The sequence below is a fragment of the Dendrobates tinctorius genome, unplaced genomic scaffold (genome assembly GCF_039654945.1).
Source record: "Dendrobates tinctorius isolate UK_male_01 unplaced genomic scaffold, ASM3965494v1 ptg000314l, whole genome shotgun sequence".
In the NCBI taxonomy this organism is placed as follows: domain Eukaryota; kingdom Metazoa; phylum Chordata; class Amphibia; order Anura; family Dendrobatidae; genus Dendrobates; species Dendrobates tinctorius.
This window is the reverse complement of record NW_027361981.1, coordinates 1-102,206: the sequence shown is the minus strand read 5'-3', so window position 1 is coordinate 102,206 and position 102,206 is coordinate 1. Positions and strand designations below refer to the sequence as shown.

Here is a 102,206-nt window from a genome sequence, read left to right as displayed (position 1 = left end):
GCATGCAGCATCATGCAACCATAGGAGCTGACCGGAGGGGGCCCGGCAGGGGCGGAGCTTAGCGGCGGCCGAGCGCTGCGCCTGGTAACTCTAGTCTGAAAGTAGCCTAAGACGCTGAAAGGTGTATGGTAGGTGCCTAGTAGAGTGGAAGACAGGAATAGCAATGAAGCAATGTAGAAAAAAAAAATAAGCAAACCTTTAAGTGCACACTACACCACCCACGGAGTGGACTGGTAGTTCTTTGCTGGGTCTACTATAAAATCCTAGGACCAAACAATATTTCTGTAACCAAAAGTATCTGGCTGAATAAGCGAGATGCATCCAAGTATCATGACATAAACCAAAATAAAGATGGTGCTATAAAATTTTTCACAAATGTATCAACTGTATTACATATAAAATATCATAACAGAGTCGCTCAATAAAGGGACAACAACAAACCTCCCAAGGGGGTAAACAATATATAATTAGATTGCTCACATATCTATTGCAGTACATTCCCTAGTGGTTAACATGTATACCAAATAGAAGAGTATAGGATGCAGGCTTACATAGTAATAATGTGGAGCCCTGTGCTCCAAGACGCGTTTCATCCAGCTTCATCAGGGAGAGTGTGTGAAATGATAAACTACTGTAGTACAGAGGGGTGCAGGAAATAAAAAAAAAAAATGATACAAGTCTGACTGCCAGGAGAAAACTGTCCGAATAGGACAAATCAGGAGATGCTCCAGACGCTCATATCTAATGTCCAGCTACTGAACATATGTGCATTCACTATAGGGGTAAAAGGCTCTTGAAGTTGCAGCCTTTGATGTGGAAACGTGGGGGGCAATTCTTGGCTTGTCCCCACCTCTGTGATAATGAAAAGGACACCTATGCTTCAAGGAACTGAGGGGGGACCTGAAGAAGACATAGGGCACACTTCTGTATGTTGGCCAGGTGAGGTTCTACTGTACTAACATCAGGGATAGCATGTTATATGGCAGAATCTGTTCAGATCTGTGTGTAGGTCGTCGGGAGTCTTGGTGCCTTACAGTTAGAGACAACCATCTTATCATTCCACCCTACTGCAAATGTATATGATGCTGGGGTGACTTTGGCCGTCATACATCCAAAAGATCATTTTATGCCACTGCTGCCTCTCGGCACAATGGATGTTGGTTGCGTTGTGCTGGTATCGTGAATTGCAAAAAAAAAAAAAAAATTAAACTGGTTCCAGCTTCTAGAACTTTGCGGGTGGTAATGCGACTCCATTTACTTGCATTATGCTGTGATGTAGCAGCGCTTTTGAGCAGTTTTTAGCTACAATAGCTGCGTTGTTGCCAAAGTTATGGTGTAGCCCCAACCAATGTGATAAAACAACAAGAACTATAAATCACACAAATGAGATAAAACCACAGGATTCGGCTTCTGTGAAACTGACTTTAATGAAGCTTCTCATATAGTTACAATATTATACAAACCAAAGTACTGTTAAGACTATATACAGAAGAACGCAGGGAAGACTGTAAAATAAAGTACACCTGGGAAAGTGCAATGGCCAGAAAGTAGACAGGTCTGAATTGTAGATAATAAAAAGCTTTGTCTGTGTAGTCCTTCCCTACGACCGTACACTTCACAGGAAGACTCCGCTCAAGGTCTGCCAGTCTTCTCCATGGTCCCATCCCATTCCAGGATATGATCTGGCCGCAGTACTCATCTGTCTCGCACTTCACTTCTTACTTTGCTTTTTTAGCTTTTGCTTTACCTGGCTTTTTGTCTCCACCTTTTTCAATCTTAGAAGACTTTGAGGGTTTTGCTTTTTTTGTCTAGAAATGAAGAAAAAAAAAAAAAAATTATTTTGTATCTTAATCTTTACCAGTACAGCATTGAGAAAATAAAGACGTCTCCAAGTAAAATCTATAAGTTTGCATTAAATCAGCACATGAAAAGCAGCTATCCTGTGCAGTGAAGATGCAGAATGACTGTGTATTCCTATGCATGAAGAGTCCAATGTAGTAATGGCACCACTAGTATCACAGCGCGCAGATGCTGTGGTGTCAAATGCGCTTTAGTGTCTGCTGCTCTCATTTTCAGGCTAATGCATAGAAAATTATATAAAAAACTAGATGGTGGCCCGATTCTAACGCATCAGGTATTCTAGAATATGGCCAGCGGGAGACTGACGTTCAAAAGATGGTCCAGGACGATCCACCACGATCGATCTCACAGCGGGGGCCTGGTCGCTGCTGCGTGTCACACTGAGGCTAAAGTACCCACGTTGCAGAAATGCTGCGGAAATTTCTGCTGCATTTCCACAACTCCTGCCGTGGGCGTGGGAAAAACATGCGTATTTCATGCGATTTTCCAGTGCAGAATTCAAGAGCATTCCAAGCGATTTGAAGCATCGCTTGGAATGTGATTGACAGGTTGGTCACACTTGTCAAGCACAGTGTTTGACAATTGTGATCAACTTTTTACTATTGATGCTGCCTATGCGAGAGCGCAACGTCATCAGCGGTCTTTCGCGCAAAAGCATTACTGGGACCGGAAGATGCGCATGGTGAGAGGAGGGAAAGAGTCCGTGGGCCGTCGGAAGGTGAGTATATCACTTTTTTATTTTAATTCTATTTTTTACAGGTTTATGGTACCCAGGGCCTGGAGGACAGTCTCATTGAGCGTTGCGCCGGTCATCTCCCGGCTGCGGCGTTGCTGACCTCCGTGCGGCAGGAGATGACCAGCGGCAACCGTCAGGAGATCAGTGGCTAGCGCCGCAGATCTCCCGACGGTAGCGGTGGCGTGCGTCGTTCGAATTCTGCGCCAATTAGCGGCCGGACTGCACCTGTTGCTGATTGGTCGCGGCCAGCCGCGACCAATCAGCAACGCGGAATTTCCGTTACAGACAGACAGAATTAGACGATTATATAGTAGATATCTCAGCAGTCTTTGGACCCTCAAAAGATCAGATTTTGTGTTAGTCAGTGATGGTTTCATGTCCTGTCCAACACCCTTATACGCTAATGTCTCTCCATCATGCTTTCTGTTATTGATCACCATTTATTAACACTCCATCCGTTTTGTTCTTTTTGACATTTTTGGATACTTAATGCCAACCTAGATAATTTTACAACTACACATAATATTAGATTAAAGATGGCCAAAACAACCAATTTTGGCTGTATTTGCCAACCATGTAATGATTATGAAGTTTCAAACTTTAAGGGTACTGTCACACTTATCGATGCATCAGCGATCCCGATAACGATATGACCAGGTCAGGATCGCTGGTGCATCGCTAAGTGGTCGCTAGTGAGCTGCCAAACAGGCAGATCTCACCAGTGACATAGCAGCGGTCGGCGGTCGCTACTTACCTGTCAGACGAGGTGATCCTGACGTCCTCCCGCCCGCGTCCACGCATCGCTCCAGCAGGAAGCAGGCGACGAGAAACGGCCCAGGACGTTCTAGCGCGATCAGCAATAACCAGCGGGGGAGCAGGTCGGAGGTAAGTAACACACATAGCGATATCGCTGCTGCGTCACAAAACCAGTGACGTTATAGTGATATTGCTAGCGATATCGCTATGTGTAACGGGCCCTTTAAGGGGTATTATGAAGTTGTTAAATTGCTTTAATTAGTTAGACAGCATGAAAATAAGCAAGTTTGCAATTGATTTGCTTTCTCCATCTGCTGTTATTCTCCTGCAATGAGAGCTTTTGTCTTTCATAGTATACAGCTGGTTTCCATGGCACAAGGCCACTAGACCTTGGCTGAGACTGCACAATCGTTACAAGAGTGGGTGGGGTTTACGCTTAACATCCCAGTCAGTTCTCTCCAGCGCACTGATTTCTATACAGCAGTTTACAAATATGAAAAAAATATAGAAAGGCAGAACTCAATGTTTCTTGTGGTGAAAAGAAGTCCTTTATTTCAATTCATATGGACATCCAAAGCGGCGTGAGGGGAGATATGCGGGAAGATGGAAAGACTTCCATCTCCCCGCATACGCTGCTTTGAAAGTGCATATGAATTAATAAATAATAAACTTTCTTTTTATATAGTGCTAACATATTCTGCAGCGCTTTACAGTTTTTACACATTATCATCACTGTCCCCGATGGGACTCACAATCTAAATTCCCTATCAGTATGTCTTTGGAGTGTGGGAGGAAACCCACGCAAACACAGGGAGAACATACACACTCCTTGCAGATGTTGTCCTTGGTGGGAAATGAACCCAGGACCCCAGCGCTGCAAGGCTGCAGTGCTAATAAATTGATACAAAGGACTTCTCTTAACCACAGGAAACAGTGAGTGCTGCCTTTCTATATTTTTTTCATGTTTGTTTAACTACTTGTTGACTACTGCACCACAAGCATCAACGTTTCTTGTACAACCGTTATTGGTTTTTAAAACAGTTTATCCACTGGTGCCTACATATTCCTCACCTGTTCCGAATCTATATCGCAGTTAGCTGCTCACTTCCCTCCCCCTCATCTTCTGAAGAGATGCAGCTATAAAATCACCAGCCCTGCAGATTTCAGATCATGTTTCCTACTCACAGCTTTACGGCTCTGTTCTTCTTATCCAGAGCTGTGTGCTTGTACAAATATTATCTCTACTAGATGTGGGTCCGCTATCGGGAGGGCAGTGACATCACGATGGGGCAGCTGCCCCCTCATTACACCCCTCTCGTTTATACTGTGTTTTGCGGCCTGTGCTGGAGATGGGGTGCGGCGCCACCAGAGGGCGCCTGCACCCCATCTCCAGCACAGGCCGCAAGCCACGGTCTTTCCTGTCGGCTGTGAATGCACGGAGGTGGGTGGGCTGGCGGCGGGCAGCCGGCAGGAAAGATGGTGGTTTGCGGCCTGTGTTGGAGATGGGGTGCGGCGCCACCAGAGGGCGCCCGCACCTCATCTCCAGCACAAGCCGCGGTCTTTCCTGCCGGCTGTGACTGCATGGAGGTGGGTGGGCCGGTGGCGGGGCCAGCAGTGGCGGGGGGGGGGGCTGGCGGTGGGCAGCCGGCAGGAAAGATGGTGGTTTGCGACCTGTGCTGGAGATGGGGTGTGGGGTGAGTAGCAAAGACCGCTTTTCGTTAAGTGTGTGAAACGAGCGTAGCACGTCCCTTACCTTTATCATTGCGTCCAACGTGCCGTCATCTTCCTGATTCTCTTCACCCTGTGCGTCGTCATTTGCCTCTCCGCCATATTCAGACTGCAGCGCAGAAATAACATCTTTTTTGGAGGCTTTAACTATTTGTAGAGAGTAAGGGGTGAGATGGGTCTCCTTGTTGTAGCCACGTGTGAACGCTGCTTTCACCTGAAAGACATGGAGAAGGACGAGTTCACAAATGCCTAGTGGCCCCTGTTTTGTGCTGCAGTTTATGGGCCTAGAATTGAGATTCTCTACAGTTTTCTGATACATTTTTTGTAAAAGATCTTGTTTCATCAGGAACAGTTTTGGCGCCAAGTGCTGATCACTGGCACCATCTAAAATGGGTGAAGGCACCTTAAAGCTACCATACACGTACAATACTGGACAGCCGAGTGCTCAATCGACTGTCGGCGGTCTCTCCCGACTTCCCCATAAACAAGAACTATTGTCTCAGCTGAATATTAATGTGTTTTCAAAGGAAAGAGCAGAGAAAACCATTGTTAGTTGACGAACAAAAGGACTGGTCATTAAAGGGAATCTGTCACCCCATTTTTGGACTATCTGCTGCCGGCACTGCCATCAGGGGGTTATCTATAGCATTCTGTAATGCTGTGTAGATAAGCCCCCAATGTAACCTGAAAGATAAGAAAAACGAGTTATATTATACTCACCCAGAATGCTGTAGATAAGCCCCTGATGTCGGTGCCGGCAGCTCATACTCGAAAAATGGGGTGACAGATTCCCTTTAAGAGTCAGGCACTTAGAATTTTATCTCCCCCGACATAATCTGTTCGGGAAGAGTCGGGGCGCCTCATGTAGATTAGGCTGTCAGCTGACTTGTAATGTGTATGGTGGCCTTAAGCCTCCACAAAACGGTGCAGTGATGTATAATCAGTAACATTAACAGATTTTATAAGTAAAGAGCCACATTCAGGATTGTGTTATTAATCCACAAGAGCCCATCATTACCATGTATTTTCAATATACCTTAGAGTCCAGTTTGGAAAAAGAAGTGGGTTTTCCTCCCCAGCTGCAGATGTCCATTATATTATCATAATCCTCCTTCATCAAGTAGTATGTGTCCATAAGATCCACCACTTCTTGTACGCCGTCTGACCCACGTGTGGCTAATGGCTGCACCAGCTTGTCCCTCATATATGACAAGTAATCCAGGTTCAGTGCGCACTTACTAGTTCTAGTTCTGAAAGAGAGAACGTGAACCGCGTCAATATCCTCTCATGTGATCATGCCATATCTACCGTGTTTACCGGAAAAGAACACCTACCGAGAAAATAAGCCCTAGAGTGATTTTACAGGATTTTTGGCGTATGCTTGAAATGTAATCCCTAGTTACAGTTCGGGCCAGTGTTAGGGGAAGTCAGACTGGGCAATAGCTCAGGGCCCCCAGCGTTTCTATTCTGAGGTTCAGACTGAGTAAGGTCCATTGATGACATCAGTCAGAGGACCATGAGGTCATTAAAAGGTCTTTTAACTGCAGGAATCTAGAGGAACCGAACAGGAGGACAAGCTGGTATGTACCGTATGTGTACATACATGTGTATGTGAAGTGTGGGTGATGACATCATTATCTAGGGGCTGGGTGACACACACCTTCATTGTCCTTCATGCTGCAGGGATCCAGGTAATGTGTGCATGGCTCTTATGTTTACAGAACACTGACTCGGGATGCACTTCCCCCCCTGGGTATATTGTCAGGAGCTTATGCTTTGACAGGGAATTACATAATAGGGGGTGGTTATGTGCAAGGCTTTTAGTGCGTTTGGTGTCTTGCTGTGGTATCCCTGAAGTGATTCATTGGGCTAGTGTTGTCACACAGCAATGTGCTGCGGGGTTTATATGCCATGAGCAGGATTATAATTTAGGTAAAAATTGAAATACCACATTTTTTTTAGAGCCATGTCATGTGCCAGGCGGCAACATTTATTGATTTTGAGGAGTTATTTGTGTCACTAATGGTTGTTCTTGTACTCTTTTGTAACTATGCAAATAAAATTTTGATACTTTTGAACCATCTGCTTTATGCTCATGTGTTTGTGGGGGCCCCAACTGGGCCACATGTTGGTTGATATGCATTTGTAGTTATGAGCTTACATTTGTTGGCAATTAAAGGGTTGATTTATGTTTGTATACATGTGTATTTGCAGTGTGGGTGATGAAATCATTATCTTTTGAATAAATGTTGATTTTTTTTTTGTTGTTGGAAGAAAAAAAAAAAGTTACACCCCTTGAAAATAAGCCCTAACCTTCCTTTCATAGCAAAAAAATAATATAAGACCTCGTCTTATTTTCGGGGAGTCACGGTAGTAACATTTAGGCTGGGGCTACATGATGACTTTGGCTGTGACACAGGTGGCGCTCTATGCCACATCATAATGCAAGCGAATGGGGTTGCTTTGTGACCGTGAAAAGAGATTCACAAAAAGTGAGAAACAGACTTACTAGGATTAGGCTTCGTGTAGCAGAACCATACAAGGATCTATGGCCATGCCACCTGTGGCGGACAAATTCACCCCAGCCTAAGGATAACTACTGTTATGTGACAAAACAGTCTTTCCCGGAGAGTCTGGTATTTCAGGTAACCGGCAGGTTTGGGTCAGTGATTCCACATAAACAGATAGTATAAGAATCTATGAAATACTTAAAAAAAAGAGCACTTACCTAAGGGAAGTGTGCATGGCCAGCTCCTGGGTGATGCGCTGATGTTTGCCCGTACTAGAGAATTTCCCCAGCCAACTAGGAAAACTTGGAAACTGTGACATGTAGCCCCTCATCAGCTCTCCAGGAAGGACGCTGGCATAAATCGCCTAAGCAGAGAATTACACGGGCAATAATCAGTATTGGAGTGAGAAGATATTTGCCAAATGTTTTCTCCCAGCCGAAGGCCTCAAAAACTAGTACTCAGCGTCACATTGCTGGTGTGCTCAGGAGACCTGGTCCACTAGGCTCCTGGCGGATCACTCTTCATACCATGAGCAGGACTGATTGCTGGGGTTTGTAGTACATACAGTACCTGCCGAGGTGTGAAAACTACGGTATAGGAGGCGTGTTATAGGGGACACTGCCAGTTATATACAGTATACATTATCCATTTTTAGAGTCATCCGGTGAAGTTACGCTATCTTTACTTTAGCGAAAATCTTCTCCTTTTTTATCTTGTTATTTTTAGTACAAAATTACAGTCTTCAAATATCAGTGGCTTGGATTTGATACAGATCTTAAAAATCCCATGCTGGATATTGCAGCTACGCCCTATTTACTTAAATAGGAAAAGGCATCAATTTTCTGGTACTGGAAAATCCCTTTAAGCCCTTCATGACCAAACTATTTTCCGTGTTTTGTGCTTTTGTTTATTTTTGTAACTGCAGAAATATAAACCATGTAAGTTTGGTATATTCCAAGAGCTATAACTCTGGAGAATAACCTGTTTCTTTTTGGTATCTACTGTACAGTTTAAATAATTTTAGATTTTGAAAGTTTTTTTTATATATATATTTGTTGTTTCATTTTTTTTAATAAGGAAAAGCGATGTGAGTTGTTTTATATAATTTTTTTCTCTCCATTTTCCCTTCATTTTAGTTCCCCTAGGGAACTTAAACCTGTAAGCATTTGATCACATATATACTGCAATATACAGTTAAATTGGTAGTCTTCAAAGGAGAACCAACATGGCAGCCATGGGGCCTTCAGCAGGTAGCTCATTGGCATAGCACTGATGGATGCTATCTGGGTGACACATATCACTCATTAAACTTGAATACTTATGTCCCTCATAGGCTCATCTTTTTTTTTTGCTAATTTAAATGTGAAAATTGAGTAATTAGCGATTAAAATAATTTACCTGTGTAGGTAAGAGGCTCCAGACCTGCTTACTACGAATAACCCTGTCTACAAGATCTCCATCACATATGCTGTCCGCTGCCTTGCTCAGGAGCAGTAAGTGTTTCTTCAGATTTCCTCTAAAAAGCAAAATTTGTTAGACAATAGTGTCTGTGTAAAAGTCAAGTCTGGCAAGTCATCAGATTAGAGGCTCTTACCCGGCAGCTGCAGGTTTCACATGAACATAATTCTCTTGAACAAACAGAGGAGCCATCGAGTAGTCATGGAAGAAGAGATCCGATTTGTCTATAAGGGTCATGTGAGCAGTTTCTTCACCGCTAACAAACACCTTGCGTACAACATCAAATGGACCCTGATAACACCAAACATATATAACCATAATTAAGTACCATCCAACAAAGAAAAGAAGGACAACCGATACCAGCCATCAAAGAAAAGGATGACAAGAGACACCAACCAGAAGAAAAAAGGAAGACCAGAAAAAACAGCCAGTAGAGAAAAAGAGGACTAGAAGATATGAGCTGTGAAGAATATGGCGGATATCATTTCATGCCAAATCGACTGTATCATATCCGGTCCAAGAATTGACCTCCTACAAAACATTCCAAGTGGAAAAACTCACACCCCTAGCAGCCTGAGAACAAGGCCTTTCGGGCAGGGTGAACCCCTGCTTGGAGCCCAAGCTGCTTAACTGCTTCAAAGAATTCCCCCACACAGAGGGGAGCTGTAATTTCATAAGGAGGTATGGAGTCATCATATGTCCTAGCCGTATACTGATTACATTTTTGAGATTTCGGGAACGGGAAAGAATGCCCGCCGGGGTCTCGAACCGTTTTAGCACCCTGGGCTGGGGGATATATGTAGAATAGCTAGCAGAAGCTAGGTAGTGAAGCTGTGTTTGGTCTACAAACATAACGGGAGCCCGGCCGTATCCTGTGGCACCAAAACAGCTTCCCTATGACCTTCCGTTGAGAAGTTATGATGATTTATGATAGGTTTTGGAGTTTCAGCTACCACACCCAAGGGGAGGGAAACTAAAACCATCCCGGTGGTGGAAAATGAAGTGACCAACCAAGGGGTTAATTGCTTGTGCGAGACTGTGGCCCACTGTTCTCTTCTATGGGAGATCACGTTGTTGTATCGTGTTGGAAGAAACCAGAAGCCGCTAGCACCACACACCCCCACACCCCCTATGTGGCTGGGCAGCACCAAGACCTAACATCCAACCACCTGAATTTGCATATCTAACCAGCATACATGTATATCCACTGTGTGTATTGTCTAGTGTGCCCTTAAGGTGATTAAATATCTCATTTAACCTTGGGCTGCCATTTTTTTCCAATCGATACATAAATCCACATGTTTGTGTTCCCGATCTAACATACCATGCTACCGGGGCTGGTTTCTGGCCCGATATAATCCAGTTAATGGACTGGGCATATATCTAACGAGGAACTTGTGGCAGTCCTACTGGGGTCTCTCAGCTTGTCAGGGTTATGAACGATTGCTGCGCCATGCTGACGGTCATGTGGGCCACCCTCTCTCACGCCCCGTGCCTGTGTGGATGGGGAGTGTCTGTGCAAAACTGTGTCAAAGCTGACATTACATGTCCCCAGGAGGAGCGGAAAGTCAAAAAAGTGAAAAGTGTGGAGAATGTACAGCTTTACCCCCCGATGCCTTAGTGACGTCAGGCGAGGCTGCGTGGTATGGTTCTTCACACCAGCCAGCAGAAAAGAGGAGAACCTGAGATACCAGCCAGTAAACCAGGCCAAGTTAGACCCCCACTAATTAACAAGTTAATACATATCCTGTGGATAAATGATAACTTGTTTTAACTGATCACCCCCTTTAATCTACATATTCTCAGATATCTTCAACATTTCAAGTAAATTTGAAGACCATGCTCTCAATCCATAAGTATGTGTGACCAGTACATGACATATGTAAGGACAATCTCCGTAGCTGCTCACCATTTTAATGTCCTTTTTGGCATTGTTGGCATTACTCTTAGCTTCATCATAAGTCAAGGCTTTGCTGCTAGCACACCACATGCTTAGATTATGCAGGACCTTAGAGAAGGAAGAAAAACACATCAAACCAAAAAGTTTCTACATGTAACACATCTTCACCATGTGCATTGTATCTCACCTGCCGAATATCTTGGTTTGCCCCAAGAATGACTTCATTCATAGCTGGTGGAGGAATCTTTAAACCCTCCTTAAATGCTACAGACATCATGGCGCCCTGAGAAACACAGGAAATACTTGTTACTTTAGGTCTAGATAAATGAAAAAAGGTAGATACACCATAACAAAATACAAAAATTGCACTAATGTCAAGTAGCCTCACCTTTATCTGTTCTAGTCTTGGCCGCTGGAAGCGAAGGTCAAAACAATAATTTGATAGTGATCGGATTTTAGGATGATTCCGGTCATTGCACATGCAGATAATGGGAATCTTTGAACCTTTAATCAAAGAAATCAGCTCCTAAAATAGAATAAACAAAAGTCTCAATGAATTACTGCAAGTATGGGTAAAAAGGAAAGTGCTGGACAACATACAGGTTTTTTTCGTAATTACAATGGTCCCCTATTAGCAGAATGGCACTCTCAAAATTAAGCAGATTATACGCAGACGTTGGCTGAAAAATCATTCTCTCCCGACGCTGAAAAATCATTCTCCCCCGACTTTCCCATACAAAGGAGGACTCTGGTCGGCCGAGCGCTCCTGTGTTCGCTATGAAAGAGCTGCTGCCAGAATACTCTCTGTTTTTTTCATACGGCATAAAGATAAACCATCATTGTAATTTAACAGGCTGAATCCTTCTCTCCCCAAATATCTGTCTGGGGACAGCTGGGAGGCCCCAATAAACATTAGATGGACAGTGGGTCCCGATGATTTTTATTTAATGTGTATGGAGGGTGTGAAGAATATTGGAGATATAATTTCATGTCAATCATTTGTATCCTATTTGGCATGAGATTATCAAACCCCCTTCCTTACAGCTGTAGAGGTAGTGTCACACTTAGCGATGCACCAGCGATCCCAACCAGCGATATGACACGGTCAGGATCGCTGGTGCATCACTAAGTTGTCGCTAGTGAGCTGCCACACAGGCAGATCTCACCAGCGTCATCGCAGAGGTCGGGGGTCATTACTTACCTGTCAGACGTGGCGATGAAGACTTCCTACCGCCCGCGTCCACGCGTCGCTAGTCTCCACAGCAGGAAGCTGACGACGAGAAACGGTCCAGGACGTTCTCGCGCGATCAGCGATAACCAGCGGGGGAGTGGTCGGAGGTAAGTATCAGACATAGCGATATCGCTAGCAATATCGCTATAACGTCACAAAAACCAGTGACGTTATAGCGATATTGCTAGCGATATTGCTTAGTGTGACAGGCCCTTAACAGGACAACTGGCTCAGCAGGGGGTCCCAGCCTTCTCAGACTCCGAGAAGAAATTCACACCCCCACTCTGAGAAGAAATTCACACCCCCACCAGCTAGCAAGTATCAAGCTCCTACAGGAAGACTCTTTGTAGATACCATGCGGTCTAATTGCATTGTTGAGTCATCTATGATTTCAAAAGGAGAATATGGACTTATCGTATGTCCTTGTCACACACCGGTTACATTTTCAAGATCTCTGAAATGGACCGAACGCCTTCCAGGGTCTCGATCCGTTCTAGCACCATGGAGTGGGGAAATAACGTAGAATGGCTAGTAGGTGCCAGGTAGCAAAGCTGTGTTTTGTCTGAATGCGTGGCAGGGGCCCTGCCGGATCCGATGGCACCAAAACCACTTTCCTAGGACCATCAGTTAAGGACTTATGACCCATCTTAGGTTTTGGAGTTTTTAGCTGCTAGAAACAAGGAAAGGTGATTTTGGTTCAGCCCAGAAGGCAGGAGGGGAGTGACCCAAAGGGGATAAAGGCTAGAGTAATGCCATGTGGGCTCTCTTTCTGTTATGCTTCAGTTCAAATCGAAAGTGGAGGCCACGTTGAGTAACGTGCTAGAAGGAACTAGGAACCAACTGGCAGCCCATGCCCCTTGTGGCCCAGAACACACATGGTTGAACATCAAACCAGAAACGGACATGATCCATCTGCTTATTTCTTTTGTACTACACCCTTATTTGCATATCTGACTACTGTAGTTGTATATAACCATTGTGTATTCAATGAATTGTCTAGTGGGCCTTTAAGATGATTAAATACATAATTTAACCTTGGGCTGCTCTTTTATCGCGATCTACAAATCCACACGTCTGTATTCTCAGTTTAACTTTCCATGCTACTGGGGCTGGTTTCTGGGCCAATATAATTCCTTTAACGGACTGGTCTCATATCTAACAAGGAACTGGTGGCGGTCCTACCGTTCTGGTAGTGGTGCTAGTGAAATGGGCTCAGCCTGTCAGGGTTGTGAGTGGGGTGCCACGTCAGCAACTGCGTGGGCCACATCCTCTCAACTACCCATACTCGTGTGGACAGGCGGTGTCTGTGTAAAACTGTAACAAGGGGACCTCGAGTGTCTCCAGGGGGTGTGGAAGGTCACATTGATGAAATTGGGGAGACCGCACTACGTGATCCTTCTGACGTAATAGTGTTTGTTAGGTGGAGTGGCGAGGTGCGGGTTCATCACAGGAGGCTATTAGTATATGGACCACAACCGCTCCGTATACATAATGAGGGCCTTGAAAAACAACTACGTTTGAAATGCGATGCCTTGTGTAATGAAAGTGGATATTATTCCTTATGCCTTCTATTCTATTGCATACGTGAAATAAAATATATTTTTTTAAGTTTTCGTTGTGATGTTGGATTTTCTTCAACTCTACAATTAGACTTTCATGAGTCTTCGTGCATCTAAAGATGAGGATGTCATCTGCACAGGTAGCTAGTTTTTTATATACCTCATTATGAGAACATCTCATAAAGGGAACATAAAGGAAGTCTCATACAGAAAGTGCACTATTATGGGTGAAAATGTCCATTCTGAATGAAGATGGTTACTTGCAGAACCCCACTACATCATGACTTGGCAGAGAGAATAATGTGGGCAGCGTAGGAGGCATTGATGGAATGGGAACTGGACGTGGCATTTATGGCTCTCTAGAAAGATGTGTGGTTCAAAAGTAAGCAGTCTGTATCTTGAAATATCTGTAGAGGTGTGCCATGGCTGGAAGAACCCGGATACTGGCCAGATGGAAAGGGCCGGGCATGAGCAACAACCTATCTGGTTATCCAGTGCGCTTCTTTCCGGAATCAGGAAATAATAACGCATAGAAGTGGGAGTAACAATCACAAAATACTTTAATATTCGGGCAGTGACTGGACTGTTTGTTTGCCCCCGTATCAGGGGAACCATTAATGGATATGAAGTATAGTACCAGAAGCAACGTACCTGTACTCCTCCTCGGTCTTCGTTTCCTGCCATCCCATCCACTTCATCCATGATCAGGACATGTCTAGAGTTCACAACTTTGCTGGTCCCTGGTAAAGAAGGTGTAACGCAGTCAGGTTTCTGCCAGAACGTACCATAAAAGCTGGCGTATGGAAAAACCTCACCTGAGTAAAACCCTTTAATGCTGGTGTTATTTAAAGACTCCGCTACCACGTCCTTCATGCTCTTCTTGCTGCGAGTGTCGCTAGCGTTCAACTCCACATAATTGTAGCCCAGTTCCTAGTGAACCAAGACATCATATCGTTAGTGGCCTATTCCCCTTCATGGTCTACTGCATTAATAATCTGCACTCACTGATCAAGTCAGAAATGTACATTTGTGCTGACTTCCCAAAGTACCAAAAAAGCAGAAAGCAAGTATCTGGAAAGAGATGCAGGAAAACAAGGAAAAATAGAGTAAAGGTGGGTAGTGGCAACCCTAGAACACAGCCTAAACCAGGGAACCACCAAGAACGGATCACGAGAAGCACTGCTCGAATAGATCACAATGCGGCCATCACCCCCCACAGCGTGCAGGGGATCTTTAACAATTAACCCATGTGGCAGCTCTAATTATTTTACAAAAAAAGGCAACGACAAACTCTTAGTCTCCCCTTCCTAAGATCCAGCAACGCTTTTGACCACTGCTCCAGTTTTTGTTGATTGGCTGCAGCTGTGAAGTCATGTAGACAGCACTGCAACCAATCACTTAGCTCAGTTTCAATTCCTTTTTGTGCCCCTGAGCCTATGAAGGTGGGAGGGGAAATCTTTCAAACAGGACAATCCCTTTAAAGACTGTCAGGTTCCTTGAGGCATTCTCTACCCATAAAATTTATAAACTGTTTTTGTGTTGAACTATTTTGCTGATTAACAGACACTTTACAGTGTGACTAAACTGCAAAAAATTTTGTTTTCTGTACTGTAGATTCCTAAACATTCTGTAGCTTGGTGGGAGATCCCCCCCACCGATCGATCCAATGGCTGTGCAGGAGGACTCACTTTAGTAGGCCGACATGCTGTGCTCATGCATAAGTGTGCGCACAGCATTGTATGGATGCCAGGGCACAGACTCATCACTTCTGGTGTTTTGCATGTCATTCTTAATTAATAAGATTCACCAAATCAATAAAGAGAACCTTTCAGCACGATTATCTATCTATATATACACATCTATATTTATATATATATATGCGTGTGTGTGAATGTATTGTATGTGTGTGTATCACCAATCACGAAGCATCTTTCATTTCACCAGAGCTGTTTAAAAGAAGCTGAGCTGTGATTGGTTGCTATGAGCAACAGTTTTCCTTGCAACCAATCACTAAGCAAAGAAGCCAGCTGTGATTGGTTGCTATGAGCAATAGTTTTCTCACTCCACGATAACACCTCAGCAGACAATGCCATGGTGGGAGAAATCTAGCATCCCCAGGAACATAAGCTCCCAGCCATTGTCTGCCCCCCAGAAAGGAGCAGAGAGCACATGACAAATGAATCCCCCCCTCCCGTGCCCATATCCCCATCACACATCCTCCATCCCACAGTCCCATAGGCACATCTTCCCTCTTAAAGGGATCATTGATATAGAAGTCAGGGGAAATCCATCCAGTGCTTTGGTCTTGACCCCAGGACTCTCTTAAAGGGATCCCCGGTATGGAAGTTAGGATGTGGGATATTAGGGGAAGTAGTCCGATGGCTCTGGCTGATGGGATGATGTGGGATATTAGGGGTAGTAGTCCGGTGGCTCTGAAGGGATGATGTGGAATATTAGGGGTAGTAGTCCGGTGGCTCTGACGGGATAATGTGGGATATAAGGGGTAGTAGTCCGGTGGCTGTGACAGGATAATGTGGGATCTTAGGGGTAGTAGTCTGGCGGCTGTGACGGGATGATGTGGGATGTAAGTGGTAGTAGTCCGGTGGCTCTGGCTGACGGGATGATGTGGGATATTAGGGGTAGTAGTCCGGTGGCTCTGACGGGATGATGTGGGATATTAGGGGTAGTAGTCTGGTGGCTCTAATAGGATGATGTGGAATATTAGGGGTAGTAGTCCGGTGGCTCTGACGGGATGATGTGGAATATTAGGGGTAGTAGTCCGGTGGCTCTGACGGGATAATGTGGGATATTAGGGGTAGTAGTCCGGTGGCTGTGACAGGATAATGTGGGATCTTAGGGGTAGTAGTCTGGCGGCTGTGACGGGATGATGTGGGATATTAGTGGTAGTAGTCCGGTGGCTCTGGCTGACGGGATGATGTGGGATATTAGGGGTAGTAGTCTGGTGGCTCTGGCTGACAGAATGATGTGGGATATTAGGGGTAGTAGTCTGGTGGCTCTGGCTGACGGGACGATGTGGGATATTATAGTGAATATGGCTATGCGGAGTGGGCGGGGCTATACACTCAGCGCTATATATAGTGGGGCAGTGGGGCAAAAAAGTATTTAGTCAGTCAGCAATAGTGCAAGTTCCACCACTTAAAAAGATGAGAGGCGTCTGTAATTTACATCATAGGTAGACCTCAACTATGGGAGACAAACTGAGAAAAAAAAATCCAGAAAATCACATTGTCTGTTTTTTTTTCATTTTATTTGCATATTATGGTGGAAAATAAGTATTTGGTCAGAAACAAAATTTCATCTCAATACTTTGTGATATATCCTTTGTTGGCAATGACAGAGGTCAAACGTTTTCTGTAAGTCTTCACAAGGTTGCCACACACTGTTGTTGGTATGTTGGCCCATTCCTCCATGCAGATCTCCTCTAGAGCAGTGATGTTTTTGGCTTTTCGCTTGGCAACACGGACTTTCAACTCCCTCCAAAGGTTTTCTATGGGGTTGAGATCTGGAGACTGGCTAGGCCACTCCAGGACCTTGAAATGCTTCTTACGAAGCCACTCCTTCGTTGCCCTGGCGGTGTGCTTTGGATCATTGTCATGTTGAAAGACCCAGCTACGTTTCATCTTCAATGCCCTTGCTGATGGAAGGAGGTTTGCACTCAAAATCTCACGATACATGGCCCCATTCATTCTTTCATGTACCCGGATCAGTCGTCCTGGCCCCTTTGCAGAGAAACAGCCCCAAAGCATGATGTTTCCACCACCATGCTTTACAGTAGGTATGGTGTTTGATGGATGCAACTCAGTATTCTTTTTCCTCCAAACACGACAAGTTGTGTTTCTACCAAACAGTTCCAGTTTGGTTTCATCAGACCATAGGACATTCTCCCAAAACTCCTCTAGATCATCCAAATGCTCTCTAGCAAACTTCAGACGGGCCCGGACATGTACAGGCTTAAGCAGTGGGACACGTCTGGCACTGCAGGATCTGAGTCCATGGTGGCGTAGTGTGTTACTTATGGTAGGCCTTGTTACATTGGTCCCAGCTCTCTGCAGTTCATTCACTAGGTCCCCCCGCGTGGTTCTGGGATTTTTGCTCACCGTTCTTGTGATCATTCTGACCCCACGGGGTGGGATTTTGCGTGGAGCACCAGATCGAGGGAGATTATCAGTGGTCTTGTATGTCTTCCATTTTCTAATTATTGCTCCCACAGTTGATTTCTTCACTCCAAGCTGGTTGGCTATTGCAGATTCAGTCTTCCCAGCCTGGTGCAGGGCTACAATTTTGTTTCTGGTGTCCTTTGACAGCTCTTTGGTCTTCACCATAGTGGAGTTTGGAGTCAGACTGTTTGAGGGTGTGCACAGGTGTCTTTTTATACTGATAACAAGTTTAAACAGGTGCCATTACTACAGGTAATGAGTGGAGGAAAGAGGAGACTCTTAAAGAAGAAGTTACAGGTCTGTGAGAGCCAGAAATCTTGATTGCTTGTTTCTGACCAAATACGTATTTTCCACCATAATATGCAAATAAAATGAAAAAAAAACAGACAATGTGATTTTCTGGATTTTTTTTTCTCAGTTTGTCTCCCATAGTTGAGGTCTACCTATGATGTAAATTACAGACGCCTCTCATCTTTTTAAGTGGTGGAACTTGCACTATTGCTGACTGACTAAATACTTTTTTGCCCTACTGTACATATATATATATATATATATATATATATATACACATACACACACACACACACACACGTATATATATATATATCTCTCTCTCTCTATATATATATATATATATATATATATATATATATATATATATATATATATATATCTATATATCTATATATATCTCTATCTATCTATCTATATATTCATTATAATTTAGTATAACTAACAGTAGTTAGTTACTATGCCTGGGCAGCGCCGGGCTCTTCAGCTAGTATAATATAAAGCAGAAGCAGGCGGAGGGGCCGGGGAATCACAGATCAGAAGCAGGCAGAGGGGTCGGAAAATCACAGATCGGAGGTAGGCAGAGGGGCAGGGGAATCACAGACTGGAGGCAGACGGAGGGGCCGGGGAATCACAGACTGGAGGCAGGCAGAGGGGCCTGGGGAATCACAGATCGGAAGAAGGCAGAGGGGCTGGGGAATCACAGATCAAAGGCAGGCAGAGGGGCTGGGGAATCACAGATCAAAGGCAGGCAGAGGGGCCTGGGAATCACAGACTGGAGGCAGACAGGGGCCGAGAAATCAGACCGGAGGGCAGGTGGAGGAGCCGGGAAATCACAGACCAGAGAATGGAAGAGGGGCAGGGGAATCACAGACCAGAGGATGGCGGAGGGACCGGGGAAATCACAGACCGGAGGAAAGCAGAGGGGCCGGGGAATCAAAGATCAGAGGCAGTCGGAGGGGCCGGGGAATCACAGGCAGAGGGGTCTGGGAATCACAGATTGGTGGCAGGCAGACGGGCCGGGGAATCTCAGACTGGGAGAAGACCCCTGTGCACAGTCTGGCTCCTGTGCAACGAAATCTAATTAGCAAAAAAATTCAAATGGTGATTAAAGGAGAACCACAAAGTGGATTTCTTCATCAAAGATATCAATGTGATCAGTATTACAGCGCCATTACAGCCAAGTCTTACTGTACATTACAACCTCGTACTGACAGGTTCTCTTTAAGCGCATGCCACGTATTAAATTTGGCGAATCTTATCGCTGGTGTACGCCTGGTCAGAAATGCATGTAATGCCCCTTAGGCTGAGTGCAGACGTACTTTTTGGCCCTGCGGATTTTTCCGCGCAGAATGGAAGAAATCCGCAGGTCAAATGACCTGCATTTTTCCTGCGGATTTCTTCCATTTTTCATGCGGTTTTCATGCGGTTTTTGTGCGGTTTTTCATTGCGGTTTTCCCCCTGCGGATTTGGTGACAGGGGAGATGGAAAACCGCACAAAAGAAGTAACATGCTGCGGATTTTGTACCGCGGAAAAATCCGCAGCGTCTGCACAGCGTTTTTTTTTTTACATTAATTTTAAGGCTACTGTACATCACAATGCAGAAATGCAATGTTTCTGCGCGGTAAAATCCGCTGCGAAACCGCTGCAAATCTGCATCGTGTGCACACAGCCTTACACCCCTTCCTGAATTTGACAGTGGGGGGATAGCCATGCCTTCTGCCCATTTTGGCAGAGCTGCCTGAAAACTGGCTTGAAAATTCCAAAAGTAGCGACATTGTTGAGCAACTTCACATTGGCATCTTGTTTGCACTCTTTTCAAAGTTTTTTTTATGCTACAAAAAACACTGATGAAGCGTGGCCTCAGATTTTCTACTGAACTCGTCCAGCGCTGTGCATGCAGAAATAGACTTTTACGCAACTGGAGGAGTACTCAGGAACCTGGATCAGCACCCATCTGCAGGACATTTAAGGGCTAAAAACATAATACATAAAAAACAAACATGCATATATCAACAAAAGAACTATCATGTTTAAACAGTATAGGGGTTATCCACGTCAACATCAGAAAGCAAGAGGCACTTCTGAAGTTGAATCCATGGCCATGTGCCCAGATCTGGCAGGTATCGGGCAAGTGTCCTAAACAGAATAATAGAACAAGAGCACAATACCTGTCAATAACTGGCAACTGGCCTGCCATAGCAAAGTGATCAGTGCCCCTCACCTCCCAATGAGGACGGAAGAGGTGCTGGATTGCCTCTCTAAGGTTTGCAGAAATGTAACATATCAAAGAACCTAAAGAAACAAACGCTAATTTACCTCGCAAACCAAGACTGCTGTTGTGGTTTTACCAACACCTGGTGGTCCAGACAGCAGGGCAGCTTTATGGGATGACCCATCGTCCTTGCCCCCAAATTTGTTATACTTTACTGAAATGATAGGATAATGACATTTAGTTGCTGGAAACCATATCTGTGAAATATAACAATATGGTAACTCCACCAAAGCACCAAGCACCAGTACAATGTGAAAGACGAGGACGACCTAACCAGCGGTTCCATAGAAAAGACAGACTAAAGGTCATGGGCCAAGGGACATTTGTAAAGTAGGAGACTTCCTCCAGCCCAAAAAGTATATATTCATATATACAAGTCCCTTCATTAATCGGAGGGATTTCCTATTATTTGCACTTTTATCTTTTTCTCCCCAACTTCCAAGAATTAAACCTTTTAATATTTCTGAGAGCTGGTTTTTTTAATATATATTTTATGTATTGAAAGAAGGAAAAAATAATTCCGAGTGGTGTGTAATGGGGAAAAAAAAATGAAATTTTACCATGTTTGGCCGATTTGTGCAGTAAAAATTTGCTGTCAACTTGATTCTTGAGGTCAGTATGATTACAGCGATATCAAGCTTAAAGAAGCTACTTCAGCTTGTTTTCATACACCTCGCTTGGCCCTGATAAAATAATAAAGCTTATACTCATCTGCCGTGCTAGCGGTGTTCTCGCTGTGTCGGGACTCTGTCTCCTGTGCTGTTGTGACACGCGATGCCGGCGCACAATCAGCGCTGGCGTTACTGTTCCCACCTTCTGTCGAATGGAGCATGAAGAGGAAGTCAGAGATCAGCTGCAGCCTGGATTTCCTTTTCATGTTCGATTTGCCTGAAGGTGGAGACGTAGACGCTATCGCTGATTGGGCGCCGTCGTCACATCACAATACTGCACAGGAGCCCCGGGACCACGAGTGCCGAGTCCGCAGGAACAGCGCTGGCACATGAGGCGGGTATAAGCTTTATTATTTTATGGGGGCCAAACATTTCGTAGTGAACAACCCCTTTAAGATGCGGTTTTTATCCGGCTCCTATTGATACCATTTTAAGGTAGGGATGAAGTTTAGATCGCTTTTAACTTCCAATTTTTCAGGGAGGTATCCAGCACCGAAAAAAATGTAAATTCTTTAATTAAAGATGTGTTTTTCTTCTCTGGGTTGAAAAAGAACCCATCACATCCAGAAACACGGTTTTACCTGCTGATACAGTGTTAATCTACAGGTACAGTAAATGGCGTTAAAATTCTGCATGGCTACCTTACTTGTGGAACAGCTACAGGGAGAAAATGAACTTATATCCTCCCTGCAGCCGTTGCTTGCTTCAAGTTATCGGGATGATACAGGAAGCAGTTGCAGTCAACACTAACTATAACGTGAGCATGCAGTAATCCCTCCGGGCACTATGGCCGCCCCCTCTGCAACGCATGCTGCGCACACACACTGTAGAATAGGTAGTCAGAGTGCCAAGGATCAGTTACAGTGCGCTACCTGTGTAGTGAATGGTAACTGTTACAGCTCCTTGCATGCTTTGATGACTGAAAGCAAGAAGCTGAAGGGAGGATATAACGTCATTTTTTCCCTGTAGCTGTGCTTCCATTAAGGCAGTCAGGCAGGATTCTAATGCCGTTTACATGCAGACTAATACTGGACACAACAGGTTCCCTTTAGTGTACAGTTTAACTACACACCACAACATCAAAATTGCAACACCAAGAAGGAAAAATCGTGGAATTATAGAAGTTATGGTAAATAGACAAGTTAATGATATGCAAATGAAAAAAACAGCAGAAACATAATTTACAAAACATCTAGATTCAGCTAGCATAGAGTATGGGCGACATGTGCAGAAATACCCGCACTTACACTCCTTGCCTGCTATCAATGAGGTTATTAATAGTCGTCTGAGGAATATTTTGCTAACCTAAATGCACTTGGGCACGGAATTCATCAAGATCCTCTGCTGGCAGCTCCCTTTGCAATTGCCGACCAATGATGTCCCAGCTGTATTAGAAAAGTCCAGAGATGCTGCAGGCCAAAGTAGCATGCTTAGGCTACACAGGCTGTTCATAGTAGCAGAAACAAAATGCGGCCTGGTAATTCTGCATCAATTTGCTAAATTGGGTTATTTGCGATTTTTATACAATTTTATTTTACATGCGTTTTTATTTTGTTTTTAGCTGTGTTTTTTAGGTCTCTTTTTATGTCAGGTATTAAATAAAACTACCTTGTTTGAAAAACTTCCTGTTACTTAGCCTTGATAGGACTTTATTGATAAAGTCATGTGCAAAAGATATGCACATTTAATGTGTATACACTGTGAAAATGCAGGGTCACTATTTAGCAGCGAATTTTCCGCATTTCATTCACATCTGGGGGAAAATTTGCGAAGAAAAAAAATACATATATATCGCTTAAAGACTGATATGTTGCGGATGTAGAGATTACTTTGCAGGCCAGTTTATGCAGCATAAAAATAAATAAATAATGCAAAAAATGTATATTCTCTTTACATCATGGTAACCTGTGAGGTCATTAGCCGGGATATTAACTAATGGGTAATTAGATCGAATCTTTTAGATTTTATTGGTAAACACTTCTCATATTATATAAAACGTTAGTAAAAGTCTTTCAGGAATATTATAAGCAAAGATAAAACATGACTATTTGCAACATGAGACAAATAATGGTGTGGATTTATAGAACTATCGAAAAAGAAAAATAATCTTTGCTGCCCGTAGTAACCAATCATTGCACAGCTTTCAATTAATACTGTGTAGTTGAACAATGAAAGCTGCACTGATTGGCTGGTATTGGTCTGATTTCTCTTGGACGCTTTAATACATTTGCCCTTATATTTGTACATTGCATACATTCCACACTTTACAGCACGCAGTATTGCAGCACATATCGTGCGGATTACCAGCAGGTTTCTTCTCATCTGTCGAGTGGTTCTTGTGCCAGTCTCTTAGCCACCTGATGAGTTTGTTGGCACAGCTCTGTTCTCCCTGCTGTCCTATGATGGCCTTCACCGAGGTCGGCTTGTATTTATCGACCCACAGTATACTTTCTGTCTTGCCGCTGACTGAGGCCAAGTCCAATGATTTAACAGAACTGGGCTTCTCTTGTTTTCCGCCCATCTTCCAGTCAGTGGTCTTCTCCTCCACCGCTAGTTTCTTAGCTCTTGGTGACTGTCTTTTTTCTGGGGTTAGCTTCCTCTTTTCCGGGCTAGGCTTTTTGAACACCTTTTCCGGGGTTTTTTCAGCTTTTACTTTGGTTTTCATCTGAATAGTGGACAAAGTAAGACTTGGTATTATGGCAGGACATCGTAATTAAGCAAAATAGTCACAATGGCGGCATGTTCCTCTACCCAGAACAAGAGACCAGATGTGTTCTCTCACGATGACGATGGCCTGAATGAGTCTGACCAGCCACACAGGCAGATATGGGGCGTATAATGCAGTACTATTTATCTGAAAGTCTCCTGCAGCCACCACTGCAGTGGGAATGTCCAAAAAGATTGGCTCTGGTGACTGATTTATGTAGAGAGCCTTGCTCAATCTTAAATGGACTCTGTCAGCCCAGAAAGACTGTTCAAGCCAAGTACAGGTGCTTGGTGCTTCATGGCGGGGCCAATCATTTATATACACCTTTCCGCCCGCTAGGTTTCCCTCAATTTCCGCCATTTTCTGGCTCTATGGACCAAGATCTGTCAATCAAAGATGAGGGGGGTGGAGATAGATGAAAACCAAGCAGGTGGGAAGGTGTATTTACATGACTGGCTGTGCCATGAAGCACCGAGCGGCGGGACAAGATGGGCTGCCATTTGAAATATGAGAGGTGGCCATGTTATTACATTCTTGGAGAACCACTTTAAGCCTAGTAGGAGCTTATTTACAAAAATATAATATATAGAGGAAGGAGACAGCTTCCATTTTCCAGTCTGCACTAGAATTCTGATAATTTGATTGGATGAAAAGGGCAAAATTGCTTCTTTGCAGCAGCTAAATAACTTAAGACAGTGGTGCGTTCCTACTACACTTACCTCAGCCTCGACTGCTAGAACATACTTTGATTTTTTTCCAGGTAAAGATCGGATTAAACCAAACAGACCGTCCTCATCAATAACCTTTGTTCCTAAACTTTCTGCCTGTACAAAAACATTAGCAAAACTGAATTAAAAGTGAAAACAATTGACGAGTGTACACTGTAACATATTACTCAGGAGCATTGAACCCCTTCATTCTGCGGTACCCTAGCTCATCATCAAAATCCATCACCGGACGTCACACTCGCACAGATGACCGATAAACAGAACTTCTGATTGATCACTGTGACACAAGGTAAAAAAAATCACAAATATTCAATTATACATCTTAGCCCTCCTAGACCCTCATTTATCATGACTGGGGTTTTGTACGGCAGTCTTGATTAAGAAAGTGCTGGAGTAAAATGTGCCAAATTCATTTTCAGCTGCCATGCTCCACCGCAAGTGGACGTCAGTTAGGGGCTGGACTACACTTCCGCAGTAGTGTAAATTTGTGCCACTTTTGTAGGGTACATTATGATGAACTTAGTGTTCGCGTTTGGCTATGCTGTGCCTGGCTAAGGAAGACCTGGGCATGACAGGCATAAACATGTCAATAGTTGCAAATTTGTGCACAACTAGGAGTTGCCCAAAATTTTACGACTTTTCAGTTTTAAGCCATATTGGAGAATAGTTAGATTGGCTAGGGGCTGTTTTGTAAGTGTGAATAATTGCTATTTTTAAGCAATGTACATGTTTAATTTGGAAAATGTATCTGCCATGGTTTGGACTTTTTTTTCAATTATATTATAATTACTCCTGGCAAAAGATGATAGTTAATATTAAACAGCTTTATTAAATTAACTTAAAGAGGGCCTGTCATGTCACCAGGTGAAAAGTGACCAGTTTTTGCGCTTATATTATTTCCATTTTGTTTTTCTGCCACAGTTTCAAAAGCTATGGGTCTTTTTTTTTTTGTGCAAATTTTGATGCTCTCCACTAAAGAAGGGTGGCCCACAGGACTCTCTCGGGGAGTCCCTAGTTTGCTCTTCATTATTTGAGCCACGCTCCATTGGTAAAGACCATAAAAATTAGCCCCAATGAAAAAAGACCATATCTCTGGAACCAGATTTAACAAAAAAATTATAATAATAATACTCAAGTAGTAGGAGTAAAACAGGAGCAAAAACTTTCCAGGTGACAGGTTTGCCATAAAGTGCTGTATTTCATGACTGTACGAGTGCTAATAAAGAGGCATTGTGAGAGGGAAACTGCCTCTCCACCAACCCCCCATTGGGTAAATGTAAAGTTGTGGGTCCCATTGCCCCCAAACAACTTTTTACCAACATTTATACCAGCCAAAAAATAAATTAAATATACAAAATTCAAATTTTACAATGTATAAAAACAATAAATCTAAAACCGGTCCAATAGCATGCTGGGAGGGTGTCACCTCTTCTAAACCATATAATATTATGACAAATGTCATGGCTGACTGCGGTGATTATTAAGGATGGGTGGACCCTTGGATGTTTAGATTACTGTACATGTACTTAGCTAATAAATGAAGAAATAAAAGGTGTGCAGTCCCCCTTATATTTAATACCCAGCTGAGGGAAAGCAGACAGCTGGGGGCTGGTGTTATTATTCTGGGAAGAAGCCAAAATCCATGGAGCTTTTCAGCCTAATAATATCAGCTCACCACTGACAGTGTAGCATTTACTGGTTATTAGAAAAGGTGGACCTAAATAATAATAATAATAAAAAATGCTGTGGGGTCCCCCCTTTTTTCATTAGCTAGCGAAGTCTAAGACGATAGCTGCAGGCTGATATTAACAGGCTGGGACGAAGCCATGGATATTGGCCCCCTCTCAGACTAATAACACCAGCCCCTCAGCTACCCCCGAAATGGTGCATTCCATTAGATGTGCCAATTCTGGTGCTTATCCTTGGCTCTTCCCGCTTGCTCTGGTTCTTTGGCAAACGGGTTAATGGTTTTGGGGTTGGCAGCTGTCTAAAGTCTAATGGGTGTGCCTTTTCTGGGGAGGCTATTTTTAGGCTGGGGAGGGAGAAATATCTATGGACCTTCCCAGCCTGATTATACCGCCATCCAACTGTCTGTTGCTACCTTGGCTGGTTATCAAAAATAAGGGGTGTCCCACTTCTTTGTTTTTTTTTAAATTATCAAAATAGTTTAAAAAAAAGTCAAGGGAGGCCCTCAATTTTTGATAACCAGCAAAGATAAACCAAGACAGTTGAGGGCTGCAGCCCGCAGCTGTCAATTTTACCTGAACTTGTTATAAAAAAAAGAGGGACCCCAAATCACTTTTTATTTACATATTGTGCCGGCCAATCACAGCCATGCCAATACTTAGCATTATTGTGATGGAGCCGGATGTGCCCACACCGGAAAAGCTTGTTGAATGGCTGCACTGACAAACCCAACAGTAAACTGGGTAATTAGCGTGCACTCTAGTCAAATATAGACGAGGTGCAGGTGCAACGGACCAGTAGGTCCTAATTACAAGTTAATTAAATTCACCGCACACTCAAACAGACTTTATGCAAATAGGTGTACATTTTATTAAATGTGGGAGCCAAACAGGAATATAGCACACAGTGGAAGCGATATAAATAAAAGACGTTTCGGCTCAGCCCGAGCCTTTATCATATTATCGCTTATTCCAATATTGGAGTTTTGTATAGGGTGCAGAAGGAGAGGAGAATCTCTCAAGAAGAAATACCAAGATAAATGGCTGATGTGTGCTGAGAGAAGGAAGCGCTCCCGCGCCTGTCAGAGTTGGCGTCCTGTTCGGGGTCTGTGCACGGTAGATGTCTGACACAGACCCCGAACTTTACTGTTTAGATTCGCCCATCACTAGTGTTTATACATTCTCATGAGCACATCTGCCCTGTAGGTCTCATCTTTGTATCATACCTTTTCACGTTTGGACTCTCCGCCATCACGGCCCAGGATGAGATAGTTAGTCTTTTTACTGACATTTCCAGTTACTTTGCCTCCATAGCGCTCCACTAATGACTTTGCCTCATCTCGTTCTATGGACTCCATGACCCCAGTGATGACAAACGTCAATCCCTCCAAGCAGTTATCTGCCCCCTACCAAGAAATGAGAAGTATCTCAGGAATCTCTGACACGTCACATCTCAGGAATGCGCTCAGAAATTACATTATTAGACACTGAGTAACTACTACTACACAAATAGTAACCTATTATATATCGATAGTGACTATGGCGGCAGGTGTGGAACGAGGGTCACTCCTGTCTCTCAGCGGGGATCTACAATACATCAATAACTGGATCTGGTACAAGTAGAGTGCGATAAAGACAATCATAAAATCTACAGTTCAATAGTAAGTTAGTGACTCCAGTCAATAGTAGAGCAAAAGTATATAGCTGAGGGATACACAACCTCTATGGTCAAAAGGCTGGATAATTAGGTCTACTACTTAAAGCCATAAAACGGCACCGCTTAAGAAGCTAGGAGGAAAAATCAAGAGCTGAAATGGTATTTGCAGCCATGATGAAGTGATGAAAATAAAGCTTTAGGCTGTTTTCACAGAAAGCATTTTGTGGTGTTTTTGTGCTTCTCCAGGGTAATATCAAAAGCACTACAAAACAATAAATTTTGGTGGTGTATTTGGTGGCTTTTTTGGGGTAGTGTTTTCTTTCTTTGCAAAGCGCAAGTATTGTGTTCTTTCAGGTGCTTCTTTAGCATGTGAAAAGATAAAATAGGGATTTTTGTGTCCTCACCGTAAAATCCTTTTCTCCGAGCCAATCATTGGGGGACACAGACAGTGGGTGTTATGCTGCTTGCCACTAGGAGGACACTAAGTAAACACAGAAAAAAGTTAACTCCTCCCCTGCAGTATACACCCTCTCGCTGGCTGCGAATTCCCCAGTTCGGTGAAAAAAGCAGGAGCATTAAATGAATGACAATAATCATAACTCTGTCAAAACCTAAAAATGCTACAGTGAGCCAATAGGCCAAACAGGGTGGGTGCTGTGTCCCCCAATGATTGGCTCGGAGAAAAGGATTTTACGGTGAGTACACAAAGATCCCTATTTCTCCTACGCCTCATTGGGGGACACAGACAGTGGAGCACAGAAAATAAATGGGAAAAATTTAAATCAGTTTTACACACCCACTGCGAGCTAGCCATACCGTACAGAAATGAAAGGGCTAGGAACAGGAGAACACCAATGTGGCTAAATAAGGATGTAAAAAGGGCAATAAATAACAAGAACAAGGTATTTAAGAAGCTAAAACAAGAAGGAAATGAAGAAGCATTAAAACGTTATAGAGAAAAAAATAAAATGTGTAAAAAACAAATACATTTAGCAAAAGTGGAAACTGAGAGACTCATTGCTAAGGAAAGTAAAACAAACCCCAAACTATTCTTTAATTATATAAACAGTAAAATGATTAAAATTGATGGTGTCGGCCCTTTAAAGAACAATGAGGGTGAAATCATAGAGAGCGATGTGGGAAAAGCAAATGTTTTAAATACTTTTTTCTCAACAGTGTTCACACAGGAAAAGGATTTGCCAGGGGAAATGCAGAGTGATAATGTAAACTCCCCATTAAGTATTACATGCCTAACCCAGGGAGAAGTGCAGAACCGTCTTAGTAAGATTAAAATTGACAAATCACCAGGCCCTGATGGCATTCACTCTCGGGTATTAAGGGAGTTAAGTAATGTGATAGACAGGCCTCTATTCCTTATATTTAAAGACTCTATAGAAACAGGGTCTGTTCCTTTTGATTGGCGGCAAGCAAATGTGATACCAATATTCAAAAAGGGGTGTAAAAGGGAACCTGGAAACTATAGGCCGGTAAGCTTAACATCTGTTGTGGGTAAAATTTTTGAAGGGTTTCTAAGGGATACCATTATGGAATATCTCAATGTTAATAAATGTTTAACTCCATATCAACATGGATTTATGAAGGATCTCTCCTGTCAAACTAACCTGATCAGCTTCTATGAGGATGTAAGCTGTTGTGAGCTCATTTTCTCGTTCACCTTTGATGTCCGATGAACTCCCTCTGCTGGTGAAAGGAGGTGGTGAAACTGATTTGGATGGGAGAAACCTGTCACCTGAACAGGTGGATTGCAATTGGACATCCGGAATCTCTGAGTGGATATAAGGCAGCCGACGCCCTGTAGGGTTGCTGGTGATTTCTCTGCTCTGAGCTCTGGCCTCCAGTTCAGTTCCTGTCTTCTAAAGCTAAGTTTTGCTCTGTTATTGTTCCATGAGATTTTGTCTGATTTGCTTAGTTTTGTGTTCTGCCAGCCCCGGCTGGGGCTCTGCTGAATTTCCATTTTTTTCCCTGATCGGTTAAATCTCTTTTGCTCTGTCTTCAGAATATATCGGAGTACTGATATAGGGATTTTGAAGTCTATTGACTTCATGGCCGTTTTTCCTATCAGACGTGTTGGGACATTTTTGGTAGGGTTTTTACGGATTGCAGCCAGCATATTTTCTGTCCTTTCCTATCTAGTTAGTTGGGTTCCATCGTTTGCTCTGCCTGTCTTTCTGTCTGTGTTTTCACCGACAATACATACTGAGGGATGTCTATTGCTTTGGGGTCTGCTCTGGGGCAGTTTAGATTTCCCCTTTCTTTCTTTAGGCTTATTTAGTTATCCGGCTGTGAAGAGGCGTCTAGGACCACCGTAGGAACACTCCACGGCTACTGTTAGTTGTTGTGAATAGAATCAGGGGTCTGCAATCCGCTAGCTACCAACCTCTCCGGTTTTCTGGACTTAGCTTGCATTTTTGTTTTTTCCTCCTCCGGTGACTCATTCATAACAGAATCACCAGCCATACCGCAGATTCTAGGGTACTCAAAAGCAGGAAAGAATTGTAAAAAAATAAAATAAAAAAAGTGTCAGAATTTTTATTTTTTTTTAACCTCTTACCTACAATTGACGTAATATTCCGTCCATGTGACCATGGACCTAATTACCATGGACGGAATATTACGTCATCGCGATCAGCGGCGCCCACGTGGTGAGCGCCGCTGATCGCGACCGAGTGTCAGCTAATTATCATAGCTGACACCCGGCACAATGTGTCAGGGGCGGTCACGGACCGCCCCCGACACGTTAACCACTTGCACACCACGATCAAACACGATCGCGGTGTACCGGGGGTTAAAGGGAAGCATCGGCAGGGAGGGGGCTCCCTCCGTGCTTCCCTGAGCCCCCCACGGCAGCGCAATGTGCAGCGCTGCTGTGGGGGGCTCCTTTCCTGCAGGTCCCCGGATCCAATATGGCGACGGGACCTCCGGGGGCCTGCAGGAAGCCTGTGCAGAGCCTGTGACAGATCGCTGAAAAAAAACGTGTAAAAATAATTAATCGCTAAATAAATTAAAAAAAAAAAAAAAAATATTCCCCAATAAATTCATTTTTTGGAAATTAAAAACAACAATAAAAAGTACACATATTTGGTATCGCCGCGTCCGTAACGACCCGCCCTATAAAACTGTCCCAATAGTTAACCCCTTAAGCGAACCCCTTAAAAAATAAAAAAACGAAGCAAAAAATAATGATTTATTATCATACCGCCGAACAAAAAGTGCAATAACGCGCGATCAAAAATACGCATATAAATATCCATGGTACCGCTGAAAACGTCATCTTGTCGCGCAAAAAACGAGCCGCCATACAGCGTCATCAGCGAAAAAATAAAAAAGTTATAGCTCGCAGAATAAAGTGATGCAAAAATAATTATTTTTTATATAAAATTGTTTTCATTGCATAAAAGCGCCAAAACATAAAAAAAACGACCTAAATGAGGTATCGCTGTAACCGTACTGACCCGAAGAATAAAACCGCCTTATAAATTTTACCGCACCCGGAACGGCGTAAACGCACCACTCAAAAGAAATTCATGAAACGCTGTTTTTTGTAAATTCTGCGTCCCAAAAAACGAAATAAAAAGCGATAAAAAAAAGTCACATGCCCGAACATGATACCAATAAAAGCGTCAACTCGTCCCGCAAAAAATAAGACCTCACATGACTCGGTGGGTCAAAATATAGAAAAATTATAGCTCTCAATATGTGGTGATGCAAAAACTATTTTTACAATAAAGCGTCTTTTAGCGTGTGACAGCTGCCAAACATAAAAACCGCCATAAATAGTAAATCAAACCCCCCGTTCTCACCCCCTTAGTTAGGGAAAAATAATAAAATTAAAAAAAATGTATTTATTTCCATTTTCCCATTAGGGTTAGGGCTAGGGTTAGAATTGGGGGTTTCCACTATTTGCGCACATCAGGTGCTCTCCAAACGCAACATGGCGTCTGATCTCAATTCCAGCCAATTCAGCGTTGAAAAAGTCAAATGGTGCTCCTTCCCTTCCAAGCTCTGCCATGCACCCAAACAGTGTTTTACCCCCTCATATGGGGTATCAGCCTACTCAGGACAATTTGCAAAACAACTTTTGGGGTCCTATTTCTCCTGTTGCCCTTAGGAAAATAAAAATTTTGGGGCAAAAAATATCATTTTTGTGGAAAAAAAATTTTTTGTTATTTTCACGCCTGGGTGTTATAAACTTCTGTGAAGCACTTGGGGGTTCAAAGTTCTCATCACACATCTAGATAAGTTCCTTGGGGGGTCTAGTTTCCAAAATGGGGTCATTTGTGGGGGGTTTCCACTGTTTTGGTACATCAGGGGCTTTCCAAATGCGACATGGTGTCCAATCTCAATTCCAGCCAAAAAAGTCAAATGGCGCTGCTTGCCTTCCGAGCTCTGCCATGTGCCCAAATAGTCATTTACACCCACATATGGGGTATCTGCGTACTCAGGACAAATTGCACAATAACTTTTAGGGTCCTGTTACCCTTGGGAAAATAAAAATTGGGGGTGAAAAGATCATTTTGTGGAAAAAATATGATTTTTTAATTGTACCGCTGTACATTATAAACTTCTGTGAAGCCCTTGTGGGTTCAAAGTTCTCACCACATATCTAGATAAGTTCCTTAGGGGGTCTAGTTTCAAAAATGGGGTCACTTGTGGGGGGTTTCCACTGTTTAGGTACATCAGGGGCTCTCCAAACGCGACATGGCGTCCGATCAGAATTCCAGCCAATTTTGCATTGAAAAAGTCATACGGCGCTCCTTCCTTTCTGAGCTCTGCCATGCGCTGAAACAGTGGTTCCCCTCCACATATCAGGTATCAGCGTACTCAGGACAAATTGCACAATAATTTTTGCAGTCCAATTTCTCCTGTTACACTTGGTAAAATAAAAAAAATTGAACCTGAAGTAATTTTTTTTGTGAAAAAAAGTTAAATGTTAATTTTTTTAAAATATTCAAAAAATTCCTGTGACGCACCTGAAGGGTTAATAAACTCCTTGAATGTGGTTTTAAGCACCTTAAGGGGTGCAGTTTTTCGAATGGTGTCACTTTTGGGTATTTTCTATCATATAGACCCCTCAAAGTGGCTTCAAATGTGATGTGGTCCGTAAAAATAAAATGGTGTTGCAAAAATGAGAGATCGCTGGTCAACTTTTAACCCTTATATCTTACTAACAAATAAAAATTTTGGTTCCAAAATTGTGCTGATGTAAAGTAAACATGTGGCAAATGTTACTTATTAACTTTTTTGTGTGTCATATCCCTGTGATTTAAGGGCATAAAAATTCAAAGTTGGAAAATTGCGGAATTTTCAAAATTTTCGCCAAATTTCCGTTTTTCTCACAAATAAACGCAAGTTATATGAATGAAATTTTACCACTAACATGAAGTACAATATGTCACGAGAAAACAATGTCAGAATCACCGGGATCCATGGAAGCGTTTCAGAGTTATTACCTCATAAAGGGACAGTGGTCAGAATTGTAAAAATTGGCCCGGTAGTTAACGTGCAAACCACCCTTGGTAGTGAAGGGGTTAATGTATATTTTTTTCCCTCTTTTTCTCTGGGGCCTTAGGAGGAATTTTTTCTTAATGGAGATTAAGCAATTGTCTGATCGTGTGGAGTAGCTCGCTGCTGAAGTGTGGGGAATCTCCGCCTATCTTGCTCATTCACTTGCTGCTGAACCAAAGATTCCTACTCCTGATGTGTTTTTTGGGGATCGGTCTAAATTTTTGAATTTTAAGAATAATTGTAAATTATTTCTTGCCTTGAAGCCTAGCTCATCGGGGAGCTCTGCGCAGCAGGTTAAAATTGTCATCTCTTTGCTGCGCGGCGATCCCCAGGATTGGGCGTTTTCTTTGACACCTGATGATCCTATTCTAACTAATGTGGACACATTTTTTCAAGCCTTGGGGTTGTTGTATGATGAACCTAATGCTATTGATCAAGCTGAAAATGCCCTGTTGGCATTGAGCCAGGGTCAGGATTCTGCAGAGTTGTACTGTCAAAAATTCCGAAAGTGGGCGGTCCTTACTACCTTGGCAGCTCTCTTTCGGAAGGGTTTGTCAGAAACCGTAAAAGATACTATGGTGGGTTTTCCTGTTCCCTCTGGTCTTGATGATTCTATGTCATTAGCCATTCAGGTTGATCGGCGTTTACGTGAACGTAAAATTACACGAGAAATGTTGCCACCTGTTGAACAAATGTCTGAACCTATGCAATGTGATAGAGTTTCGTCTAGGGCGCAACGTCAGGAGTTCAGAAGGCGTAATAAGCTGTGTTTTTTCTGTGGAGATGCCTCTCATAATATTTCTGTCTGCCCTAAATGAGAGAAACGTTTTGCACACACATTTGCTGTGGGTGGTGTACAACCTAAGTTTCTTCTGGCAATGACTCTGATCTGCTCCCTGTCCACATTTTCCGCTAAGGCTTTTGTGGATTCAGGAGCGGCTCTGAACCTGATGGACTTGGATTTTGCTAAACGTTGTGGGTTTCTTATGACACCTCTGCGGACGCCTATCCCTTTGAGGGGTATTGATGCTACTCCTTTGGCGAAGAATAAACCTTAGTTTTGGACCCAGGTGGTAATGCGTGTCGCCCCAGACCATCAAGAAAATTGCAGATTTTTTGTGTTGCATAATTTGCATGATACCATTGTTCTGGGGTTTCCCTGGTTGCAAATCCATAATCCAGTTTTGGATTGGAAATCTGTGTCTGTGGTGAGTTGGGGTTGTCAGTGTGCTCTTAGTGACACTCCTGTTTTCTCCACCTCTCCCCAGTCGCATGATGTTCCTGACTATTTGGCTGATTTTTATGATGTATTTAGTGAGAATAAGTCTGCGTCTTTGCCTCCTCATAGGAGTTATGACTGTGCAATTGAGCTGAGCCCTGGGTGTAAATTTCCCAAGGGTCAACTTTTCAATTTATCTGTACCCGAGCATGAGGCTATGCGATCTTATATTAAGGAGTCGTTGGAGAAGGGTCATATTAGACCATCCTCTTCACCCTTGGGTGCTGGGTGTTTTTTCGTGGCCAAGAAAGATGGTTCATTAAGGCCTTGTATTGACTATCGTTCCCTCAACAAAATTACTGTTAAATATCAGTATCCGTTACCCCTGATTTCTGATCTATTCTCCAGAGTTAAAGGTGCTTGCTTGTTTACCAAGCTTGACCTCAGGGGGGAGTATAATCTTATTCGCATTAAGCATGGGGATGAATGGAAGACGGCGTTTAATACTCCGGAGGAACATTTTGAGTATCTGGTGATGTCTTTTGGGCTCACTAATGCCCCTTCTGTCTTCCAGTGCTTCATGAATATTTTCCGGGACTTTGTGGATACATTTTTGATCATCTATCTGGATGATATTTTGATCTTTTCCAGGGATTGGGACTCTCATGTGGAACATGTTCGGACTGTGTTCGGGATTTTGAGGGAGAATTCCCTGTATGTTAAGGGGTCGAAATGCCTTTTTGGTGTACAGAGGATTTCATTTTTGGGATTTATTTTGTCTCCGTCAACTATTGAAATGGACCCGGCCAAGGTACAGGCCATTTATGATTGGGTTCAGCCCACTTCTTTGAAGGCCCTCCAGAAGTTTTTGGGTTTTGCTAATTTTTATCGTAAATTTATAGCTAATTTTTCTGGTATTGCCAAACCATTGACTGATTTGACCAAGAAGGGTGCTGATGTGCTGAATTGGTCTCCAGAGGCTGTTTCTTCCTTTCAGGAGCTGAAGCGAAGGTTCACTTCTGCTCCGGTTTTGCGGCAACCTGATGTCTCACTCCCGTTTCAGGTAGAGGTGGACGCTTCTGAGATTGGTGCAGGAGCTGTTTTGTCCCAAAAAGATCCGGTAACATCTAAAATGAATCCCTGTGCTTTCTTTTCCCGAAAGTTCTCCCCATCTTAACGCAACTATGATGTGGGGAATTGGGAACGGTTAGCCATGAAATGGGCATTTGAGGAGTGGAGACATTGGTTGGAGGGAGCCAGACATCAAGTCGTGGTCCTCACTGACCACAAGAATTTGATTTACCTTGAGTCAGCCAAACGCTTGAATCCTAGACAGGCTAGGTGGGCCTTGTTTTTCACACGTTTTGATTTTGTGGTCTCTTTTCTTCCGGGCACTAAGAATGTCAAGGCAGACGCCCTCTCTAGGAGTTTCTTTGCTGATTCTCCTATTGTGACCAAGCCTGCTACCATATTAGGTGAGGGGGTAGTTCTTTCTGCCATCTCGCCCGATTTGAGACGTGCTCTGGAAGAGTTTCAGGAGGACAAACCTGAGCGTTGTCCCATTGGAAAATTGTATGTTCTTGACCAGTGGAGGAAGAGAGTAATGTCTGAAGTTCATTGCTCCGCACATTGGCTGGTCATCCAGGTATTTTTGGTACTAGAGATTTGGTGAGTCGGTCTTTTTGGTGGCCCGCCTTATCTCGTGATGTCAGGAATTTTGTGCAGTCCTGTGGGACTTGCTCCTGGTCTAAACCTTGTTCTCGCTCTAGTGGGTTGTTGATGCCTTTGCCGGTGCCCAGGAGGCCATGGACCCATATTTCAATGGATTTTATTTCTGATCTGCCTGTCTCTCAGAGAATGACTTATCTCGGTGATTTGTGATAGATTCTCTAAGATGGTCCATCTTGTACCACTCCCTAAGTTGCCATCTTCCTCAGAGTTGGTGCCCTTGTTTTTGCAACAGGTGGTTCGCTTGCATGGGATTCCTGAGAACATTGTATCTGACAAAGGAGTTCAGTTTGTCTCTAGATTTTGGAGGACTTTTTGTTCCAAGCTGGGAATTCAGTTGTCCTCCTCCTCTGCGTTTCACCCTCAGACCAATGGGCAGACGGAGAGAACAAACCAGACTTTGGAGTCTTTTTTGAGATGTTTTATCTCTGCTGATCAGGATGATTGGGTCTCATTTTTGCCCTTGGCCGAATTTGCTTTAAATAATAGAGCTAGTTCTGCCACTTTGATGTCACCTTTTTTTTGTAACTTTGGGTTTCATCCTCGATTCTCTTCAGGGCAGATGGAGTCTTCTGCCTGCCCAGGTGTTGACACTGTGGTGGAGAGAATGCACCAGATTTGGGACCAAGTGGTGGATAAGCTGTCTCTCTCGCAGGAAAAGGCCCAGCGGTTTTCCAACCGGCATAGGACCATTGGTCCCCGGTTTAAGGTGGGTGATATAGGTTGGTTGTCATCAAAGAATATCTCTATGAAGGTGGCTTCTCCAAAGTTTAAACCTAGATTTATTGGACCTTACAAGATTTTGGAGATTCTTAATCCGGTCTCTTTTCGATTGGCTCTTCCTGTTACATTTAAGATCCATAACGTGTTTCATAAGTCTCTGTGGAAGAGGTTTGTTGAGCCAGTAGTTCCTGTGGTGGCACCTCCTGACCCTGTATTGGTTGAAGGTAATGTGGAATATGAGGTTGAGAAGATACTGGATTCTCGTCTGGCTAGACGGAGACTCTAGTATTTGGTTAAGTGGAAGGCTTATGGCCAGGAGGATAATTCTTGGGTCTCTGCATCTGATATTCATGCTGAAAGATTGGTTCGTGCTTTTCATCGGGCCCATCCTGATCGGCCTGGTGGCGTGGATGAGGGTTCGGTGACCCCTCCTCAAGGGGGAGGTACTGTTGTGAGCTCATTTTCTCGTTCACCTTTGATGTCCGATGAACTCCCTCTGCTGGTGAAAGGAGGTGGTGAAACTGATTTGGATGGGAGAAACCCGTCACCTGAACAGGTGGATTGAGATTGGACATCCGGAATCTCTGAGTGGATATAAGGCAGCCGACGCCCTGTAGGGTTGCTGGTGATTTCTCTGCTCTGAGCTCTGGCCTCCACTTCAGTTCCTGTCTTCTAAAGCTAAGTTTTGCTCTGTTATTGTTCCATGAGATTTTGTCTGATTTGCTTAGTTTTGTGTTCTGCCAGCCCCGGCTGGGGCTCTGCTGAATTTCCATTTTTGTCCCTGATCGGTTAAATCTCTTTTGCTCTGTCTTCAGAATATATCGGAGTGCTGATATAGGGATTTTGAAGTCTAGTGACTTCAGGGCCGTTTTTCCTATCAGACGTGTTGGGACATTTTTGGTAGGGTTTTTGCGGATTGCAGCCAGCATCTTTTCTGTCCTTTCCTATCTATTTAGTTGGGCCCCATCATTTGTTCTGCCTGTGTTTGTGTTTTCATCTGTTTTCACCGACAATACATGTTGGGGGCTGTCTATTGCTTTGGGGTCTGCTCTGGGGCAGTTTAGATTTCCCCTTTCTTTCTTTAGGCTTATTTAGTTCTCCGGCTGTGAAGAGGCATCTAGGACCACCGTAGGAACGCTCCACGGCTACTGTTAGTTGTTGTGAATAGGATCAGGGGTCTGCAATCCGCTAGCTACCAACCTCTCCGGTTTTCTGGACTTAGCTTGCATTTTTGTTTTTTCCTCCTCCGGTGACTCATTCATAACAGTAAGCTCTCAAATGGACCAAGGAGAATCATTGGATGTCATTTATCTCGACTTCTCTAAAGCATTTGACACTGTCCCACATAAAAGATTGTTAAGTAAGATGAGGAAGTTTGGGCTAGGGGAAAATGTGTGTAGATGGGTAGGCAGCTGGCTTATTGAGAGAAAACAAAGAGTGGTTATTAATGGGGCATACTCAGATTGGGCCAGGGTTACTAGTGGGGTACCACAGGGTTCTGTATTGGGACCCCTACTATTTAATATATTTATTAATGATCTAGTGGATGGCTTACACAGTAAAATATCAGTATTTGCAGATGATACAAAACTATGTAAGGTAGTTAACACAAAGGAGGACAGTTTGCAACTACAGACAGATTTGAGTAAATTGGAGAATTGGGCTGAAAAATGGCAAATGAGGTTCAACACAGATAAGTGTAAGGTTATGCACATGGGGAGGAGAAACAGATGCTACAATTACTTACTAAATGGGAAACTGCTGGGGAAATCAGACATGGAAAAAGACTTAGGCATCTTAGTCAATAAGAAGCTAAATTGGAGTGCCCAGTGTCAGGCAGCTGCCACCAAAGCAAATAGGGTCATGGGATGCATTAGAAGAGGTGTGGGGACACGGGATGAAAACATAATTCTCCCTCTGTACAAATCACTCGTCAGACCACACTTGGAGTATTGTGTGCAATTTCGGACGCCGGTGCTCAGAAAGCCATTACTGAACTTGAAAGGGTTCAAAGGCGGGCTACTAAAATGATAAATGGAGTTGGTTCACTACAATACCCAGAAAGGTTATCAAAATTAGGTCTATGTACTCTAGAAAAGAGAAGACTTAGGGGAGACCTAATATATATGTACAAGTATATCAGAGGGCAATACAGAGATCTCTTCAATGAACTGTTTGTACCAAGGACTGTGACAAGAACAAGGGGGCATTCTCTTCGTTTGGAGGAAAGACAATTTCTGCACCAGCATAGAAGAGGGTTCTTCACGGTAAGAGCAGTGAGGCTCTGGAATTCTCTTCCTGAGGAAGTGGTGATGGCCAACTCGCTGAATGAATTTAAGAAAGGAAAGGATGCTTTTCTTGTGAGTAACAGTATAGAAGGTTACGAATAACATAATATTATAGGTAGATGGTTGATCCAGCTTAGGGGAAGGAATTTTTTTCCCTATGGAGAAAATTGGCTTCTACTCTGTGGGTTTTTTGCCTTCCCCAAGATCAACAATGCAGAACAGCTGCACTAAAAATAGGCTGAACTAGATGGACATAAGGTCTTCCTTCAGCCTTCAAAACTATGTTACAGTGGGACTTCGTAAAGCAGTCCCTGGGTGGGGAGCATACAACTGCTAATACCCCATGTACCACTGGCTTAACACTGTGGTACTGCCGATTGCAGGATGCGTCTGCCAAGAGCTGCATCCGCAGAGGCCTGAGCATGAAATTGGTAATGTTTTGTAAAGGTATGCAGGCTGGACCAAGTTGCAGCCTTGCAGACAGGCCTGAGAATGAATTTGATAATGCTTTGTAAAGGTATGCAGGCTGGACTAAGTCACAGCGTTGAAGACCTGTTCTGCAGACGCCTGGTGTCGAATGGCCCAAGAGGCGCCCACTGAGCAGATAGAATGCGCCTGGATCCCTGCTGGGACAGGTGTCCCGGACACGGTAGGATTCCTGAATAGCCAAGCAAATCCACCTGGCTAGCGTGGTTTTTGAAGCGGCTAGACCCTTCCTATGCCCCTGTGGAAGTACGAACAGGGCATCTGAGTTATGGAAGGGAGCTGTCCGTGAGATGTACCGTCTCAGAGCCCTGACCACATCGAGGGTGTGGAAGGCCCTCTCAATGCAATGGACTGGAGCTGGACAGAAGGAAGGCCAAACAATTTCTTCTTTGAGATGAAAAGAAGACCTGACTTTGGGCAGGAAAGACGGGGACGTCCTGAGAGCTGCCTCATCCTGATGAAAATTCAGGAACGGAGGACGGCAGTACAGGGCTGCCAATTCAGAATCTTGAGTAATTGACGTAATTGCCGCTAGAAAGACCACCTTCCAAGAGAGAATAGCTAGTGGTACGCCCTGCCGTGGTTCGAAAAGAGCCTCCTGTAAGGCTCCGAAAACCAAGTTAAAGTCCCATGATTCCAATGGCCCTTAAAATATAGAGGCGCCACCTGGGAGACTCTCTGAATGAATGTCTTCATCTGAAGTCCGGTGGCAATTTTGCATTGGAATAGCACTGACAAGGCTGAAATCTGGCCCTTGAGCGAGCTAAGCGCGAGACCTGACGTTAATCCGGATTGTAGGAATACCAATATGGAAAGAATAGAAAACACCAGTGGGGATCAACCATGGTCCTTGCACCACGAGAAAAAGTTTCTCCAGGTGCGGTGATAACATAGTAACATAGTTATTAAGGTTGAAGGGAGACTTTAAGTCCATCTAGTTCAACCCATATCCTGTCCTAACCTGCCCTAACATGTTGATCCAGAGGAAGGCAAAAAAAAACCCATGAGGCAAACAGTAAGCTTCACATTGGGAAAAAAATTCCTTCCCGACTCCACATACGGCAATCAGACTAGCTCCCTGGATCAACGCAATATTAAGGAAACTAGTGTATATACCCTGTAATATTATACTTTTCAAGAAAGGCATCCAGTTCCTTCTTAAATTTTAGTAGGGAATCACTCATTACAACATCATATGGCAGAGAGTTCCATAGTCTCACTGCTCTTACAGTAAAGAATCCGCTTCTATGAGTATGCTTAAACCTTCTTTCCTCCAGACGTAGAGGATGCCCCCTTTTCCCCCGTCACAGGTCTAAGAGTAAAAAGATCATTAGAAAGGTCGTTGTACTGTCCCCGCATATATTTATACATTGTAATATGATCACCCCATAGCCTTCGATTCTCCAAACTAAATAACCCCAAGTGTAATAACCTGTCTTGGTATTGCAGACCCACAAGTTCCCTAATAACCTTGGTCGCTCTTCTCTGCACCCGCTCCAGTTCAGCTATGTCTTTCTTATACACCGGAGACCAGAACTGTACACATTATTCTAAGTGTGGTCGCACTAGTGACTTATATAGAGGTAAAATTATGTTCTCCTCATGAGCATCTATGCCTCTTTTAATGCATCCCATTATTTTATTTGCCTTTGCAGCAGCTGCCTGACACTGGCCACTAAATGTGAGTTTGTCGTCCACCCATACACCCAGGTCCTTTTCAGTGACAGTTTTGCCTAGTGTTTTACAATTAAGCACATAATTATACATCTTATTCGTTCTACCCAAGTGCTTGACCTTACATTTATCCGCATTAAAGCTCATTTGCCATTTATCAGCCCAAGCTTCTAGTTTACATAAATCCTCCTGTAATATAAAATTGTCCTCCTCTGTATTGATTACCCTGCAGAGTTTAGTGTCATCTGCAAATATTGAAATTCTACTCTCTATGCCCCCTACAAGGTCATTAATAAATATGTTAAAAAGAAGCGGGCCCAAAACTGACCCCTGTGGTACCCCACTGCTAACCGTGACCCAGTCCGAGTGTGCTCCATTAATAAAGACCCTTTGTTTCCTATCCCTGAGCCAGCTCTTAACCCACCTACACATATTTTCCCCTATCCCCATTGTTCTCATTTTATGTATCAACCTTTTGTGTGGCACCGTATCAAAAGCTTTTGAAAAGTCCATGTACACCACGTCCACTGCATTCCCTTGGTCCAGTCCGGAACTTACCTCTTCATAAAAGCTTATCAGATTAGTCTGACAGGAACGGTCCCTTGTAAACCCATGTTGATATTGGGTCATGAGGTTATTCTTCTCCAGATACTCCAGTATAGTATCTCTTAGAAAACCCTCCAGGATTTTACCCACAGTTGAGGTTAAACTTACAGGCCTATAATTTCCAAGTTCAGTTTTTGTCCCCTTTTTGAATATTGGCACCACATTTGCTATACGCCAGTCTTGTGGTACAGACCCTGTTATTATGGAATCCTTAAAGATTAAAAATAATGGTCTATCTATGACTGTGCTTAATTCCTGCAGTACTCGGGGGTGTATCCCATCCGGGCCCGGGGATTTGTCAATTTTAGTGATTTTTAGACGCCGCCGTACTTCCTGCTGGGTTAAGCAGGTGACATTTAATGGAGAATTTTATCCCTGATCATGTTATCTGTCATGGGATTTTCTTGTGTAAATACTGTTGAAAAAAAGTCATTTAGCATATTGGCTTTTTCCTCATCCACCATTTCACCCAGACTATTTTTAAGGGGACCAACACTATCATTTTTTAGTTTCTTACTATTTTTTATGTAGGTAAAGAATATTTTGGGATTATTTTTACTTTCTCTGGCAATGAGTCTTTCTGTCTCAATCTTTGCTGTCTTGATTTGCTTTTTACAGAATTTATTTAATCTTCTGTATTTAGTTAATGCCTCATCACTACCTACTTGCTTTAATTCTCTAAATGCTTTATTTTTATCTCTTATTGCACCCCTTACAGCTCTATTTAGCCATAGTGGTTTCCTCCTATTTCTTGCATGTTTATTCCCATATGGTATATATTGTGCACAGGTCCTATTCAGGATGCTAATAAACATCTCCCATTTTCTTTGTGTATTTTTATGTTTCAGGATATCGTTCCAATTAATTTTACCAAGATCATCTCTCATCCGTTGGAAATTTGCCTTCCTGAAGTTTAGTGTCCTTGTAACCCCTTTACTACACATCTTATTAAAGGATACATGAAAACTTATTAATTTGTGATCACTATTACCCAAGTGACCCCCAACCCTTACATTTGATATGCGGTCTGGCCTGTTGGTTAATATTACGTCTAGCAGTGCCCCCCCTCTTGTTGGGTCCTGAACCAGCTGTGAAAGGTAATTGTCTCTCATAGATGTCAAAAACCTATTACCTTTGCTGGAACTGCAGGTTTCGGTTCCCCAATGTATTTCAGGGTAGTTGAAGTCCCCCATAATAATGACTTCTCCTTGAGTCGCAGCTTCATCCATTTGCTTTATGAGGATATTCTCTGTAGCTTCCATTATTTTTGGAGACTTATAACAAACCCCTATCAGTAATTTATTATTTTTCCCCCCTCCCCTTATCTCTACCCACAGGGACTCTACATTTTCATTAGATTCATATATATTATCACGAAGGATGGGCTTTAAGGATGATTTTACATATAAACACACGCCTCCCCCTCGTTTATTTGTACGGTCATTTCTGAACAGACTATAGCCCTGTAAATTAACCGCCCAGTCATGGTTCTCGTCCAGCCATGTCTCAGATAACCCCACCATGTCATAATTATGTTCCAACAACATTAACTCCAATTCCTCCATTTTGTTGGCGACGCTTCTGGCATTAGTATACATGCACTTTATGTATCTCTCTGTACCTCTATTCTTTCTTAAATTGTTAACTGTTCTAACCCCACCCCCCATGCCACCCCCAATTTCATTATTTGTGCCCAGGTCTCTATCTGCACTGTCTTCCCCTCCTATAAAAGGAATACCCTCCCCCCCGTCCCTAGTTTAAACACTCATCCAACCTTCTAGCCATTTTCTCCCCCAGCACAGCTACACCCTCCCCATTGAGGTGCAGCCCGTCCCTAGCGTAGAACCTGTATCCAACTGAGAAGTCGGCCCAGTTCTGCAGGAATCCAAACCACTCCTTCCTACACCAATTCCTGAGCCACTTATTAACCTCCCTAATCTCCCGTTGCCTCTCTGGCGTGGCACGTGGTACAGGAAGTATTTCCGAAAATACCACCTTGGAGGTCCTTGCTTTAAGCTTACAGTCTAATTCCCTGAAATCATCTTTAAGGACCTTCCACCTATCTCTAACTTTGTCATTTGTGCCAATGTGCACCATGACCGCTGGATCCTCACCAGCCCCTCCCAGTAATCTGTCAACCCGATCAGCGATGTGTCAGACTTGAGCGCCAGGTAGGCAGCACACCGTTCGATGATCCCTGTCTTTGTGACAGATTGCACTATCTGTTCCCCTAATAATTGAGTCTCCCACTACCAGAACTTGTCTGGCCTGCCCTGCTCTCCTATTTCCCCCCTTACTGGAGCAGACACTCCTCCGGCTTTCAGAGGACATGCCTTGCAGCAGCAGTGCTACTCCTGCACTAACACTCCTTTCATCTGCCAACTTAGCAAACTTATTGGGGTGTGCCAGATCAGGACTGACCTCCCTGGTGCTCTTCCCAAGATAAGTGCGCATAGACACGGGCTTCCTAACATTAACGATGGTGGAAATCACATCGGGAGAAAAAACAGAGTGCTAAAAACCAGGATTCAACGGCCACGCCATCAAAAACAGGGACCCGGAGTTCTGGTGGTAAATCGGGCCCTGTGAGAGTAGATCCATGCGATCTGGAAGTCGCCAGGGAACGCCAGCGACTAGTTGTACTAGTTCTGCATACCACGGCTGGCGCGACGAGGATCACTGGTATTCCCTCTGCTCTAATTTTCTTGATGACCCTCGGGAGCAAGGGAAGAATGCACGGGAGCTGGAACCGGTGCCACGGCAGAACTAGGGTATCCGCACGGATGGCACATGGATCGCGCGATCGGGTTATGAATCTAGGAACCCTGTTGTTTAGTCTTTAGGCCATATGATCCACATCCGGAGTCCCCCAGCGATGGCAGATCTGCTGAAAAAAACTTCCAGATGAAGAGACAACTCTCCTGAGGCAAGGCCTTGGCAACTGAGAGAAAAAAACACCGCCTAATTGTCCACACCCGGGGTGTGGATTGCTGAGATGGGCGAATGGTTGGTCTCGGCCCAATGGAGGATGTGCATGTCCATCCTGCTCCGAGTACCCCCCTGACGGTTGATATACGCCACAGCCGTGGCGTTGTCGGATTGGATCTTGATGAGGTGACCGGCGAGGAAATGGTGGAAACTCAGTAGAGCTAATTTGATCGCTCGAATGTCCAAGATGTTGATGGGGACACGTGACTCTCGAATTAACCAATGACCCTGTGCCGTGTGGTGACGAAGAAAAAACCGCACACCAGCCTAGGAGACTGGCGTCGATGGTCACAACAGGCCATCGTACTGGGAGAAAGAACTTCCCTTAACTCAGGGAGGATTTCAGTGTCCCCCGCTTGGGGGCTTGTCTGACCCGCAGGGACAGAAGGAACCGGCGGTCCAGGGAGAACGGGTTCTTTTCCCAAGTTAACAGCAACGCATGTTGTAAAGGGGCAGAAATGGAACTGTGCGAATGGGACCGCCCCCATCGCTGCCACCATGTTTCCGAGAACTATCATGCTGAAAACGTATGGAGTCTTCAAACAGAGGCTGGACAGACATCTGACTGGGATGATTTAGCGAATCCTGCTTTGAGCAGGGGGTTGGACCAGATGGCCCAGGAGGTCCCTTCCAACTCTACGATTCTATGATTCTATGAGTGAGAAACCAGTCGGGAAAGAGTCTGCGCTGCCTGTTGTAAGGCTCGGGCCTTTTCTGGAGTGAGAATGACCAACCTGCAGGAAGAGTCCAAGATCAATTCCAAAAAGGAAATCTGCTGGATCGGTGTTGGGAAAGACTTTTCGAAGTTTATCTTCCGACCCAGGCGAGAAAGTGTATTTACTGTGATATCCACGGATTTCTCACAGTCTGGAAGGGATGGACTCTTGATCAGGTCGTCCAGATACGGCAGTACCACCACTCCCCGAGCATGGAAAATGGCCATGACAGCCGCCATGGCCTTGGTACAGACCCTGGGGGCGGTGGCGAAACCAAAGGGTAAGGCAACGAACTAGAAGTGTTCTTCTCGAATTGCAAAACGCAGGAACTGCTGGATGATAGGGACTCTCCCTCTTGAATGGAGGTGACCCCGATCGGAGGAATTCCATTCAGAATCGCCGTACTCTGACAAACTGATTTAACAGCTTGAGGTCTAGTATGGACTGCATTGTTCCTTCCTTCTTTGGAACCACAAAGAAAGGTTTGAATAAAAAAAACGCTGAGCCATACGTCTTGAGGGACCGGAAGGATGACTCCGTCCTCTTTGCGGCACATGAACGGCCCGAAGGAAGGCTGTGACTGAATGACAGCAGACGGCCGCCTACTTTGTCAGTGTCTGCCGGATACCACAAGTCATTGAGTAAAGAATCTATGGGATCTGCTTCCTTAGATCCAGATGCTGTCAGCCTGGATTTCCAAGAGCGGTTAGGTCTGTGAGAGACCTGGGAACCTCTGTCTCTACGCGGGGACTGACCGGATCCGGAAGAGAAGGTTGTGGAGCACAAGCTAGAGCTGCTGTGAAAAAGGTCGAAAAACGAGTCGGCTGCTGATTCCGAAAACGGCCGGGAAACCCCTTGTTGGGGAAGAAAGCTACTCTTCCCCCCGGAAGTGTCAGAAATGAGCTGGTCTAGTTTATTGTCCAAACAGGCGACCAGTTTGATACAGCAGAGAAGTCTCTGGAGGTGGAATTTGCCCGCCAGTCGAGTAGCCATAGGGCTCTTCTGATGGAGACTGCATTAGCAGTTGCCTTAGCAGCGCAGTTAGCGGCATCTAAAGAGGCGTCTACTGCAAAATCCCCTGCGTGAATTATCTGCTTGGTGACACTGGTTGTCTCCGGAGGATTGCTACTTTGGAAGGCAGTAATTAAGACTTCTGCCCAAGTGGCCATTGCCTTGGCCACTCAAGTCGCCACGAAAGATGGGAAAAAAGCCACTCCTGAAGCTCCAAAAACTGAACTGGCAGGTAGGCAATTTGACAATCGGAGGGGTTTCTGACTGAAGAGCCCTCAGAAACGGATCGAAGCATTTTAGGAGCAAGGCACAATACAGGAGGATCCACCGAGGGGGACTGTAACCAATCCTTCATTAGATCTGGAGTAAAGGGGTATTTAGCCTCGATAGGCTTTTGCCCTGTGAACCGCTTATGTGGTCGGTTCCTACGTTTCTAGACAATGTCCTTCAACTCCAGATGGCTGGCAAATACCCTGCGTACACGTTTATTCTTCTTAAAAGGAGATGACGTATTCCGCAGCGGGAATATTCTCCTTGTCCAACGTCAGAAACTTGTTGACTGAGTCCGTCAGAGAATCAAGCGATTCATGGACATTTGGGGAATTCTGAGGGACTGACATATCAGACTCGAATTCAGAGACATGTTCTCTGCGAACATTAGGAGAGGGAGAGCGAGAGACAGAACTCGCCGATGCTGAATCGCAAGCGTGACTAGGGGACGCGTCATGGGTCCGCTTTCTAGAGACCTGAGCCCTTGAACGAACACGGCCCCTGCTGGCGGACGGTTCCCGGCCGTCGCCAACGCCCTCCTCGAGCGGTAAAGACGCGTTCTGACTTAAAGAGGATTCCCGGAGGAGTCTATAACCTTGGTCAGTGACTCCACAGACCGTGACAAGGACTCACCCACACTGCAGAGGGGCCCGGGGTATGATACAGCTGGGCAGTTCAGGCAGAACAGGACCTGGGGACGCTGCAGTTTAGCAAGCAGCGAAGGACCTACGGTCATGTGACTGTAAGGGGAGGGGCTTAGCGTCCTGTTGCCAGAGATCGGGAGAACAGTATACAGGAATACTCAAGTCAGACAAACCAGGTCATACACAGAGATAGCAATAAAGTACCAGGTGTGAGACAGAACAAATAGTCGGGGCCAGGCAGCGGTCAAAGCCAAACAGACATAGAAGGTACCAAGCAGAATCCAACAAGCAGTATCCAGAGAACAGACCGAGTCGTAACCAAAGTATCAGGCAAACAAGAACACAGCACAAACACACTCCGGGGTCAACACACTCTGCCAAGGGCGAAAGTATAACTGACGTGGATAGGAGCTTCCTGAGGCTATAAAAAACTTTCCCAGAACCAGGGAGAGGCCACAATAATAAGCCCCAGGTGTGCAGGCAAGAGCCTGCACTGGGATCATAACATTTAACCCCAGAAGTGCAAGTCATCAGCACTGGTTCCAGACATTAACCCCAAGTGTACGAGTCCAACCCGCACTGAGATCATGACAAGACATAGTGCCCGTGAAAGGGTTACAAGCAGAGCCTGGGCTGCAGCTGCAGGGAATGTGCAGCGAAGGGGTTAAGCTTTTCTCTGAGAGCAGATGCAGCTTACTCGCGGTCCTGACGCTGTGTCCCTGGGAGGAATATCAGTGGCCCTGTAGCGTCACCAGGTGTTGTCCATCCGTGTGTGCACCCCTGCAGCCGTCACAGAGCCCGAGGAGCAGAGAGGGGGTTAAGGACATGGCCCTCGAGACTAACAGGGAGCCTCTCGTACAGAGCGAGAGGCGCCAAAGACGTGGGCGGCGGCGCTAACAGTGGGCGGCGCTATGTAAATTGCGGCCTAGTAGGCCGAAATGCCGGGGACTACATTTTTGGGCCTACCCGCGGCGAGCGCCGGGAGCGGGGGGGCCGTGACGGGTCGCCGGTATGCCACCGCTGAGACTCGGTCAGCGCTTCTCCCAGGGACCAGGACCCGACCCCATACCTCCAATTCGGTGCTCGCTCCGTCTGCGCTGTCTGGGAGCCTGCAGGTTTCACCCTCGTATCCGTGAGAGGTACCAGGACCGTAAATTAACCATCGCCAGAAGAATCAGCCCCAGTTGTCGAAGGAAAGTGTACGGGGAGGTATACTCCGCGTCCTTGCCTGTTGTTGGTTCGGGGGAGAGCGGGCCGTAGAAAGGAACCGTCGCCCCCTTCACTCCGTTAATTGAAAAATAAAAATTTACAGAAAATTCAAAAATAAAATAAAAAGGGTGGGGTCTGAAGCCAGACCCAAGTGCCTCCTACAGACACTAAGCAAGAACTGGGGAATTCCCAGCCAGCAAGAGGGTGTATACTGCAGGGGAGGAGTTAACTTTTTTCTGTGTTTACTTAGTGTCCTCCTAGTGGCAAGCAGCATAACACCTACTGTCTGTGTCCCCCCAATGAGGCGTAGGAGAATAAGCCTATATACAATGAAAACCATCTGAAATTAATGTTTCTTTTTTTTTTTTAAAGTGTTTTTTCTCTGCCCCAGAGCCTCTTGTTACATTGAGACACACTGGACCAAATGTGAAACCCTCATTTGCCTGAATTTGGTGCTGTGGGCTCTCTCTAGGTTTTATGTCTCCCAACAGCACATGACATGTCCAAGCAGTCACATCCCACCGATCTTCCCAGCTCAGCCCCTTTAAAGGGTCTGATAGCACATTTTTCTGTTTATATATTCCTGATATACTGCACGTCAACCTCCACTTCTCCTCTAGATAACGGATCAGGATTAATTTGGGAGAGGGGTCTTGGTGACTGGAGTCCACGGATCAGACAATTAGGACATATCAGACAGCTATTCCATGAAAGCCATTATATTGGCAGAGCCTCTCACTTACCTGGGGAATCTCCTTGGAACCAAGAGCTTTAGGGCCTTCTCGATTCAAGTAATTCCTATATGCGGTATAATTACCTCGCTTCTTCTCAGAGTCTTCAGGACTGGACTGTGCAACAAAGAAAACTTTCAATTTAAAAGATTAATTTTGAAAACTATATGAATTTTCTGTATTCAAGTAATCTGGTCCCTAAGCAGAGGTGCAGTGTAACTATAACTCGGATAGTACAATGACAGCCAAGATTATTATTTTTTTTTTTTTACTTTTTGTAATGATGTCATTGATTGACACAAATGAAAATGCTGTCACTTGATTATTTTTTTAATTTTCTCAGCAACTTGTTGGCTTTGTTGAAATAGAAAAGATTATATACTACTTGAGAGCTGAAGTTATCAGATTAGGATAAAAAAGTGACAACATGCTGTGGGTCCCACCCTTGGGCCCTCTAGTAGTCTCAAGACCTGTCCTGCTTGAATGAGGCAATGGTCGTGCATGCACGCCATCGTTCCACACAGTGCTCATCGGACTGCACTGCACTTGGCTACCTTCAGCAATCTTAAGGTCATAAATCGAGCAGCGTCACCATTCAAGGCATTTGCGCCACTTAAATGGGTAACTTCAGAGCCCCACTGGAGGCTCAAAAGTGAAGACCCCCAATGATCAGCAAGTGATCTCCTGTAACCTTACTAAGTTGGGACAACCCCTTTACTATTTACCTTGACGTTCAAGGTGGTTTTATCTGGATGGCTTAACAGTCCTTTATACAAAAACCTCTTTGTAATTTCTTTAGCTGACCAGGCATTGCCAATAAGCAGCCACAAGTGACTTAGTAAACTCCTTCTGACAGGTTCCCTTTAATAAGCAAATTACAGACACTGTCAGGTTGGCAGTGTTAAACTGATTAAAATGATACCCGGGGTGAAGATATCCATCTTGTAGTTCTTGTGTAATCAGTGTCAGAAGTTTTTAGTTAATGATATGCTCGTGGGCAGGTCTTTCCTTGGTTTCTCTTGTGAAGTATAGCGTGGCACTGCTGCAGGGTGCACAAGTAGGTTACCCAAACCAAGAAGTGATAATGAAAATAACTTGGCACTCAACTTCTAGTATTCATGAGATTGGAGAAGAATTTTATCTAGGCAGTCTGCAAAAACGTTTCGGCCAACAACCTGGCCTTCGTCAGTCCGACTGCTTAAGATAATTAGGTAAGGCAGTAGTGTAGTAAAGGATGTGTCAATTCCTTTTGTGAGGACTGTGATGGTGAGCCATCCAGCTCACTATTAAGGTGAGGTTCTATGTAATAGTCTCATATAAAGAAGTATCCAATTCACTGTTTAGGCAAAAAAAAATCTTTACTCATAATGGAGTTGCCTGTATGATATGCCCATGGAAAGCCAAAATCCTATTATATGCAAGAGTGTAGAAAGTAGTACAGCTGGCTTGTTATAGCAATGAGCACTCTAGACAGGAAGATAAGGTGAGTATATGGAACTAAGTATTTGAATGGATACTGGCAGGGGATGCTTTTACTTGCTCACTTCTTTTACATGGGTCTGTCAATACAGCAGGTCCTATTTAGGCGCTGGTGTGTAGGGATCCAGCAACGTGACTAGTGGTGGAAACCACGTCTGGATCCCTACACACCAGCGCCTAAATAGGACCTGCTGTATTGACAGACCCATGTAAAAGAAGTGAGCAAGTAAAAGCATCCCCTGCCAGTATCCATTCAAATACTTAGTTCCATATACTCACCTTATCTTCCTGTCTAGAGTGCTCATTGCTATAACAAGCCAGCTGTACTACTTTCTACACTCTTGCATATAACAGGATTTTGGCTTTCCATGGGCATATCATACAGACAACTCCATTATAAGTAAAGATTTTTTTTGCCTAAACAGTGAATTGGATACTTCTTTATATGAGACTATTACATAGAACCTCACCTTAATAGTGAGCTGGATGGCTCACCATCACAGTCCTCACAAAAGGAATTGACACATCCTTTACTACACTACCGCCTTACCTAATTATCTTAAGCAGTTGGACTGACGAAGGCCAGGTTGTTGGCCGAAACGTTTTTGCAGACTGCCTAAATAAAATTCTTCTCCAATCTCATGAATACTAGAAGTTGAGTGCAAGTTATTTTCATTTTCCTTGGTTTCTCTGGCTTAAAGCAGGAAGATAAGTCTCTTACTACAGTCCCGCCGAGAGCACAAGCATCTCATTAACTGAAAACTTCTAATACTGATTACACAAGAACCACAAGATGGATTTCTTCACCCCAGGTATCATTTTAATCAGTTTAACATTGCCAACCTGACAGTGCCTGTAGTTTGTGAAATCCTGAAGAAAGGTTCGCTTTAATCGTGTAAAATTCATACCTCAGATATTTTAGATGTTTTGACAGGAGTGATGGTTTCCTTCTTTGGAGATATAACTCTGCTAGTCCCGGGGCTGGATATCTCCTCTTTGTGTAGAGCCTCAGATTTCTTTTTCATTAGCGCTAGCTTAGAGCTGCTCTTCACTGGAGAAGTCTTGTCTATGGTTGAAGATGAACTTTCAGACTGTGAACGTGAAGTCGTTTTGGTCTCCTCTTCTATATCCTTTTCTTTCTTTGCTGTTGCCTCTGACTGACTCATTGTCCTGGCTAAAAAAGTAAAAAGGTATTTAGTAAACACAAGATGGACCCCTTCAATTCTCATTCCCAGATCTCTTCGGACAGTGGTGTCTACTTTTATCCGCTTTCAGAAAATCTGGGACATAAAAAATACAAATAGAGCTTTGCTCACCATCTCTGGCGCTGTTCCCAATATCGGGTATGTGGGGCTGACTACACGTTGACAGCACAGCAGCCAGCCAGTGAGCTCAACTCCACTAAACTCACAGTTTTGCTGCCGTGTTGTTGATGTGACCTCAGCGCCGCAGCCAATACTGGACACCAGTAGTAACACCAAATCCACCGGAATTGCGAGTTTGTATTTTTATGAACAAATTGCAAATGTGAAACAAGATTTTCTAAAAGGGGACACCCCCTTTAAGTTCCTTATAATGTAATTACACAACCATCCGCGTGGGCAGCATGATGACTTGGTGGTTAGCACTGTTGATTTGCAGTGCTTGGGTACTGGGTTCATTTCCCACTGAGAACAACTTCTGCAAGGAGTTTGTATGTTCTCCCCATGTTTGTGGGGGTTTCCTTCAGTTTCCTCCCAAACTACAAAAACATACTAATAGGCAATCTAGACTGTGAGCCCCAATGGGGACAGTGCCGATAAGGTGTGTGAAGCGCTGAGGAATTAATGGCGATATATAAAAGTGAGTAAACAATTATATTCCGACAGAAGGTAACAAACTAGAACGTCCCTTTAAGCATGTTCATAATTGCAAACACTAGAAATCAATCTGAAAGTCTGAAAAAGTAGTAAAACGGGGACGTATTCATTTTTACTAAAGCAATCCTGTATAATACAATGGCCATGTGCTGTAGCTTTTATTGGGAACATTAATATGGCTTTAATGGGGACGAACTAATTTAATAAAGTAGAAAATGTGGACATTACTGACTGTACACATTAACTGTACCTACACAATATTCGATACAAAGGTGAAACTGCTAAGTAAAAGTTTTCCATTAATTTCTCAGATATTTTCCTATGTATTAACTGCATTCAATATATGTAAGAAGCTATTTATGTATAGGACAAGAATAAAGAATAACAGAGCAGGCAAAAAGCCCGGGGGCTAAAGAGTAGCATGTGGTCATCACTGCCTGGGCTGATCATTATCCCAGGATTAGAGGCTCCACCAACTAACACTGTGAATGGGTAACTTCATTGCCACATTTACGATCCTTCTTGAGGTGTCCGGAGATCATTACCTCCTCCTAATGTGTTTTATTATAGTAATATTAAGAGACAGTGGCACTTACTGCTGGATCTGATCAGTCCCCATTAGCGAAACCACAATTCATTCCAACAGTAGTCACACTTTCCACCCAATATCCCCCAATACATGTCAATAGGATTACTCAATGGTTTTCCTTGCAATCCTTTGGTACCTGCAGGTTTCTCAGACTTTGCCGGACTTTTCTTAGATGCTGGAGAGGAGGTGGGCTTCTTTTCACGGTTTCTGTTTGTCTAAGTAAATAAATGTAAGTAACCACACAATCAGAATAAACCTATATGCACATTTGTGGAATAAAAAAAGCCACTAGTGATTACAGTATATTATATATCTGACATGCCACAAGACATATTTAGAAAGGGGCCACCAGCTGGCGCTCATAAACCTGCTGTTAGATACACAGGGGGTATAGACCGCGCCTCCTTCAGCTTCTCCATGACACCTGGTCTGTTGTCAGGAGCGGAGCAACCACCAGATCTGTCACACAAGGACCTGACTCTCGCTAGCATTTGTACATTGCGTACACCGGAGTCTGGAACTGAAGGGATGCGACAAGTATATATTTGTTTCCTGGTCTAGGGTTGTAAATCATTTTAGGGTCTGAAGCCTGGGGTCATACCCTAGCCCGGTCTGTCTGCCCGCTTCCCGATGTTACCGCTATCAGCATCCCCAGGATGTAGTCAGCAGTGATTGCATTTTTGGAGAAGGGACCACAAGCTGCTTCTTCCACCATTCAGTGTGTGAGAGAGCAGACACAATGACGTCTTTACAGCGCGTCTGGTGTGTGGAGAGTCAGTGCACCAGAGACCGGAGCAGAGCGTCGGGGAATCGGAGCAAGGCAAGTATGTGTTTGTTTGTTTTTTCCATATGTGTATGGGATGTTTGCTTGTATTTAATAGGAGGCCATGTGGGGCTCATGCTGTATATAAAGAGGCTATGCGGGGGCTCAAACTGTATATAGGGGTGGTTTGTGGGCTCATACAGTATATAGGGGATGTCAGTATACTTTATTCTGTTCAATATTAAGTGATAGTAGAAAATAATTATTATAATTAATATGTTATTAATATTAGCATTGAGCAGAATTAATATCAGTCTTATTGTATTCTCCTCCACAACAGTCATGGTCTCTCATGTGGCCCCTCGGGAAAATTAAATGACCACCCATTTTAGAGGGTTTGCAAAGTTGAAGTTAAAATTACGGTGAAGTAATAAACTGTGTTCCAAATTATTATGCAAAAAGAGATTTGGAGTGATAAGGTTAGAATTTTTTTGTTTGTCATTTAAACTCATTGTTGGTGATGTGTGTCAGGGCTCTTTATATCACTGAAAGCCATTGCAGTTACCTGTGCAAATTAGTTTGGCAGGTGTGTCCAAATAAAGGCAAGACTACTTAAGAAGGCTGTTCCACATTATTAAGCAGCCTACATTTTTGGCCAAAATGGGAAAGAAAAAGGATGTGTCGGCTGCTGAGAAGCAACAAATTGTGGAGTATTTAGGTCGAGGCATGACTACAATCAACATTGCCAAGACACTTCATCGTGATCATCGCACAATCAAGAAGTATGTAGCTGATTCCCAGCACACACGTGTGCGTGCTGATAAGGAAAAATTGAGGACTCTTTCCAACAGGCAATTGCGTCAGGTTAAAAGAGCAGCTGCAAAAATGCCTTGTCATAGCAGCAGACAAGTTTTTGAAGCTGCTGGTGCCTCCAACGTCCCCCGAACAACAAGATGCAGGGTCCTTCAGAGGTTTGCAGCTGTGCGTAAGCCATCCTGTCAACCACCTCTATAAACTGCACACAAGCAGAAACGGCTCCAGTGGGCCAAACGATACATGAAGACTGACTTCCAAATTGTTTTGTTCACCGATGAGTGCCGTGCAACGCTCGATGGTCCAGATGGATGGAGTGGAGGATGGCTGGTTGATGGTCACCCCATGAAAACACGGCTAAGGCGCCAACAAGGAGGAGGTGGAGTAATGTTTTGGGCTGGAATCATGGGGAGAGAGATTGTCGGCCCCTTTAGGATCCCTGAAGGGGTAAAGATGAACTCCATAATCTATGTGGAGTTTCTAAAACAGCACTTCCTGCCATGGTTCAAGAGGAAGAACCGTGCTTTCCGCAGCAAGATCATTTTCATGCATGATATTTGCAGCATGAGACGGTGCATTAACACATCTGTATCTCTGGCTGCTATGGGCATAAAAGAGGACAAACTTATGGTGTGGCCACCATCTTCCCCTGACCTCAACCCCACTGAGAACCTCTGGAGCATCATCAAAAGGTGTGTCTATGATGGCGGGAGAGCAGTTCACATCTAAGCAACAGCTCTGGGAGGGTATTCTGTCCACATGCAAAACAACTGAAGCACAAACCATCCAAAAACTGACAAATTCAATGGACGAGTGAGTTCAGAAGCTTCTTTCGAACAAGGGGTCCTATGTGCAAATGTAACATCACCGAGAATAAAAGTTTTGACTTGAAAACTGTTTGATTTCATTTTGTAATAAGCTGATAATGCTTATAATTTCACAATTGACCATTTTTTTGTTCAAAATAAAAAGGTTGAAAACTGAGTGTTTCTTATTTTTAAAAATATACTGTTTTCATAGGCAGTTTGTTCAAAAACATTGCAATTATACTAGAGTATTAGATGACTGGAAAATAACAATGACTGCAATTCATATAGGTAATTTAGAGAAAATATGAGGAAATAGTTTTTGCATAATAATTTGGAACACAGTGTAGGTGTACATGTGATTGCTTATGAACGCTCACAAGTTTTGGGCAGTTTATAAACTTTAAAAGAAAGGTACCAACCCCTTCACCAAGACAACACCATTACTGTTTGTGTCTAGCTAAAACCATGACTTGACCATAGGTTCAGGTAGCAGACTTTTAATAAAACTAGTTGCGATACCTGCCAAATATGCTATTATGCAGTCATTAATCAGTAGAAAAATAAGTTCAGCCGTTGCAAATGAAAACTGGCATAGTTAAAGGTAACCTGTCATGTCAAAAAACACTAACAACCCGCAGATATGGGGTTATCCTGCAGGTTAATAGCGTTCTGAAAATGTGCGGCTGCCGTACTGATAGCCCCGCTGCTGAGAGAAAATTAACTTTATTCCTTCCAGCAGCCTTGGGGTTTCAGTCACAGAGGCGTGGTTGCGCGGCTTCAGTCACTGCTCATTATATAGTGAGCAGCGGCTGTTACCGCCCTCCGGCAGTGACTGACAGCCGGCTCTGCAAGTACATAGTGAGCAGCGACTGTAAGCACAACCCGATACAATGTACCAAGCGGTGACTGAAGCCGCACCTCTATGACTGAAAGCCAAGGATGCAAGATAATTTGTAAGTGCAGCTGGGCTTTCAGTTCAGTTGTGATAAGGTTTTAGAATGCAATTACCAGGTTAATAGCGTTTTTCTACACCACAGGTTTCCTTTAAACGCTATATTAACATCTGTACTTCTCAATGGCAGGGATGATACAACATGAAGGGGTATTCTTGCCAACAAAACAAGGAAAACCTCAAAAGGTTCCCGACAGACCCCATTATGTCTGTAGTTCAGATTCAAGGCTACCATTATAAGAAGAGGGCATGATGCCAGTGTGAAGAGACCCCAAACCGTCCAATTCTCCAACTGATGTACAGTCAGTATGACTAAGGAATAACAATCTGCTGTTTTACATAGGGAAAATTAAATTGCCCATAACACAATAGATAAAGGTTGGCCACACTAGCCAATATCACAATATCATTGGGATCAGCTAACAGTCTATTGTGTATATGGGCCTCCGGACTCTTCCCAGAAAGAAAAGGAGGCTACGGCCTGCTGAATTTCAACAGCAGATCCTTTTGCTCTCTGTGAGATAAGATCTTACCAAAGAAATCTATTAGTAACTATTGTAGAGAGGGGGATTCAAAGATGGAGGAATGACTATTAGGCTGTGTGCACACGTTGTGGATTTTGATGCGTTTCCGCAGCGTTTTTGGACGCGCGTAATTGCATCAAATCTGAAGTTTAGTACAGTAACAATGATAGTCAAAATGCTTGCAGATTTCATGCAGAATTGATGTGGATTTCATGCGGATTGTCATGCGTTTTTTGTTGTGCGGTTTTGCCTTACTCAATGTATAGTCAATGGGTGCAGAAACGCTGCAGTTCCGCACAAAGAATTGAAATGCTGCAAAAAATAAAATGCTGCAGATTTTTCTGCAGCATATGCACAGCAAATCTCAAATTCCCATTGACTATCATTGGTACTGTACTACTACACTGTGGATTTGATGCAATTCCGCCAGTCCAAAAACGCTGCGGAAATGCATTAAAATCCGCAACGTGTGCACACAGCCTTAGACTGACAGCTTTCTAATATGTATGGGGGCCTTTAGAAAAATCCAAAATGATCTACTATCCCCCTATAGGCTATAAGTGAGATACCTTATCTGTGGGTACGTCATCTATCATTGCCAGGGTTTTAGCAAATTCTTCATCTTCGTGGAGCTGTCTTTCCAACTAGGATGTAAAAAAAAAGAGACAAAGTTTTATCCTATTAATTAGAAGACAGTTTTATCCTTGCAGAAACCCGGCCCACAATGTAGTTGCATTGCGAATAAACATTAGTCTCGTCCAGAACTAGACGAGATTACAGAATGAGAGATGTGAATTGGATGGGCTCCTCTAGACAGGCTGATAATCATAGAAGGAGCACTCCTAGGAACACTCAGCCAGCAATCACCTCATCAAGCAGCAAAACACTAGTCTTTCAGATTAAATGAATTTTCAAATTTGTTAAAAGTCATCATTCTCGGCAGCACATCGTCCTCTGAAAGCAAGGGAAGTGCTACCGGAAACAACAATACTCTACAAGCACAAAACGATCTATCAACGAATGGTCAACTCATCCACAGAAATAAACATTGTTCATGTGAAGATCAGGAAGCACAAAGGAGAGCAGGAAGGGGCCTGCAGCATTGAGGAGAAGCAAGGTGCTGCTGGGAAATATAGTGCTAGCAAATAAATATAGGCCAACCCATTTAAGCTCTGTGAAACTGGATGCACGAGTCACAAGGAGATGAAAAGAAAACCCACAAAGGTACAAGAAAGAAACATTATGTTGGGCCTGTACTGTATATTAACAATAGTCAAGCAGATCAGATGATTTGTAAAAAATATTGCCTTTGTGGGAATAACCCTTTAGTAGATACGTCCTCACTAGGATTGATAAATGATTCATGGGCTTTTAAGCAATGGCTGTTCCACGTCAGCTGAGTAATTTGCTGTTCTAATCAGACTGACGGTTTAGAAGCGCTAATAAATCTATATAGTGTTGCCCCAGTCATGACCCATAGAACAGCTACGCTCCCCAATAAAGAATGTCCTAGCTCCGGGCCATCTGCCCTCAACATGGAGATCTCAAAGTCCCTTCAAGATGTAAACGTGTTAGTCTTGGCTGAGATTTATCACATCTTTAATCACCAGGATATGACACAGGCCTGTGAAGAGAATTAACCTACTTACTCCAAAAGAGATTAGGGCGTAGTTTGCAGAGGGTACAATAAAGCCAGAACAGAGATATAAAAGTCTGTCCAATTTAGATGAGCAAGAGTATGGTGAAAGCCTCTGGACAGGGATATTTTATCAGCCACAATTGTCCAGAAGATCTGTCAACCCAAGTATTTGTTCTATTCTTCACTTGTGATACATCGTACCATTAGTATTTATCAATGCTGACCATGGCCATGACCCATAAATATTACCCAGAACAACAGCAACAAGCAGTGATGGTACTAAAATAACAAATAGTGGCATGTTTTCTGGACATGCTTAAAAATGTTGGGACCATATTTAGAGAGGAAACTTGAAGCCCTTGACCACAATGTCAACTCTGGGCACCCACTTCCTCTCAATTAGTGACCCTTATTTAATATAAACAGTTACTCACCTACCACACTGGCACTGTGCCAGTGATGTCGGCCCTGGCTCTGCTGGGGTTGGCGTGGCATTTCTTTGCCACGTTAAACCTGCAGTCAATCACTTTACTTGGACAAATGATGGACAAGTGGAAGAAGTGGGAGCGCAGCAGCCCAATAGTACAGTAGTGGTAAACCCTTTGGACATTTTAGAAATTCCATCCCAAAACACCCTACATGAGGGAATGCCATCAACACGCTCCATAAAAGATGTAAATGCTATTACTGCCAAATGTTCCAACTCACTTCTTCATCCTCAGCAAGCTGCAGCTGTCTAGCGATAGCTTCATCATCCAGCGTGGAGTCATCTGTGCTTCTACGAGGCTATTAAAAGGAAAACCATACGGTAAAATGTTGAAAAGTAGACAACATCAGCCCAAGCCCAGCACACTAGACATACGCTACTTGTAGGACTATATCTAGTTTACAGGACTGACGTACTTCTCCTTTCTTGGCTTCCACAAGCTTTTTGTTAGATCGTTTAATGCTCCCTGTTCCAAAAAAATCTTCCATTGACGTACAGACCCGTCTCTCTGGCGTTTTGACCTTGGCGGGTGCACGGATTTTATTGGCAGCGACAGCACTCTTTGATTGAGGAGAAACAACAGTAGTTCCATTTTCTTTGGGTTTCTGGGGCTTTTTCAAAAAAGCAAAGTCTTCTTCATCTGAAAGGAGAATAAAGATGATACTACTTGGCATCCTGGCCCCATATAAACGAATATGGCTTAAAGGTAGCAGCATACTAATATATGGATTTGCATAGAAGTGCCTCCTGCCACACAAATGGGGAATGTAGGGTCCTGTATTTACGGGGATAGAAGTTGTTAGGGTGGAAGATATCGGGAACCCTAGAGCCTCATAGTCTTTACAAGAATTAAGGCAAACATCTAGATGCTTCAGGTAAATCTGAAGGACTGTAGTGCGAATGGGATCCCAGACACCCAACAACCCTGATCTATAAAATGGGTGAGAAAGCTCCTTTTCCAAACATTTATGATGTTTTGACATATAAGAATAGATGTGGCCAATCACTGTCAATGGCACCATGTTACTTTCATTTAAAAGGAATCTGCCAGAAGGATCAACCCTCCTAATCTGTCTCTATGGGCATGTAGGCCCACAGGAGGTTAGATAAAATTATATGTTGATATTTGCGTCCTGATATCTGATTCCTGAGAAATCCACATTTTTCTTAATATGTAATTGAGCTAAGATCTACAGGACGGACATAAATCTGACCCCGATAATCTACCTGATGAGTTGTTAAATAAAAAAAGGGAAATTACCAGTGTGAGGCTACTTTCACACTTGCGTTTTTTTGCCATGCGTGCGCAGCGCAAACGCACATAAAAAACGCATCATGCGTTTTTATGCTTTTTTGTGTTTTTGCGCATGGTTTTTAAAAAAAAACGCATGATTTTTTTACGCTGATGTGCGCATTACGTGCGCTCCCATAGACTGTGTTTTTGGGTGAATTTTGTGCGCATTGCATGCGCATGCGTTTTTTGAGACAGTTCGGACGCACAAAAAAAGCAACAGGATGCATTTTGTGCACCTGGGCGCACACTACAAAAAACCGCATGCGCATACAAACGCATGTCTATGCGCACCCATGTTACGTAAAGGAAAAAAAACGCATGCTTTTTTTGCGCAAAAACAGTGCAAAAAAAAACGCAAGAGGGAAACCAGCCTAAGACATATAGATCAGGCTGTCAGTCATTACATGTCTCACACTAATAAAGCCCCATTCTTTTAACATAAGCTCTTCAGGCAGATTCTTGGGGAGATCTATTTTCAGCCCATAGATCTTAGCAGCTCATTTACATATTGAGAAAAATGTGCCTTGCTCTGGAATAAAACCCTGGATCACAGAGGTATCACTTTATTCTTCTTTCTATGACCTACATGTCCATATAGACGGATTAGGTGGGTTGATCCTACTGACAGATTCCCTTTAAAAACACAACATTGGTTCATTATTTGTATCATACCTTGTGAACGAGGTCTGACTACTGTCAAGGCCATCAATTTAGCTGATTTACACATTACGAGTGTACATTTTAACTGAGCGACAAATCAAGTGTATATGGTGTTAATTAATTAGCCAATAAAGGAGGGTATACCTCTATGCGAGCGGACTACATATATTGCTTTATTTCATGTTGGAACACCCTTTTCTTGGTGTAAGAGATGCATCTTCGTACACTCATGGTTATCTGTTGAACTGTTTTTAGAACTTATTGCGGCTTTTGATGTCATATGCGTTTTCAGTAAAAGTTATGTTTTATGATATTTCTCACACTTGCTATTATGGTTAAAAAAATTGTGAAAATTACCGTACTTGCCATTTCTCCTTGTATTTGTTCTCACCCTATCCCTTTTTTTCCTGTTAGTGCTCACTGGCAAAGGGACCGGCAATTCTGCAGCAGTGGCCAAACACGTGCAGTGCTTACAAACTCTTTCCTATCGAGCTTGAAAACACTGTACTAAGGCAGCCCGGGATATCTTGAGCGCTGTTATTTCAGATCCTGGCCACATTCATCCCCACTGCGCTGAACTTGGATAACAACATCCTCATTCCTTTGAGCTCATGGGAGAAAAATCTCTGCAAAAGGCGTCTGTCTCGCCAAAGCAAGAGTGTGAAGGGGGCTCGGAAGGAAAATCGGTCAAATGAGCGCGTGGCCAACGGTGATCTCAGATGTCTAGCCCGCTTTGGTCTTCATTAGAGCCCTGGTAAGCACGGTGTACAACAAATACAATAAAGCGCTCAGCTCGTGCTGCAGTCTATGGAGACGGCCTGGAATAGCTCTTTAATTAGAACCTGCTACAGAAAGATAACAAGGTCTGAAGTAGCCGAGAAACCATAAGAGAGCACAAGGCGCAAACAGCCCAACATCTCATTCCTTGGGGTTGACCTCTTTTCCAAGTAATGAATATTAATTTTCTAACCAGAGGGATAAACAGGATTTTCTTGAAAAACAGGATAATAATGATAATGCATGAAGTAATATTGTGTATAACATTTACTCCTTCAATCCGGAGGGTAATATCAGCCATGATATCTTAATTAATGATGCTTCACTGGCAGATACATGTACTGCAGGCCTCGGGCTGTCCACCTTGTCTGCTATATTAGATCAAAGTGCTGGCAGACAGAGAGAACAGAGATCAGCAGCCATAAGAGATCAATGTTTTAATAGAGGAACTGCTAAATGATGGAAAAAAACACAAACTAGGACTGCAGCCAAAGGATGTACTTTACTCAGAAGATGATTCAGCTCAATAGATCATGGGAAGTAAATATAAGAGGATAAACACAAAAGAGAAAAAGCAGCTATTATATGGTTTGTAAAAAAATGACTATTCATAGAAAAAATAGTCAGCAAGTCCAAGTTTTGTGTTTTTAGGTGCAAAATCGATTTCCCAAAATATACTTCTATGTCTAAACTAGCATACTCTCATCAATGGAAGAGTGTTTGTGACTGACAGCAGCGACTGGAGAAGGCTCAGATCACAGCTGTATCAGTACTTAATATAGAAAGGGCAAAGGGAAAAAGGTTCTATAAAAGAAACAACGTCTGTCTTTTCATTTATTATTAGTCGTCATCATTATTATTTCATGTGATTAAACTATAACATTGGAAACCTGGAGCTGAAACCCAACCTCCACACCTGTTTAAGCAAATGCCTAAACTGATCAGAGAAACTCATAAAATCACCAACACTATTTACATACTTTCATAATGTAACTTCATCTCAGGGAGCCCTTGATGAAACTTAGAGGCGAAACAGGTCAGTTAATTATTATACTAATCAGCATTACAAATACAAAGGCCTGATTAGACTTTGCCAAAAAAAAAAAAAAAACATCTAAAGAACAAGCCCATTTCTGGAAAAGCATTCCTTGGTCAGATGACACAAAGATCAACCTGTAGCAAAATGATGGGAAGAAGAAAGTATGGAGAAAGCTTAGAACGGCTCATGGTCCAAAGAACACCACATCCTCTGTAAAACATGGTGGAGGCAATGTGATGGCATGCGCATGCATGGCTTACAATGGAACTAGGTCACTAGTGTTTACTGATGATGTGACTGAAGACAGAATGAATGATGTGTACAGGGCGATACTTTCTGCTCAGATTCAACCAAATACAGCAAGGTTGGTTAGACGACACTTCACAGTACAGGTGGACAATGACCCAAAACATACTGTGAAAGCAACCACCGGAGTTTAAGGCAATGAAGTGGAGTATTCTGCAATGGCTGAGTCAGGCTACTTTCACACTAGCGTTTCCTGGAGCTGCAGAGGGATGCGCACGGCTGCCGTGAAGCTCCGCCCACGGTCGCACCTTCTCTGGTCAGCTCCGCCTATGGGCGCATGACGCTGCATGCAGCCTGCGTACCCTATATTTAGCATTGGGTACGCAGGCCGTGCGCAGGTATGTGTTTGCCAGTGCATGCGTCCTTTTGACAGTGCGCCGACCTGCGCCAAATGCACCGTGTTGCATTTTGGTGCACTCGGAGCTTCACGGCGGCCGTGCGCATCCCTCCACAGCTCCAGGAAACGCTAGTGTGAAAGTAGCCTTAGTCACCAGATCTCAGCCCCATCAAGCATTTCACATGCTAAAAGCAAAACTTAAGGAAGAAAGACCCACAAACACGCAACAACTGAAGTCAGCTGCAGTAAAGGCCGGCAAATCATAAGAGGGGGAAACCAGCGTTTGGGGACATCCGTGGCTTCCAGACTTCAGGCCGCCATTGCCTGCAAAGGATTCTCTACAAAGCATTAAAAATGAACATTTTATTTATGGTAAAGTTAATTTGTCCAATTACTTTTGAGCTCCTGATTGAGGAGGCTTTGTAGAAAAATGGCTGCAACATTTCACATGATATTTTTGTTCAACCCAGAAAGATTCGGTCAGTGTTCAAATATTTCTGGATCAAATCTGATTCACCACACCACCAATGTAGCTCCAGCATTTAAACTTTTATTACTTTTATCCATATAGACTTTGCTCATGTTGTTGTGAGATCTGTATATTCAGAGCCAAAATGGCTGCTTAAAAGGAATCGGTCAGATTCATGCTGACCAAACCACGGGCAGTATGAATCAGATCCTCGCTGCACGATTGCTGAAAGGTAGGTTTTACACTGAAACACTATTGAAAACATAGGTCCTGATTAACAAATAGCTAGTTTTTTTGGGTTTTTTTAAAGTCATTTTTCCATCTTGTTGCCCAATTCTGTAAAATAGTGCACAAATTTTGTAGTTTTATGAAACGTTGCACATGATGAAGCGAGGCGAAACGTACGTCGGAGTGTTACGCCACCATACGGTCTGTATGGATAGCATATAATTATGTTGCATTTTTTTGTTGTTTTGTCATCATTACTCTATCTTTGTTACTTGTGTATACCATTTTGTACCTTAGGCTATGGTCACACTATCAGTCAGTATTTTCCCCTCAGTATTTGTAAGGCAAGAAAAAGTGAGGAACAATCAGAGGAAAAGTATAATAAAAACCCATCACCACTTCTGGATTTATCACCCACGGCTAGTTTTGGGTTACAAATACTGATGTGAAATACTGGCCCAATACTGATAGTGTGACCGTTGTCTTAAGGCCCCGTCTCATATGGCGAGATCGCTGAAGCGTCACCGATTTTGTGACGCAACAGCGACCTCGCCAACGATCTCATTACGTGTGACACTTAGCAGCGACAAGGCTCCCGCTGCGATGTCGCTGATCGTGCTCGAATGTCCTGGGCCATTTTTTGATCGTTGGCGTCCCGCTGGCCAGCATGCACCGCTGTGTTTGACACCGGCAAGCGACCTTGTTAGCGACTCAGAACTCATGGACGCAGACGGGAGTCGTCAGAATCGCTGCTGTGTGACAAGGTCCCAACGACCGCTGAGGTCGTCATACAGATAGCTGGATCGTTGCTGTGTCATTGAGTAAATCTGACTGTGACAGCTTATTAGCGACGCACCAGCGATCCTTACCAGGTCGTATCGCTGTTGGGATCGCTGGTGCGTCGCTAAGTGTAACAGTACCCTTACATAGAGGGGGAATCAATACTTACAGTAGTTTGCAGTGTAATAAAATCTTATGCACTTGTACTATTTATTTTTAATACTATGATGGTTTAGATTGCACAATTTTCCCAACTTTATTTCATTCTTTTATTATTTTTCATGAATAAAATGATTAATTGGCATATTCTTATATTCAGTCACAACAGCCATTGGCGCACACTCTCCTATAGGTGCTCGATTTATAGATTGTCTATAAGCGGAAAAGCCAGGCAAAAATATCTGGAAACCCTAAACTCTACCCACACTGGCAAAAAAAAATCCCAAAACGTGTGCACACACAAAATAGACTTAAAAAAAGGCGCAAATGGAAAGATGAATGTGGTGCAAACAACAACAAAAAAGGCAAAAAAAACACTAAAAACTCAAAAAAGAAAAGGTGCAAATGCAAAAATCAACAAGGCCCATAGTTTAACCCCTTAATGTCCAATGAAGGACACAGTCCGTCATCAGACATCTCCCCTGCTTTGATGAGGGCTCCGGCGCTGAGCCCGCATCAAAGCCGGGACATGTCAGCTGTTATGAACAGCTGACATGTGCCCGCAATAGGCGCGAGCGGAATCGCAATCCGCCCGCGCCTATTAACTAGTTAAATCCCGCTGTCAAAGCTGACAGCGGGCATTTAAATAGCATTTCCGGCCGCCGGGCCCCGTCACGTGATCGGGGGTCTGCGTCATGTTGCCTGGACAACCAAAGGTCTCTATGAGACCTCTATGGTTGTTCCAGGCATATGGCTTTCAGCGCCATATGAAAGCACAGCAGTAAATCTGCTCATCGCCCATATGTAGCAGGGCTGATAGGGTTGCGCATGCTTCTAGCCTCCTATGGAGGCTATTGAAGCATGCCAAAAGTAAAAAAAAAAAAAATGTTTTTAAAAAAAAAAGAAAACAAAAAAAACCCTAAAAGTTCAAATCACCCCCCTTTCGCCCGAATCAAAATAAAACAGTAAAAAAAAATCCCACATACACATATTAGGTATCGCTAAATGGCGTAACGAGAAAAAAATTCAAAACGCCAGAATTACATTTTTTGGGTCGCCAAGACATTGCATTAAAATACAATAACGGGCGATCAAAAGAACGTATCTGCAGAAAAGTGGTATCATTAAAAACGTCAGCCCGGCACGGAAAAAATAAGCCCTCACCCGACCCCAGATCATGAAAAATGGAGACGCTACAGGTCTCGGAAAATTGCGCAATTTATTTTTTTTTTAGCAAACTTTTGAATTTTTTTTCACCACTTAGATAAAAGAGGACGTAGACATGTTTGGTGTCTATGAACTCGTAATGACCTGGAGAATCATAATGGCAGGTAAGATTTAGCATTGGGCAGCACGGTGGCTCAGTGGTTAGCGCTGCAGCCTTGCAGCACTGGGGTCCTGGGTTCGAATCCCACCAAGGACAACATCTGCAAGGAGTTTGTATGTTCTCCCCGTGTTTGCGTGGGTTTCCTCCCACACTCCAAAGACATACTGATAGGGAATTTAGATTGTGAGCCCCATTGGGGACAGTGAAAATGTGTGAAAAACTGTAAAGCGCTGCGGAATATGTTAGCGCTATATAAAAATAAAGATTATTATTATTATTATTATCTAGTGAACCTAGCAAAAAAGCCAAGCAAAAAACAAGTGTGGGAAAATTGCACTTTTTTGGCAAATTCACCGCACTTGGAATTTTTTTCCCCGTTTTCGAGTACAGGACATGGTAAAACCAATGGTGTCATTTAAAAGTACAACTCGTCCCGCAAAAAATAAGCACTCACATGGCCATATAGACAGAAAAATAAAAAAGTTATGGCTCTTAAAAGAAGGGGAGGGAAAAATGAAAATGCAAAACCAAAAATACCCCTGGTCGTTAAGGGGTTAAAGCAGGGATGTACAACTCTAGTCCTCAAGGGCCACCAAGAGTGGATGTTTTCAGGATTTCCTTAGCATTGTACCAGGTACTGGAATCACATGTGCAATACTAAAGAAGGCCTAAAATCATGCAGTGTAATGATAAGCGAACGTGCTGGGATAAGGTGTTATCTGAGCATGCTCAAGGCAACCCGAGTGTCTTTGGAATGCTCGAAAAATATGTTCAGGTCCCCACAACACATGAAGGGATTTCCAGTTTGTAAGGCAATCCCTGTATGTGTTGTCACTGTCGAAAAGGTGCGAGACATGCAGCCAGGGGACTTAAACATAATAATCGAGCACGCCGAAGACACTCTGATAGCACCTGAGCATGCTCAGATAACATCTTATCCCAGCACGTTCGTGCATCACTAATGCATTGTTGGTGGCCCATGAGGACTGGAGTTGTGCACCCCTGGTTTAAAGGATTGAATGTAGACTATAAGGAGAGACTAGACTAGTCCAGGACGGCCCCCAGCCGTCTGCTGCCTGCACGGGTCTGTTGGATTCACACATCTCTCTTGACGTCCACACATAGGAGAGACCTGTGAATCAACTAGAGTGGGTGAGGAGAAGCTGGCAGGGAGCGGACCTTTGCATTATAATATTCTCTGAAATCCCGGAATGTGTCAGATTAAAGCATGCCTATCAGTGACTGTGGGCAGCATGAATTGACTGACAGGTATAAGGGAGAACTGTTCAGGATAAATGAGCATCAATACACCTTGCCATTCACAATACCCTGACGCTCCTGTCGGATCTGTGGACAATCTAATACATACGTGTAGAGGACATCATCCGTAATAAAACCATTGTAACATGTTACTACGTACAAGTAAAGCACATTCTAAACACGTATGAAAAACACTCACAAGAACATTAATCACACGGGTATACTGCATTAAATCTGGATATTAATGTAAAAATAGAACTACACAATTAGATTTTCTTTCTAACCTAGGACTCACTTGACCGCACCAAGCATAGGAAAAATAGCTGTTACACTGTAGGGCCTAATAACATCAGATAATTGCTTCTCACATTTTGCCTAACAGAAGTTACCTAAGAACTATGTAAATGCATTACTGTAATATGAATGGTTTTTGTTTTTTCAATAAAATGTAGAAACATAACAGTAAATGAATAAAAGCCCGGAGCTCACAAAAGAAAATAATAAGAAATCTGCGATGCCACATCGGTCACCTCCCTACTCTCAGTATAAGGCAATGGGGCTGCGCTTTTTGTCATTGTAAGTGTATGTTCCCACAGTCAGTAAACACTGCGGGTTGGATGCTCCATACATCAGCAGCGTCAAACCCGCAGCAGCCAGATGTTACAGCATAGTGGATGGGATTTCAAGAAATCCCATCTCCACTATGTGTTCAGAGATGCCTCCGGCTTCCCTGCGGAGATGGACATGCGACACGCCTTTCCAGACCGCAGCATGTCAATTTATGCAGTGAAGACGCTCCATTTCCGCTGCATAAATTACCCATAGACTATCATTACATGTGATAAAACCGCATTATCTTCTTAGTCACATGCTGCCGCACGACCAGCTCTACCCTCTCCTAGTGTATCCTTACCCATCCCCTGTAGACTGTGAGGGTCCTCTCTCCTTCTGTACTTGTGTGTCTTGTATAGCTCATGTTTATTGTACTTGTCTATACTTACCCCTTTTCACATGTAAAGAGTCATGGAATAAATGGCGCTATAAAAAGTATAATAATAATTAATTATTATTATTATTATTATTAATAAGTGCGGTAACACAGCTTACTACGCATGTCTACCAATTTAAATAATGCCTTACCTTGTTTCAGCCAGAAATTCACGTCCACTGCAGTTCTCGCGATGAGCTGTTCTGATAGCGAGAACTGCCGTGAACGTGACCGCCGGGGACATCTCCGATCACTAGCTAAGTTCTCACGATCAGCTGATCACGAGAACTGCAGTGCACGTGACCACCGGTGACCGAGTTATCTCCAGTCATCATCTTCAAGCTCCGCTGCATCTGGATGTCAGGCTGCATGGTGGCATAATGCAACCGTTCAGTCAAAGGCATCCAGATGTAACAGAGCTGGACTCGTCGTGGGACAGTATGTACCGTATATCTTCTCAGCGGACAGGTATGGTATACTGTTGCTTTTTTTATTTTATTTCTCTTACAGGATAATGAGGGTGTCGGTGGAATAGGCGATGCAGTAAGTATGGTTTAATTAAGATCTATTAAAGGAGTCTTATTATTTCAATTAAAGGCCTTTATTCTGGATGTGTGCTTATTTACCATGTAACTATAGTATTAGTAATGGATGGGTGTCTCAGACGCGTGTCCATTACTAAGCTGGGCTTGGTGTCACCGGACAACACAAAGGTGACATCAATCTCACAAATATTACTCCACTTGCCACCGCTACAGGGCAAGTGGGAAGAGCCGGGTAAAGTGCCACAATTGGCGCATCTTTGGATGTGCCAATTGTGGAGCGGCTGCAGGCTGCTATTTTTAGGCTGGTGAGAGCCAAAATCCATGGGCCTTGCCAGCCTAAGAATATCAGGCAGCAGCTGTCAAGTTTTTCCTTGGCTGGCTAAAAAATATAGGGGGACACCACGCTATTTTTTTTGGAGGGGGTCACACTATTTTTGCTAACCATCCAAAGTAAGCAGACTGCTGCAGCCTGATATTATCAGGCTGGTAAGGTTCTTGGATATTGGATCCTTACCAGCCTGAAATATCAGCCCCAGTAGTCTGCTTTACTCTGTCTGGTTAACATATATAGGGGGACCCCACACTATTTTTTAAAAAAAATATTATTTATTAAAAAGGAGGGGACCTCTCTCTGTGCTTTCCTCCACTTCCTGTGTCGTGTACTTCCGGCTGTGTCACAAGATTCACCATTATTTAAATTAGTACACATACGTAGCAAGCTGCGTTCCCGCACTTGTATACGCATGTGACTAGGATGATAATGTGGTTAATGTGGCATCTAATGATAGTGAATGGGTAATTTACGTAGCTATAAAAATTGACTTGCTGCGGTCTGGAAAGACGCACCGCATGTCTGTCCCTGCGGGTGAGTTGCGGGCATCGGTGCACGCACAGTGGACATGGGATTTCTTGAAATCCCATCCACTATGCTGTATCATCTGGCCGCTGCAGGTTGGACAATGCGGATGTACACAGCATCCAACTCGCAGCGTTTACTGACCGTGGGAACATACCGCAATATATCTGTAAACAGGAAATCATTTTTTCCCTTCTCTGAAGCCAACATTCAATTAGCTTTATTTCAAGTGACAAAAAAATGCATGCAATGAAAAAAACGTATGCAAAAAAACGCATCAAAAACGCAGTTGATCTGCCACTGACCTCAGATGCAGAATTGGTGCTGATTTCACCCGCGTCAAATACTAAAAAAATACGGAGCCATTCATGATCGTGTGCACATACCCTGAAACTACTGATTTTGCAGTGGAAAATCAATGGTGAATGAATGTAATACATGTGTAGCCGAAGACATAGATTGTAAGTGAGTGTACACTTAGGTCTACGGGAACTAAATGGGGCGCATAGACAGAAGTGGTTGTGGTGACACAAACTTTACGGATACTTTCCCACAGTCAGTAACCGACAGCGCTTTGGACGCAGCACATGTCCGCTCTCTCTAAAGCGCTGCTGACTTTTGAGCGCAGGTGATTCCGCATGTGTTCATTGAACCGTGCATAATCACCACGTCCAGTACATTGTACGAGTGACTTTATCTTGCGGAGACTGAGCGTCTTCACAAGACAAATATGCAGGGAAGCCGGAGGCGTCCAAAAGAAATCCCATCCACTATGCTGTAACATGTGGCCGCTGCGGATGTACGCAGCGTCCAAACCACAGTGTTTACTGACCGTGGCAACATACCCTAAAGGGGTTTTTCCCTATTATTTGGTCCCCCTTTTCGTACAGTATGTCTTGACTGTTCAGTATAATCACTTTTGTAGGATATTTGCATTACGTGCGCTTCTGTGAGCACATCTCGATGCGGGTAACGCAATTCTTTGACATGCAGGCACTGCTTCATGTCCGTTACGTCCGATCCGCGCCCCATCTGAGCACAGGATTTGGACAGAATCACGTCACTCTGCTATTTCTGGTGCCTCCTATCTTTTGGAATTTTTCTGTGTGTTTCTTAGCACAGAATTACCAATGGTTCATGAGAATTGCTCACTGATTCATAAGAATATAGGTTAAAAGGTAACCTGCCTGGTTGTCCCATGCCCTCCAACCCAGCAGCATTCAGCTACAGTATGTGCGATTCCTCCCTCCCTAACCAGCCTCGTATAACATAATATAGTATATGGGCAATACACACACACACAAAAAAAAACAAACCTGATATATACATGTTAATTTTTTTTTCAATTTCCCAAAAATATAATCAATACAAAAGCCTTTAGATAAGCAAAAGCATTTTGCAAAATACCAACACCATCAAACGTACAATCATTTGAACAGCCAGACCCTTCACCTGCGATTGGGCAAAATAACCTTGAGCGAACAAATCAACAAAATAGATCCATCCCTCCTTTGCCAGACAACCTTGAACAATGCCCAAACTCCTGTTACCTAATAACTATCAAGATTAACTCTCTGAACCCCGCGGTGGGAACGCTGACTGTCGCCCTGTAGCTGAACACGACGTAGCGCGGTGAAGGCAGCTGCACAGGTAGCACACGATTAATATTGACCTTGGCCTTCAGATTAAAAAGGCATGCCACACTACAGAGCATGGCGTGATGCAGACGTCATTCAAGGTCCGGGAAAAATTGTACTTTTAGGAGGTTTCATCGTATTTTAACCCCTTCCCATCACAAGCAGTTTTTGTGATTTCATGTTTTTATTCTTTTTTCTATTCTGCGTCTTCCAAGAGCCATACATTTTTATTTTGCCAATGACCGCCATTGTTGGGTTTTTTTTCTGGGGCGGTGTTTCATTTTTAAAGGACACAATTTGGTTTCCTATATAATTTACTGGAGAGAAAAAAATAAGTGCTGTGAAATTAAAAATAAAACAATAACGCTATTGTCTTTTGTTTTTTTTTTTTTTAGGAATTATGGTTTGGTTAAACTAGCAACATGAATCTCTGGGTGGGTACAGTTACAAAGATACCAAAGGTTAAAAAATAAAATAAAAGTTTGTGTTGCCATAGCTTTTTCTTATGTAGTGTGGCTGTAGTTTTTATTACTTCTATAATGGGTTACATATGACCATTTGATTGATATTCATTGCATTTTTTTTTTCCAGGGACACTGTAGGGACTGAAAAAAGAAAAAAAAAAAAAAGTCTGAAGTTTAATTTTTTTTGTGTACGTTTACCGTATAGGTCAATTCATTTTAGATTGACAGATCAAACTTTTACGAACACAGAGATACCAAATAATTATTTTAATTTCTTTTTATAATTAGAAATGGAAAAGGGAATTTTTATGTTTTAAAATTTTATTTACTACTTTATTTTTTAGCCCTTTCAGGAGACTTGAACCTGCATTGGTCTATATACTAAGATGGCAGCCGTAGGTGCCTTCAGCAACCCATCGGCACCACACGTCTTGTGGCGCTAAGGGCGATGGAAGCTGGTCCAATTGTGCCTCGGAAAATGCTTAAATTTTAATATGTTTGTCAGTGATTTAAATGATTAAAAAATAGCAAACGAAGCACGCTCTGGCCGCCACTGTAACAGGCAAATGCCAGTTGTGTAACACAGCCGACACCTGGCGTGTATGGATCACTACATAGGCTGGTTTCACATTAGCGTTTTTGTGCGCAGCGCATCATGCGCATGCGTACTTATGTTTAACATGGCGTACACCTGGTCTTGCGTTTTCATGCGTTCGTCTGCGTTTCCGTGCGCGTCTAGACGCGCCGGATGCAACATGTTGCATTTTTTTGGTCCGCCCAAAGTCATCAAAAAAACGCATGCATACACTTGCGTACGGACTGCGTCAAATCAACGCATTACAGTACATGGGAACGCAGGCGTGCGCATGGACATGCATACGCCTGCGCTTGTGGAAGCACGCGTTTTAATAGTAAACATGTCTAGACACTGGTTTAAAGCACCCTAAAACGCAAGCGCATAAAAAACGCAAACGCGTTTTTACTTGCACACGATGCGCTGCACGCAAAGACGCAAATGTGAAACTAGCCATACCAAGGACGTACTGTTACATCCTACTTCTCGACAAAATGTAAACGGCAGCGCTTTGGACTCAGCGGACATGTGCTGCATCCAAAGCACTGCCGATTCCTGAACGTCTGCACATACCCTTAAGGTTCCTTTTAAGGACTTTTCTTGGCCCTAAAGAACTACATAACATGAATATAATAATGGACATTACAAAGAGAAAAACATACGACAACAATAAAAGATAGTCAATATATTTAAGCATCTCTCCCCAAGTAATGAACAAATAAGTCTTCAGTAATAGCAGTCTGGGTAAATATACATAAACCATCAGCGACAATGGAAAGATGGAGATGGGAACCTGCTGTACCCAGCAAAAACAATGGCAGCAAACAGACCTGAAAGAGCACAAGTGTTAGTAGCCATTTGCAATGCAAACCATCAAACAATTTAAGTCTATTGATGTTTAGGCTGCCGGCTTAGGAATGGCCAATTTCCTAAGGGGTAAAATTGTGATTACGACGACAGACTATTACCCAACAAGGCAGTCAGACGAGATTGTGACTGGAGAAAGGCCAATCACACAAATCCGTTTAACCCCTTTCCTACAATGGACGTAATATTCCATCCATGTGGCCCTGGACCTAATTCCCATGGACGGAATATTACGTCATAGCGATCAGCGGCGCCCACGTGGTGAGCGCCGCTGATTGCGGACGGGTGTCAGCTGATTATCACAGCTGACACCCGGCACAATGTGTCAGGGGTGGTCACGGACCGCCCCCGACACGTTAACCCCTTGCACACAGCGATCAAACACGATCGCAGTGTATCGGGGGTTAAAGGGAAGCATCGGCAGGGAGGGGGCTCCCTCCGTGCTTCCCTGAGCCCCCCCACAGCAGCGCAATGTGCAGCGCTGCTGCGGGGGGCTCTATCCCTGCAGGTCCCTGGATCCAAGATGGCGACAGGGGGCCTTCGGGGGCCTGTAGGGAGCTGACTTCCTCACTGCCTGCAAAGCGCAGGCATGAGGAAGTCTGCAGAACTGCCTGTGACAGATTGCTGATCTGTCACAGGACAGTGATCAGCGATCTGTCACAGGACAGTGATGTCCCACCTGGGACTATGTAATAAAGTGAAAAAAAAAAAAAAAAAGTGTAAAAATAATAATAATAATAATAATAATAAAAAAAAAATATTCCCCAATAAAATCATTTTTTGAAAATAAAAAAAAACCAAAACAATAAAAGTACACATATTTGGTATCGCCGCGTCCGTAGCGACCCGCCCTATAAAACTGTCCCATTAGTTAACCCCTTTAGCGAACCCCTTAAAAAATAAAAAACGAATCAAAAAATAATTTATTATCATACCACCGAACAAAAAGTGCAATAACACACGATCAAAAAGACGCATATAAATATCCATGGCACCGCTGAAAACGTCATCTTGTTCCGCAAAAAACGAGCCGCAATACAGCATCATCCGCAAAAAAATAAAAAAGTTATAGCTCGCAGAATAAAGCGATGCAAAAATAATTATTTTTTATATAAAATTGTTTTCATTGCAAAAAACCGACAAAACATAAAAAAACGACCTAACTGAGGTATCACTGTAACCGTATCGACGCGAAGAATAAAACCGCTTTATCAATTTTACCGCACGCGGAACGGTGTAAACGCACCCCCCCAAAAGAAATTCATGAAACGCTGGTTTTTGTTCATTCTGCGTCCCAAAAATCGTAATAAAAAGCGATCAAAAAATGTCACGTGCCCAAAAATGGTACCAATAAAAACGTCAACTCGTCCCGCAAAAAATAAGACCTCACATGACTCGGTGGGTCAAAATACGGAAAAATTATAGCTCTCAATATGTGGTGATGCAAAAACTATTTTTACAATAAAAAGCGTCTTTTAGCGTGCGACAGCCGCCAAACATAAAAACTGCCATAAATAGTAAATCAAACCCCCCGTTACCACCCCCTTAGTTAGGGAAAAATAATAAAATTAAAAAAAGTATTTATTTCCATTTTCCCATTAGGGTTAGGGCTCAGATTAGGGTTAGGGGTGTGTTGGGGTTCGAGTTGGAGTTAGAATTGGGGGTTTCCACTGTTTGGGCACATCAGGTGCTCTCCAAATGCAACATGGTGTCTGATCTCAATTCCAGCCAATTCTGCGTTGAAAAAGTCAAATGGTGCTCCTTCCCTTCCAAGCTCTGCCATGCGCCCAAACAGTGTTTTACCCCCACATATAGGGTATCAGCATACTCAGGACAAATTGCAAAACAACTTTTGGGGTCCAATTTCTCCTGTTACCCTTAGGAAAATAAAAAATTGGGGGCAAAAATATCATTTTTGTGGAAAAAAATGATTTTATTTTCACGCCCAGGCGTTATAAACTTCTGTGAAGCACTTGGGGGTTCAAAGTGCTCACCACACATCTAGATAAGTTCCTTAGGGGGTCTAGTTTCCAAAATGGGGTTATTTGTGGGGGGTTTCCACTGTTCAGGTACATTAGGGGCTCTCCAAAGGCAACATGACACCCGCAGACCATTCCATCAAAGTCTGCATTCCAAAATGTCACTACTTCCCTTCCGAGCCCCGACGTGTGTCCATACAGTAGTTTTCTCCCACATATGAGGTATCAGCGTACTCAGGACAAATTGGACAACAACTTTTGGGGTCTAATTTCTCCTTGTACCCTTGGAAAAATGAAAAAATTGGTGACTAAAAGATCATGTTTGTGGAAAAAATAAGATTTTTGTATTTTCATGCACGGGCGTTATAAACTTCTGTGAAGCACTGGGGGGTTCAAAGTGCTCACCACACATCTAGATAAGTTCCTTGGGGGGGTCTAGTTTCCAAAATGGTGTCATTTATGGGGGGTTTCCACTGTTTAGGTACATCAGGGGCTCTCCAAACACGACATGGCGTCCGATCTGAATTCCAGCCAATTTTGCATTGAAAAAGTCAAATGGCGCTCTTTCCCTGCTGAGGTCTGCCATGCGCCGAAACAGTGGTTCCCCCCCACATATCAGGTATCGGCGAACTCAGGACAAATTGCACAATAACTTTTGCAGTCCAATTTCTCCTGTTACCCTTGGTAAAATAAAAAAAATTGAACCTGAAGTATTTTTTTAGTGAAAAAAAGTTAAATGTTCATTTTTTTTTTTAAATATTCAAAAAATTCCTGTGACGCAATTAAAAGGGTTAATAAACTTCTTGAATGCGGTTTTGAGCACCTTAAGGGGTGCAGTTTTTAGAATGGTGTCACTTTTGGGTATTTTCTATCATATAGACCCCTCAAAGTGGCTTCAAATGTGATGTGGTCCGTAAAAATAAAATGGTGTTGCAAAAATGAGAAATTGCTGGTCAACTTTTAACCCTTATAACTTCCTAACAAAAAAAAATGTTGGTTTCAAAATTGTGCTGATGTAAAGTAAACATGTGGGAAATGTTACTTATTCAGTTTTTTGTGTGCTATATCTCTGTGATTTAAGGGCATAAAAATTCAAAGTTGGAAAATTGTGAAATTTTCAAAATTTTCGCCAAATTTCAGTTTTATTCAAAAATAAACGCAAGTTATTTGAATGAAATTTTACCACTAACATGAAGTACAATATGTCACGAGAAAACAGTGTCAGAATCACCGGGATCCATGGAAGCGTTTCAGAGTTATTACCTCATAAAGGGACAGTGGTCAGAATTGTAAAAATTGGCCTGGTCATTAACGTGCAAACCACCCTTGGGGCTTAAGGGGTTAAAATAAAAAATAGGGATATATTCACCTTCTGGCGGCCCCCGGAGTCCTTCCCGCCCTCAGCGGTGCTGGCAGCATCTTCCGTTCCCAGGGATGCATTACGCGAATGACCTCTAATGATGTGGCGGTCTCGCGTGATGCTACGTCATGAGAGGTCATTCGCGCAATGCATCCCTGGAAACGGAAGTTGCCGGCAGCGCCGCTGAGAAGCGGAACGACTCCGTGGGCCGCCAGAAGGTGAGTATATCCCTATTTTTTTTTTTATTATTTTTAACATTCCATCTTTACTCTTGATGCTGCATAGGCAGCCTCAATAGTAAAAAGTTTGTCACACTTGTCAAGCACTATGCTTGACAAGTGTGACCAACCTGTCAATCACTTTCCAAGCGATGCTTCAAATCGCTTGGAAAGCGCAAGCATTCTTGCAAGCTAAAAACGCTTGCAAAATGTTTTTAATGTTGTGTCATTGTTGTGTGTTTCTTTTTCCATGAATGGATCTGTATGTGGATTTGTTTTTGATGAACAGAGATTTTTACCTATGACACTTTGGGTTATATAAAAAGTATTGATCACTTTTTTATTGTATTAGGAAGATTTAAAATTTTAGACTTTATTTTTTTAACACCCCCCCCCCCCCCCCCCCCCGCATTTCATTTTTCAGTCCCCATACAGAACTTTTAGCTGTGATCATTAAATTGCTTGTGTTATACACTGCAATAATACAGTCACCCAGACACAGGCTTCATAGGACGACCAAGATGACAGTGACGGGGACCTTTAGTAAGCCCCTGGCTGCCATGTTAACCCAACAGTGCCCCCATTATTACAAGACATCACCATTGCCAGTCATTTGGCCCATTGGTGCAGATTGTAATGAAGCAGGGAAACTTTGCCATCGAGAAACCTCAACATCCAGACATGAACTGCAACAACAGCATGTGCTGGAGATCACGCTATACCATCTGCTCTAGCTACCGAGACTGGGGTAATGGAGAATAAACCACTAAACACCACACAGAGTCCATTACAGGAGGGATCATTGATGTCATCTCCCTCGGGTCAGTGTCTAAAAGACAAATATGTGCCAGTGTAAATAGTAACCAAGGCCGCGGCAGAACTGAAGGCTATGTCAATTACATGTGTGATTAGCAAACAGGGTAAAAACTAACCTGTGCTTCAAGAGTAGTAAATAATAAAAAAAAAGAAGACGACTCCTACTATAAGCCATGTCAAAAGACAAGCCTACAATGAGTCTTATGGGAATCTAGTCTACGCTTATTATGGTGACTAAAACGTAAAAGGGTTTGTCTAACACTAAACGCTATGATCAGTAGAGGTCAGACATCCGTCCCCCATGGTGGAGAGCCGTCAGACACCTACCAATCTCATATTGATGACCTATCACATGAATAGGTCATCAGTAATTTAATTGTAAACTCCCCCTTTAATGGGGATGTGTCAGAGTCATTTAAAGAGCCCGACGATAACAGCTGATTGACCAGGGTTTATAACCAGATCATTTTTCATGGCAGCAGCGCCAATATTACATGTAATTCCATGACTGGGATGGCCCTGTCTTTTTCATTGCAACACTCCCCTGTTATAAAGAGGTATTTGAGAAGGAGGATCCCAGCGCCAACTCTGAATTCTTTTGTTATATCATGGCAGAATTTTCTTCATACAATTAAAGGGATTATCATAGGGACTGGTCATCAATATCAAAGTGGTGGAAAACTCCTTTAACAAAAGCAGCTGAACTTACCCATTTCATTCCACAACATTCCCGCTGTGTGTATCCTGTCCTCTTGATGGTCTTCTGTTTACTGCAGAGACAATAGCCCATATACTAGGGGTGTATCTAGGTCGGGGGAGGGAGCCGACTGGCCACCTGATGCGGCGGTCCGACATATTACCCCAACGGCTGAATTTTTCTGGTCAACCTCTGTGCCGGCTGTCAAGCTGACAGTCAACTCAGAAGAAAATCAGTTATAATCTCGTCTCTCAGACGCGAGTACAGTTGAAGCTCTGCATGTCCACACATCTGGGTAAGGGCGACGTCAGCAGTGCGACCAGGTCATCTGACCACGCTGCTGACGTCGCTCTCCTTCCAGCGTAGCAGAGGCACAGTAAACGGTGGTCTGGTAAGCGCTTCGCTAGCGCTAAAGAAAACAAATATTTATTGTAATTAGGGGAAAGGGGACTAAGAAATTTGAGGACACATGAGGAACAAGAACCAGTACAGACACAGTATACGGAATGAGGGTATGGGGATTGATGCGGACACACTATAAGGAGTGGGGTGTGGACTGGTGCGGACTCACTGAGAAGGGGGGGTTCAGAGGATAGTATGAAAGTAAGTGAGTGATTTGCGCGGAAACACTAAGGAGCATGGGCAATTGTTGCAGACACACTGAGGAGAGGTGGATGGGATTAGTGTGGACAAAGTATAAGGAGCAGGGGGGATTGGTGAGGACACACTGAGGAATTGGGGGATAAGTGCAGACAGTATAAAGAGCAGGCGAGGGGAGCATTGTAACGAACATAGTATGAGGCAGGGATTGGAGCAAACAGTATGAGGAGTGGGGGGAAGAGTATTGCTGTGGACACAGTATGAGGTGGGAGGCAGGGATTGGAGCGAACACAGTATGGGGAGTGGGGGCAGGATTGCTGTGGACACAGTATGAGGAGCGAGGCGTGCAATTGGAGCTGACACTGCATGAGGGTAAGAAAGTGGTGTGGACACAGTATGAGAAGTGGTGTGGATTGGTGCACAGAAATTAGGAAGAGGGGGTGGAAAGGATTGGTGCAGTATGGTGAGCAAAGGAGACCTGTGAGGAGATAGTATGGGGAGTGAAGGGAGAAATGTGTGAAGAGACTATTGAGAAGTGTGAGGGGGCACAGAATAGGGACTGGGTAGTGTGGGGAGTATAGAGATTGTGGCAGCATGGGGGGCGGTGTGAGGGCACAGCAGAGAGGGAGCAGTATGCAGAGGGGACAGTGTCTGTGAGTAGAGGTGTGCAGACTTGTAGGATGAACCTGCATCACTGTATGGACTATTTACTTTAGGTTTTAATTATGTACCAGAAAAGGCTGTTTTTCTATTGTTATACTGAGCTGTTTATGGAGTTTTAATAAACTAGTATGGACATTTTACTGAAAATACTTCCTGTGCCTACCTCAAAACACAACCAAAAGAGAAGAAACCCTAACACCATGTATCACCTAATCTTATAAGTTATGGATTGTTACATGTGTACAGGATCAGAACCAAAAACAGAGCAAGAATACATCCCCAGAAACACCATCAGTACAGAAATATATCACCTAAACCACCATTAGTAGAGAAATACATCATCAGAACCACCATTAGTACATGTAATACATCACCAAGCTTAGTACAGCAATCAATTATTTTAAAGTAAATACACATGCCGCCCTTCCAGAATGGATAGCATTTGCTGCCTGGAAGACACAGATATTTTCTACATAAAGGCCAAATGGGTTCATAAGTCAACAATTTTGTGGAAATCCCAAAAAAGAAATCCTGAACATTTGCATAAGTGTATGTGCACAAGTTTGGTTTTTACAGCAGAAAAACCTGGTGTGAATAATGTCAGGAAAAATGCTGTGAACAATACAGACTTTTTTGGTATGTGTTCTTACCCTATTCTTTTTAAATAAAATGCTGAAAGAATTGTCAGAGATGACAATTGCTAGAGATGAGAAAAACACTTTGAAAATTCAAATCTGCCCAGAAAAGAAAAAAAAAAAAAAAAAAAAAAAAAAAAGAAGCATTTCAGATATTTCATTCACTTTGTGTGTACGGTAAAATACTGTGTTTTTTCCACAGCAAAAAAATGGAGAAAAAAAAAACCCTCAAAAATTACAACGTGTGAGCAAATCCTAAGTATGTAGTACTTGAGTTAAAGGGATTTTCCCACCAACAAACTTAATTTTAAAGTTGACTTTAATCAATGGATCTTGGAATAATAACTTCCACAATTGGATGTGTTTTAAAGGGGATCTGTCACCCCATTTTAGCCCTATCAGCTGCCGGCACCGCCATCAGGGGCTTATCTACAGCATTCTGTAATGCTGTAGCTAAGCCCCTGATGTAACCTGAAAGATAAGAAAAAAAGTTAGACAATACTCACCCAAGCGTTCGGTCCGGTCCGATGGGTGTTGCCGTCCCGTCCGGCGCCTCCCATCTTCATACGATGATGTCCTCCTCCTTGCTTCTCCCTTGTCTCCTGCGCACGCGTACTTTATCTGCCCTGTTGAGGGCAGAGCAGAGTACTGCAGTGCGCAGGGGCCGGACCTCTCTGACCTTTCCCGGCGCACTGCAGTACTTTACTCTGCCCTCAATAGGGCAGAGAAAGTATGCCTGCGCAGGAGCCGAGGGAGAAGCAAGGAGGAGGACATCATCGTATGAAGATGGGAGGCTCCGGACCGGACCGCGACACCCACCGCACTCGACTCCGCCCCCCGGTGAGTATAATCTAACACGTTTTTCTTATCTTTCAGATTTCATCAGGGACTTATCTACAGCATTACAGAATGCTGTAGATAAGCCTGATAGCGGTGGCCGCAGCTTATAACGCTAAAATGACTCCCTTTAAAAAAAAAAAATGTTTCTGTGCTGGGAATCTTATAAATGTGCCCCTGCAGTGTACTGTGTAATGGCTGTGTCTGATCGTACAGGAACATGGTCTGATCATACCACAGCTCCTGGGACGAGAAGGGAGCAAAAGAGTATCAGAGCATCTATCCTACTATGTGTCATTTTTAAAATTGGTCTCTTCCTATGTGGCAGATGGGTCTTGGCCCCCCTCAGGCACAGGACCCACGTGCGACAACTACTTATAGCTATGCCCTTCGCCAAGGCATACAATATATGCTTGGCAGCTTCTGAGATTCAAAACAATAATATAGCGGACAGGAATAATACAGTTTACATGAATGCACGTTACCTGTATCTGAGACAAAGTCAACGGGATCAGGTTTTTTAACCTTAAGTGGCTTTAAAATTGGTGGCGATACGTCCCGCGTCTTTTTTGATCTTTTTACTATTGGCGTGTCTTCTTCTGAATCTGAAAAGAAACAACCAGTCAGAATCAGATATATTATATACAATTATTTATTTATATTAGGCTACTTTCACACTAGCGTTTCCTGGAGCTGCGGAGGGATGCGCACGGCTGCCGTGAAGCTCGGCCCACGGCCGCACCTCCTCCAGTCAGCTCCGTCTATGGGCGCATGACGCTGCATGCAACCTGCGTGCCCTATCTTTAGCATTGGTTGCGCAGGTATGCGTTTGCAGGCGCATGCGTCCTTTTGACGGTGCGCTGTCCTGCACCAAACACACTGTGTTGCATTTTGGTGCGCACCATCAAAAAGACGCAAGCGCCGGCAAACGCATACCTGCGCACCCAATGCTAAAGATAGGGTACACAGGTCGCATGCAGCGTAACGCGCTCATAGGCGGAGCTGACCGGAGGTGCGGCTGTGGGCGGAGCTTCACAGCGGCCGTGCGCATCCCTCCGCAGCTCCAGGAAACGATAGTGTGAAAGTAGCCTTACACATACACACACACCATGATTAATATATATGTAATTGTGACTGCTCGTGTTGGAATCTTACTTTCAAAGCTGGATGGCAAATGTTTCTCGCTCATTGCCTGTTCAGTAATTCCCATGACTTCATTTTCAAAATCAGACACTATGAAACTGTTAACAGGAAGGTAATTTGTTTTTTTTGTATTTGGGATATTTATTTTTAATTTCATGCCAGAATGGCTGAATAATCCATTGTGAAAGTAACTCTTGCCCAGCCCACCTAGCCTGACTAACTGCTCCTCAGAGTTCCTCCTCCCTGCAGACATCTCAGTATGCTCAGTACAAGCTGCAATTGTCAGTAGAGAGCAAGGACACAGAGGAGTTGTCAATCAGGCTGGTGTGGGTAGAGACTAAATACACTTGAACTCATGAGCTATTTCCTTCTATAGCTGGACTTATCAAATTCTGATCTTAATATCAGGATTATATAGCCACTTGGACATGGATTTTCACAGTAAGTACACCAGGCTTTCAGTCTAATAAGAAATCTTTGTAATACTGTAGCGTATGCAGGTTACATAGTATAATCTAGTGACAAATCACTAAGCATTTGCCCAAGAAAATAGTAGCATAGTAAATAAGGTTGAAGGAATAAATAGTTATAATAGCTTCACCAATTCTAAATAATAGTAAAAAAATGAAATGGCCCCAACTATAAAAAAAACAAAAAAAACCTCTATTCACTTGTCATGTAGGACTTGCTGTTGTCTGTCGCTGTTCTTTGGCTTCATAGTTTATTAGGAATCAATAAAACGTCAGGTCCATCATTGGCCATCACATTGATACCTTTTCTAGTGTCGCCACCAAAGCAAGCATGCTGTGATATGGAGAGTGTGCCCCTACGATGTCTCACCAACGGGCCAGATCACTGACATGAAAGCAAATATTTGCCAGGGGATCTCTAGAGTACCAGTGAGAGAGTGATAATAAAGACTCATTTATGCTAACAAAACCAATGAGCTACCTGAGTCATAGATTATCCTCTTCTTCTTGTTACTCTCCTGCTTCTTCTTCTTCAGCTGATCATCGCTGCTGGAACTCTTCAAGGGATACAAAACAAAAGCATGTGAAAAGAACGTAAATTACAACAAACAGACACACCACCCTGCACTAGAAGTGCAAGAGAGCAGGAGAAGTCAGGAGCGAATGTTGTCTCTATCTTCAAAAAGGGGGAAGAAGGTGTACCCAAGGAACTTTAGGCCTGTGAGCTTAACTTCTATAACAGGAAAGATCTTTGAACAAATTATTAAACAGCATGTATGCAAGTACTTAGATAAGAATACAGTAATTAACCAGAGCCAGCAAGGGTTTGTAACTAATAAGCCATGTCAGACTAATTTAATATCCACCTATGATAGAATCACTGACTGAGTGGATCAGGAAAATGCGGTAGATATAGTACATCTAGACTTTCTGCAAAACATTTGACAAAGTATCTCATACTATCCTTTGTGATGCAGTGACCCCTGTAACAGCAAGGAGGCGCTGTATGGGACATGCATGCAGGCGTTCCTTCATTGTAACAGGGAAAATGGTGAGCGGCAGGATTATAAATGGCCGATATGTATCACAGGGGTGATGGAATGTATCACCCTGTGATGGAAGCTGGAATATGTGTTAATCAGCAGATATACTGCTGATGGTTTCTTCTGTTTTACAATGGGCGGCTTCCAGGTGACTTGGTGAGATGGGTGGGACCAGTCACCTACAAACCCACCCAGGGGTGTGTGTCTGAACGCCCAAAGTAAAGCCTGTGTGTGTATGGCTGGGTGTTTTAAAAGGACCTGCAATGAGGTCATAACCATATGATCCATACCTCACCTGTGGGTGTGGTTATGTACCATATAATGCGCCTGAGGTCTGGTCACATGGGGGAGTGCATGGACCTGATTGGTTCATGTGGAAGGTCCTGGAAGGCCTATGTGTTGGAAGGTGTGCAACCTCCCTGAAGAGCACATGGAGACTTTGGACCTGGTGAGGCCGATGTGTTGGGAGACCCTGGGAGTAAGGGTCGGATCCCTGAACAGCACCCGGACAGGCCACATGTGTTAGCAGAGTCTGTGACGGCCTGCGTTTTGGGGTAGCCACTGCCCGGCTGTGGGTCTGGAACCGTGAGGTGGCCTAGTGAATAAGGCACTGTCCGGAATGGTGATCCCAGTGCGGCCGCTTCCCTGAGAGAAAAGGACTAACCAAGAGTCGGCGTCTGGAGCAGGAGCTCCTAAGGGGTAACCCCGGACAGGGGGAAATAACTGTGTTGAGGCTATAGAGCCTGTTTTCTGGACGTGGCACAGCCTGTATGGCCACAGGACTGAGAGAGCGAAGCTCTACTATAGACATTAAGAATTCATCTGTCGGATACAAGACTATTTGCCTTGTGTTGCCTTATATGGTTTTTGCTGTATAATATACCACATAGACGGTTTAAACGGAAAGTGTTCCTGTGTGCCGTGAATCCGCTGCCAAGTGAGTGCTCCCCAACGCACTCAGTGAGCGCTACCTTACACCTTATTGAAAAAAAGTCACCACATCATCCACAACTGTTATGTGGATTCATAACTGGCTTAGTGATGGGACCCAAAGAGTGGTCATAAATGGCTGCACATCTAGTTGGAGGAATATCTCAAGTGGGGTACCACAGGGCTCTGTCCTGGGCCCCGTATTGTTCAACATCTTTAGCAATTATTTAGATGAAGGAATTGAGAGAAAACTCATTAAATTTGCTCATAGCACAAAGTTAGGAGAGATAGCTACCACTAGATTAGAGAGAGGATTCAAAAAAGGTCTAATCAAACTTGAACTGTGGGTAGCAACTAACAGAATGGTATTTAACAGGGAGAAGAAAACCTGGGAAAGAAAAATGAAAAAGGCATATACAAAATGGCACGTGTGAAAAAGACTTGGGTATACTGATAGATCACAGACTGCACAAGTCAACAGTGTGATGCAACAGCAAAAAAGGCAAACATAATTCTGAGTTGCATTAACATAAGCATAGAGTCTAGATCACATGAAGTAATTATCCCCGTCTATTCCTCCTTGGTCAGACCTCATCTGGAATACTGTGTCCAGTTCTGGCCACCACATTTAAAAAAAAAAAAAGACACTGAAAAACTGGAGCAAGTTCAGAGTAGAGTGAACAGAATTGGTGACCGGTCTGCAAACATATGAGGACTGGTTAGAGGATCTGAGAATGTTTATCTTGCAAAAGAGAAGACTGAGAGGAGACTTAGTAGCCAATTATAAAAATCTGAAGGGCTGTCTCATTGTAGAAGGATCATCTTTATTTTAATTTGCACAAGGAAAAACTAGAAGCAATGGGATGAAACTGAATGGGAGGAGACACAGATTAGATATTAGAAAAAACTTTTTGACAGTGAGGGTGATCAATGAGTGGAACAAGCTGCCATGAGAGGTGATGAGGTCTCCTTCAATGGAACTCTTCACAGAGGATGGACAGACATCTGTCTGACATGGTTTAGTGATTCCTGCATTGAGCAGGGGTCTGGACCAGATGACCCAGGAGGTCCCTTCTAACTCTAACATTCTATGATTCTATGTTAAACAATGGATTTAGTTCTTGAAAACTGCACATACTAATATTCGTTATTGTGGACTATGCCTTAAACTTCCTCCATCCTTCGCTATGCATGTCACACGGACAGGAGCTCAGTAATCCATATTATAAATTAGTACTAGGAGTGAAACACTGAGGAGGTCAAAGATATTCCTTTATTTTCCCTCATCTATACATTTAGCGTGCGGGGTACAAAACTGTAGAAGTCAGACAGTAGCCATGACCAGTAAGGGGACCAGCACTCAGAGCTATGCTGATCTTCCCTATTAGTGTACATAGAGGTTGCTTGCTTGCTGTTCTTCTAAAAACCTGAAATGAAATACGCTCATTCGAATAGCCAGATATAATGCATTTTCCCTGCAGAAGTTATTGCAGGAAATATGTTAGTCTGGATGTGGCTTTTCTGGCAAAATCAGCTGTGGCTCCAGTCTAACAGGGATTGTCACTTATGCAGCAATCCTCTATAACCCCTTTCCAACATCCGCCATACATATACAATGAATTTTGGATGCATAGAGTGGGCACTGAAGCTTTGCCAACTCCCACTTGTCAAGTATTGACTGTGTTATACAGCCAGGACCTAGTGCTAAATGCAGAGACTAGAGCTAGCTCCAATCACTGCTATTCAATCTGTTGAATGCCACTGTCGATCACTAGCGCCATGTAGAAATAATAATAATAATAATAATAATAATAATAAATTGTATTTCTATAGCGCCGACATATTCCGCAGCACTTTACATTTCAGAGGGGATTTGTACAGACAATAGACATTACAGCATAACAATAATCACATACAGTAGATTATAACAAATACCAAGAGGAAAGAGGGCCCTGCTCGCAAGCTTACAGTCTATGAGGAAAGAGGTAGACACGAAAGGTGGGTGGTAACAGTTGCCCTGATTGTATGGACCAGCCATAATGTTAAGTGTGTAACAGTACAGACACAGAGGGCTAATGGATGCATAAAGCATGTGGGAACATGATGCGGGAAATCTGGTTATGTTAAAACTTTTGGCTGTGCCACACAGGGATAGATTAGGTTAATGTGTTGAGGCGATAGGCCAGTCTGAATAAAAGTGTTTTCAGGGCACGCTTAAAATTGTGGGGATTGGGGACTAATCGTATTGACCTGGGAAGTGCATTCCAAAGAATTGGCGTGGCACGTGTAAAGTCTTGGAGACGGGAGTGGGAGGTTCTGACTATTGAGGATGCTAACCTCAGGTCATAAGCAGAACGGAGGGCGCGGGTAGGGTGGTATACTGAAACAAGGGAGGAGATGTAGTGTGGTGCTGAGCCATGGAGGGCTTTGTGGGTGAAGGTATTAAGTTTATACTGAATTCTGGAGTGGATGGGTAGCCAGTGTAATGACTGGCACAAGGTAGAGGCATCGGTGTAACGATTGGTGAGGAATATGATCCTGGCTGCAGCATTCAAGACAGATTGTAGAGGGGAGAGTTTGGTAAGAGGGAGACTGATTAGAAGAGAGAGTTACAATAGTCGAGACGAGAATGAATAAGAGAAAAAGTAAGAGTTTTTGCAGAGTCAAAAGTAAGAAAAGGTCGAATTCTAGAAATGTTTTTGAGGTGCAGACGACAAGAGCGAGCCAGTGATCGAATGTGGGGGGCAAAGGAAAGCTCAGAATCAAGTATGACCCCAAGACAGCGGGCCTGTTGCTGGGGAGTAATAGTGGAACCACACACAGAAATAGCAATGTCGGGTATAGGTACATTAGTAGAGGGAGGAAACACCAGGAGTTCAGTCTTTGACAGGTTCAGTTTCAGATATAGTGAGGACATGATATTAGACACAGCGTTTAGACAATCGCCGGTGTTTTCTAGAAAGGCTGGCGTGATGTCAGGAGAAGAAGCGTATAATTGGGTGTCATCAGCATAGAGATGGTACTGGAAACCAAATCTACTGATTGTTTGACCAATAGGGGCAGTGTACAAGGAGAAAAGGAGGGGGCCTAGAACCGATCCTTGGGGGACCCCAACAGTAAGGGGAAGGTGAGAGGAGGAGGAACCGGCAAAAGATACAGTAAAGGAGCGGTCGGAGAGATAGGAGGAGAACCAGGAGAGAACGGTGTCCTTGAGGCCAATGGAACGGAGCATAGTGAGGAGGAGCTGATGATCCACAGTGTCGAATGCTGCAGAGAGATCCAAGAGAATTAGCATGGAGTAATGACCATTTGATTTAGCCGTTAGCAGATCATTAGAGACTTTAGTGAGGGCAGCTTCAGTGGAGTGTAAAAAGCGGAAACCGGATTGGAGAGGGTCGAGAACAGAGTTTTCTGAGAGATAGCGGATAAGACGGGAGTGGACCAGGCGTTCCAGGAGTTTAGAGATGAAGGGAAGATTAGAGACAGGTCTATAGTTAGCGGCACAGTTTTGGTCGAGGGATGTTTTTTTTAAGTAGTGGATGTATGATGGCATGCTTAAATGAGGAGGGAAAAATACCAAAAGAGAGAGAGAGGTTAAATATTTTAGTTAGGTGAGGGGTGACAGCAGGGGAAAGGGACTGGAGGAGATGTGACGGAAATGGGTCACTGGTGCAAGTAGTTGGGCGAGAAGATGCAAGGAGCCTGCTTACTTCTTCTTCTGTAACTGGTTCAAAATCAGAGAGTGAGCTAGATGAAGTGGGGGAGGGAGGACAGTGCATGGTATGAGGTGATTGGGAGATAATTTCATGTCGAATCTGGTCAATATTTTCTTTGAAGTAATTGGCCAGATCGTCAGCTCGGAGCTCCGTGGTTGGGGCCTGTACTCTTGGATTGAGTAGAGAATGAAAAGTGTCAAAGAGACGTTTCGGGTTATTGGACAGTGAGGTGATGAGGGTGTTGAAATAGGCTTGTTTGGAGAGGTGAAGGGCAGTGTTGTATGTTCTAAGCATAAACTTATAATGGATGAAATCTTCGTGTAGATTGGATTTTCTCCACAGACGTTCGGCGCACCTGGAGCACCACTGCAGGAAACGTGTTTGCACCGTGTGCCAGGGTTGTCGCCGTCTGCGTTGTGGTGTTCTATTTATAGGGGGTGCAAATTCATCCAGGGCAGAAAAAGGTAAAGGTCTCTGAAAATGGTTACACAAGCCAATCAAGTTCTTTTTTTTTTGTTGTTTTTTACAAATTTTTGTAACTATACTGGTTAGAAATCACCATCACCATACAACAATGGGATGGCAATTTGTAATCTTTTAATTAGGAATACTAAACATAACTAGACAAATGTGAAATCCGAGTTGATAACGCACCCTGGTTCAATCATGAAATAAAGAATACAACTTACCTTACTGTCTTTTGACTTCTTATGTGTACTAGCTCCATGAGAACTTTTCACATTCTCTTTTTTGTCTTTCTCATTGGTAGATTTCTTGGAAACTGGGCTGACGCCAAAAAACTTCCGAATATCCTTAAATGCACAAGAAAAATTAAATTTTTAAAAAAACATGAATACTTAAACCAGCTCAGGATCGGGCAATGTCTTCTGTTTAAGACAAGGCACATTTTCTGATTTTATCATACATGCGCTTTTAGTGGCTATAAAAAAAATTCTCTCATTTGGATATCCAAATAATTTTTGCCTCTTTTGCTATATATACAGTGCCTACAAGTAGTATTCAACCCCCTGCAGATTAAGCAGGTTTACACATTCGGAATTAACTTGGCATTGTGACATTTGGACTGTAGATCAGCCTGGAAGTGTGAAATGCACTGCAGCAAAAAAGAATGTTATTTCTTTGTTTAATTTTTTTCTAAATTGTGAAAAGTTTATTCAGAGGGTCATTTATTATTCAACCCCTCAAACCACCAGAATTCTGTTTGGTTCCCCTAAAGTATTAAGAAGTATTTCAGGCACAAAGAACAATGAGCTTCACATGTTTGGATTAATTATCTCTTTTTCCAGCCTTTTCTGACTATTTAAGACCCTCCCCAAACTTGTGAACAGCACTCATGCATGGTCAACATGGGAAAGACAAAGGAGCATTCCAAGGCCATCAGAGACAAGATCGTGGAGGGTCACAAGGCTGGCAAGGGGTACAAAACCCTTTCCAAGGAGTTGGGCCTACCTGTCTCCACTGTTGGGAGCATCATCCGGAAGTGGAAGGCTTATGGAACTACTGTTAGCCTTCCACGGCCTGGACAGCCTTTGAAAGTTTCCTCCCGTGCCGAGGCCAGGCTTGTCCGAAGAGTCAAGGCTAACCCAAGGACAAGAAGGAAGGAGCTCCGGGAAGATCTCATGGCAGTGGGGACATTGGTTTCAGTCAATACCATAAGTAACGTACTCCACCGCAATGGTCTCCGTTCCAGACGAGCCCGTAAGGTACCTTTACTTTCAAAGCGTCATGTCAAGGCTCGTCTACAGTTTGCTCATGATCACTTGGAGGACTCTGAGACAGACTGGTTCAAGGTTCTCTGGTCTGATGAGACCAAGATCGAGATCTTTGGTGCCAACCACACACTTGACGTTTGGAGACTGGATGGCACTGCATACGACCCCAAGAATACCATCCCTACAGTCAAGCATGGTGGTGGCAGCATCATGCTGTGGGGCTGTTTCTCAGCCAAGGGGCCTGGCCATCTGGTCCGCATCCATGGGAAGATGGATAGCATGGCCTACCTGGAGATTTTGGCCAAGAACCTCCGCTCCTCCATCAAGGATCTTAAGATGGGTCGTCATTTCATCTTCCAACAAGACAACGACCCAAAGCACACAGCCAAGAAAACCAAGGCCTGGTTCAAGAGGCAAAAAATCAAGGTGTTGGAGTGGCCTAGTCAGTCTCCTGACCTTAACCCAATTGAAAACTTGTGGAAGGAGCTCAAGATTAAAGTCCACATGAGACACCCAAAGAACCTAGATAACTTGGAGAAGATCTGCATGGAGGAGTGGGCCCAGATAACTCCAGAGACCTGTGCCGGCCTGATCAGGTCTTATAAAAGACGATTATTAGCTGTAATTGCAAACAAGGGTTATTCCACAAAATATTAAACCTAGGGGTTGAATAATAATTGACCCACACTTTTATGTTTAAAATTTATTAAAATTTAACTGAGCAACATAACTTTTTGGTTTGTAAGATTTATGCATCTGTTAATAAATCCTGCTCTTGTGTGAAGTTTGAAGGCTCTAACTTATTTGCATCTTATCAAACCTGCTAAATCTGCAGGGGGTTGAATACTACTTGTAGGCACTGTATATATATATATATATATATATATATATATATATATATATATATATACACACACACACACAGTACAGACCAAAAGTTTGGACACACCTCATTCAGAGTTTTCTTTATTTTCATGACTATGAAAATTGTAGATTCACGCTGAAGGCATCAAGACTATGAATTAACACATGTGGAATTATATAATTAGCAAAAAAGTGTGAAACAACTGAAAATATGCCTTATATTCTAGGTTCTTCAAAGTAGCCACCTTTTGCTTTGATTACTGCTTTGCACACTCTTGGCATTCTCTTGATGAGCTTCAAGAGGTAGTCACCGGAAATGGTCTTCCAACAGTCTTGAAGGAGTTCCCAGAGATGCTTAGCACTTGTTGGCCCTTTTGCCTTCACTCTGCGGTCCAGCTCACCCCATCCATCTCGATTGGGTTCAGGTCTGGTGACTGTGGAGGCCAGGTCATATAGCGTAGCACCCCATCACTCTCCTTCTTGGTCAAATAGCCCTTACACAGCCTGGAAGTGTGTTTGGGGTCATTGTCCTGTTGAAAAATAAATGATGGTCCAACTAAACACAAACCGGATAGAATAGCATGCCGCTGCAAGATGCTGTGGTAGCCATGCTGGATCAGTATACCTTCAAGTTTGAATAAATCCCCAACAGTGTCACCAGCAAAGCACCCCCCACACCGTCACACCTCCTCCTCCATGCTTCACGGTGGGAACCAGGCATGTAGAGTCCATCCGTTCACCTTTTCTGCGTCGCACAAAGACACGGTGGTTGGAACCAAAGATCTCAAATTTGGACTCATCAGACAAAAGCACAGATTTCCACTGGTCTAATGTCCATTCCTTATGTTCTTTAGCCCAAATGAGTCTCTTCTGCTTGTTGCCTCTCCTTAGCAGTGGTTTCCTAGCAGCTATTTTACCATGAAGGCCTGCTGCACAAAGTCTCCTCTTAACAGTTGTTGTAGAGATGTGTCTGCTGCTAGAACTCTGTGTGGCATTGACCTGGTCTCTAATCTGAGCTGCTGTTAACCTGCGATTTCTGAGGCTGGTGACTCGGATGAACTTATCCTCTGCAGCAGAGGTGACTCTTGGTCTTCCTTTCCTGGGGCAGTCCTCATGTGAGCCAGTTTCTTTGTAGCACTTGATGGTTTTTGCCACTGCACTTGGGGACACTTTCAAAGTTTTCCCAATTTTTCGGACTGACTGACCTTCACTTCTTAAAGTAATGATGGCCACTCGTTTTTCTTTACTTAGCTGCTTTTTTTCTTGCCATAATACAAATTCTAACAGTCTATTCAGTAGGACTATCAGCTGTGTATCCATCAGACTTCTGCACAACACAACTGATGGTCCCAACCCCATTTATAAGGCAAGAAATCCCACTTATTAAACCTGACAGGGCACATCTGTGAAGTGAAAACCATTTCCGGTGACTACCTCTTGAAGCTCATCAAGAGAATGCCAAGAGTGTGCAAAGCAGTAATCAAAGCAAAAGGTTGCTACTTTGAAGTAACTAGAATATAAGACATATTTTCAGTCGTGTCACACTTTTTGGTTAATTATATAATTCCACATGTGTTAATTCATAGTTTTGATGCCTTCAGAGAGAATCTACAATTTTCATAGTCATGAAAATAAAGAAAACTCTTTGAATGAGAAGGTGTGTCCAAACCTTTGGTCTGTGGTGTGTGTGTGTGTGTGTGTATATATATATATTATATATATATATACACACACACACACACACACACACACAGTGTATATTTTTGTTGAAATCGGTGAAAAATGAAAAGAAAAATAGGAACTATAAGGCTGAGTTCACACGTGGCGTTTTTTTCGCGTTTCCGCGGAGGTTTTAACCACGCGATTTTGCTGCGAAAACGCGAAAAATAAGCATCCCATGCATTCCTATGGGATTCCGCAATGCTGTGCTAATGCTGCGGTTTTTACCGCGGCGGAATCGCTTCGCAGTAAAAACTGCAGCATGCTCATTAATTTGCGGAATCGCGGCGATCCCGCACCCATAGGAATGCATTGTTCCGCTTACTTCCCGCATGTGGCTGTGCACACCATGCGGAAAGTAAGCAGAACATTTGCGGATGTTACCCACGGTCCGGAGGAGAGGAGACTGTCCTCCGGGCTTTGGGTACCATATCCCTGTAAAAAATAGAATTTAAAAATAAAAAATATTGTTATTCTCACCCTTCGGCGTCCCGCGCAGCCTTCCCGCTTCTCTTCACGCTCTCGTTCCCAGTAGTCCTTTGCGAAAATGCCCACACTGGCGTCCGTTCTCGCGGTCATTCGCGCGACGTCATCGCGAATGACCGCGAGACATCGCGATCCCGCGAGAACGGACGTCATCGCGGGCATTTTCGCAAAGGATTACTGGGAACGGATGCGCGGGACGTCGGAAGGTAAGAATAACACCATTTTTTATTTTTTTTTACATTCTATCTTTTACTACTGATGCTGCATAGGCGGCCTCAGTAGTAAAAAGTTGGTCACACTCGTCAAACACTATGTTTGATGAGTGTGACCAACCTGTCAATCAGTTCTCCAAGCGATGCTCCAGATCGCTTGGAAAACGCTAGCATTTTGCAAGCTAAATACGCTTGCAAAATGCTAGTTTTTCCGCGGGAAAATCGCGGGAATTTAAAATGCGATTTTCCCGCGAACTGGAATTCCGGAATTCTCGCGGTAATTTCCGCAAGAGTTCCGGTACGTGTGCACTTAGCCTAAAATGTGAAAAAAACGTATTTTTTACAACCATGAAGGACTGCTACAAAACATTTTAAATTGTGTTCCCCTTTCCATAGATGTTATTTTTATATATTGGACAATTTTTTTCAACGCGGGTGAGGCTATAAAACACAATTCGAACTGGCGTTTTTTTTACGTTGTTTTTTTATCTATTTTACACCGTCCCCGCTTTGTAAGTCCTAAAAGACCGGTGAGCGGGAATCTGAGCATACTAATATATTATTTTGTAGCCGATTTCCCCTGTAAAGCCGGGATCACACATGCGAGAAACTCGGACGAGTCTCGCATCTTAATACCCGGCGCTGCTCCCAGCACTCTGGAGCGGAGCGTGCGGCTGCATGTATTTCTATGCATCTGCACGCTCCGCTCCCAAGTACTGGAGGCAGCGCCGGGTATTAAGATGCGAGACTCGTCTGAGTTTCTCGCATGTGTGATCCTGGCCTAACTGTTATATTAGTCCCAGTTGCAGCAGAAATTTAGCTTCCAGGTTGCATAGCAGAGCGGACGGAGTCGCCTAGGACCCAGCAGTTCCTGCTCCCTCCTTACAAACACGATCACATGGTGGTCCCTGGGTCCAGAGAAGGAAGCGCTGACCATGCCTCCTAATCAGTATACACTGCACTCAGAAAGGCAAATATGATAAATCATGTATGAAGAGTCTGGCTGTGTCTGACAGAAGACTCCACACCCCAAAAGAGCTGTACAATCCCCTTCAAACAACATATGGTATGTGCACATGTTAAGTATTGGGTGCTGAAATATCTGCATCCATTTGGCTGGTAAAATAAACGTTTTTGTTGCAGATCTTTCCCCACTCAGTGTGGGTAAAATCTGTAGCAAAAACACTAAAAGAACTGACATCCTGCAGATTTAAATCTGCACCAAATTTCAAGTAAAAAATAAGCAGTGTGTGTATGAGACTTCAGGATTCTCATTCACTTTGCTAGCATCAGGAAACCCTTCAGGTTTTGTGAGAAAACCGTGCTAAAAAAAGGACAAAAACGCAACGTGTGCACACCCTCACACTGCACTGACGTTTTAGAATGTCAGTGTAGAGCAAAGCGTGGACAACCCGGCCATTTATAGTCTATGGGCAGTCCAGATGTTTTATTCAACGCTGTACATAAATAGTAGCAACAATTGATATTTTCCACAATCTACATACAGGAGGGTGAAATCATACAGGTTCACCCTCAAACTGACATTAGACCAAGAATGGCGTAGTGCTTTATGCCGTGCAACTAGTCACTGTCTGCCCCCACCGTTAGTCATACAGGATGTCGATTTCGGACAAGGTTTTATTACCACATTTTACTTCTTGCAGATTACTCGTGGAAATTGCATCAAATTTGACACTGAAGTTAAAGGATGCAAAGAAATGCATGAAGAACTGTTTAAAGGGAATCTGTCAGCAGGCTTTGTTATGCAATCTGAGAGTAGCATGATGTAGGGGCAGAGAGTCTGATTTCAGCGATGTGTCACTTACTGGGTTGTGTTGTGTTGTTGATGTTTCAATAAAATCAGTGTTTTATCAGCAGGAGATTATCACTACAGGACTAGGTGTCTCATACCTCCTAGTCACCAGCTGTGCAACCCCACTCCCACCCACTGATTGGCAGCTTTTGGTCAATATAAGGTATACACATAAAGCTCCCACTCAGTGGTGTTATACAGAGCTCAGCAAGTGACCTGCGGTTTACCTGCAGATTTGCCAGCGGCTTTCCCCTGCGGATTGACACTTGGACAATGGAACAGGTGGCAAACCGCTGCGGAATCCGCAGAAAAGAATTCAAATACTGCGGATTTGAAACCGCAGCAAATCCGCACAGAAAAATCTGCAGCCTGTGCACTGCGGATTTGAAATCCCATTGGCTAACATTGTACCGTACACTGTCTGCGAACTGCTGCGGATCCACAGCCTGTGCACACCCCCTAAGGCCTGTTTCACACTTCAGTTTTTTCTGTCAGTCAAAATCCGCCAAAATAGCAGAAAACGGATCCGCAGGCGGACTGACAGAAACGGGGGTGAGCGGATTGGCGGATGTACGGATCCGCCGAAGGTAAAAATTTAAAGGAACCGCGCCTGGGGAAGGAGAGAGAGAAAGAGAGAGAGAAAGAGAGAGAGAAAGAGAGAGAGAAAGAGAGAGAGAAAGAGAGAGAGAGAGAAAGAGAGAGAGAGAGAAAGAGAGAGAGAGAGAAAGAGAGAGAGAAAGAGAGAGAGAAAGAGAGAGAGAAAGAGAGAGAGAAAGAGAGAGAGAAAGAGAGAGAGAAGAGAGGAGAGAGAAAGAGAGAGAGAAAGAGAGAGAGAAAGAGAGAGAGAAAGAGAGAGAGAAAGGCAATAAAAGTGGCCAACATCAAAAAAACTTCAGAGACAGTACTAATAGACATTAATGAACAGGGAGAAAAAACAAATGTGTTATTCTACTCAGGACACCATGAAGCCTGGGACCAGACTCTCAGAAACCATTACAAGAATGTCAAAACACAGGGCATTAGCAGGGGCAAACAAATTAGAGTACAGGATGAGGAGGACCCCGAGACTTTTAATCTCTCCATAAACATTTATAATGGAACTATCATGGTGCAAGGAACAAAACAAAAACTGGAGGAATTTTTACAACAATTCAGTCACATTAGGACCCAGGTACAAACCTTGAGAAGAGCATAACCATTCCATCTCAGATTACAGCAGACAGGGTCCCAAGCTGTGCACCCACCACATCTACATCACAACCCCCCATGGATATTCTCAGAGACTGCCTGTCCAGATTAGAAAGTGAGTTTACTCAATTCAAAGAGGATTTACAAAGAAGCCAAGGTGAGAAAAATGCAAATGAACAACTGAAGGACGAACTATTGAGGTTGAAAATAGACTTGTGTGAAATGCAAATGTCACTTAAAAAACTGCAGGAAGAAAACTCAACTCTCAAAGAAGAAATATCCCTGCTAAAATCATCAAATCTGCAACAAAACATGGACATATCACCTCAAAGTATAATGAACACCCCAAAACCCACGCATGCAGCAACTACCCCGATGCCTGACATATCACAGACCGGCGACAGCCCCGACCAGACCGAAACAACCTCAGCAATAAAAATACAGCAGACTCCCATACAGCAAACCAGAGCAACCAACAATCCTACAGAGGAAAACTGTGCCCTCATTCCCTGCAACAAAAATACAGCCCCAACACCACAGCAGTCAAAGACAACCATCACCCAAGACCAAACGATGCACAAACAGCAAATGACCCAAATAGAACACCGATCCACGACATCGTCCTAATAATAGACTCTAATGGAAAATACCTGGACACTAAGAGACTGTTCCCAGGAGCACAAGTCACAAAAATCCGATGTTCAACACAATCCCACAAGCAGAGAAGGTGATCAGTAATCCATACTTCACAGAGCCCACACACCTCATACTACACACCGGCACAAACGATATCCAACAAGAGACAGTCACTCAGGAACTAACAAAACTCGCAATAGCAGCCCAGCAAAAATTCCCCAGAACCAAAATAATCCTGTCTGCCCTGCTTCCAAGGAAAGAAATAAACCAAGAGGTAATCCAGCAAATCAACTCAGAGCTGGCTGCCAGTATCGCCTCAACACCAAATATACAGCTGGCAAGCCACCCCAGAATAACGCATCGTCACCTATACGACGACAAACACCTCAATAAACAAGGGGTCAGCAATCTAGCAAAAGAGCTAAAGGACATGGTTCTAAACAGACCACCGAGACTACAAGCAAGACGCCCACCAAACAGATGGCAAACCACAACGATCCCTGGAGAGAATCCACAGAGAGGGCAAAGGAGACAACATGCCCCACAATGGCAAACGCACAGCGATCCCCAATGAGAGTCCACAGACAGGGCAGAGGAGACAACATGCCCCACAATGGCAACACAGAGCAACAGAGAACAGCAACATGGCTGAAATAAGGACATTGCTCAGCACACTATGCAGCCAACTCATGGGACACCCTTAAAATATGCCACCCAAACCCACCACAAGAACGTGTTACGTCCTATGAAAATCTTTCTTCATTATAAGGTATATCGACCAAATATGACATCCTTAGTTATCAGCAGCTGGAACATTCAAGGACTGAATGCCTCAGCCTTTGGGTCCAAGACAAATGACCCAGACTTCAAGCAAAAGCTAAAGAACATTGACATCCAGATCCTTCTGGAGACATGGGCCCGGGCAGAGGAGGAATCCCTGACACCCATGGGATACAGGGAATTTTCTCTCTCTGCCCAGAAAACAAGAACATCAAACAGGGCCATTGTTCAGGGGGCATACTAATATGGTAGAAGGAAGAAATCAAAGAGCACCTCAAGCAGTAAAAAGAGGAGAAAGCCATATCTGGATGAGGATAAGCAGCGCCATCCTCACCTCTCAGCAGGACATCTACCTCTGCGCAGCCTACATCCCTCCATCAGAATCCCCATACTATAAGCCGGACATCTATGAGGTCATACAGAGAGAAGCAGCCCAATTCCAGTCCATGGGCAGAGTGCTCCTCTGCGGAGACCTCAATGCCAGGACGGGTACAGAGAAGGACTACATGTCACCTGACGGAAACACATATGTAATGGGAGATGGATCCTTCTATAATGACTCAGTACAGACCGCAAGAAACAGCTATGACAGAGTGGTGAATAAAAGCGGCAGAACCTTGCTGAACCTGTGCCGAAGCTTGGGGCTGTATATAGTGAATGGACGCATCAGGGGGGACTCACTAGGGAGATTTACACTAAACTCCCCTTGGGCAGCAGTGTGGTGGATTACGCAATAACGGACATAGACCCAGCAAACATAAATGCCTTCATAGTCACCCCTGAAACCCACCTGTCAGACCACAACCAGACACTGCTGTACATGAGATCCATGGACAAACAACCCATAGAATAGCCACACCTGACCAGTCTACACAACCTGCCACCATCCTACAAGTGGCCCAAACAGTTATCCACTGAATACACCAACATGACTAACAGAGCCGAGATCCAAGAGCTACTTGTAAATTTCAACACAAGTAGTTATGCATCAAACCAGCAAGGGGTCAACGGGGCAGTGAATGACTTTAACAACATCCTATACACCATGGCAGAGCTAGCAGGCATCAGAAGAACCAACCCCAAGAAACCAACAAATAAACAAGGCCAAAAATGGTTTGACAAAGAATGTAAGTCACTACGCAACTCCCTAAGGGTAGCCTCAAACCAAAAGCACAGAGATCCAAACAACAGGGACCTAAGAGCGGCCCATGACATCCTACAGAGGCAATACAAACGCACTCTCAGGGAGAAAAAAACAGAGGCATATCTGCCAAGAACTACAGAAGCTTGAGGACTCCCTCCAGGACAACTCATTTTGGGAGACCTGGAATCATATCGGCACAAAGCCCAAGCAGAGCACCCTCCACATCCAAAATGGCAACATCTGGCACAGCTACTTCAAAGGCCTCTACAAGAACATACCAGAAGAAGACCTAACCCCAGAACAGAAGCACCTAACCACTAAACTCAGAGACATGGAGGAGACAATCAAAGACTTCCAAAATCCTCTGGACATACCAATCAGTGTGCTGGAAATAAAAGACAGTATCAAATTTATGAAATGCAAGAAGGCCGCGGGCAGTGACGGCATCCTGCCAGAGATGATCAAATTCAGTTCCCCAGATATACATGCAGCACTGGCAAAACTATTCACCCACATCCTGAGTGCTGGCTACTTCCCGAAAAGCTGGAATCAAGGTCTCATAACGCCCATCTACAAGAATGGAGACAGATATGATCCAGCAAACTACAGAGGAATATGTGTTAACAGCATTCTGGGAAAACTATTTAACAGCATTATTAACAAAAGGATCATCACCTTCCTCACCCAGCGGGACACCCTCAGCAGAAGCCAAGCTGGGTTCATGCCAAACCATCGCACCATGGATCACATCTACACCCTGCAAAGCCTCATCAAGACCCACATCCATAGGAAAAAACAGGGGAAAGTATTTGCATGTTTTGTGGACTTCAAGAAGGCCTTTGACTCAGTGTGGCACCCAGGTCTGTTCCTGAAACTCCTGGAGAGCGGAATAGGTGGCGGAACCTACGACGTCATCAAGAGCTCATACACTGAGAATCGGTGCAGCGTGAAGGTGAATGGAAAGAGGATGGCCTTCTTCCGGCAGTGCCGTGGGGTAAGACAGGGCTGCAGCCTGAGCCCAACTCTATTTAACATCTACATAAATGGACTGGCAGCGGCCCTGGAATCCTCCTCTGCCCCAGGTCTCAGCCTGCACGACCGAGAGGTGAAGATCCTGCTGTATGCAGATGACCTCCTGCTGCTTTCCCCAACCGAGAGAGGCCTCCAAGATAGCTTGGCCGTGCTGGAAATATTCAGCACCACATGGGCGCTGCCCATCAACCAAAGAAGACCAAAGTCATGGTGTTTCAAAAGAGGAGTTCTAATTAAAACTCCACTTCCTCCCTCACTCTAAATGGTGCCACGCTAGAGAAGACAAGCAGCTATACCTACCTCGGTCTGGAGCTAAGCCAAACCTGGAGCCTCAAGCAAGCAGCAGAGACCCTGAAAGGGAAAGCATGCAGAACCTTCTATGCCATCAGAAGACAAATGTACCACCTCAAACCACCGGTGAGAGTCTGGCTCAAGATATTCGACAGTGTCATCACACCCTATACTGCTATATGGCAGCGAGGTATGGGGTCCAGCAACCTATCCAGACCAGAAAAAGTGGGATTCCAGCCCAACCGAAGTCTTCCATCTGGAGTTCTGCAAATATCTCCTCCAGGTACAATCGCAGCACCTCAAACATAGCCTGTCGGGCAAAGCTGGGCCGATTCCCCTTATGGCTCACTATACACAAGAGGGCGCCATCACACCAGGCGCATATACAGAACAGCAACCCCAGCTCCTACCATCATAAAGCCCTGCTGAGCCAGAGCCAAGAGCAAGTCAGGAACCTCGGCAGCCAGCTCAACCAAAGTCAGCAACACACCCTAACTAAAGCCCAAATAAAAGAGATCTCAGAGAGCTGCAAGATGCAATACATAGAGGGTTGGAAGAGTGAATTGGAGAACTCCCAGAAACTCACCATCTACCAGTCACTGCGGAGGGACTACACACTGGCTCCATACCTGGAAAGGCTACGCCACCCCAAAGACAGGCAGACCTTGAGTATATACAGATTAAGCGCCCACAACCTAGAGGTGGAAACAGGGCGGCACCAACAGACATACAAGCCACGAGAGAACAGACTGTGCCAGCACTGCCAGCAGGGGGCTCTGGAAGATGAGGTGCATTTCCTGCTGCACTGCAACAAATACTCAGCAGTGAGGGACTCCCACTTCCAGAAACTTACCACCCATACCCCAGGCTTCCCATCCATGGACGAGGAGAGGAAACTCTGCATCCTACTGGGGGAAGAAGAATCAATGGTGGAGGTCGCCGCCCAATATGTCACCACATGTCATAAGAT

General features: G+C 43.8%; 1 protein-coding gene across 1 annotated transcript; it reads right to left on the bottom strand.

Moving 5' to 3' along the window:
- Positions 1–1,408: 1,408 nt before the first annotated feature.
- RFC1 (replication factor C subunit 1) lies at positions 1,409–90,159 on the bottom strand (the record flags this gene model as incomplete). The annotated part of the gene is made up of 24 exons (XM_073561076.1): positions 1,409–1,808; positions 5,106–5,294; positions 6,117–6,330; positions 7,809–7,954; positions 8,989–9,106; positions 9,185–9,339; positions 10,958–11,056; positions 11,136–11,231; positions 11,337–11,474; positions 14,390–14,478; positions 14,554–14,668; positions 20,528–20,637; positions 23,459–23,819; positions 24,581–24,685; positions 27,501–27,680; positions 49,763–49,867; positions 52,138–52,403; positions 53,814–53,892; positions 58,108–58,182; positions 59,886–59,963; positions 60,081–60,304; positions 82,522–82,641; positions 84,131–84,206; positions 90,028–90,159. Coding segments are annotated over 24 exons (3,360 nt in total), but the record flags the coding sequence as incomplete, so codon positions are not given.
- Between the last annotated feature and the right edge of the window lie 12,047 nt (positions 90,160–102,206).